The sequence below is a fragment of the Hyperoodon ampullatus genome (genome assembly GCF_949752795.1).
Source record: "Hyperoodon ampullatus genome assembly, chromosome: 1".
Classification (NCBI taxonomy): domain Eukaryota; kingdom Metazoa; phylum Chordata; class Mammalia; order Artiodactyla; family Ziphiidae; genus Hyperoodon; species Hyperoodon ampullatus.
Window position 1 is genome coordinate 113,758,508 of NC_136914.1, and position 142,177 is coordinate 113,900,684.

General features: G+C 53.7%; 1 protein-coding gene across 16 annotated transcripts; it reads right to left on the reverse strand.

Annotated features, from left to right (window-relative positions):
• Positions 1-3,913: 3,913 nt before the first annotated feature.
• Positions 3,914-63,279, reverse strand: RET (ret proto-oncogene; the record flags this gene model as incomplete). Of its 16 annotated transcripts, none has more annotated exons than XM_079699479.1 (20): positions 3,914-4,071; positions 5,401-5,548; positions 7,537-7,636; positions 8,694-8,831; positions 10,121-10,191; positions 12,435-12,557; positions 12,641-12,855; positions 13,904-14,011; positions 15,485-15,632; positions 18,217-18,338; positions 20,119-20,241; positions 20,816-20,926; positions 22,611-22,736; positions 23,485-23,743; positions 25,833-26,032; positions 27,367-27,562; positions 28,660-28,901; positions 31,109-31,396; positions 33,451-33,714; positions 63,213-63,279. In XM_079699479.1, 20 exons carry the CDS (start codon positions 63,277-63,279, stop codon positions 3,914-3,916), a joined length of 3,207 nt encoding a protein of 1,068 aa, XP_079555605.1. The 16 variants fall into 16 exon arrangements, with proteins under 16 accessions (XP_079555605.1, XP_079555604.1, XP_079555596.1 ...); XM_079699478.1 differs by having other exon boundaries at positions 5,461-5,548; positions 18,217-18,473; XM_079699470.1 differs by having other exon boundaries at positions 18,217-18,473; positions 20,119-20,231; positions 20,797-20,926.
• Between the last annotated feature and the right edge of the window lie 78,898 nt (positions 63,280-142,177).

The following is a 142,177-nucleotide window of genomic DNA, read 5'->3' on the forward strand; positions in this document are numbered from 1 at the left end:
AGCTGCCACAGCAAGACGGCCTCCCTGTCACAGCTCCCCTGAGAGATCTCCGTTGGCCAGGCCCTGTGATTTAGCACATACCAGAAACATCTGCAAAAATATCTTGCCATTTGACACAGCAATAAAAGTCTGAGTTGCACAGATTAATCAGGATTTCTTTCAAGTGTTCACACACGTGCCTCTAACTCTAGGTGTGAAGCTTATTCTCCCAGCTGTCACCCAGCTACCCATCCAGCCTCAGCTGCAGGAACAGCAATGCGCCCCACATTGAAAAACTTTCTACATACAGGTTCTGGTTTCTCATGATCTCAGCCAAGAATCGTTCATGTGAATCCCAACTCCCTAAAGAGGTGGGAGACTCTACAAAGTTCTTTTTTCTTTTTTTGGCTGCGCGGCACGGCGCGGCGTGTTGGATCTTAATTCCCCAACCAGGGATCAAATCCGTGCCCCTTGCAGTGGAAGCGCAACGTTCTAACCACTGGACAGCCAGGGAAGTCCCTACAATGTTCGGAATGAGGCTACCAAGGTTGCTGCCGTGGAGAAGGGGCGGGGTGGGGCAGGCAGCATCAGTGGACGGCGTTTTCTGGATGTACAGGCCCACCCAGAGGGTAAGCACCACGTGCAAGTTCACGCTAAAGGGAAGGTGTGCCCTAACCGCTGCATGTGCCCTTCGGGCCCACTCTTACTACATCTTTTCCAGGGCCACAGAGATAAGGATTTCTTAGGCACTTTCTAGAACCACCCTAAATACCACCTTCCAAATATCCTACATGTTAACATGCTCGAAGGAGGAGAGGAAACCATTTGCTCCTCTGCCTGGGAAAATGCTCTATTTATAGTGGGGGAAATTATGCTTTCCTTTTGAATTTTCTCTTATATGTTAAGTATTTGTCCAAGACCTGTTCTCAGACATTATATTCAAACTACATTTCCACCCAAATAAGCCGGCCTCATGCCATCCTTTGTGGAGGTTGGTGGAGAGTGTGCTTTTTCAGAAAAATAAACCACACACACACTCTCACTCTCTCTCTCTCTCTCTCTCTCTCTCTCTCTCTCTCTCTCTCTCTCCCCGCTAATGGAAGTTCTCTGCTCTTGAAAAAGGGGTTTTTAGTATTTTAATATAAGCTTTTCTCAGCATGGGTTTCTAAACATTCAGAGGCAAAGGCTGTAGCAAATAACTGACCCCAGAAATTACGTTTATTTCCTGTCCCTGTGGTCCAGATTGAAGGAGGAAGCTGAGAACAGATGCAGGTGTTGAGGGCAGGAGCTGTGGCACCGTGGGCCTGGGGCAGCCCCTGGGTGATGTGGGCACGTGACTGTGTGTGCACACGTGCACCCAGGACAGGACACAGGCCCTCAGCATCCAATGCACAAGGCAACCACAAATCAGATTTATGTTGGTAACAACTCCCATTTCCCTATTGACCCACCTGCTCCTTGCCAGGTTTTTGAGGAGCTCATACCATTCCTACACAGCCCAACAGGAAGACATAAACAGAAGCATTTAGTATTTTAAGTTTCATAGGGGTTCGGGTCAAAATTTTTCCTCTAATGGACCTTCAGTCATGTCTATGCATTTTACATTCTCTCCCACAACTGTCCAACTCCAGCTTCAAGAAATAAGCAGTCAGCAAATTGCTGGAGAATACCTGAACTCAACACTGGCTGCTGCTCTATTTTAGGGAAGGAAACCTAAAGGAAGGAATTCCTTGAATGGCAGGATGAGCTGAGTTTTAACAATGACTATAAACGTGGCTGTTCGTGTACATATTATGCAAGACAAGTCAATAGTATCACCAAGAGCCTCCTAGTCCTTCAGTCAGTTTCAGTTCCCCGGTGGTCACCACAACAGATTCCCTTGTGCCATGTTACTCCTTACATTGAAACTTCAAAATCAGAAACCTGATGTTTCCAACCAGGAAGTTAAAAAGAGAAAAGAAGTTTACACATTTTAAGATACACGGTTTTATTTACATAACTGAGATTATTTTCTTAGTCACCTTGATTACAAAAGCTAATTAACATGGTATGGTTTAATAACCTTTCATAAATAGATTTAACAAATTTTAATAACGGACAGATTGCTACTTAATACTCAGTAATGCTTAATAGTTAGTCATTTCTGCATATATGCATATGAAAACTCTGTCTGATAGGGCTAATAAGTATGAGTACCTTTATAATTTAGGAATAGACAATTAGATGATGAGTCAAGGGTTAATTCCCCATCACTGGGTCAACCAGTTAGACCTGGAGTTCTCACCCTGCCGAGGACAAACCTGCTGCATCCACTCATACTGAGTAGGCATTCTCAATAACTTGAGGAAGTTTATCCCCACTTCTGCATTTAACAAGGTTATCATTAAGCACATCTGAAACCCAAAAGTTTACCACAACTAGATATCTGTAAAAGAACGTATCACACAGCGTGTCTGAACAATGGCCCAAACTAAAGCCGCAATGCATCTGCAGTAAGTGTTTCTCCAGCGCTCTTCCTGGGTGTGTGTGCACACACATGGGCATGCACGCACGTGCACACACACCACACACACACACGGCTCCTCCACATACTCATCCAAGCCTTCTTGGCCACAAAAATGCCATAATTTTACTGCTTTTGTGAAATGGTTATAAAATCCAGTATTTTAATGAGAAGACATTAAGTCCTTTCACAGTGGTTTAAGTATGAAGCCCAGGCAGTGTTTTGGTAACTGACCCTCTCCTGCAAAGTGACAGCGCTGGGACAGAAAGAAGAGCCGCCAGGACTTCCCGAAAGCCACCCCGGCAGGATGGGAGGAGTGCTGAGTGTCTGTGACCACAAACAAGCAGTGAAGAATGACAAGAAGCTTATGAGTCATGGTCAGAACCTAAAAAACAAAAATGTCTTGCCATAGCAGCATTACGTTACAAACACAGGCAGAGTGTACCTTTTCACACAAGCTCTATAAGAGCCAAAACACTGTCTTTTCCATCAGAATCGTAATCAGAGGTGTCACTGTCGATGCAACTTCTAACCTAACTAGCTGAACTGTCCCTTTGAAACTGAGCACAAGTCCCACCCCACTAATGTGCGAGATGAGCCTCCGCAACCTTTCAGCGCTGGACGGGGGGACGCTGAAGGCTGTGGGGTGCAGGGATTCACAGCAGCCAAGTCTCTGCGGTCAGCAGTCCTTGGACACGAGGGCACGCCACTCAACGGCCCCACTCCTCCACACACTTCTTGTCAGGGGGTTAGTGATTACTCAGTGATGGGAACAACCGTGTCCTGGGAGCCCTCTCCCCTCACACCACCTACCTACACAGCAAATGCGGCATCGTGTCTCTCCACTGTGCTAAATCTAAGAATCATTTTAATCATGATAAAAATCAACTGTCTCTCTAAGAAAAAGTTACATGATTTAAACAAAACAAAACAAAACAAAACATTCTCAGGATCTCGAAGGCTGAGCTGAGGCCTGTCCCGAGGTCCTCTCTCCCTCTCCAGCCCTGGCTGGGCTTTGACAACCCTAAGAGGCCGGGCCGGGCTCTCATTCCAAACAAGGACAGGTTGTCTGGGCCAGTTTTTTTTTTTTCCTGCTGCCTTTTTGGTGTGTGTGCTTCATGTTTAAATCGTGTGGCCTTGTTTGGCGGCAGCCGGAAAAATCAAACAGTTCGGATAGTGCGTGAGGGACCCACACGTGTGAGCACGGAGTATGTGGTGCTCACTGCTGAACCCAGACCAGCGCTGGGTGCTGCCGTGGACTGAAGAGGAAGGGACACCTACATGCTGGACTCAGAACACTCGTCCAGAGCGCTACGTCTGCTGGGAGGGAAAATCACCAGCCAGTGTGAAATGTGCAAGGAGGGGCCAGCAGACTTTCTGTTCTCGGTATGTTTCTTCCCCTGTGAGTCCATTACCTTTCACAAAGAACTGTTAACTATCAAACGTGTCCATTAATTGTGCCGCGGAGGGTGAAACCATCCAGTTAGCATATACACTATCATTTGCATATCTCGGACACCCAGTGTTGGTGCCATCGGCTCTCGTGAGTGGTACAGGACTCTCTTCAGGCCAGTTCGGGTCTGACATGCCTAAAAATGAAAACAGATCATTTGTTCTGCACTGAAGAACCCAAACTTCATGTGCAGACAGTAAGGCCTTGGCAAAACTCCCTTTGAGGTTCAAACCAAACTTCTGGTTTCTGGGCCAACTGCCTGCAGAGTTTCGTGCTCCAGGTTTCCAAAACATGGGTACCATTTGGGGGGAAACATCACGTGCTCTCTGGTAACTGCAGCTTACCAGAAACTACCAATTTGGACTTGTATAAGCTTCAGACTCTCAAATCTGATAAATACTTGTTGACCTGTTTAACTCTTTTTCGAAGGCAGCATAAAGCATCAGCACCTTGCTGTACTACATGGCTTACTGCAGCAGGAGACTTTCTATAAAAAGTTCTCTAACGTAAAGGAGGCTACTTGTCTTCCATCCCAGCCTACCACGGAGGAGAGGATCTTCCAAACCAAGGGTGCACGCAGGCGAGCCCCACAGCGTCGACGGGACAAATGGCAGGTAGCACTAGCCAGTAAGGAATCAGTGACCCAGGAGGCATGCAAAAGGAACAATCTCGGCAGAAAAATGCTTGAAACTCCAAGAGTTCAAAACAATCCATGATGAAGTTAGGAAACAGGAAAAAATTTCAAGTACTGAATCGAAGACAAAAGAAGGAGTTTTGGCAAGAACCATATTTACTGTCCATTGCAAGACCACAGCACCACAGACTACGTTCTTTCAAAAAGCATTTTGCTCCAGCTTTTTGTACTGACTTCATAAGTGACAAGTGTCATGACAGTTTGTAACGCAAAGGATGTGAAAACAGCAGTCTGCGTGTGTCCCCCCTTCTCCTCCCCCCGCCACGGTGGTCCCCAGCACCAGGTGGCCTCCAAGAGCTGCCTTCCACCCAGGCAGGGTCTGGGGGAGTGGCCACTGGCTGTGCTCTAGTGCAGGCAGAGTGGTGCTGGCTCCTCCTTTCTAAATTAAATGCCTCCCCAGATCAGGTAAATTTATCCCAGTAGTTAAATTAGAAGTACTATGACTTGATACCCACGCAGGAAATGACTTAGTCATCATTTTCTCAATATCCCCTGAGAGTTCTGCCCTGCTCTCTTTCTTCTCTATCGTCCTAAGTTGCTGGGCAGTGTGGTAATTACACATATTTTCACATCCTTTTTAAAAAAAACATAATAGTAAAAAATGCCTGAATGTAAACGGATGCAAAGTCAGACATTTACAAACAAAAAGGTTCAGAGCAGACTTTGGCTTCACTCAGACCAGAAACACTCTTAAAAAGCATTACAGAGAAAAAGGACAGTGCAGAGAGGAACAACGTGGCTAGAATCTAGTAAATGCATGTGAAATTCTACCATAGAGTTTGTTTTCAATCCACGTGGAGGGGAGGGTTCGAGGGAGGGGAGCGTTATTACAGTCCACCAGGGGCATCTCCTCCTCCGACAGGCCGTCGTCGTACAGCAGGGAATCAGATGGGGTGGACGCGGCCAGGTCCAAGTAGTCCTGGAAGGGAGAGAGGGCTGGTCACCCCTGGCGCAGGCCACTACTGGACACGCCCGCCACTCCCTGCCCAAGAGCAGAAGCCCCGGCAGAGTCGCACCCCATGCCTACTGGCCTCTTGTGAGACCTGAGCCCCTCCCTCGCCAGGGTGCCAGCACTGAGCTCCTCCAGCCTCTGCCTCGCCTGGCCCTGCTCCGTGGTCCTCATCGCTCCTCCTTAGAAAATCACCTCCTTGGGGGTACAAATGTGCTCCCTCACTGTCCTAGTTCTCTCTCTGCAGCACTGGGGGCACCAGGCCCAGCACTGGAGAATCGGCCTGTTTACAAAACCCAGGGCTCTGGGAGAGCTCGCTGCAGCCCCGTGACTCGTAGCAGGAATGCCAAGAAGCACTCTCTGCTTCCCTCCAAGCATCTCGAACATCATGTCAAGACTCAGAAATCGGAGGCACTGATGTGGGTTTTGCAGAGGACACTGCTATAGATAGGCTTCAGCTCCCAAGCATGACGATTCTTGAATACCTGCCATTTCCACTTCCCTGGTTCAATGTGTAAAGAATGGTTCCAGCGTTTTGCTGGCTGGTTCTCGGCACTGTTCTAGGAAGGCCATCTCTTGGCATCAGCTATCGCCTTTGTTTAGGACAACCCTGCACTCACAGGGTTCACCCAAACGGGACACTGATGCTCTGATGCTGAGTTTTATTACAAGTGGCCGAGTCCATGCATCTTGCTCTGAAGAAATAACTTTTAGTAAATGTGTCAATGGAAGGACGAAACCACGACGGCAAGGTCTGTGCCTGTTTTGTTGACTTGCATGCCCAGCATCTAACACAGAACATGGGAGTCAGCGATTGCTTAATCAATATTAGTGGAAACTTTGTTGACTTCCTCAGTCACCTGGAGTTGGAAATTTGGAGGCACACGGATACGACTCTTTGGCCCACACAGAGGTTTTGGAAATTTAAATGACTTGCTATTAAAAACTGGGAAACAGGGGCTTCCCTGGTGGCGCAGTGGTTGAGAGTCCGCCTGCCGATGCAGGGGACGCGGGTTCGTGCCCCGGTCTGGGAGGATCCCACATGCCGCGGAGCGGCTGGGCCCGTGAGCCGTGGCTGCTGAGCCTGTGCTCCGGAGCCTGTGCTCCGCAAGGGGAGAGGCCACAACAGTGAGAGGCCCGTGTACCGCAAAAAAAAAAAAAAAAAAAAAACAAAAAAAAAAAAAAAAAAAAAAAACTGGGAAACAACATAAATATCCCTTAAAATTCAGAAGACCCGGCATGCCGGCACTCATGTTCCTACAGGTGACAAGTGTCCACAGTGAGGGGCCTTTCAGGGGGCTCCCAGGACACATGCCGGCACTCAGGTTCCTACAGGTGACAAGTGTCCACAGTGAGGGGCCTTTCAGGGGCAGCTGGTGGGCTCCTGTCTGTCGCAGTCTCCGCTGGTCTCTAGTCACTTCCCACCCCCAGCCGGGCCCCTGACAGCATATGAATTTAGGACACAGTCATTTCAACTCTACTTCATCATGTTCTGTTATTGAAAATGATTCTGTTTGGCTTTGGAATATTTTCCTCCCACCCCTATCTGTGGAGGGCTCTTCCTAAGGGTCAAGGTAAAAATCTTGGTTTCTTTCTGATTTAAAACGCAAGAGGGAAGGGATATGGGAACAGATGTATATGTATAACTGATTCACTTTGTTATAAAGCAGAAACTAACACACCATTGTGAAGCAATTATACTCCAATAAAGTTGTAAAAAAAATTATACGTTTGTGACTTCATTAAGTAAAATACTTTTATATCTTTCAAAAAATAAATAAATAAAAGAAGCCCAAAAGGCCTGGATTAAGGACAAGGGTTCAGTCGCTGGCTCCCCCTGGGGGCAGCACGACCAACTCCCTCCAGGCAGCCTTGCTCTGCGTGCCACGCTGGGAACTCCGCGGACGGGCGGGAGGCCCGCGGGAAGCCGGCACCAGGAATCGGCTCCGGGTACTCACTCTGCTCTTAACCATCATCTTATCCAGGTCTTTGCTGATGTCGGCAAACACTGGCCTCTTGTCTGGCTCCTCCTTCCAGCACTGCAGCATCAGACTGTACCTGATGGGACACACAGGTGGGCGGTGACAATCCAGCAAGGACTGCCCGGTCATAGCCACCAAACTCAGTATAGTGCCCTGGGCCCCAGGGGCTCTGTTCCCGAACCTCAAAGCTGTTTTTGTGTCACTGACATCTTTCTCTGAGGTGGGTCAGAGTTTGAGGGGTCAGCAGGGGCTCACAGCGTCTGGCGCTATGATGGCTAAGGCAGAAATGCTGGTCATTAAAACTCTTATGAAGGACGAACTGGGTATGAACACAAACACCTGCCAATCACACTCTGACTTGTACCTTCCTCCCTCCCCTGGGGCCCTGGCATGGTTGCAGGGCTTCCGGACCTACCATGTGGGTGTGCGTTGGGCCCCTGCCTGCCATCCCAGGCCGTCCAGGGAGGTGGCACCTACTCAGCCTTGCACTCCCCCATCTAGCCTCAAGCCAAGCACGTGGCAGGCGCACGACAGACTTCATAGAATGAATGGACCGGTGTCTCTCTGCCTGCGGATGACCCCTTCTCATGTGTTCTCAACCTGTCCTCTGAGAATCGTCTGATGGAACCACCATCAGATGAGAAGATTCTGGTGCCCTAGGGCTAAAGTCCAGGCTCCCCCTGCCCACTCCTTGCCTGCCTTTGTGCCTCCACTTGTGTACTCCCCTATATGCGCCCTTGGGGCCATTCTGAATTACCCACCCTTCCCCAAGCATCCTGGGACAGGTCTCTGGCCTTTGGCTCAAGCTGCTCCCTCGGTCTGAAGCACCCTCTCATCCTTCCACCACCTTTCCCCACGTCCTGCTCCATCCCCTCACCCCTGAAGGCCTCCAGGAGGCCAACCCAGCCCCCAGTGGAGTCAAGGGTCCCCAGCATCTGCCGTCACACCCAAGGGTGGTTCTCTGACTTCTGCCCCGTCATGCCCTGCCTGTCACTACCCGCCACCAAGCTCGCCCTGGGCTGGCACCCAGGGCTGCCCAGGAGCGGGAAAGAATGAGTGCACGTGTCTCATCCCCGTCAAAGTCCAGTGTGTCTGTGTCTGAGGAAGCCTGGGCCAGAGCAAAGCCTGCTCACATCTCCTCGCTGCAGTTGTCTGGCCTCTCCATCCGGTAGCCTGTCTTCAGAAGGTTGAAGAGCCGCTCTGGAGGAATCCCAGGGTAGGGGTTGCCCCCCAGGGTCACAATCTCCCACAGCAGGACACCGAAGGACCACCTGCAGGGAACAAGAGGACCAGTGAGTGGTTGCACTGGGTCTGCAGTGCCCTCTGTGCACCAGACACTCATCCCCCTAGCAGCGTCTGACCCCGAGTCCCCAGTACAGAGAGTGGCCCAAGTGCTCACAGCTTCAGCCTGTGCTGACCTAACAGATGGGGTGGGGAATAGAGGTGGGGATGAACCATCTGCCTGCCCTGCCCCCACCCCTGCCAAGCCGCTGCCCAAGCTCAGCCCCCTCACCCAAAAGGGCACACGGCTGGCCCCTGAGGTGATGCTCTGAAGCATCAGAGATGGCACAGGGCAGCCAAGCAAGCACATCAAAACGTAGGCGGGACCTAGGCCACAGGGCAGAGGGCTCCCTGCACAGTTCCTTCACCTTTTCTGTGTGCTTGCAAATTTTCGTAAGATCTTAGAAGAAAAAAAAGCACTGCTATAGAAAACATACTTAATTGTGAGAGAAAATTTACTGTGAAGTGGGGACAAAATCATACCACAAAACAGTATTAACACACGAGTCCACTTACAGTAACAAAAAGCATATACCTGCACGCCACAGAAAACTCTAGGTCATGCCTGCAAGGGCCAGCAGTAGTTACTTAGGGGTGGTGGGATCCTAGCGGCTTTTAGTCTCTTCATTTTGCTTTCCCCTTCATTTCCAATTTTCTTACGGTCAACTTTGTAATCAGAACACAGTTGTTAAAACTGTCTAAGAACTGCCTTTTCACAGCCCACATTGTTCAAAATATGCAAGCCTGTTCAGAGCAGAACACTTGGAAACAAGTCTGTTGTATTTTTGAAAACTATCAAAAATGTAATTGGACCTGGAAGACTGAGTTTTGGTCCCCAACTTGGAGTAGTTTGGGGCACCTGCCTAGAAACTCACTCAAGACCACCCTTGCCTATGGGCGGGGACCAGTCCCCAGGGACCTGCTTGAGCCCAGCCTGTGCTCAGGCCCACAGGAGGGGAACTGTTTGGCTGAGCCTGTGTGTCAGAGACACCCAGAGAGGAGAGTGGAGGGAGAGGGAGGGAGGTGAGGGGCCTGCAGCCATGGCTCACACCCTTACACTCTGAAAGCAGTAGCTTTCAGAATTACTGCCTGGGCCCTCGCCAATTGCTGAGTGAATACACAAGGCCCCGACAGCTTGGAGGGTTCACTGTGGATGGTTGGCATGAGCTGACAGGCACTCAGGGCCAGCACTGTTCCCCAGTGGAGCTGCTGAGACAGGTGGCATGGCCCTATACACGTGTAACCTACCCCCCTCCCCGGGAAGGCAACACCCACTCACACGTCACTCTGGGTGGTGTAGATGTGATCGAAGAGGGACTCAATGGCCATCCACTTGACTGGGATCCGACCCTAAAGAGGGTGTGAAAGAAAGACATTAACGTAGCTCTGACATCCTGGGAACTGGCGGGGGGTGGGGGTGGGAAGGGGGGTGCTACGTTCCAGGCTCTTCCAGCTCTGAGGGGATGCTGAGTAATGACACCAGAGTGTTCCTGGGTACAGGACTGGTGCCTCGCAGGGGCCGGAGCCCCAGCCTGGCCCTCCCAGGCTTGGCTGAGACACCAGAGGGAGTCAGCTGGCCTGCTCACATCTACGCAACGTGTGCCTGTCACGCACCACAGCCCTGTTGAGAAGAAACCCAAGAAATTGATATCGAGCACAAGCCAGGTCCTCCTATGGCCGCTTCCCTGGCTGCTGCTGCCCAGTGGGTGGCCCAGGAACACCATGCAGCGAGGTCTCCCTTGATTTCTGAGGGTGAACGAGTTTGGGAAACTGACATCCAGCATTTTCCATCTTGGGGACTTCGGATGCAAACAAGCAAACTAAAGGCTCTTCTGAGAAGCTCTGAGGGAAGAAATCAGTGTGTGTGCCTTCGGGCTGGTTTTTACCTCTTATCTTATCCCAGAGCCCTTTCAGCATCCTCTGAAAGAGTGCCCCCTACCACAGAGGTGCTGGGGTCAGACCTAACAAATCCTTTCTAATGCAACTCGAGAAATAGCTTTTCAGTACAAATAGGTCAGCCTTAAGGCAAAAATCAATTTTTTTAAAAAAAGGCACGCATTAGACTTCAATGCAACGTTTACTATAATTCCTTTTTAAAAAAGTATTCTTGGGCTTCCCTGGTGGTGCAGTGGTTAGGAATCCGCCTGCCAATGCAGGGGACATTGAGCCTGGTCCGGGGAGATCCCACAGGCCGCAGTGCGATGAAGCCCGTGCGCCACAACTACTGAGCCTGCGCTCTAGAGCCCGCGAGCCACAACTACTGAGCCCACGCACCTAGAGCTCATGCTCTAGAAGCCACTGCAATGAGAAGCCCATGGGCCGTGACGAAGAGTAGTCCTCACTCACCGCAAATAGAGAAAGCCTGCACACAGCAATGAAAACCCAGCACAGCCAAAAATAAATAAATTAAATAAATTAAAAAAATTTTTTTTCTTTAGGATTTGTATCCTTAATGAAGTGTGACTGTTTCGGGGGGGTGTGTTCCTAACAACGCTGCCTACAGCCTGTGCTCTTGGGGGACATGCTTGGCCACACTGTGCTTCTTGCTTCATGACACGGGGTTTTCCTGAGGACCTATGTGTCAACAGGAAAGCTCTGTCCACCGCCCTCCACAGGGCAGGGAGCAGCCCCTCTCCACTTCCCCTTCAGCACTTCTGAGATGTGCTGTCACAACGGACACCCCAGAAGAAATGAAACATCACCCTCACAGCCCCTGGCAACACCAGGTCTTCTCCTGACCCTCAGAGCAAAGCTGAAGTATATATGCCGTCACTTTTTGTGTTTTTCTTTTTGAGCAGCATATGTTCTGAATGCCAGGTTAGCTGTGTGTCTTGAAGGTACCCATGAGCTGGCCCTGTCCAGTCTGTCACAGAGAGGCTGCAGCAGGAGGGGCTGAGAGGGCAACAGAACTAAGAGGGTCAAGACCAATGCCACAGAGAACTGGACCACACCAGGGAACCAGATTTCCCGAGAAGGGCCCCTGACCACCTGTTTCAGTGACTCGGAAAAAGCTTCTGAAATCCCTACATCGCGACTCCAGACCCTGTCTCCAGGGCCTCCTGGTGCATCTTCCAAACTCTCTTAGGCAGGGGTTCCCAGGCCCTCGTCCCAGGAGAATCCCCACCTGTAAAGCGATTCATTCCCTTCTACGAGGAATGAATAGCAAGCTCGGGTTTATTTCGTTTCTCTCCTCTAAGCAAAGGACTAAAGGAAACAGTGACCTTCGCTCTGTAGAATCAAGAGGAACAACTGCAGAGAAGAAGGTTGCTCTTTCTGCAGTGTTAGGTGACCTTCAAAAAAGATAGTGATCAAAAGCGAGAGAAGCTGCAGGGTCCCCACTACCCAGCGGGCAGCTCTGCAAGACCACGTGTGGCTCTGCGGAAGAGAAGGAACAGACTTGGGGCTGAGTCCTGAGCTGGGTCTCTGGGGGCCCAGGACTGGGGAAGGGTTTGGGGATGAGGGCTGGAAATTTACACTCTAAAAATCTGCTTTATCTTCTCCAGGTAAAAATCTTGCCCCTACCCTGTGGGTACCCTGATGGTTGCCCACACCCAGCCCGGGAGCCCCAGGCTGGCACGCCCCAGGCCGGGTACCTTGCTCCTCTTCACGTAGGAATCCTCTTCATAAACATCTCGGGACAGACCAAAATCTGAGATCTTCATCCTGCGCCCCTCGGCTACTAGGACGTTTCTGGCTGCCAAGTCCCGATGGACGAGCTGCAAGGAAGACAACGGCAGGGACCCCTGAAACCCGGGCCCATGGCAGGCGGAGGGGAGGGCAGGGCTGGGACGGCACACACCTTCATCTCAGCCAGGTACTGCATCCCCCGCGAGATCTGCCAGGCGAAGGAGATGAGGTCGCCCATGGTCAGGGCCCGCTCCTCCGGGTTGTCCAGGTAGCTGGAGTTGCGGCTGTCTCTGCTGCCCACGTAGCCGGGCCCCGCCTTGCGGCTCTCTCGGAGGAAGCCCCGCAGGGAGCCGTACTTGGCATACTCCACGATGAGGAGCAGCGGCCCTGGGGGCAGAGGGGGCTGTGGGCTGGCTGCCTGCGGGGCCCCGGGCAGGCGGAAGTCAGGCCAGCTCTGGGCAACTGCTTCCCAGAGCACGGGCCAGGCCGCAGGGCCCCTGGGCAGGCTCTGCACCTGGGCAGACAGACCCAGCCCTGCTCTGGGGGGCAAATGCCTGTGTTCTGGCAGCCTGAGGACTTAAGCCCCAGCTCACTCTCACATCACTGGCTCTCCGCCTTGCGGGGGCCACGCCAAAGTCAGCTGCGTGGGTGGTTGAGCATGACCTCTTGCCTGGGTGCCCCAGGCAGGCGGTCACTGCATTCAGGACCGTCCTGGGAGGCACCCCCTGCTGCTAGGATGTCAGGCCCTTCTAACGGCTGACAGAGGCAGGGTCTGGATCTGCCTGGGGCCACCTGCTCCCTGCTCTGGTCTGCTCTCAGCAGCTCTGGGCTGCAGTCCTGCCTGAGGCCCAGTCCTGAGTTCTGCTGGCGCTGACCAGTGTCCCTGCTGCCCTCTCCCTGCCAGCCCCGTCTCCCTCGCACACCAAACACACACACACACACACACACAGTGGGAGGTCCCTTGGGTGGCACAGCAGGTTTGGAATACCAGCAGAGCAGGATGCTTTTATGTGAGAGATGGTGACAATGCCTTTGCCACGCAGGGCTGGGGTTGGGGTCACCCGGAGATTATGGCATGTCTGGTTCCCCATGCCCAGGAGGCAGTGCTCGTTTCTGGAGCTCCCTGCCTTGGGGGCTCTGCCTGGAGCAGGGTGCTGACAACCAGGATGTACCCAGAGACCTCATGGCAGCCCTGGCAGGCCCAGGGAACACACTGCGGGGAAGGTCTCACACAAGCACTCCTGCTGCACCCCTTCCGGCCCTCTCACTGACACGCAAGCTCCAGGCAGGAGCCAGAGCCAGAGATCCTGCTTCCAGGAGGAGAGAGAACAGGCACCCAAGGAGGAAAGGATGGGGAAGGGGAAGGAGGAAGAATGGAGTGGCCCAGAGCCCCCTGGCCTGCGCCTGGCAGCTGCTCGTCCCTGGTTGGCCTTACCGTCCTGGCTGCAGGCCCCGTATAGCTTGATGACTTGCGGGTGGCTGACCTGCGTCAGGAGGTTGAACTCTGACAGCAGGTCCCGCAGCTCGCTCGCCGAGGCATTCTCTGAAATGCACGTAAACACAGCAGGTTGCAAAGCGGTCCCTTCTGTTAGCCCCTTCTGCAGCCCTGCTGGGTCACGGCACCCACACCGGGGTGGGGGAGGGTGGTCTGCACAGACCCATTATCCCCTTCAGAGACATCCTACCCAGGTTCAGACGAGGCCTGCAAGGATCCCACTGCTTGGGGCTACTCTCAGCCCGTGGGAGGGTCAACAGCAGCCTTGTGTGCCTCCGGGGAGTAAGAACCCGAGAAGCACACTTCCACGTGAGCGGATCTTTCCATGGAAAGCCTCCCAGGGCTGGGCTGTGCACACAAATGGCATTATTTCCCTGCAGTCACCATCTCTCAAAGACAGTGGTGCACAGAGACCCCCCTCGGTAACCCTTCTGGGAAGGTAAAGGGACTCCCTGTTGTCCCCAAACACCTGCTGACCAAGCACTCAACAGTGGCGGGTGAGGCCCTGCAGAAAGGCGAAGACCGCCAGACATCACAGAAGTGCTCCAGCCGCGCTGAGCACGCATGTCCCAAGGGTGGACGGAGCGTGCTCGGGCTCCCACCAGAAGCTTGGGTGTGGAGGTATTCTGAGACAAAAGCTGTGGCTACACAGTCCTCCTGGGTCAGTGGTCCCACAGCCCAGTGCCCAGCTGTGTCACCTCCTCTGGGTGCAGACTTACCTGGAGATGAGAAGACAGCTGGGAGATGGGGCACTGGGACTCGCTGGACCACATGTGGGTGACCCAGGGCCAGTCTCACTGTGCCCCTTAGGGCCTGGGGTCTAATGGGCAAGGGGCGACCCCAGTCTGAGGGCCTGGGCAAGTATCCAGAAGCACTCTGCACTGCATGGCCCCCTGACTGCTGAACCCACGTGTGCATCAGCCGACTGTGTCCACTGCACGGCCACTGGGCCCTCAGTTGATCCACTTGGGCCAGAGCCCGGCTGTGGCAGAGGGCCATCTACCCAGTCTCTGCTGAGAAACACCAGTGAGGATGCCTAGCTTGCAGCAAGACTGGGGCGGGGCAGACCCACTGAGGACCAGTGGGGATTGGGCAAGGCAGGGCCCTAGGGGGCAGGGACTGGTCCTTACAGGTAGTCTCTTCACCAGGACTCTGGTGGATGCTTGGCTGAGAGAAATGAATGGAGCAGACTGGGTTGGGGAGAGCTGTCAGTCCAAAACCAAAAGGGCTTTTAATTTAAACTCGGATCTTTACCCAACACTGGTACAGAAGTAGCACCACTCCAGAGCCTTCCAAGGGAGGAACGTCCTCACCCTGCTTCTCCAGGGACCACACCAGCCCACATCATCCATGGTGGGGATCCCCAGACTGCAGCCACTCAGGAAGAGCAACGGGAGGGCCTCTTCAGGAGGCAGCAGGCCAGCTGCCAGAACCCTGGCTGTCGCGTGACTTCATCCACCCCTTGGGGCTCCCGCAGGTGTGCGTGGCAGAACCATCATTGTGTACTGCCTGGACAGATACCTTTCAGCATCTTTACAGCCACAGTCGTGTACCCCGCTTTGCCTTTCAGCCGGAAGGCCGTTGCCTTGACCACTTTTCCAAATTCTCCTTCTCCCAGAGTTTTTCCAAGGACCAAGTTCTTCCGAGGGAATTCCCACTTTGGATCCTCCTAGGTTGGGTATGAAGGAAGGGAGACAAGAAGAGAGGGAAGAAAGATGGTGAGAAAAGGAAGAAGGCAAGACCTGGTGGACAAGCTCCAGTGTGCAGACAACTGACCGTCACCACGTACAAGGGCAGGACCCCACAGTCAGGCCCTGAGGTGCCGTGACATGATGTGTCTCCCCCACGGGAAGGCAGGTCTTGCCACAAACCAGCCTGGACTTCGTATGTCCGTACCCTCGCTGGCCCCTGTCTACTGAAGATACCCTGTGCCACCCCAGGCCCGTGTCCTTGTCTGTCCAATGAGGGATTCAGGGCTTACTCAGCACCCATAGGTGCTCACAGGGGAGCATGGCCTCTTCCCTGGGAGTCAGGCCCAAGCTGCTCAGCACCGTCTCCGCTTTGGACACCAGGCCACAAGGCACTGACTGGCCAGCAGCCCAGATCTTCAGGCACCCTTTCCAGAGACCCCCCCAGAACTCCTAAGAGAACCGAACTGGCAACAGTGGCCCAAGTTGCCTACCAGCCCAGGACCCCTGGCTACTGCTGGGAGTGTCAAGGACACCCTCCCTGTGTGGCAGCCCCTGGAAAGGTGCCACTATGCTCCTTGGGAACCTCCACCCCAACGCGTGGAAGAGCCTGCTCCTGCCCTAGGCCCAGTCATTACCCTGAACCTGCACCCCCCTGCCTTCCCACCTAAGTCCCATTCACATACCATGCCCACTCAAGACCACACCGGGGCAGCTTCCCAGACCCCCAGCCTGGCTCATGTACTTGAATTCTGGGGATGCTGAATCCAGTCTGGAACCTGCCTTCCTGCGCCAGCACTGGGCATCCTTTACCCCAAGCCTCGCTGCAATTGGGTGGCGAGTGGGTGTGGCTTCAGGTGCTGTTTACGCTGTGCCCTGCCAGGCTCGCCTAACACACGGAGATGACACTACTGGGGACGCAATGCCCCCCAGTGAACAGAGCCTTGTGTTCTGACATCTGGGAGCAAGGCAGCCTCCTCTCAGCACCATGGCCAGGGGCACCTTCCAGCCAGTTCCCGGGCGTCCTGGTATCTCAGGTTCCCCAAGAACCCATAGTCAGGGTCAATGTTGACAACACGGTCACCACCGCCCTGGTGTCCACACTGCACTGGATAACAGTTTACTGCTCACAGAGACTGTGCTAAGGTGGGTATCACTGATTTGATCCTCTTAAAAATGTTAAAAACCATTCCCCCCACTTTACATAAAACAAAACAAAGGCCAAAAGATTGCATAGCGCATCGAAGACCTCGGAGCTGGTCAGCGGGGCCCCCGGACCTTGGGCCCGGCTCTGAGTTGCTCTGGGCTCTGGGCTGGAGGCAACGTGGGCCGAGGGTGGTTTTTGCAGAGGAGTACCCCTTGCGCACGCACCTACCAGCACCACTCTCACCATGCGCCTCAGCCCCAAACCGCCAGGGCATTTAAAGGAATCAAACGGCTCGTCCCACGCGCCTGCTGTGGAGGCTGAGATGCTGCTGGGGCTGGAAAACCCCGGCTGTGGAGCGATGGGAACTAGGGAAGTCAGGAGGGAGGCCTCTGTGGCCACCATGTCGGGGAATAGCCCTCATGGCCCAGACCCTCACTGAGGGGCTAGCACCCCTTGGGTGGCACCTCCTATGAGCCCTGGCTACCTCCTACCTTGGGCTGCGGACTGTGGCCCCCAGGTGCCGAGCTTCCTGCACACGGTGCAACGCTCCCTGCTCAGCTTCGGCTCTGGCCACCTCCCTCAGCCCCTCCCAGCACCAGGCTGCCAGCAACTTGGGCACTCCCAGCAAGCACGCTGAAGGGCATAGCAGGCAGAGGAGTGGCCTGGCCAGGTCGGGGTGGTGTCTGATGCGCACACGCTGACCGCAGGCCCAGGCCCTGCCATGCAGGAGGGGCTCGGGAAGCCTGGTGGTTCTGGATGGCACTCTTCATCGGCCAGCCAGCCACAGGCCCGGGCCTGGCTCCTCCGCAGGTGCCCTAGAGGCCCCTCAGTGCCCCCTCCCTCGGGGCCAGAGACAGACTCCCCTCTCTGCTGCTGCCACCCTGACCAAGCCCCCGCCTGCCAGCCTCTCTCACCGGGATGGGGACAGTGCCTCATCACGGAGCTCCCACCCCACAGAATCCTAAGAGAGCGGCCTGCAGAAATGAAGGCAGAACATGGGCCCCACCCCCGGGGGGCCCACCCTCTGAGAATAAAATCCACGGTCCTCCTCAGCGCCTCCCCCAAGCCTTCCTCCTCCCAGCGCTTGGGGCATCTGCAGGATAGCTCCCGGTCAGCTTCAGCACGGCCCACCCTCCCCGTATCCTAATGGCCCAGATCTCAGTCCATGTAAATCAGCACCCATCATTCTCCACCCTGCTCCATGCTCTCCGCCCCTCCCTGGAAGGCCCCTCAGTGAAGGCAGGGGGCTGCTGGAATGCTCAGGGTGTCCTCCCGGTGGGTGAGAACGCATTAGCCCCAGGTGACCCGTCCCCTCCTCCCCTCCCAGCTGCCCGAGACCAGAGGCTGGCGCCACCTGCAGGCCCCCTCCCCCCGGGGGGGCTGCCTCCCCAGCCCCGAGGCCACACGGGGAACCTCACCGGGATCTTGAAGGCGTCCACAGAGACCTGGTTCTCCACGGAGTCCAGCGAGGGCCGGCGGGCACCGGATGAGGAGTAGCTGACCGGGAAGGCCTGGGCAGGCCGGCGGAAGGTCATCTCAGCTGAGGCGATGGGCGGCTTGTGGGCGTTCTTGTGGTAGCGGTGGATGCAGAAGGTGGACAGCAGCACAGACACGATGAAGGAGAAGAGCACGGCTGCCGCGATCACTGTGCGGCAAAGCTCATCACACAGCGGGTCTGCAGGCAGCGGGGGTGGGCCGTGAGAGATGACACCCCGGGAGGGGGACCCCGAATACCCTCAGGAGCTGGTACAGAGCAGCTCTCCAGCCCGCCACGGCCAGGACAGCCGGGAAGTGTCTGCTGTGACCAGCTTCGAGCACCCTGGAGAGCACTGCTGGTGTGAAGGTCTGAGAGTAATTGCCAACCCTCCAAGAGAAGCGGCCCACAGCAGGAACTGTTCTGTACATTTTTGCTATTGGAGACTGTTACCACCCTTTTCCAGAAGGAATGAGAGTTTATAAGCAGCCTGCCTAAGGTCACACAACGGACGTCATGCACACCTGCATCCACCCACCCTAGAATGCTGCACTGAAGCCAGAGGCCCAGGGGCGCTGGAGGGGAAGTGCAGCTCTTCCCCTGTGTTTCTGATGTCTTTTGTATTTTCTTTATAGTCAGTATAAAGGAGGGAGCAAAGAAAAGTGGCCCAGGACCTAGGGCTGTGCAATAACAACCCAAATACCAGAAAAGCATCCCTGGGCTCAGCACATCCATATGTACTCAGTGGGGCACCTGCTGTCCCAGAAGAAGCACCTAGAGGCTCTGGCTAGGAGGATGGGGACCCATTTGGCCAATGCCATGGGCCCAGCAAAGGCCCTGCACAGGGACAGTCCGAGCAGACACTGAGTTACCTGGTAAAAGAAATAATTTTCCAGCCCAATCCTTACCACAGAACTTCAGGCCAGGGAGTTCCCTGGTGATTCAGTGGTTAGGGATCTGTGCTTTCACTGCCAAGGGCACGGGTTCAATAATCCCTGGCTGGAAATGGAAGGAACCTAAGTGTCCATCGACAGATGAATGGATAAAGACGATGTGGCACATATATACAATGGAATATTACTCAGACATAAAAAGAAATGAAATTGAGTTATTTGTAGTGAGGTGGATGGACCTGGAGTCTGTCATACAGAGTGAAGTAAGTCAGAAGAGACAAACAAATACCGTATGCTAACACATATACATGGAATCTAAAAAAACAAAATAAAAAAGGTTCTGAAGAACCTAGGAGCAGGAGAGGAATAAAGACATAGACGTAGAGAATGGATTTGAGGATGTGGGGAGGGGGAAGGGTAAGCTGGGAAGAAGTGAGAGAGTGACATGGACATATATACACTACCAAATGTAAAACAGATAGCTAGTGGGAAGCAGCCGCATAGCACAGAGAGATCAGCTCGGTGCTTTGTGACCACCTAGAGGGGTGGGAAAGGGAGGGTAGGAGGGAGACGCAAGAGGGAGGGGATATGGGGATATGTGTATATGTATAGCTGATTCACTTTGTTATAAAGCAGAACTTAACACACCATTGTAAAGCAATTATACTCCAATAAAGATGTGGAAAAAAAAAAAAATCCCTGGCTGGGGAACTAAGATCCTGCAAGCTGCATGGCACGCCAAAAAAACCCCAAAAACAACACCAAACTTCAGGCCAGAAGGCAGTCTTAGAGGCCCTGACCCAGCTCCCTGTCTGCACAGATGGGGGAACCAAGACCCCGAGGGAAGGAAAAACGTCTCCTGGGTTTCCGCGCCTTCCCGCAATTTCCTCCCTGGCTCCTTGGGGCTCAGGGAGGTGTGTGGATTCCTGCCCGTGTGGCCCCAGCCAGCTCACCTTGGCTGTCTTCCGGCTCGCAGAAGCACTTCTTCTCCTCCGGGAAGCAGTTGCAGATACCGAAGCCGGCTTTAATCCCCCGGCGCTCCCCAGGCTCGTGCCCACCAATGATGCTGCCGCCCCCTGATGATGGACACAACTCACTCAGCAGCCCACTCAGCCTCGGGGGGACCTGACCAGCCAGACCACCCAGACAGGAGCGTGAGAGGCCCCTCCCCACCTGATGTCACCACTCTCAGGCCCAGGGAGTGCAGTGAGCTCAGAAGTCTGTGTCACCCAGGCAGGAGTCTCAGCACGACAGGCTCCCAAACCAGTCCCCTGGCCACAGCGGGCGAGAGGAGGAACCCACAGGCTGCCCAGGGCCCTTGCTGAGGTCCACACACGGTTACTTTTCAGAAGCAGAGCCCGGGCAGCAGGGGCAGCCTGGAGCCAGCGGAATGGGGGACAGGGCGCTGCACGCCCGTGAGCCGGCCAGGGTAACACTGGAGAGGGTGGGTCAGGCCAGCAGGCGCTAGTCTTGGGGGAGGAGAGCCCTTTGTTCAAATGAAATGTTAGAAAAAGGCTCAGCACACACAACCCAGGAAGTTGGCTGGCCTGGCTGAGTGCAGGTGGGAGTCCAAGCCCCTTCAGCTTCCTACCTACACCCCCTTCCCAGGCCCTGCCCTTGCTCAGGTACACGCGCAGGCTCGGTGCTTACGGAGGCAGTCCTGGGGGCAGATGTTGGCATCTCTGCTTTCCACGGCGTCACAGTGGCCGTCGGGGCAGGTCTTGATGCTGGGGGAGCAGGTGGAGAAGTTCCTGGTGATCCCTACGGCACACAGCAGGCAGTTACTACCATGAGGGAGCACCCGTCCTGGTCAGACTGCCAGAGCCGGGAGGGCCACACCCCAGGGCCTCCCAGGTCAAGCCTGCACCGCCCCCACAAGGAGAAGCAAAGCGAGGCCTGAGCCAAGAAAAACCACACGTGGAGCCCATCCCTGGGGAGAGCTTGGGGGTCCGGGGTGTACAGGGCAGCCCAGGCAGTGAGGACTGGAGGAGCTGGGCAGTCCCAGGGCTGTGCCCGGGCTCACATCAAGGAGGCCAGAAGAGACCAGACAAGGCTGGGACCCTCTCTAGGCTGTACCATGAGCGGGACCCTCACACCGGTGGGCGAGGCTTGGAGCCAGCAGTGGGCTAAGCCCAAGGCTGTGCAGGCCCCTCCTGCTTGGGGCCACGCTCCCTGGGCTGGGATCTCCCAGGTAGAGCTTCTCTGAAGATCGTTTTGGATATTTTGAATTTTTTTTAAGGTTTGTGTTTTTATGAACTAAAGCCAACTATGAATGATGTGCACAGTGTAACCTACCTTATACTCATCCACCTTTTGAATCTTTGAAAAGGGTCTGTGAACTATGTGTCTAAAAGCAGTGGGTGAGGGCTTCCCTGGTGGCGCAGTGGTTAAGAATCCACCTGCCAGTGCAGGGGACATGGGTTCGAGCCCTGGTCCGGGAAGATCCCACATACCGCAGAACAACTAAGCCCGTGCGCCATAACTACTGAGCCTGCGCTCTAGAGCCCACGAGCCACAACTACTGAGCCCACGTGCCACAACTACTGATGCCTGTGTGCCTAGAGCCCGTGCTCTGCAACAAGAGAAGCCACTGCAGTGAGAAGCCTGCATACCACAACGAAGAGTAGCCCCTGCTCGCCACAACTAGAGAAAAGCCTGTGAGCAGCAACGAAGACCCAATGCAGCCAAAAATAAATAAATAAAATAAAATAAATTTATAAGAAATAAAAAAAAATAAAAGCAGTGGGTGAATGGGGGAAGGTTAGGGGGAGGGATAGTTAGGGAGTTTGGGATTGACGTGTACAATCTGCTATATTTTAAATGGATAACCAACAAGGACCTACTGTAGAGCACAGGGAACTCTGCTCAATATTACATACAACCTAATCGGGAAAAGAATTTGGAAAAGAATAGATACGTGTATGTGTATAACTGACTCACTATGCTGTGCACCTGCAACTAACACAACATTGTTAATCGACTATGCTCCAATATAAAATAAAAAGTTAAAAAAAAATAAAAGCATTGGGTGAATATATTCACAAATGTACATGTAATTTATGTGTATATGGGTGGAGAAATGGAGACACAGATGCCAATTCACATCTAGTTTAGGGACAAATATATGTACAGAAATTTAGAATAAAATAAAAAGAAAACACGCACATCCCAACTTTGGCCCAGACCCTCTCAAGCCCAGAGCGAGTCCAGCCTCAGGCACCTGTGATCCCACGGTGATAAACAGCCCCAATGTCCTCATGCCACCCTGCACTCATGTCCACCCTCTCCTGGCATCAGGAGTCGCAGCAGGGGACAAGGCGCTGGGGGAGAGACTCAGAGTGGGCGGGGGTGGAGGGCATCGCAGAGGCTGGCAGGGCCCACACAGACGCCCTTTCCACTCAGCCGTCATCACCCTCCCGAACACCCGGCTCTGCACAGGGCCTACCTTTGCCGTCTCCCTGTCTCCACTCGCACCTGCCCGTCAGAGAGCCCAGACCACCGCATTCCTCACACTCGGGCCGCCTCTTGCTGACCGCGCAGGACAGGGGGCAGCCTGGCTCCTCTGCCACATCTGGGGGTGGCAGAAGGCAAGTCACAGGGGGCCAGCCTGGGCCCTGTGTCCAGCCGCAAGCACCCACGGGTGAGGGCAGCATTGGCTGAGCTGTCGCCACGGGTTGAGCCCAGAGGGGAGGTAGTAACTAAGCACCGGGGTGCAGGGCAGTGAGGGGGCTGCTGAGGAAGGGGTGGTACCACAGTCACACAGCGGGGACAGCTACTGGGCTGAGATAAGTATGGAGGGAGGGTGTGAGGTGGCCAGACTCAGCCAGTGACACACAGGACACCCAGTTAAACCTGACCTTCAGATAACGGTGAACACCTGCTTTGTGTAAATACGTCCCTAATATCACGGTGACACGCTTGGAAGTTTGTCTTCTAAGAGACACTGCAAAAGTTGCAGTAGACGTACTTACACCAAAAAAATTGCTTGTTGTTTACCTGAAATTCACATTTAACCAGGGTCCTCTATTGTATCTGGCAGCCCTAAAGCAAGTGCACAGGTAGGACGCGTTGACAGAGGTGACGGGCAGCAGTGACCGTCCACAATGCTGTCACTCTGGGCTAAACTGTTTCACACTTTCTCCCTGTCATCCTTCCAGCTTGGCTGTGCAGCGTGCACCTTTTTCTCATCTTACAGGGAAGAAGGCTCAGGGAAGTCACCAGGTAGTGAGGGGGAGCAGGACTGGGGCCCTTCTGTGGGAGAAGCCCGAGGCTCTACTACGCCCGTCCATCCCGACCCTCCCAGCAGCCCTGGCACTCACATGTCCCCTCCAGTGTGACGAGCAGTGGGGCCTGGGCTTGCCGGCGGCTTGGCCGTTCGACGGCCACTACCGTGTACTGGAGTTGGGCGCACTCAGGCCGCTGCAGGGCCTCCGTGTCGTTCACGAACAGGGTCCCCGTGGTATCCTCGGCCGAGGTGACCATTCCCAGGGCGCTGCAGTTGGTGCTGGAGAGCTGCAGCTTGTACTGCACGTGGATGCCACTGAACTCCTGGCAGTTTTCCACACAGACTTTCCCAATCTAGGCGTGGGACACAGGGAATCCTTAGCTGGGTGGCTGGACCACCTGTGATGGTGGCTAGAGGGGCTCCCTGGCAGCCTGAGTCCCAGGTCAGTTTCCTACTCAGCCCAGGACGGTAGCTCCCCATCTCCCCATCCTGCATGCCCCCGGAACCTGCAGACCATCCGCCTGCCCGGTCCTGCCCTGTCCAGACCACGGAACCACCATCCATACCTCCCCCTCAGAGGCAGAGGTGAAAGAACACGGGGCACTGGGGTTTGGTTTTGGGGCTGGCCCTCCAGGGAGGTGCTGCCGGCTTGCCCAGCTCGTCCCTCACTTGCTCACTCATTCAGGCACAAAGGCAGCCTGTATGCCTCCTACACACCTCCCTCTCTTCTGGCCAGGCCAATTTTGCTCTGGGGATCACCAGTTCCCACCTGGGGAGGTCCACGCCCAAGCCAGGTCACTCGCCTGGTTAGTCAGAGCACAACACCCGGGCCACGATTCATGCAGCATGGTTGTCTGTCCCACACGGGACCCAGGGGGCCTTCCTGAGACTTGGGATGGAACTCCTGGGAGAGAAGAGGTGCTTCTACCAGGGATGCTAGGCTGGCAGCTGTGGTCACTGGGGCCTGGAGCTGGTCAGTTGAGCTCTCCTTTTTACCCCCTCAGCCACTCGAGTTACCGTAAGGGTTGCGGTGGCTTGAGATCAGAAGCTCTGACTAGGCAAGGCTGAGGGCTGGGGGCCTGGTGGGGGGAGCGGGGATAGGGCCCTGCCTGCAGCCACGCACCATGCCCTTGCTCAGCCCGACTCAGGCCCAGGGCAGGGCCAGGCTCCTCCAAGCCCACGCTTGACGCCACAACAAAAATACCTGCTGGGCTCCGAGCACTTCCCTGTACAAACCGGGCTCACTTCCACTCTCTCCAGTGACCCTCAACATTGCCCAAGGTCATCATGCTCAATTTACAATCATAAAAACTGCGGAGCCGGTGAGAGACCACAGTGAGTCTGAGGCTGGACTGGGACCCGGGTCCCTGTGCCCTCCTGAGTCTGCTGGAGCACAGGTGACCCACCTCCAGCAATGCCTACTCCCGCTCAACCCCGCAGACACCCCTCAGGCCCCTCTGCTTTGTCACCTCCCACCACCCTTGACCCCTGCCTCTAGGAAAGGCCCGAGGTTGGGTGGTAGGTTGGGGAGCCTGGATGTGTCCAAGGGTGGGGTTCTTCGTTTGCTGGCCCCAGGTGGCTGCCAAGAGGTAAGGGAACCAACCACAGAAACTGGCAAAACCACAGGAAAATAGAAGATGGCCCTAAACGGGACGTTCTAAAGAGGATGTGGCCACAGCTGCCCCACTAGGAGAACGCAGTACGTTAAGTCATATGCTTGCTGTAACCACAAGTGAACTTTAAAAAGCGTTTAAGAGAAACATTCTCGGAAGAACTGCACCAAAATGTTACACACTGGCTAATGTGAGAAAAAGAGATCACTCCTGTCTATCCCTTATCTCCTTTGACGAATACTTATAACTTCAATTTTTTTCCACTTCTAATCGTTATTTTCCAATGACAAATGCAAAATAAGCTCTAGTAAACATACTCGCAGATTAGTGGAAAGTAGAAGCGCTCCCTATCTTTCCCTGCAGAGGGCGCCAACGTTCACTGCTGCCTGCATTTGCACACTTGCAAATTCCCAGCAATGAGGACTTCGTTTTGAACCTAGGGAGCCACCTGAGACCAACACTTACGCAAACCACTTTTTCACTTAATTCACCAGGAACGTCTTTCCAAGTCTGCATGCATAGATTTACCTGGCGCTGCTCTTTCATGAGTACAAAATGTTTTAAAGATGCCAAGGAAGGAGACGGCAAAGAAGAGGGGCCCACAAAGCCCACGAGCCCTGCTCATGACCGTCCCAGTCTTCCATGGCCCCAGCCTTCCTGGCCCCATGCCTGCAGCTCCCTGGGGCCACTCCGTGTACTACTTAGCTCAGGGAGGGGGTGTCACCCACCCCCCAGCCCTGCTTGAAATCTGCTCAACGGAGCACCCCACCCTGGGGGTCTCCTGCCCCTCCACACCCCTCCCCAGGCAGGCAGCAGGCTGGGGGCTCACCTGGGCGAAGCGGCGGGCCCGCCTGCTCGCAGCAAAGGAGTAGGTGCTGGGCAGGCGCAGGCTGACAGGCAGCACGGTCACGTTGAAGTGGAGGAGGACGACGCCCTCCCCCGGGCCCTGGAAGTCCGAGTCGTTGACCAGCACGGCCAGCTGCATGGCCCGGCTCTCGGAGATGGGGAGGCTCCGGTTGAGAACCAGCCCTGCGGGGGGTGGGGGAGGGGGTGTGTCTGTGTGGACGGCACACGGTGATGATGGGCGGGGGCCCTGCGGGTTGGGGCCACTGTCCCACGCCGCTGCACGCCTCCTCCCCGCACACATGTGGAAACAGGCACCTCCTCCCACACGGACACAGATAACAGACCTGGCGGGACGCATTAAGGTAGAACTACTATTTAAAAGTAGTGAGTCGCTGTGCTGAGCTGGGAGCCCAGAAGACCCTTCTCAGCTTGGAGGTAACCTTGGGGATGTGTGTGTGTGTGTGTGTGTGTGTGTGTGTGTGTGTGTGTGATGTGAGTGCGGGGTAGGCCACACAAGGTAAAGAACCACCACCACCTAGGCCCTGGGAAGACTGTGCTAGTCCCTGAGAACTCTCAACAGCAGCAGCCTCCTGTGGACCCTTGGATTCCACAGGCCTCCAGCACCCGGGAGCTTCCACGCTTCTGAGCACCTGCCGTGTGCCAAGGCTAAGGTTTTAGTTTAGTGGAGACAGAAAGCGGGGGGGCGCTCTGGTGCACATGGCACCAGAGTGAGTATGCAGGGGCAAGGATGACGTTTTCCCTCACACAGGACAGAAGGCTTCAGAGACCTGGTCGGGGAGGGGAGGATGAGAAACAAATAGGATCAGGCCACCCAGAAAGAGGTAAAGACACCAGTGATCCTGGGTTCCCCAGAAGCAGACCCCCAAACAAGGACCCAAGTGCAAGTCGGGTATTTGAAGGGTGATCCTAGAAAACACGGGCAGGAGGGCAGGGGAGGGAGGCAGGGAAGCTTGAGGATGAGTATGCCCCGTTCTGCAGGTGAGCACTGGGGGCCCCTGGAGCTCAGCCCTGAGGGTGGGCACATTCCAGGAGCCAGACAGGACAATCATCGGGGAACCCTCTGACTCTAAGACACTGAGCTGCTATTGTATGGATACATCAGCCCCTTGTGAGTAGAGACTTGCTGGTGGGGGGAGGGGGCAATAACCCCTGGGCACTTGGGCACCTGGGAGGTGGCAAAGCAGGTGCCAGGGGCCAGAGGGAGGCCTCGGTGATGACATACGTGTTGCAGTGAGTCCTGGCGTGGCCAGCACGGGGTGTCCTGCCAGGGTCGGCCTCAGGACAGTTCATGGAGAGGACAGCCTGCAAACACCCACCAAGGTGGACCAGGCAAGCCCAGCAGAGACAAAGGCTGGGAGGAGCAGTGGAAGGGGCGGCTGCCTGGTGCTCCGAGGGCCAGGACAGGCGTCTGTGTGTGCTGGGTGCTGCCCCGTACAAGGAGAGTGGGCCGCCAGTTCCCCAGGGGGCCCAGCCAGGCCACATGTGGCCTCTCTTACTGTAGGCGTGCACGGTTGCCCGCACAGAGCTGCCGCTGGCCTGGGCCAAGGTCTCGTTGGGCGAGTGTTCTACTCGGAAGGTCTGGAGGGCCCAGGCATCCCCGGAGAGCAGCGTGCTTGTGTACCGTCTCAGGAGCTCCCCGGATGCTGGCACCACATCTGCATCGAAGACACGTAGCGTGGCCACAACAGTGCCCTGCAGAGAACAGGGGGTGCCAGTTAGGGCCCTTAAAGCCAGAGACCATGGGAAGGCACGTGCCCCACGAGTGGACCAGGTGTGTGCAGTCAGAGCTGGCTCTAGGGACAGACTGACCTGGGTTCAAGTTCCCTGGGGCCCCTAGTCAGCCTGTCCTGGTCACCCTTCCTGGGCCACTGCAGCTCACCTGTGCAGCAGGTGTGACAGGCATCTACAGATGCCCCATAAGGATGGATGAGAGCACATGCCCTGGTGCTCTGCTGAAGACCTCATCGAGGTCCCCATAGAGCACAGCAAGCACTCCTACTCTTCTCTGAGGAAACCAGGCCCCACAAGGCGGAGGAGTTAGCTCAGTGTCATAGAGTGACAGATGGCAGACCTGGGAATCCAAGCCCAGGTATCCACCAGAATGCTCTCCTCCAAGTCTCTTCTGTACACCAGGCTGGAGAGAGTCACGAGGAAGGTTCTGAGCAAAGTCACAGGGCATCTCTGCGCTCACTGCTAACCAGCCTCCCCAGTGTCACCACCAGGGGGTCCTGCCAGGCTCATGAGACATTCCCCTGTGTCATGTGCTTTCCTCTCACCGGCTCATCCGCCAAACCTGCTCTTGGGGTGCCCAGAGAAGCAGGCAGTGACAACATACTACGCTCCCACCCTTCCATTGCTCCTGCAGCCTGCCAGCTGCAGGACAGTCCGAGGCCCAGCAGGTGGCAGTCACGCTCCACCTGCGTGGACCAGAAAAGGGTGGGGCTGGGATTGGGCGCAGGGAAATCCCTGCCGATGTGAGCCCTGGGGCCCCACCCGCGGCGTCAGACACAGACTGGGCACTCAGGTCCCCCGGCCTCCCAAGGCAGTGGTCAGCTGGGTGCCGGTGGGGCTGGCCTCCTCTCTCCTCCTCAGCTGTCCTGGACACCGACAGAAAACCCCGACACACAGACTGATGGACAAATGAAAGACGAATAGTTAGATGGATGGTCAGCCACATGTCTGGATGGCTAGACGAACCGCTGAACAGACCGAGGAATAAATGGCAGATGGAGGAATCCAGACACAGAACAGAGAGACACCAGACAAGCACCAGACAAACGGACAGGCACCTCCTTCCGCTTGAACTCCACCACGGCGCTGGCGGTGTCGACGCCCCCGAGGAAGCTGGGCGCAGAGTCGTCTTCGTCGTACACGGTCACGGGGAAGGGCACCATCACCTCCTCCTCTCGTGCGCCGATGCGCACCGTGCACAAAGCCACCAGCTCATACTTCTCCCGCTTCTCGCGGTCCAGGGCCCAGCGCGTGCTCACCTCCAGGCTGTCCACAGCGCAGCGGAAGGGCAGACTCTCACCTGCGCACCAAGCAGACCAGGAACCCCGGGCTGAACCCCGGGCTGGGGAAAGGGTGAGCTGCCTTCCGTGGCATGGGCGGGGGCCCTGTGGATGGAGCCGGGGTGCATGCTGGCCCCGGGCCCTGGCCCCTCCTCGGCTCCACAGTGGGGCACGGTGCTCCAAGCACAGTTTGCAGTGAAGACTGTGCCCTGAGCTTCACTGTGGCTGCAGCCTGCACTGGTGCTGATGGGGAACAGAGGGACCAGGAGGCCTACATCAGGTCTTCATTCTGATCACCTGGGAGGGCTAGGCATACCCCTTCACACACCTTGCCTCTGCTGTGGGGAGGGCTGGCACCAGCTCAGCCCAGAGATTCAGCTCCCAGCATTTGCTGGTTTCTGAAAAAAAAAGATTTAGGAATTTTTTTTTTTAATTATGGAAGTGGTATGTGCTTATTTTAGAGAATGTGAGAAATAAAGCTATTCCACCACTTGGAAACAAACATGGTGGACATTTGGTGTGATTTTATATTAACACACAAGTATTTCTGACTGCCTGGTTTGAATCGCTGTCCTATACACCTTCTGGCTGTGTGGCCCAAGGCTGGTGGTTCTGTCTCTCTGTGCCTCAGTTTCCTCACCAGAAGAGGAGATGATGAAGGCAAAAGTGTCTGTTCCCTGCCAGACACTGCTGTACGTTCAGTGACTCACGTGTCTTTCCACAACCCAGTGAGGGAGGACCGGTAACAACAATACACTCTTCAAGCCAAGCCTGTTCTGGAATTCATCCTCCAGAAATGACCCAAAAAAGGGGAAAGGCTGAAGGCTTGAAGGTCAACACTGACCACCCCACAGCCAAGCACGGGAGGGCTGTCAACTCCACTCAGTGGGAAATCACATCAGAGCCACACATTACATGTGAATTACACATGTGGGAAATGCTTATCATGCAAACATGTCCCTCTGCTGTTTACGGTTACAAAAAACCCTTTTTTTGGCTAAAAAGGCAGCACGCTAAATCATACACTTTGCCGGCAATTCTGCACAAAGACTTCTATCCCTGCTGCAGGATAAATGAAAAGATGCTGGGAGAGTGTGAGTGACTGCTTTCCTTACGCTACTGAGGTTTTCTTCAACATTATTACCGTGTGTATGCCATCAACCTGGTGTGAATCCAGGTTCTACTTACTAATAAGTCCAGCTTGTAAGTGTCCCTTTTGAGTCCCAGTTCCTTGCCTTTAAATGGTTTAATGGCACCTCAGCTGCCTTCTCTCATCTCCACTGGGATCCAATTCCCTTCCCCTCCCCACATCCGTGCTCTTGGCCTCCCCAGGGCCATCTTGTGGCAGGACCATCTTGTGGCAAGGTCCACTGTCCTTGCAGCTGCTCAGGCGGAATCCTGGAACCATGCTTGGTCCCTTCTTTCTTTCAACACCCCGCATCCAACTCACCAGGATATCCTGCAGGATCCTCCTTCCAAACATGCCCACAACTCGCCTGCTTCTTGTTGCCCAAAGGTTTCCACCCTCACCCCAGACCTCCTCCTCTCTCAAGGATTTCTCCTGCCTCCTAATTTGTTTCTCTGCTTCCCCCTAAACCACCCACCCCCAATCATTTCTAACACAGCAGCCAGACTAAGCTCTTAAAGGTAAGGTATGTCCTGTCAATGACCCCCCCTCCCAAACACCTTCCATGGCTCCCCAGTCCCTCGGCAGGAAGCCTGCCGCCTACTTGGAACTGCTCTGCCCTCAGCAGCCTCCACCCTGCCCTGCGGTTCACTGCACTCCAGCTACATGGGGCTCCCACCTTGGTGCTCTTGAAGGGGCTCACTCTGCTTGCCTGGCACCCCCCCTTTGCTCCAGTGTCCTCTTTTCCCAGCAATCTGATTTGAGACAGTGGTCTCCACCACTCCACACCCTCTCAGCTTTACGTCCCACCTAGTCCCTTCAGAGGCCACCCAATTTCCTTAGCACGTGTGTGGTCTCCACCTCCCACGGGATGGAAGCTCCAGGCAGGTGGGATTTTGGCCTGATGTGTTCACTCTCTCATCCTTCGTCCCCAGAACGGTGCCTGGCCCATGGCAGGCGTACATGAGATACTCGTGGACTTCTGAATGAACGGATGATGGGGTGGTGCAGAGTAAACTCGACGGCCTGTGTAGAGGGACCGCAGCGCCGTGCCTGGCACTCAGCGGGCACCGAGGAAGGCTCCACGCGGCGGGCACTCACCTCCCAGAAGCCTGTAGGCCGCGCTGACGTTGGGGCAGAGGAACTGCACAGGCAGCAGGCGGAATTGGTGGAAGGTGCCGGGAGGCCTGTTCTCCCTAATGCGGAAGGACAGGCCCGTCTCGGGGAAGCAGAGGTCCCGGGGTTTGAGGGCACCGCAAGCCGGGAAGGAGGCGTTGATGATGGAGAAGTACACTCGGGCACAGCCCGGCCACTGGCACTCGCCCTCACGAAGGGACGTGGGCGACAGGAAGACCTGGAGGTAGATGGTGAGCAGCGGGAAGCCACCGTCTGCAGAGAGAGAAGTCATCAGGCCCGCCGGGGTGTCAGCCACACCTGCCCAGCGGTGGGGAACGGAACAGGGAGGGGGCAGGAGCTCGGGGCTGGGGCAAAGCCCAGTCCTCACCAGGGTCCACACAGGGCTCCTCTGGGCTTTCTGGCCCAGCCGCCACCTCCTGGGGGTTGCCTCACCGGCCCACCTCTCTTGTTTTTTAGGTCTCAGCTCAAATACCCTTCCTCAGGGAGGTGCCCTGAGCCCCGGGTCTAACACCAAGTGGAGAGCTTCCCCAGGGAGCGCTCTTGCCCAGCCCCTTTCCCCAAGGCAGTTCTTTTTTTTTTTCTGATTTTTAAAAACACTTTCATTTATTCTATTCTAGTCTATTCTCTTCTATTTTTCTATCTCTGGCTACGCCGCCTCTGGGATCTTAGTTCCCCGACCAGGGATTGAACCTGGGCCCTCGGGAGTGAAAGCACAGAGCCCTAAGCACTGGACTGCCAGGGAATCCATGTCCCCACCCCAGCCTCCCCAGGCAGTTTCACTGTCTTCGGAGACACAGACTTCCCCAGCACCTAGACAGGGGATTTCTGGCAAGTTCCAGCATGGAGGCACCACAGCAGCTCCCCCTCCAACTGGTCTGGATCTCAGCTGGGGTCGGGGGCTCTTCCCGGGCCCTCTATCTCAGCCCTGGGGAAGTGGCTGCCCCTCACATCTGCTCCTCCCGCATTCATTCGTTCTCTGTGCTTCTTACTAGCCTGTCCTCCATTGCTCCAATCTCCTGCTGTGGTTAATAATTCTCTATACAAACTTTCCCCGTTCAAATTACTGATTTCTCTCCTGACTGGACCCGACAGGTACCCGAGGTCACTCTCCAATCACGAACAGGACAGGCCTCCTACAAAACTCAGACCCTCAGCAGATTCCACTCTGGCCTCCACCCCAGTGGTCCTGGTTCTTCAAGTTCCCCACTGGGGGCTCGAGATGCAGACGGCAGCAACTAAGTGTGTGCGGAGCCAAGACCTATGTCAGGTGCTACCTCCTCCAGGAGCCGCCTGGGGTGCCCTGACGGGGGGCAGCTTTACTTGGGGACCCTGGCTTCACTTGGCAGATGGGTGCGGCCACTCTGCCCCTGTTGGGCGGTGCCACCCACTCCGTGTTCCCAGGCATGCCGCCTGTCTCTCAGCGCACACGGGGGCTCAGGGCTGGCGTGAGGGTCCAGGGAGGCCATGTCTACGGTGGAGGGGCTCAGAGGGGGGCACTACTGGGTGTGTGATCACCATTTGGTGCCACGAGGCACAACTCTGCTCCATGACCCCTGCTCCCCGCAAGTCTCAGGGTCCCACGTGGCCTACACTCCAGCTGAGACCTCTGCTCTGAGGAGTTGGCCAGGCCTTCCTCCCTGCTCCACTTCCATCTCTGGCACCAGGCCCAAGTCCCTGCCAGGTGTCAAGGGCAGCTTGCTGCTGACTTCCCTGGTGGCGCAGTCACAGTGGTTAAGACTCTGTGCTCCCAAAGCAGGGGGCCCGGGTTTGCTCCCTGGTCAGGGAGCTAGATCCCACATGCATGCTGCAACTAAGAGTTCGCATCCCACAACTAAGGAGCCCGCCTGCTACAACTAAGGAGCCGGTGAGCCGCAAGTAAGGAGAACTGCGAGCCACACTTTCCGTGGGAACTGCTGTTTCTCCAGCAAGTTGCAGACCATTTGCTAAAGTGAGATCCTGGGATTTTTCTCCTCTTAACTCCTCTCTCACAACCCCAAATCCTTGTTAACCCAACTGGAAAAGGCATCTGGCTCCTGCATGGACAGAGCACCCAAATCCTTCACGTGGGTTCTCCAAAATCCAAACAGCCTCAGAAGGCCTAAGGGTCATCAGTGGTCCCCAAGCTCACCCTGGCTCCCTCACTGGCTGCGCACAGAGGCAGGCCAGCCTCATCTCACTCTCTCCACTCTCACACAGCAGGAGCCACAGGGGAAGCCACCCTCGGTGTGACGTGTGCTGTGTGAGGCTAAGGCGAGGGTGGGGGGTGGGGGCAATGAGGTGCGTAGGGGTCAGGGCTGCTCCCTTACTGCGGATGCTGAGCTTCTCCCAGGAGCTGTGGTCCAGGCTCCGGTTAAGGTAGAGAAGCCCCGTGTCCTCCTGGATACGGACCCAGTCGTTCTCGTGCAGCCGTGTGCGGTAGGCGCCGTAGAGGTGCTGGCCCAGGCGGAAGCTGGGCACCTCCTCGGGGAGGTCTTGCAGGGCGTGGACGTAGAGCAGGGGCATGCCGGCCGGCTGGTCCACGTACAGCCTCTCCCAGTAAGCATCCCTTGAGAAGTAGAGTCCCAGTGGGGCTGCAGGAAGCAGGGAAGCACATGAGGGAGGGAGGGAGGGAGGGGTGATGACGGTGATGACGGAACCCAGAGCAGGCCTCCTAGGCAGACCAGTGTTCCCCAGTGGCTTTATTTCACATTTTTAAAAATTGGAGTATAGTTGCTTTACAATGTTGCATTAGTTGCTCCTGTACAGCAAAGTGAATCAGCTATATGTATACATATATCCCCTCCTTTTTGTATTTCCTTCCCATTTAGGTCACCACAGAGCACTGAGTAGAGTTCCCTGAGCTATAGAATAGGTTCTCATTAGTTATCTATTTTATACATAGTATGCAAAGTGTATATATGTCAATCCCAATCTCCCAACTCATCCCATCATCCCCCATTTTACATTTTAATAATAGATTCTTTGTGGACCAGAAAAGAAAATTTCACTAATTTGAAATTCTGATCTTAGTAGGTCTTTCTCATCTGTAGTCCTAAGTACATCAACACACAATTATCTATATAGCTAAACACTAGCTGAGGGACCTCCCTGGTGGCGCAGTGGTTAATACTCTGTGCTCCCAAAGCAGGGGGCACGGGTTTGCTCCCCGGTCAGGGAACTAGATCCCACATGCATGCTGCAACTAAGAGTTCGCATCCCACAACTAAGGAGCCCGCCTGCTGCAACTAAGGAGCTGGTGAGCCGCAACTAAGGAGAACTGCGAGCCACAAATAAGGAGCCTGGAAGCTGCAACTAAGACCCAGTGCAACTAAATAAGTAACAAACAAACTAACTAACTAACTAAACATTAAATTAAAAACACTAGCTGAAAGTACACCACTTTAAAACAGAAAAAGGAGGAAGTGAGGCAGCTTTAAAACCGTTGCAAAATCGTTCTCGATTACCCAAGTTTAATAAGCAGGTGAACCACTCAGCTGGGAGTTCACCCAGGCTTCTGAGCAAATCACCTGGAGCCAGAGTTTTCAAGTGTACAAGACGTTGCCAGACAAGCAGGGCAGGCAGGAGTCACCGAAGATGAACAGAGCACTAATCAATCTTTAGCTAAAGTCAATCACACTCCTACCATATGACCCAGAAATTCCACTCCACTTATCCAAGAGAAATGAAAACATATGTCCATCAAATAACTTATTCACAAATGCTGGGGTTATTCACAGAGCCAAGAACTGGAAAGAGTCCAGATGTGCTCCAGCGGGTGAACAGATAAGCAAACGGTGGTCCATCAGGGCCACTGATACACATGACAGTCTGGACGGATCTCACAGACATCCTGCCAAGTAGAAGGAGCAGCATGAGAGAATCACATGGCACGGTTCCAGACTGATTTTAAGCGACAGATATCAGACTGGCTACCTGTTGGTGGCGGGGGAGGCAACAGACCAGGAAGGGCAGGAGGCATGTTCTGGGGAACATAAAGGCTTTGTATCCCGATACGGGCGTGGCTCACACAGGCACATCCACTGGTTAACAGTGTACAGCCAAGATTTATGCACTTCAACCTATGTAGGTTCTGCTGAAATTGATCGCCAACGGACTGTGGGTAGAGCTGTAAATGCCACGAGGAAGGCGGATGCTGACCATGGCTGCGCTGGGTGAGCCCACGGAAGCCCTCATCCTACTAACTCTGCTGACTTTGTATATGTTCAGCATTTTTCATCACAAGAAATTTTAAAAAATATTAAGAATTTTTAAAAGGTGGATAAATGGGCAAGCAATGCTTTAAAAACCTGTAAATGCTTAAAAACCTACTCTATGAAGCACAAAAAAGTATCAATGCACAAAGCAAACATGAGAAACACTGTACTTTTGTGTAACCGTTTTCTCCTTTCAATCAGTTTGTTTCCACCTACATCCCGTTTCCCTTGCAGCCATGGGGGTGAGTGGCCGGTCCACTCCACACGAGCAGAGGAACGCTGGGTCTGCCTGGGCCCTTGAGGACTCCCTTGGGTGTGGGAAACAATCAAGTGCCAGGTGAAGTCAGGTGAAGAGAACAGGCGAGACCTTTTGGATCCCAAAGTGGTAAAACAGCAAGAAAACTAGAAGGCTGCTTGCACTGTGGAAGGTTTTCCAAGGATGACCTCAAAGGCAGCCAGGCTGGGAATGCCAACTTGGAGGGAAGTGTGCATTCAGTCCTGCCAGCCCAGTGCCCAGTGTGGGTGCTGCCCTGCCAGACAGGCCTGGACCACAGAGCAAGGGTGAGAGGGAGAGAGCAGGAGAGAAACAGAAGGAGAGAGAGGGAAGGAGCAGAAAGAGAAAGGGGATCAGGTGAAAGGGGGAGAGGAAGGGGGGGAAAGAGAGCGATGCTCTGGCTAGAGCCAAAGGCCTGGCCCTGCATACCCCACACTAAAGACAGAGATGGAGGGAAGGGAGCTGCACGCCTGGCGCGGACCTACTAGACCTTCAGAAATCTGCTCCGTAGGAGTGCTGTCCCTGGAGTGGGACCCAGAGTTACTGGGCCTCTGCAGGTGCGGTACAGGGAAGGGCAGGCTAGGACCTCCAGGACCCAGCCCTGTGCCTTGAGAGAGGCTCTGTGCGGTGGCCTTCCTGCCCTGCAGCCTCTTGGGGGAGGATCCATCCCAGAGCATCACACTGCCTGCCATCCAAGGGGGAGGTCGCTCAAGGAGCCGCAGGAAGAAGTCACGCTGGGGAACTCTGGGGAGGGAGAGCTGAGACACTGCTTCCCCCACTCTGGGGTCTCGTTGGCAGAGACCACCAGCAGGAGCTGCCCACACGTGGCTGAATGCCACCCTCCTGTCCCCACACCCTCCCTACTGGCCCAAGAAGACACAGGCTGCCCCGCAGATGCACTCAGGGCTGACTTCTTTGGGATTTAGTAGCTGATGCTGACAGACAGGCAGGCAGCTCAGAGGGCTGTGTCAGCCCCAAACGGCCACAAGACTGGACTCTTCCCTGCTACTGTTAAAGGGCAGCCAATGGCACCGGCTTGGAGCAGGGCTTTTGCCAGCTGGGCCGAGTGATGGGCCACGGCTGACAGGTCCTCCCACACAGCTAGGATTCACTCCACAGGCTCGAGCTTCCTGGGAGCAGCTCATAGTTTGGGGCCCCAAAGAGGATCCTACAACACTGCTCACCACTGCTCTTTTTTTCCTTTTTTCTTCATTTGAAAATATCTTCTTCCAATTTATGACTTACATATTGATTTTTTTTTTAACATCTTCATCACTGCTCTTGAGACAAAGGCAGGAGTACTTCCTGTGGTGTCTCCTCACCCAACAGGAGAGGACAGCCACCCAACGGGAGGGGAGGGACAGCTGCAGAGTGGTCCCTGCTGGGGCTCGTCCCCCGCTAGGAGCGTGCCGGAGCCCCACCGCGCCGCCTGGCAGAGTAACCCCGGGTCTGTGCTCCTCACAGAAATCAGATGGGCTTCCAGCCTATGGCAGCACCCTGCCCGGGAAGGCCGAGTCTGGGAAGGAAGGCTCGGAAGGGGGATCAGAGCCAGGCACAGCTCTGCTGCCCCAAGACAAGGGCCTGAATCACGAGCAGCAACCAGGCTTCCTTTCCCTCCAACAAACAGTCCACGAAGGCTGCGAGTCAGAGGGTCTAGTGGGAGCTCTGGGGTGGGGGGTGGCCGGGCAGGGGGAAGGACGTTGCTGCTCACTGCCCCATGGACACGAGAAGGAAAGGTCTCCCGTCCCTCTACCGCCGCCTTCTCCAGAGGACCTGGCCCGCCGCCTCGCGGTGGTGTGGTGTGCAGTGAGCGCAGCCGGCTGGACCGACAAAGCCCAAGGCCAAGCCCCCCCCTCCCCACCGACCCTCTATTTTCTTCGCAATCCCAGACGGGGGTGCAAACGGGACCACTGCTTTGCAAACAGACACTGAGGCGGGAACAAAAGAAAGCTGTCTGCCCGCTCAAGGGCACACACACAGCCAGCCAGAGAACTGGGATTCGGACGGCAGTCTCTCCAGCAGCACACCCCTCTCCGGCCTGCTCAACCCCACTTCACAGCGGGCCGGGCCCTGCTGCCACCGTGCCCGCTGCCCCGCTGAGCCCTGCGTGGTGACCGCAAGTCAGCAACACCAGCCTGCAGTGGAAGGCGGTCCCCGAGGACTCACCTTCTCTTGGGAAGCTTGCATTCCTGGCCACAAAGAGGATGAGAGACTGTAATTCCCAGTGGTCGACAGGGTGGTGGCCTGGTGGCAGCCCAGGCTCATGACACCACGCTGGGTGGGAAGGGGGCTCAGCCAGGGCCAGGGCCGCCGGCGTCCTCCTCACCCTGGCAGAAAGGCACGCACCGAATGCTAGTGATCTGGGATGCTGCCAGCGGGTCCCGTCTCACAGAGCTGCAGGCAACTCTGCCGGTGGGGAGCCCAGGGTGGATGTTGGTCCACAGGACAGCATACCGCCAAGGGCAGCCTGTGTCTGCCAGCCTGCTAGGCCACCAGCTCTCCGTGGTCTGCCAGACCCCTCCGTGGAGAGGTGAGGTCTGCGTTCTGGCCCCCGGAGTACCAGCGAGAGTATGCTGTGTGACGACTGAGACTACAGGAGAGGAACACAGCTTCTGCCGGCTCATCCTTTGGGGACACACACACACACACACACACACACACACACACACCACGCCCCCCAACCCATCCCTGGTCAGCTGTGCAAGAACCAGCTGCCCTTGGAGCCACCAGCGGGGGGTCCTTACACATGGGTCTTCTGTGGCGGGGGGAGAGGCCTGCCCCACCTGCCAGGTAGGGAGGAACAGATCCAGAACGGGGCTCCTCCTCCTGGGCCCCCTGGAGTGCATGCACTTTCAGTGGTCCGGGGTCTGGGAGGTAGGAGGGGCCCGAGCTCCCAGGGGCCCCTACCTCTAAGCTGGTCCAGTCCCCACCATACAGACCACATGTGCAGGAGAGAATGGGCCTTGCCCGCTCTCATCTCACAGAGCCAGGCCCTACGGGATCTGTGTGGGGCTCAGTCTGTTGCTGCCTAAAGGGATTTGTGGGCTGGGCAATGCTTGCGAGCGGAAACAGACTTAAATGCACTTAAAATGCCTCCCAGGTGGTCCCTGCTCAGGGCATGGCTGCCTTAATGTTCCTCCTTGTCACAAACACTTTTAGATGGAAAAACACATGCTCCGAGGTGGGGAATGAGGACGTGGGTGCAGGGCTGGCCTCAAGGGGGTGTAGCCTGGGGAGACCACAGGGCCTCGTTTTTGGTTTAAGGCTCTGCTGTCACTGTCCTGAAATCCCTCAAAATTCTAGAACAAGGGGCCCACATCTTCATTCCACGCTGGGCCCCACAAATGATGCGGCCAATCCCGGTGGGTGAATGAGGAGAGCCTGGGACGGGCCGTCGCGGGTGTCCAGTTTCGTGGGGCTGTGCAGCCTCGGGGGAGTGGTGGCCTCCTCTGGACCTCGTTTTCTTCAACTGTGAACAAGAGAAGGGCAGGCTGGGGAGAGGAGGAGCAGCCGGAGCAGGTGCAGACAGGCCTCACCTTTGCCCAGGTACATATCGCACAAAGCTCTCACTTCGGATTCACAATCACCATGCGCAAATCCCTTCACTGCCCCATTTCACAGGTAAGAACACTGAGGCTGGGAGGTGAGAAGCTTTCCCGAGGTCAAACAGCTGGAGATTCTGCATCTCAGGGTTTGGTACAACGGCTAACAAAGTGGTGGTGGAAGTCAGGATCAGGGCAGACGCTGGTCCCGCTGGGAAGCCCAGGGCCCTGCCAGCTGACCACCCCTCTCTGCCGGCATTGTTTTGCCAGGAAGGGCTTCCCGGCCTGTGAGCTCAGACCTGCCTCTGGTGAGAGCCTCCCGTGGAACTTCGGGCAGGTCAACACAGCAGGGCTTGCAAGGCCTGTCCCACCCATGCCTTCCATCCCTGAATGTCACCGGGTGACAGAATTCTCCCCCCACATAGTTTCACGTTTCTGCCTGGACAGGCATGGTCAGCATCACCTCGAGGCTCTGGTTCCTCAGGCTGCCCCGGCACCACAGCAAGGGGTGAGGAGCTGGGTTTTGCTCACACAGGAGGGGCGGGTCCCGCACTGCTGAGAGACCCCAAGGACCTTCACGGCGTGTGTGTGTGTGTGTGTGTGTGTGTGTGTGTGTGTGCCCGAGCATGCAGGAGGTGGCAGAGATGCATGGGTCCAAGACCCCATCTACTCCCGCCCTGCCCCGCCCCTGCAGGGAGAAGATGTGGAACTAAGGTTCAGTGGGGGTGGGGTGCTGCTCTGCTCTGAGCAGGGCCTCCTTCAACATCTTTACAAGTAGAGCGACCCGGGCACTGAGGGTCTCATTTGGTGCGTGCAGTCACCAGCCTTCTTCTACCCCGGAAACGCAGCTTTCAATGTTCCATACCTGGTTGGGATGTGTCATTTACTTGTATTTGACACATCCCAACCAGGTACAAATACGATATTTGTTTTTCTCTTTCTGACTTACTTCATTCTGTATGACAGTCTCTAGATGCATCCACGTGTCTACAAATGACCCAATTTCGTGTCATTTACTTGTATTTGGATGCAGACAGAACCAGGCCCAAGTCCCCACCTCACTCTCGTTCATTTAACTCTCCACAAGCTCAGACGTGCGTGCACACTCACACAGGCACTCTTACCCACACTGGTCACAGGGGCATACGTTCTCAGACACGCATGGGATGCTCTGAGCACCCTCCTTTGCGGTGGAGGACACCACAGGTGGACAAGAGTTTCTGGTTGTCATCCCTTGCTTCTGCGGCACAGGGTGTGGGGACATCCTCTGGGCTCAGTCACATGCCAGATGTACGCTGTCCCTCGGTGCCAGAGCAGCCCATGCCCTTACCCCGCGATCACCTTCCCACAGCTTCCCAGACCAGACGCCTCTGTATGCCTGCTGAGAGCCTCAATTCCCCTGTGCCTGGAGGGTCGCCTCCTGCTAGCCTGCACAACCTAGCCAACTTCTCCACGTGCAGTGGGCTGTGACCCCAGCCTGGGGAGGGGGCCCCTTCCCTGGGTATCTGCCCTTAGCCTGAGGGTGGCCCACAGAGCTCTCCTACACTCACCACTGCTGACCAACTCTTATGTTAACCTCTCCTGGTTCCTTTGCTGTGTGGGTACTGTCTCCTGACTGGACGCTGACTGATACACACACATCTCCCTCTTACATATACACTTATCTCACACGCACGTGGTTACACACTCTCACTGTTGCACACTCAACCCCCCTTCCCCATTCTCTCGTTCATTTAGTGAGTCACACTGAGCCTGCCCAGCCCTGACCGTAGGCTCACCTCATCAGCTCTCCTGATCAGCTCTGGCCATCAGGGGCCACACACAGCTCCCCTGAGGTTCCCTCGACCTCCTCACCACCCTCAGTGGAGGATGTGCTGCCATCTGACCATGCCAGGCCAGAGCCAGGCAGTCACTTCCTAACCGGGTGCTCTTGGCTAATCAGAGTGAGTCACACTCACCGTGGTCATGGACACACCCAGGGCCCCAGACAACTAGAAATGTCCTAGGACTACACCTTGAAAGCCAGAATTTGGGGCTCTCAAGAAAGAAAAAACATTGTGAGATGGTATGATCTGAGAACCGTGTGGGGTTACAGCAGCGCCTGAATCTGTGTGCAAGGCAGGCCCTTCCTTCAGAATCCACTCACTGGGCAGCCCCGCTCCTGCCCTTGATGAGCGCCATATCATGCAGATGACAGCTTTATTATGGCCAGCAGAACCTCCTTAACAGACGGTTTCCTAACGCCATCATCTTCACTGGGAATAGGAACCAGATCTCGTGGACTCCTCCCCAGGGGTGGCCCCTCCCCCTGCGGGCCAGCTGTCCCCGTGGGGGGTCCCTCCAGCCCCAAGGCCCAGACAAGGGTGCTTGGCACCATCACCCTCTCCTCGCCCACCTCATGCCCCTCCTCCCATATCCCATTCACGTTTTCTCTTTATTCCAGTTCAATATTTGATACGTACAGAGTATATTTTGCAGAACATTTATGCCGAAAGTATATTCTGTGACAAACATCCATGAACCCATGGCTGACGTAACTGGACACTTGGCAACACTGCTGCCCCTCCTACGCCCTCACCTTCCACCTCATCCACTCACAGCAAACGTGAATCTGTGTCTGTGTTTTTCTTATCCCCCTCCATTTTTTTTTTTTTTTTTTGCAGTACGCGGGCCTCTCACTGTTGTGGCCTCTCCCGTTGCGGAGCACAGGCTCCGGACGCGCAGGCTCAGCGGCCATGGCTCACAGGCCCAGCTGCTCCGCGGCATGTGGGATCTTCCCGGACCAGGGCACGAACCCATATCCCCTGCATTGGCAGGCGGACTCTCAACCACTGCGCCACCAGGGAAGCCCGCCACCTCCATTTAAAAACACTTTTACCTCATTCTTTTTTTGTTGTTGAATTTTTGAATTTTATTTTATTTTTTTATATAGCAGGTTCTTATTAGTTATCCATTTTACATGTATTACATGTATTAGTCTATATACGTCAATCCCAATCACCCAATTCATCACACCCCAGCCCCGCCACTTTCCTGCCTTGGTGTCCACGTGTTTGTTCTCTACATCTGTGTCTCTATTTCTGCCCTGCAAACTGGTTCATCTGTACCATTTTTCTAGGTTCCACATATATGCGTTAATATACGATATTTGTTTTTCTCTTTCTGACTTACTTCACTCTGTATGACAGTCTCTAGATGCATCCACATCTCTACAAATGACCCAATTTCGTACCTTTTAATGGCTGAGTAATATTCCATTGCATATATGTGCCACATCTTCTTTATGCATTCATCTGTCGATGGGCATTTAGGTTGCTTCCATGACCTGGCTATTGTAAATAGTGCTGCAATGAACACTGGGGTACATGTGTCTTTTTTGCCTTGCTCTCTTTTTTTTTAACATCTTTATTGGAGTATAATTGCTTTACAATGGTGTGTTAGTTTCTGTTTTATAACAAAGTGAATCAGTTACACATATACATATTTTCCCATATCTCTTCCCTCTTGCGGTTTTCTCTGGGTATATGCCCAGTAGTGAGATTGCTGGGTCGTATGGTAATTCTATTTTTAGTTTTTTAAGGAACTGCATACTGTTCTCCATAGTGGCTGTATCAGTTTACATTCCCACCAACAGTGCAAGAGGGTTCCCTTTTCTCCACACTCTCTCTAGCATTTGTTGTTTGCAGATTTTCTGATGATGCCCATTCTAACTGGTGTGAGGTGACACCTCACTGTAGTTTTGATTTGCATTCTCTAATAATTAGTGATGTTGAGCAGCTTTTCATATGCTTCTTGGCCATCTGTATGTCTTCTTTGGAGGAATGTCTATTTAGGTCTTCTGCCCATTTCTGGATTTGGATTGCCTGTTTGTTTTTTTAATATTGAGCTGCATGAGCTGTTTATATATTTTGGAGATTAATCCTTTGTCCGTTGATTCATTTGCAAATACTTTCTCCCATTCTGAGGGTTGTCTTTTCGTCTTATTTGTAGTTTCCTTTGCTTTGCAAAAACTTTTAAGTTTCATTAGGTCCCATTTATTTTTGTTTTTATTTCCATTTCTCTAGGAGGTGGATCAAAAAGATCTTGCTGTGATTTACGTCCAAGAGTGTTCTTCCTATGTTTTCCTCTAAGAGTTTTATAGGGTCCGGTCTTACATTTAGGTCTCTAATCCATTTTGAGTTTATTTTTGTGTATGGTGTTAGGGAGTGTTCTGATTTCATTCTTTTACATGTAGCTGTCCAGTTTTCCCAGCACCACTTATTGAAGAGACTGTCTTTTCTCCATTGTATATCCTTGTCTCCTCTGTCATAGATTAGTTGACCACAGGTGCGTGGGTTTGTCTCTGGGCTTTCTATCCTGCTCCGTTAATCTATATTTCTGTTTTTCTGCCAGTACCATACTGTCTTGATTAGCTTTGTAGTATAGTCTGAAGTCAGGGAGTCTGATTCTTCCAGCTCTGTTTCTTTCCCTCAAGACTGCTTTGGCTATTCAGGGTCTTTTGTGTTTCCATAAAAATTTTAAGATTTTTTGTTCTAGTTCTGTAAAAAAAAATGCCATTCATAGTTTGATAGGGATTGCATTGATTCTGTAGATTGCTTTGGGTAGTACAGTCATTTTCACAATATTGATTCTTCCAATCCAAGAACATTGTGTATCTCTCTCCATCGTTTGTGTCATCTTTAATTTCTCTCATCAGTGTCTTATACTTTTCTGAATACAGGTCTTTTGTCTCCCTAGGTAGGTTTATTCCTAGGTATTTTATTCTTTTTGTTGCAATGGTAAATGGGAGTGTTTCCTTAATTTCTCTTTCAGATTTTTCATCATTAGTGTATAGGAATGCAAGAGATTTCTGTGCATTAATTTTGTATCCTGCAACTTTACCAAATTCATTGATCAGCTCTAGTAGTTTTCTGGTGGCATCTCTAGGATTCTCTATGTATAGTATCACGTCATCTGCAAACAGTGACAGTTTTACTTCTTCTTTTCCGATTTGGATTCCTTTCATTTCTTTTTCCTCTCTGACTGCCGTGGCTAGGACTTCCAAAACTATGTTGAATAACAGTGGCAAGAGTGGGTATCCTTGTCTTGTTCCTGATCTTAGAGGAAATGGTTTCAGTTCTTCATCATTGAGAATGATGTTTGCTGTGGGTTTGTCGTATATGGCCTTTATTATGTTGAGGTAGGTTTCCTCTATGCCCACCTTCTGGAGAGTTTTTGTCATAAATGGGTGTTGAATTTTGTCAAAAGCTTTCTCTGCATCTATTGAGATGATCATATGGTTTTTATTCTTCAATTTGTTAATATGGTGTATCACATTGATTGATTTGTGTATATTGAAGAATCCTTGCATCTCTGGGATAAATCCCACTTGATCGTGGCGTATGATCCTTTTAATGTGTTGTTGGATTCTGTCTGCTAGTATTTTGTTGAGGATTTTTGCATCTATATTCATCAGTGATATTGGTCTGTAATTTTCTTTTTTTGTAGTATCTTTTTCTGGTTTTGGTATCAGGGTGATGGTGGCCTCACAGAATGAGTTTGGGAGTGTTCCTTCCTCTGCAATTTTTTGGAAGAGTTTGAGAAAGATGGGTGTTAGCTCTTCTCTAAATGTTTGATAGAATTCACCTGTGAAGCCATCTGGTCCTGGATTTTTGTCTGTTGGAAGGTTTTTAATCACAGTTTCAATTTCATTGCTTTTGATTGGTCTGTTCATATTTTCTATTTCTTCCTGGTTCAGCCTTGGATGGCCTTTCTAAGAATTTGTCCATTTCTTCCAGGTTGTCCATTTTACTGGCATAGAGTTGCTTGCAGTAGTCTCTTAGGATGCTTTGTATTTCTGTGGTGTTTGTTTTAACTTACTTATTTCTAATTTTATTGATTTGAGTCCTCTCCCTCTTTTTCTTGATGAGTCTGGCTAATGGTTTATCAATGTTCTTTGTCTTCTCAAAGAACCAGCTTTTAGTTTTATTGATCTTTGCTATTGTTTTCTTTGTTTCTGTTTCATTTGTTTCTGCTCTGATCTTTACGATTTCTTTCCTTCAACTAACTTTGGGTTTTCTTTGTTCTTCTTTCTCTAGTTCCTTTAGGTATAAGGTTAGACTGAGATTTTTCGTGTTTCTTGAGGTAGGCTTGTATAGCTATAAACTTCCCTCTTAGAACTGCTTTTGCTGCATCCCATAGGCTTTGGACCCTCGTGTTTTCGTTGTCTCTAGGTATTTTTTGATTTCCTCTTTGATTTCTTCAGTTATCTCTTGGTTATTTAGTAATGTATTGTTTAGCCTCCATGTGTTTGTGTTTTTTACGTTTTTTTCCCTGTAACTGATTTCCAATCTCATAGCGTTGTGGTCAGAAAAGATGCTTGATATGATTTCAATTTTCTTAAATTTACTGAGGCTTGACTTGTAACCCAAGACGTGATCTATCCTGGAGAATGTTCTGTGCGCACTTGAGAAGAAAGTGCAATCTGCTGTTTTTGGATAGAATGTCCTATAAATATCAATTAAATCTATCTGGTCTATTGTGTCATTGAAAGCTTGTGTTTCCCTATTAATTTTCTGTTTGGATGATCAGTCCATTGGTGTAAGTGAGGTGTTAAAGTCCCCCACTATTATTGTGTTACTGTTGATTTCCTCTTTTAGAGCTGTTAGCAGTTGCCTTACATATTGAGGTGCTCCTATGTTGGGTGCGTATATATTTATAATTGTTATATCTTCTTCTTGGATTGATCCCTTGATCATTATGTAGTGTCCTTCCTTGTCTCTTGTAACAGTCTTTATTTTGAAGTCTATTTTATCTGATATGAGTATTGCTACTCCAGCTTTCTTTTGATTTCCATTTGCATGGAATATCTTTTTCCATCCCCTCACTTTCAGTCTGTATGTGTCCCTAGGTCTCAAGTGGGTCTCTTGTAGACAGCATATATATGGGTCTTGTTTTTGTATTCACTCAGCGAGCCTGTGTCTTTTGGTTGGAGCATTTAATCCATTCACGTTTAAGGTAATTTCCGATATGTATGTTACTACTACCATTTTCTTAATTGTTATGGGTTTGTTTATGTAGGTCCTTTTCTTCTCTTGTGTTTCCCACTTAGAGAAGTTCCTTTAGCATTTGTTGTAGAGCTGGTTTGGTGGTGTTGAATTCTCTTAGCTTTTGCTTGTCTGTAAAGCTTTTGATTTCTCCGTTGAATCTGAATGAGATCCTTGCCGGGTAGAGTAATCTTGGTTGTAGGTTCTTCCCTTTCATCACTTAAAATATATCTTGCCACTCCCTTCTGGCTTGTAGAGTTTCTGCTGAGAAATCAGCTGTTAACCTTATGTGAGTTCCCTTGTATATTATTTGTCATTTTTCCCTTGTTGCTTTCAGTAATTTTTCTTAGTCTTTAATTTTTGTCAATTTGATTACTATGTGTCTTGGTGTGTTTCTTCTTGGGTTTATCCTGCCTGGGACTCTCTGTGCTTCCTCAACTTGGGTGGCTTTCCTTTCCCATGTTAGGGACGTTTTCGACTATAATCTTTTCAAATATTTTCTCGGGTCCTTTCTCTCTCTCTTCTTCTGGGACCCCTATAATGTGAATGTTGTTGCATTTAATGTTGTCCCAGAGGTCTCTTAGGCTGTCTTCATTTCTTTTCATTCTTTTTTCTTTATTCTGTTCCGTGGTAGTGAATTCCACCAGTCTGTCTTCCAGGTCACTTATCCGTTCTTCTGCCTCAGTTATTCTGCTATTGATTCCTTCTAGTGTATTTTTCATTTCAGTTATTGTATTGTTCATCTCTGTTTGTTTGTTCTTTAATTCTTCTAGGTGTTTGTTAAACATTTCTTGCATCTTCTTGATCTTTGCCTCCATTCTTTTTCCAAGGTCCTGAATCATCTTCACTATCATTATTCTGAATTCTTTTTCTGGAATGTTGCCTATCTCCTTTTACCTCATTCTTGGAAGGCACTTTTGCTGGGTAGAGAATTCTGCAGGACTGTTATTCTGTCCTTCAAAGGCATGTTTCCGCTGCCCTGCTTCTGAAAGCTCTGTGCTTGTTCTAATTGTCCCTCCTTGGTGTTCTCTCTTCTCTCTGGTTGCTTCTAGGACCTCCTGTGTTTGGTGCTCTCCAGTTTCACTCCGATTAGCCAGCCTGCTCACCCCCACGTGGCTTTCCTCCTTCTCGGCTTATCATCTGGGTGCTCTCTCTCCAGATTTTCCTCTAGCAAACGGCAGCCAGTCCCATAGCTCGAATGACTGCCTCTGGGCTGAGGACTGCCACGTTCACCAGCCCTGACCTCCTCCCGAGTGCTAGACGCACCTCTACCAACTTGCTCCATCCTCTCCCTTGTCTCAGTCCAGCTTAGAGACCCACATAGCCTCCCCACCCCAGTCTAGGCACCATGCACCTCAGACTCGCTCTGAGACCTTGCCTCTTCCATCCCTTACACCAGCCCACAGACTGCCCTCTGCCACCCCCCGCCCAAGCTGCTGTGAACCTTCACCTCATTCACCTGGACAACACCATGGTGCCAACCAGTCTCCCTGAGCCCACTCTTGATCCCATAGGCCACTTGCCCCAGAGCAGTCAGGGTTAGTCAAATCACATCACCCTCTGCCTGAAAGAACTGTCTGATAGAACAAACTAATAAGTGAACCAATGAATGAATCAAGGAAGGAACAAACTGATACATAAATGGTTTCATGAACACATGTGGGTAACAGTCGGCACATTTGGGAAATGGCCAGAATTGGGGATAGGAAAGGGGGTGGGGCCAGGGAGGCAGTTCAGATCAGATCAGACTTGGCTATGACACTCTGGCTTGGTCTGGGAGCCACAGGTGGATGGTCAGCAGCAGGATGAGCTGGGTGGAGCCTCGTGGATGCCCCTCCTATGCTCACAAGGCTCTCGTGGGGCACACAGCACCCTTTAGCGCACTAGCCGCCTTAGTGAGGCCAGCAGTTGACGTTGAGCAAACAGCCATGAGAAGAGCTGAGCACAAAATCACTGACCCTGGCTCAGGAAAGGACACACTGGTAACTAAGGAACACTGTCACTGGGAGACGTTAGGCAGAACATGTGTGCTCATTCACACATGTGCACGTGCACACACACACACACACGTGTGCACTCTCAGGCAGGGTAACCCTGCAGTATGTTCACACACCCTGTAATCTTTTTGTTTGTTTGTTTTGTTTTTTTTGGTGGTACGCGGACCTCTCATTGTTGCGGCCTCTCCCGTTGCGGAGCATAGGCTCCAGACGCGCAGGCTCAGCAGCCATGGCTCACGGGCCCAGCCGCTCCGCGGCATGTGGGATCTTCCCGGATGGGAGCACGAACCCGTGTCCCCTGCATCGGCAGGCGGACTCTCAACCACTGCGCCACCAGGGAAGCCCCACCCTGTAATCTTGATGCTTTGTCCCAGCTGGAGGCTGGCTTTGCAAGGGATTGTAATGTACTTTTGCTCTTAGGAAAAAAGCACAGATCGGGGAAGGCTCTACTGAAAATAATGAATTTGGGGGTAAAGAGGATCCTAGTTTTTAAAATTAATTATGGTAAAATACACATAACATAACTTACCATCTTAACCATTAAGTGTACATTTCAGTGTCATTAAAATAAATTCACATTGTTTTTCAACCATCACCACCATCCATCTCCAGAACTCTTTCATCTTGCAAAACTGAAACTCTACACCCATTAAACACTAACTCCCATTCCCCACCTTCCTCCAGCCCCTGGCAACCAACATGTGACATTTTGTCTCTGAATCTGACTATTCCAGGTACCTCATATGAGTGGAATCATACAGCATTTGGCTTTTTGTCACTGGCTTAATTTCATTTACCATAATGTCCTCAAGGTTTTTCTATGTTGTAGCATGTATCAGAATTTCCTTCCTTTCTTAAGGTTGAATAGTATTCTGTTGTATGGATATACCACATTTGGTTTATCCACTCATCCACTGATTGACAGTTGGGTTGCTTCCACCTTTTAGCTATTGTGAATAATTCTGCTATGTACAGGGGCATACAAATATCACTTTGAGACCTTGATTTTCAGTGTATACTCAGAAGTGGAATTGCTGGATCATATGGTAATCTTATTTTTAATTTTTTGAAGAACTTTCACGCTGTTTTTCACAGTGGCTGCACCATTATACATTCCCACCAACAGTGAATAAGGGTTCTAATTTCTCCACATCCTTGCCAACACTTGTGATTTGCCATTTTTTTAACATCTTTTTTGGAGTATAATTGCTTTACAATGGTGTGTTAGTTTCTTCTTTATAACAAAGTGAATTAGCTATACATATACATATATCCCCATATCTCTTCCTTCTTGTGTCTCCCTCCCACCCTCCCTATCCCACCCCTCTAGGTGGTCACAAAGCACCGAGCTGATCTGCCTGTGCTATGTGGCTGCTTCCCACTAGCTATCTATTTTACTTCTGGTAGTATATATAAGTCCATGCCACTCTCTCACTTTGTCCCAGTTTATCCTTCCCCCTCCCCATGTCTTCAAGTCCATTCTCTACGTCTGTGTCTTTATTCCTGTCCTGCCCCTAGGTTCTTCATAACCTTTTTTTTTTCTTTAGATTCCATATGTATGTGTTAGCATATGGTATTTGTTTTTCTCTTTCTGACTTATTACTTCACTCTGTATGACAGACTTTAGGTCCATCCACCTCATTACAAATAACTCAATTTCATTGCCATTTTTTTGGACAGTAGCTAACCTAATGGGTGTGTGGTTATATCACACTGTGGGTTTGATTTGCATTTCCCTAATGATCAGTAATGTTGAGCATCTTTTCATGTGCTTATTGGCTACTTCTTCTCTGGAGAAATGTCTGTTCAAGTGTTTTGCCCAATTTTTTTTAAAGTCTTTATTGAATTTGTTACAATATTCCTTCTGTTTTGTGTTTTGGTTTTTTGGCAGCGAGGCATGTGGGATCTTAGCTCCCCAACCAGGGATGGAACCTGCACCCCCTGCATTGGAAGGTGAAGTCTTAACCAGTGGACTGCCAGGGAAGTCCTGTTTTGCCCATTTTTGAATTGGGCTTGGTTGTTGTTGTTGAGTTGTAGTTCTTTATGTGTTCTGGATAGTAACCTTTTATCAGACAGCTGATTTACAAATATTTTCTCCCAATTCACAGGCTGCCTTTTCACTTTGTTGACTGTGTCCTTTGATGTTTTAAATTTTGATGCAATACAATTTATCTATTTTTTTCTTTTGTTGCCTGTGCTTTGGTGTCATGTATGTTTTAAAGATGTGCCCACAACTCTTCCTTTAGAACCGAGTAAGAAGAGAACCAGTAAATTCTTGGCTCCATCTGGCATCCCACCCACGCTGCCCTGGCTGCCTGCCACCAGCCAGGTAAATGCCTGTGCCCTGCAAGTTTCTGCTGTGGTTCCTGCCTTGGCTCACAGCACCACAGTACCCAGGTACAGGAGAGACCTGAATGGCTGAGGGGCTCACCATCTACTGGGAGAGGGCACACACAAGCCTGGCCATGTGGGCCCACCCTTAGTGCCAGAGTCCCAGGGGTCCTCCATTTCCAATAGGCACTGACACTGCAGATGCTGGGGCATGCGCCCCCGACTCTAACTGCCTCAGCGCACACAGTGGGCACAGTGCCCAGGGGCCCACACAAATGTTACAGTTTATGTTAAAGTCAGAAGGAAGAAAAAATGTAATAATAAGGACTGTGTAATAATAAAGCAGCCTGGATTATATTTGTCTTTATATTAATAGTCATGAAATATAATCCTACTTTTTCATGGGGAAAGGGGCCCACAGAGGTCACGGGGCCTGAACCCACAGTCAGTAGTCATGACGTGGCCCTGGCCCTGGCTCTCCCCACAGAGAAGGTGGAGCCCAGTCCCAGGCCAGCTGAGTTTGGCTCAGAGCCCTTCCCTCTGCCTGTGTGGCCACACCTCCTCCCCACACGTGCCAAGGTGCCAACCCCAGAAGTCCTGTGTGACCACTCAGTGCACCCTGCCCAACAACTCAGTTTCCTCCTGCCCTCTCTGCACCCGGGGTTCAGAGGGCTCCCGGCCTCCCACCTGCCCCGGGCAGCCACCACACACGCCTGTTCCCAGGTGTCTTTCCGAGCCCTTTGCCGGGCTTCCTGTGCCCGGCCCGATGCCCACAGCCTTGGCCTGCAGGTCCCGCTGTGGTACCCTGGCTCCGGGCCTCGTGCTCACTCTTCCCAGCCTTGCCCACAACCCCCGGGTACGTGGTCCCCCACCCCGTCTTCTCTCCTGGGCAAGCCCTTGTCCAGCTCAGCCCTCTCCCCGCATTCCCCCAGCCATGCTGGCTTTTCTCCCCTTCACTCCCAGAGTACCGACCTGATGCTAAAAGAAGCAGAGACTGTAAAGACTCACAGGGCCAGCACTGGGCCTGTCTTGCTCACCGCTGCATCCCCACAACCTTGCCTGATGCCTGGCACAGAGGAGGTGTGAAGGGAAGGCCTGGGTGGGCTCTAGTAAGTTGACAGTCCACAGGAAGCTCACCTTTTTTTTTTTTTTTTAAATTAATTAATTTATTTATTTTTGGCTGCACTGGGTCTTTTGTTGCTGCTCACAGGCTTTCTCTAGTTGCGGCGAGCAGGGGCTACTCTTTGTTGTGGTGCGCGGTCTTCTCATTGCGGTGGCCTCTCTTGTTGCAGAGCACGGGCTCCAGGCATGCGGGCTTCAGTAGTTGTGGCTTGCGGACTCTAGAGCACAGGCTCAGTAGCTGTGGCCTGTGGGCTTAGTTGCTCCGCGGCATGTGGGATCTTCCCGGACCAGGGCTCGAACCCGTGTCCCCTGCATTGGCAGGCGGATGCTCAACCACTGTGCTACCAGGGAAGCCCAGGCAGCTCACTTTGAGAGCCAGCTGCCTCTGTCCATGGGTGCCTGGCTCAGCTCAGCTGTACTCAGTCACAAGCCAATGCCTCCTGAGGGGGGAATCTGACAGCTTGTCCCAGTCCTGATGCTACGAATTGAAGCCTTTGTCTACAAAATCATCGAGAAAACTCTGGCCTCTGCAGGCATACCCAACAGATGGCCAGCTTAGTGCATACACTGGGCGCTCAGTAAATGCCAGGGCTATCTTCTGCCCTGATGCCCAATGACGACACCAGTCACCACTAGTGCAGCCTTGATTCCAGTCGTAAATTTCTTCTCCCCCAAATGCTGCCAGCAGCCCTCAGTGGGCAGCATGTGCCAGGGTGGCCACAAGTCTGAGTGGCCTTCCTGGTCTGGCCTGGGCACCCAGCAAGGGCCAGCTGCTTGGGCCCATACACAAGGAGGAACAAGCAGCCATCCTGGCACACACTGGGTGCCCAGGGCTCTCCACGTTCCTGAGAGCTCTGCCTGGTACAGAGCCCGCGCTCCTGCCTGCCTGTCTGGTTTGCGGCTTCACACACAGCACAGCTCTCCGGGCCCTTCCCACCATCATCCCTCCAGCCTGAGCCCTCTCTGTGTGGTCCGTGGTGGGGAGGGCAGGGGACCCCATGCGGGGGTGCAGTGTCTCCCCGGACGCTCGTCTTCCTGGGCCCTGGCTGGATAGGGTGGCTGGTGGCCTGTAAGAGCAGCTGGACGGAGGAGGAGAGACCTGAGGGCCAGCCCGTGTCTCAGAGGCACCACCAGCCCTGCACGCACAGGCATCCTCCTCCACACGTGCGAAAAGCTCTGCCTTGCACACCTTGCCTGAGCTCTCGCTGTAGACCTCACGTTCCCCATCCAACGCTGGGAAACACAATTCACCTCTTGCCCTCAGAGTGGAACCGCAACCAGGCCCCGGTCCCCTGACACCCCACCACGCCATGCACGCAGCCCTCTGCTGAGAGTGGGGAAGGCGTCAGGGCGAGGCTGGAGTTTGGGGGAGTGAGGCGTGTAGCCGAGGTCTGCAGCCCGGCAGCCAGCAGCCCAGACTCATCCCCAGCACACAAGCCCCAGCCTTCTGCTCCCACAGGCCTGGAGCCCAGGCTGCACCCAGCATGTACCCGGGGCCACCACCCATGCTTCCCCACCCGCCCAGGCCAGATGCAGAGGCCTCGCTCAGATGATGGACGCTCCGCCCAAATGTGATTTCCCAGCTGATGCCGAGTTAATCACCAGCCTCACTGGCAGTTCTTTCCGGCTTCTGTGCAAAGGAAACTGCCAATTAGGTTACAATTAATTTCTTACCCAGGGCAAGGCCTGGCTGGAAAAAGACTGGCCACCCAAGTGGCCTGCTGATGTCTGTGTGCGGGTCACCAGGCTCTCTCGGCTCCAGGGGTCTTGTGCCCTGCAGCCCCAGCCAAGGGCGGGTGTGCCAGCCCCGGCTTGGGGCTGACGGGTCAGGACATCCCCAGCTTGGGCCCTGGTGCCACTGCTTGGGCAACCATCCCCCCTCACACCCAGCAGGGCACTGCAATTCAGACTTAAATCTGTCACCCCACCTATCTAGAGCTTCTCAAACTGAGGTGGTCCTGCCCACCTCTGCCCCTCCCCCAGCACCCTTCTCGCCCTTATTCAACATTAACCAGCGAGACTTCTACATTCTTCCCGAGAGGCCCTGTTCTAAGTGCTTCACGCACGTTGTCCCACTTAATCAACACGACATCTGCCAGAGGTAACGACTACAGTCTAAGTGCTTCACGCACGTTGTCCCACTTAATCAACACGACATCAGCCAGAGGTAACGACAACTTTGTTTCCTGTCTTACAGAAGGGGAAACCAAGGCAGAGAAAGGCTACCTTGCCCGAGGCCACACAGAGAGTGCGCCAGGACTTAAGCCGAGGGGTCCCACCCAGCCCACAGTGTACGTGGCCACCAGGCTCCTCTGCTCAGTGACGGCCGTGCACACGTGTGCGGAAAAGCCAGGGCACCGTGACCTGGGACTCCGGGCCACCCACCCACCTGCTTGCTAACCAGGCGGAAAATGCAACCATAAATAACCATCCACAGCCTCCTCGAAAAGGCAGGAGTCCCTAAAAGCCCCTCATGTAAATTTGCTCTTTCACGTCTCAGTGAAAGAGGACGAAGGCCCCGGAAGGCATGACCAGGTGGCGTTCAGCCAGCGCCCGCGTGACAGGGACAGACACAGACATGGCTGCTGTGTGCGCGGGCGCCCATGGATGCTGGGGGCCTGACGTGCCCTTGCCCGCTGGACACAGAAGAGAGCCTTGAGGGTCCTTCACTCTGCCCCTGTCAGGTCCTAGTACCACCTTGAGAAGTGAGTCTAGATACAAAGGAGAGATCTCAGTAGGACTTGCGGAAGCAGAGAGACAAGGGCAGAGGCAGGCCAGAGCCGGGCTCCTTCACTGCCTTGCTGTATGGCCAGCTCGTCATTCAGCCTCTCTGGGTCTGTTCCCAGCTGTGAACTGGGACAGGAACCCCTCCCTGGAAGCACTGCTGGGACAGAGCACCTGCTGGTAGAAGCCAGAGCCAGTTCTCCTTTCTCCCTCCCTGACTGTTGAATCAGACCTGCCTGGGCCCACAAAGGCTTCCTGCTAACCCTGGTCGAGGCCTTCGCACCCTGTGCTGGGCCCCAGCACTCATGCAGCTTCTGAGTGCAAGCTTCTGGGTGGCGGGCGGACGGCACTGCCTTGGTACGTTCTGCTGTCCTGGGAAAACGGCCTCAAGGGACTGGCAGCATGACATCACACAGTTGCAATTACGGTAATCAACTTACACCAGATCCGCCTGGTTATTTTTAGAGTCTGGACTGAGAGTTTAGCAAGATAGGGCAGCCCTGGGTTCCCCTGCTGCTGAGTCCCACCTTGTCAGGTGGGCAGGATGGGTCACTGGTTCCCAGAACCCCTCCCTTCCTCCCCACCCCCTGGGTCCTTCACAGGATGGTCTTCGGGCATTGGCACCTCACATACAAGATGTGACACCATTGCTTCTGGGACATTTGAGCTCAGTGTGGCTTTAGGGTCCGGGTCTTCTGAGAATGTCCTCAGGGTCCCAGTGGGGTCATGGTGACTCAGCCCCCAGAGAAGGACACTGGAGGAGGAACCCATGTCCTCTTCAAAAGGGACCTCCGGCTCAGACACTGAAATGTCTCTGGACAAAAACTGCTCTGCAACACTTGGTGGAAATTTGATAGAGCAAACTCAACAACAAAAAGACACACCCACCCAATTAAAACATGGGCAAAGGACCTGAATAGATACTTCTCCAAAGAAGATACAAATGGCCAAGAAGCACACAAAAGATGCTCAACATCACCAATAACTAAGGAAATGCAAATCAAAACCACATGAACACCACTTTGTACCCAGTAGGATGGATACAATTTAAAAATATAAATAGAAAATAACAAGGATTGGTGAGGATGTGGTGAAATTGGAACCCTCACATACTGCTGGTGGGATTGTAAAATGTTTCAGTTGTTGTGGAAAACAGTTTGCCAGTTCCTCAAAAAATGAGACTTGGCATTACTCAGCAATTCTACTCCAAAGTATACACCTAAGAGAACTGAAAACAGGGACTCAAACAGATATTTGCACATAAATGCTCACAGCAGCACTATTCACAAGAGCCCAAAGGTGTAAACAACCCAAACGCCCACCAAGAGATGAATGAATAAATAAATGTGATACATGCAAGCAATGGGATATTGCTCAGCCTTAAAAGGAATGAAGTGCTGATACATACTACAATGTGGATGCACCTTGAAAACGTCAAACTAAGTAAAAGGAGTCTAACACAAAGGTCAATTTATAGTAAATATCCAAAATGGACAAGTCCATAGAGACAGACGCAGAGTGGCAGTTGCCAGGGGCTGGGGTGGGGGGACTAGGCAACACTGCCTAATGGGTATGGGGTTTCCTTTTGGGGGTGATGAAAATGTTCTGGAACTACACAGGGGTGATGCCTATGCAACACTGTGAATGTACTAAATGTCACCGAATTATTCACTTGAGGACAGTTAATTTTATGTTATGTTCTGGGCGTCAGCCTCCCTTGCAGAGAGAAGGACCCTGTGACAGACCAGCCCGTGGACATGGGCAAAGTGCCCCAGGCCCCTCCAGGCCTGGCTCCTCAGGGCTCTGTGTCCCTCCCCGTGCACATGGCCAGGTGTGGAGTGGCTGACAGGGGCAGGGGGGTGGGACACCACGAACAGGAGACAAACGGACTATGTTGAGACGCTGAGACTGGGGGTTTCTGTCACCCCCAAGTACACAGTCTCTCCTGCTCACAGATACAGGTGGGTGGGAGGCTGCAGAAGCAAAGATTCGAGAGGGTCCACGGTGGAGACTTTATAAGGCCCTATGGAGTCACATGTGTGGTCCTGCTGGATGAGTCTCCTACAGAGACCACCCGCAGGTGCCCGTCTGACAAGGCTCAGCCCCTCCCAGTGGCAAAGCTAGTGCCCACAGAGCTAAGTGCGTGTTAACCCTGCTTCCACAGCCGAGGAGACAGAGGGTGCTGCACCCACTTCATGGCTAAGTGGCGGCTGGAACAGAGCCCTGCTTGTCAACTCCATCCTTTCTCCTTCCCAGAAAGAAGAGAACAGACAGCAGTGGACGGCCCACAGGCAATGCTGGAAGGGCAGGATGGGGGAGCAGGCAAGGAGAAAGCCCACCCAGGAGCTGCCCCCAGCTTCTGCGTCTTCCACCACTTCACTTTGTGTCTTTGGCTGTTTCAGAGGCAGGAAAGTTTGAGTAAGAAACTGAGTAAATTCCTTCCCTCCACTCGGACTCCCACCATCACTCTGTGTGCCTCCAGGTCACCCCCCATTCACCCCGCTCTCAGGTCCTGGCACACAGAGTGCACATCTTCCCAAGCATTTTCCAGGCTGTTAGTTAAAGTTTAGGAACTTACATTGTTCCTTTCCCCCTTTTTGTTAAGAGTGAGAACCCTCGGAATTTTCTGGCAATCCCATAGCCACATGGGAGGGGGGGACTTCCACCAGTTTTGACGTCCACTGTCTTGCCAGGGGCTTTCTGATTGTTTTAGCAGCAGAACCCTTTCTCCAATCAGAGCGCAGGTCAGGGCCAGTGCTCAGGGCAGAGCTCGGAGCTTTGCCTCCCTCTCCCGGCCACCCTGCCCCTCAGGCACTTCTCTGGAGCCCAGGGCCCTGCGGAACCCAGACAGTAGCAGCCCATGTCAGAAGAGCGAAGGCTTAAGACTGCGATAAGGTGCGACCGCCGGTACCCGAATCTGGGAGGGGGGCTGGGGCCCCCACGGGCATCTCCCCTGAGCAGGTCTCAGAACAGGTCCCTGCCTGCCAGAGCCCACCAGGCATCGCTGATGTCATGGAGAGCCTGAACCAGCTGGACCACCAGGTGGGCACACACCTGTGCAGGTGTACAGGTGACCTTCCTGCAGAGGTGCCCTGGCTGCTACACTCTGTGGAGCCACTCACAAGGCGAAAGCAAACAGAGGTGTTTGCTCGGGGCCGGCCACCTGCTCTCCTTGAGGGCCCAGGTGGCGCCTGAACTGCCTCCCCCAAGGTCCCATTGGCGTCAATGCACCCACAACCATGCTTTCTTGGGGGTGTCCGCTCCAGTGGGGGAGGAGCTAAGGGAAGAGTGGCACCTCGCTGCTGCTCTCACCGCCCCCCACCTTGCCCAGTGGACAGCTCAGAGGGCCACTGGTTTTACATCCTCCAGCCTCAGGGACAGAAGCGGGTCCCAGGGGCTCCCACAATTACATAGCTGTGAGGCCAGAGCTTGATGGAAGCCCAGGCGTCACCTGGCCCCAGAGCTCAGGGAAGGTGGACTGTCGGAGGACCAGGCGGGGGGAGAAGGGCAGGATGAGGGTCCCGTCCATAGGGGCCCCCAGGTGTCCTGGAGCTGCAGCCCGAAGAGGGCCCCATCCTCTAAGGTCCTCTGAGGTGCGATGGAGCCCTGTCTCAGGAGTTACAGCCTCCCCTGAACCCCTAAACACGCCGCCACTCTCTGCTGCTCTGAGGCAGGGAGAGGAGAGCCGTGTGGGTTCTGGAGGCCTGAGCCTTCCCACCCCTTCAAGCCCCCCAGGAGCACCTTCCCCAGGCCACCCAGATCACGGCCCTCAGAGGGACATCCTGGGCCTAGTCTCTCTGAGCCATACCAATGCCCCAGCCTCCCAGGGGCTAAGGACCCCCACCCAGAAAGCATGGAAGATGGGCCCTTGAAAACCCAGGGGAGGCAAATGGGGGGGGAGGGCGAAAGATGACCCCTGCTGCCATCACACCCCTGTGGCCCAGGGCCAGGAGGGCCACTTCCCTGCCTGGCTGCCCACCATCCCCTCCTACCCTACCCCTCAGCCGGCCTCCTGCTGTGTACCTCAGTCTGAAATCACACCCATACATTTGAGATAAGTGGCTGCTTAGGGCTTCCTTTACTGCCCATCTCTCCCTACAGGGAGACAGCTCTGAGGTCAAAGGGACCTTCCGTTGTCTCCCGGAGTGCATCCCTAGCCCCGGAGAAGCTCCCCAGGCAGCAGGTGGTCCCTCGGGGCGTGTTTGTGGGCCCATCACTATTACTGTTATTGTTACTGTTGAGTCACTCAGAAAAACAACTGCAGAAACAAGAAGGAAGAAGAAGAAACGAGGAGGAGGAGAGGACGCCGGGGCTGGAGCCTGAACACTGCGCCCACACAAGGAAGCGTCCTCTCCTACACCCACGGGAAGGGGGAGGCGTTCCACAGCCAAAATGTAGCCACTTCTGTAGGACAGAAGGCATCACTATTGTTTGGGGGGGCACTTCTCCAGCTCTGCCTTTTTCCCAGTTGGGCACTTTCTTCTCCCAGTCTGTCCTGGAGCCCCGGGCAGGAGGGCCCTTTCTTGGACAAGGAGACACAGTTGTACCCATGTGCCCTGAAGTCCAGCCCCTCCTCAGCACAGTAGCGTCTGTCAGGTTCTGGGTCCCCAGGCAGAGGGTGGGTGCAGGGGCCACACACCCAGCCTACACCACCAGCACAGAGGCCTCTCTTCCTGCCAAGCCACAGGACACACGCCCCTCCCCTGGGGCTGGCTATGACCAGACCCCAGCTGGTGGCAGTTCCCGGACCTGCAGGACTCCCAGACATCAGCTAAAGCAGCGGTCCCGCCTGAGCATCAGCCAGATCCCGAGGGGCTCCTGATTCAGGTGCTGAAGCACAGTGGCACACTTCCCTCCCAGAACCGGGCCAGGCTGTCCCTAGGGCCCCTGGAGCCCCGAGCAGGAGGGTCACCAGTGGGTGAGTGGGCTCAGGGCCACCTTCCTCTCCCAGGACCCCTCCTCAGCCCCACTCCTGGTCCCTACTACCACTGGCCCAGAGAAGGGGCTTGCTGAAAGCCAGAGGACCGGAACGGGGAGACACAAAGTCCTCTCCATGGATTCAAGTTCACAGGCTGTGGGAGCCTCAGTTTCCTTACCTGTGAAATGGCAAAACAAGGCTACATCCCTCAGGGTTTCGGGAGGATACAGTGAGCTAGCAGACAGGCAGCGCTCAGCACAGGACCGGCAGGCCATGAGCCCCCTGGAGGTGGCTACTGCTGGCATCAGCCTTATCCAGTGAAGACCAGGGGAGGGAAGAATCCTCTCTCAGGTCACAGAGGCGGGAAGGCCTCAGGGGAAGCAGCAGCTTCCTGGCCTTCCCTTCCCCTTGGCACCCCATGCTCCAGTTTAAGAGATACCATCACTTTAAATTAGTTTTCTCCTCCCCTGGCTGAAAGGCCATTAGCTCCCCATTAGGTGAATGCATCCCATTTTCTTCACACCACCAAGGAAACAGTGATTTACTTAGCCGTCCCTAAAGCAATTCTGCAGAATAAAGGCAATTTTGCAATGGTCTCAATAAACTTCCCCATTTGCTTTCTGCTCACAGACCCCACCAGCTGACCCAGCCCCTTGGTCCCTGAGTAGGTTGGACTCTGCTAGGGCCCAGGACAGCCAGTGTGGGACACAGGCAGCTCCCAGAGGCCAGAGGGGCTTAGTGGGCTGGGGCAGAGGAGAAAGAAGGCTGGGCCCAGGCAAGCCTGGTGAAGCAGGACACCACTCATCTCTGGCCAAAGAGGGAAGGGGCTGAAAGAGAGAGAAAGAAGTCAGCAGAGCAGCCTTCCTGGCTGAGGGGCTGCTCTGGCACCTGCTGGTCCAGGCAAAAGTGGCAAACCCAGGTCCAACAGCAGAGGGGTGGGCCCAGCAGCCTGGAGAGGGGGCTGCTAAGTCATGGCCAGCTTTCCTTTCTTCAGTACCTGGGAGTGAGAGGCCCAGAGGGCGTGCACACAGAGAGGGCAGGTCTTTCCTTGCGGCTAGAGGTGCTGAGCAAAAAGGGACCCAAGAAGCCAGGCCAGAAAGATGAGAGATGTGAGGCCTGGTGAGCAGCAGGAGGTCAGGGAGATGGTGATGGGTGAGGGGCCAGCCTGAGACATGCAGGGGGATCCCCAGAAGCAGGGGCTCAGTTTCTTCATCCATGCCACAGGGATGCCTGTACCTGTGTGGGAGCAGCAAAAGGCCAGAAACTCTTCTAAGAACAACTATTAGATGGAAGTTCTTTAGCTCTGGTTCCAGGATACCCAGGGTGGATGGGCTGTGCTCCTGAGTATGAGGGGGGAGGAGCAGGTGTCCCTGCGGGGGGACATATGTGGGGGTCCCAGCGTGTGTGAGTGGCAGAGAGAGGGGCTGGGTTCCCTGGGGGAGGGTGGAGTGTGAAGGGCCAAGCCACGCTGCGTGAGTGTGTGTGTCCACAGGCCTCATGATCACATATCCTTGAGAAAGGGCAGGAGCGTGTCTTAGTGATGACCAAGAGTGAGTGTGAATGTGTGAGCGTGGATTCAAGGGTGTGTGTGTGTGTGTGTGTGCCCGTGCGTGCACTCACACGGATACCAGCGTGTGGGTGAGGAGTCCTGCCTTGCTCTGGGAGTCTGTGTCTGGGTTGGCACCTTTTTCTGAAGGTGTGTGCATTCACACACAATGAGAGTGTGTACACGTGGAGGGGGGCACACCGTGAGGGTCTGTTTATGCCCCAGGACCTTGCTCTGAGCATCCCTAGGCCCTCGAGCCCACCCCTGCCAGCCCTGGGGCAGTGCTGTTCCTTCCCCGGCCACTGCTTCTTCATCTGGTTGCCTCCCTACACCCCTATCGTCAGTCCCCCCGGCACAGAAGAGAGCTCCCCGTCTCGGGGAGGTGTCTCAGGGAGGTGTCTGGGCCAGTACGGGAAGGCTTTCCTCCTCTGGAGACCCGGCCCATCCCCCGGGCAACAGGCCTGGCCACAGGAGGGCTGCGTCCACGAGAGGGCGCCCCGGAGCCGAGCTGCTCCCAGCCTGGTCGAGTCTAGGTGGGAGCGGCGGCCCAGCTCACTGCGAGTCAGGCTCAACCCAGCACTGCTACTCCGGGTACAGGGTGCCCGCAGGCCTCTCCACGGGCCCCGCTGCCTCCTCTTGGGTGTCGCGGGGCCACCTCTCAACTCCCAGTGCCACCAATCGTGCTTTCTTGCTCATCCCATGGGAGGGTGGGTGAGGCAGGGGACTTGCTTTCCCTGGATTGGAGAGCCTTTCTCTGACCACCCAGCTCCGTGCCTCCAGGCTGTGGAGAAGCCACCTGCATTCCCGCCAAGTGTCACAGGCCGCCCTCTCACCCCTACCCCCCAACTCCAGCCCCCCACGGCCTCAGCTGGGCCCCCTGGCTAAGCGTGGGACAGGCACGGGAAATCCTCCACAAGCTTCTGAGGCTGCCCAGCGCGCCCTGGCTTCCGGCTCACACCTGATCACCCGCCCACAGCTACAAAGTTGCAACCCCGAGTTACAAGAGGTCTTCTGAACACCTTGTTTGTGTTTACTTCTGCCCTGCCTGTAGCCTCCTCCTGCCTGTTTTCCCCTCACAGTACCGGGACCCCCAGACTCCCGATGCTTTCCCCCATTCTTCCCCAGGTCAAAGAAAGGGTTTCTCCCCTGCCTTCCCTATGATGGGCTGGGGGCCCGTTCTTCAGTATCTGCCTCTTGGGCTCAAGATCCAGTCACACAAATGAAGCCTTGGGCAGGCCTGTGAACCCAGAGTCTGTGCAGGACCCAGGGCCAAACGCAGGGGACCACCATCTCTTCTGTTCCCAAAGGTCACAGGGAGAGAAAGCCCTTTGTAAGCAGTGGGGGAGGGTGGCCGGAGCTCCTCTCTCAGAGGGAAACTTGGTGCATACTGAGTACTGAAGAAGAGGAAGTCAAGGACAGTTCGAGGGAAACTAAAATTCGTGGTGTGTGGGCAGGGGGGCGGGCAAAGATTCGACAGCCTTGGGGTTCACTCATCCCGTCAGGGTTTTGGGGGTGGAGGCAGTGACCAGCCTTTGCAAGGCCACATCTGATCCTCCCAGCACCGATGTTGGCGGCACACAGCCCTACTCCACTCCAGGATGGTCAAAAGCGCTTGGTACAGGTCAGCCCAGGGCCGTCAAATGGTCCCAAAGGCCGCACCTTCAGGTGTCCCCCGCCTGGCATCAGCGCGGGACTCGGAAGCCGCGCGTGGGACTGGAGCCACGGCGGGCCCTCAGACGGCTGCGCTGGGCCAGTTCGAGCGGGCCCTCGAGGGCAGCCTCCCTAGAAACCACAGCCTTTTGGGTTTTTTAAGGACTAGAGCGGCAAAAACGCACAAGGGAAAAGCAACCATTTTTCAAAACAGCAGATCCCCTCCGCATCCCGCGGCTAGCCAGGGTATCAGAGCTGGAGGAAGAATGCACCGACGTGTAGAGAGACAAGGAAATGAGGACGGAGCAATCTTTTACAGAAACACAACTCCTCCCCGCCCAAGTCGCTGACTTTCTAGGGCTACCTCACCCGCCCACCCCCACCTGCACCGAAACGGCTACAATCTCCGTTCGGTTCGCTGCAAGACGCTGCTGTGGCGCGAGGCGCCACCAGGCTGGGGAGCGCGGCTGCGACAAGGGCCCTGGGCACCGACCCCGGCCGCCCGGCACGCGTGCCGCTCCGACCCGAGTCCGGCTCCAGCCCGAGACCCGCCCAGCGCGCGGGGCCCGAGGCGCCCTGCCCACCACACCACCCAGCTCGCAGCCAAGCCGGGGCGGCCGGCAACTGCGCAGCCCGCTGCCCGCCGCAAACAGAAAGGCGTTTCCGAACGCGTCCACTCAGCCGCTCGGCGCGCGGTGCCAACTTCGCCTCGGCCGCTGCGGGCACCAGCCCCCGGCAGGACTCACCTTCGCCGAGCAGCGGCAGCAGCAGCAGCAACCGCAGCCCCACGGTGCCGGCCGTCGCCTTCGCCATCGCCGGTGCACGCTGGGGCCGCGGCGAGAGGGACGGTGGCTTGGGCTGGGGGTCTCGGCGGCGGGGTGCGGCGCTCAGCCGGGCTGCCCCATGCCCGGCCAGGACGCGACGGACGCGACGAACACTGCGAGCGCAAAGCGTCGGGGCGCGGGCTCCAGGGTACTCGCCGCAGCTGCGCGCAGGGCTTCGGTCGCGGGACTGAGGCGAGGCGGGGCGGGGCGGGGCGGGGCGGTGAGGGGGCGGGGCCCGGGTGCGGGCGGGGCCCCGGTGCGGGCGGGGTGCGGGAGTAAGGGCGGGGCACTGGGTACCCGCCCAAGCGATGCCTGGTGCGGTTCCCGCGGGGCGCGGTTTAGGAGACCAGTGCAGGACGCGGGGTGCGGGCCGGGCGGGGCGCGAGTAGGGGCGAGGTGCGGGACCCGGGGTACCGGCCCGCCAGCCGCAGCCCCAATCCGCGCACCTCCGCACGCACAGCCACTCTTCCTCACTCTATGCGCCCGTTCTCGGTCTGTGCGCTTCGACCTTCCCCGCCGCCCAGAGAGGGCAGGGAAACCACGGGGATGCGGGGGTGCGCCCGAATGGACGTGGAGACGAGGCAGGCGCCCCGCCTCCAGGCTCCGGACGCGGTGCGCATCCTCAGCCATTTCTCAGAGCGGGGAGGCGCGGTGGGAGCGCGGCCTCTCTTGGGGCCGGAGGAGGGAGGAGGGGAAGAGCCCGGGTGGGGGAAGGGGAACCTGGGCGCTTTCTGCGTGCGCCGGGGGTGAGCCTGGCCTGTGGCTTCCAATGTCCGCGGTCGCTCTAGGGGTGTCCTAGGGTTAGTTTGTGAACCCGCCTCTTTAGGACTGGTCCAACCAATGAAACCAGGAAACTGACTCTGGAGCTGGCTTTAATGGGGTGCTTGGAGGGTAGGTACTCCCTCTCCCCAACCAAACAGAAGAATTCTTAGGATGGGGGGCTGACTGGGTAGCAGAGCAAGTAGCGAAGAGGAACTGGAGCCCCAAAGAATTTAATTTTTGCCCCAAGAAATGATGCTCATCCAGTCTCAAAAGGGAAGACTCTGGGTCCCCAACATGGGGGGTCCTGGAGGTTGGAGGTGAGCTCTAGGCCTCTGTGGGAAAAGTCCACTGTTCTACTCCCACCTGCTAGCTGCCTTCTGTGGTCTGGCCCTCACCTAGGCACAGAGGAATGCAAGCCCAAGGGGCCTTGGGGTGGGAGGGTCCAGGGTACCTAGGCCTGGGGTGCCCCTATTTCAGTGTCTCTTCTTCTGGCTGTGCACAGAGCCCCACCCTCTTGCCTGGCTGAGCTCAGGGCTGGATAAGAGCTCTGCACATCACTCTGCAGATATGAAGTCAAAGTGAAGTCACCCTCGCAGGCATGAGGAGGAGCTGCCAAGACAGGCTGGCTGGGGACTCTGCCAGCCGAGATGTCCAAGCCGGCCTGCTGGCTGGAGGCCAGGGCACAGTGCTGCCAGCTCGGGAGAGCCACCCTGCGGCCACCAGACCTTGTGTTGCCTGCCTCATGCTCCCCGAGCCTGAAGCCCTTGGATTTATGGGGCCGGAGTTGGCTATGGCGGACACCCCTGGGTGTAGACAGGCCCTACCTCTGGTGCTAGTAACAACTACCAAGGCTGCACATTCAGGCCTGTGCACAGGGAAGGGACCTGAGTGGGAAGGGAGGGCCCGAGGAGAACTTTTTTGTTACCAACAGGCTCCTGTGGCAGAAGAATGAGGGGTGGCCTGGCCCATTCTTCCAACCAGCCCCACCCCTGTGCCCCCCCAGGGACCACCCTGGCCAAGCCTTGGCTGACACTGGTCAGGCTGGATGTCTGGTTGTGCTCCGTGTGACCACCTCAAGGGCCCATTTGAGGCTGTGTTCCTTCCACAGGCCCTTCCACTCTCCTCCACCACCCTTGGGGGGTCTTGAGAGGACATCTGACACTATGGTGGGGACATTGCCCTCTTCTTAGAAAAAGGTCTGGGGAGCCTCATATGTGTACCCCTGTACCCACATGTGCACACACCTGTGTTCATGTACAGGGATATGGGTGCATACCCTCACCCGCGTGCATGCCCACATATCTGACCAGAGGAGGATCCAGGAGAGCGCAGAGGTGAAGCGCTTGGCTTGCTGACCTTGGGTCCCGCATATCCATAAGAGACCCCGCTGTGAGACTCATACGAGGCCTGACCTCAACTCTTTGCCCTACTCACCCCTCCATGGGCCCCCCAATGGGGTTGTTTTTCTCCTCTGAATTTCCTGCCCCACTTTCCTTTCCTCCCTTCCTTCTTCTGCTCTCCCCTTCTCCTCATTCCCCTCCTTCCCTCCCATTCTCTGCAAGAATCTCTTCTCCATTCCTTTGCCCCAGCACAAGAACCAGGCTAGCTGCCTCACTGGGGCCTCAGCGTCTTCATCTGTAACATGGAAATAACGATATAGTAACTGCCTTGCAGTGTTGTGAGGCTGAACCCAAATGAAGCATTGACAGAATCAGCACAGTTTCTGGCTCCCCAGAAAAAGAGCTTTTTTTTTTTTTTTCTCTTCTTCCAGGGTCCTCTGAAGTCCAAGGAGCTGTCTGGGTGGTAGGCTTGGGGCAGTGGCATTGTGTGAAGGTTGAAGGTGTGCTCTGAGTTGTATCCTAGCTGGGTCTCTGGTCTGTGTGACCTCGGCATGTTTGCAACGTCTCTGGGCCTCAGGAAGGCAGAGCTCCATCCCCCCAGGTGCCTGAAGACAGGTGAGTCCCCAGCAATCAGCATGAGCTGTCACTGTCACCATTGATTCCCATCAGCTGTGATGCTGAGGCCGAGGCCAAAGCGGTCAGTGGACATTGCTAAGGTAACACGGAAAGCAGGTGGTCCCTAAATCAAGCTGTCTGCTGCCCTCTGCTCTGGCTCCCCACTTGTATAGGTAACGAATCACACCTGTATGGGGATGGCAGCCAGTGAGGCCAGCCTGCAGGAGCCAACACCTGTCTCTGGCCCTCCCCATAGGACCTGCAGCTTTCTCAGTGAAAGGAGGGAGAACCCTGGAGCCCCAGAGTCCTCTCTGCCACAGCAGCACTTATCTGGGTGTATGTATACTTACACATTCGGGAGCAGTGGGTTGATTCATGCTGACGCCTCACTGAGGCTTTGGGGGCTTGCTCACACCGAGTCCCCAGCCCGAGGGTACCACTGGAACCTGATGGGGCCTCAGGCCTGGCAGTGCCCGCCTCTTGCCTCAAGGACACCAAGGAGAAGGCCCATCCTGGCTCACAAGTGAGCGTGGTAATAACAGGGAGCTTGAATGGGCGAGTCTGGCAGATATGGCCTGAATGCTTTTTAGAAAAAACATCTCCCAAGGCAGTTTCATAATCTGCCTTGTAATGCAGATTTAGACAAGTTTTTACGAATGCACTTTTTAAAATAGGTCTTAATGGATCCTTTGCAGTAGTTACAGTCCATTGTGTAAATGCAAACAGAAGGCTTTTTGAAAACATGTATTATTGATCAGAAAGGCAGCAGCAATTAGAAGCCAGTGTGTCATATCATTCAATACACACTTCCTATACAGCCCTGCTTGTGCTCTCTCATAACTTTCTGACAAATTATCCCGTCCCTGGGAAGCCCTTTCTTTTCCCTTTTGCTTCTGGGAGCAAAGGAGGACCTCCCCATCAGTTACTAGCTAGAGGTGAATGAAAAATTAAGCTTCCCTTTACCATCGCAAAACCTATTTACGACTTCTCCAGTTTCGAGGCTGAAATGGCAAAACCTTCAGGTAAGATGGATGATGCTTCTCGATTTGGTCTATGGGCCACAGTGAAAAAAAACAAAACAAGACTGGTGACAGATAGCATTTGCTGTGGGAGGGCAGAATCACAAAGCTGGGGAGGTCTGAGCCAGAAGCCCTGCAGGGGAGCCTGCTTTGTGGGAGGGGCATCCAACCAGGGTCCACAGGGAGGAGCTCTGGATGCCCCTCCCCAGTCATGGAACCTTAAATGATCAACTAGCATAAAGCTGAGACTTGCTTTTGCTTAAAAATCCATATTTGGGTCTGTATTTCACCCAGTCTGCACATTTCCCATTTGCCCTTCTTCTTGAAAAGTTCATTTATTTAACAAACATTTGCTGGGCACTCACTGTATTCCAGGCACCCTTTCCAAAGTACAGTGAACTAAACAAAGACCCTCCCTTCTGGGTGCTTCTTAAGGACAATCACCAACACGTAACGCGTACATGCAGCACAGTCGGAAGTGACCCCAGATGGGGTGAGACACGGGGCGGGGTGTTTATCAGGGCTGGATGTCCTGGAGAGCTGACTTTGGGCAAAGACAGAGCTGTGGGGACAGCGCTGCCCGCAGGGAGCAGGGAGTTGACAGGACGTGCCCTGGAGTTCCCTGTGTTGCCCCAGCAGGGACAAGAGGCCGTCCTTTGTCTCCCCACGATAGCATCTTCTCAGCAGCCCCGTCCTTTGTCTCCCCACGATAGCGTCTTCTCAGCAGCCTCACCTCACCCCTCTGGAAGATGCAGCTCTGGTCTCTGAGAGGTTACAGCCTGCAGGATCTGCAGAGTGAAGGCTCTGGCCTGGGCAGTCTTTTGGAGCTGAAAAATCCTGCTGTGCTCTTGGTGTGCTGACAATAGGAAGTCCGATGACTTAACGCCCTACGATGTCTTCCAAAGCCTCCTTGCCCAGGATGGTGTGGGCTGCAGCTCCAGGCACAGTGTGCAACTTCCACATCCATCTCAGGCCTGCGGGTGACGAGGCGGTGCACTGTGAGCTGGAGGGGAGGGGTAGACGGGGACCAGCCACCTGCCCTTGGGGGGGCACAGGGTGCGAGGGCACAGCCTGGGTGGCTCCTCCAGCCCCCTGTGCTTGCAGACAGGCCCAGGAGAAGCAGGGCACTTACTTGCCCCCTTCTCCCCACCCCCACCCGGGAAGTGCCCCGGAGACCTCGCTCAGCTGTTGCATCAGCCCCAGGTGGGAGGGGGCGCTGTTCTCAGGTAGATCTAGGGTGCCCTCCTTGCTTCCTCTCCAGCACCTCCCTAGGGTTGCTACCTGAGCTTAGGCGCACTGGAGGCTCCCAGCCCTGCTGAAGACCCCCTACCCAGTCCGAATTGGGCCCCTCCCTGCTTGCTGAGAAGCTGGCCAGCCAGGCCTTCATCCCCTAGCGCTGTCCAGTGGAACGTTCTGCAGTGGTGGTAACTTCCTGCTCTGTGCTCTCCAACGCGATGGCCACTGGCCAAGTGTGGCTGTGGAGCACTTGAAATGTGGCTGGAGTGACTGACGTGACTGAGGAACTGAATTTATAATAATGTAAAATTAAATAGTCCTATGTGGCTAGTGTACTTGCTGGGCGTTGATGCTCTAAGAAACACCTTCCCAGCCTCTGTCGGAGGCTTCTGGGGGCTGGGCAGGCTCCTAGCCCAAACCTCCCCCACAGGAGGGAGAGCGCAGAAATCAGAGCCTGCCGATTCGCCAGCCCCAGTGGGCTCTCTGATCCAGCAGCTGCCGCTCTGTTTCCTGGTGGTTTGAAGATGCCGTAGTCACCCCCCCTGCCCAGAACGACAGTGGCATTGCTGGGGTTCACCCTGGGCACGCTCTCTCACTTGCCCTGGGGAATCTTTTGTTCCCCTCCAGGCTCGCCCCCAAGCCTGACCATGCCTCCTGAAATCCCTGCTTCCTGTAGGCAGAGTGAGCACTGCAGGGCCCTGCTCTCAGGGGCCTCTTTGGAAAGGGGCTGATGAGCTCGTGCATATTAAGATGCGGTGATGAAGGGCTGTCAGGGGACTCTGTGCAGCAGCCTGAGACCCAAGGGCCTGCTCACTAGTGCTGGGAGCTCAGCATCCGGCCCCTCTCCAGGGCCCTTGTCCCTCTGCTCCCAAGCGCCCCTCCGTGGTCCCAGACTCCCCACGTGTTCTCTGGCCACTGACCTCCACCGACTGTTCCTTCTGCCTGGGAAGCTCTTCCTGCCTCCTCCTGGCCCCTTCTGTTGTTCAACTCCTATTCAACACTCAGAAGTCTCGGCTCCAAAGTACTCCTCTCCCCAGTCCGTGCTCAAATGCTCCGTCTAGACAATCTGAAGGGGGCCCAGTGTGCATCCTGGTTTTGGTTTTTGTTGTTTTGGCCGCAAGGCATGTGGGATCTTAGTTCCTCAACCAGGGATGGAACCCATGCCCCCTGCATTGGAAGCGCAGAGTCTTAACCACTGGACCGCCAGGGAAGTCCCGCTTCCTGGTTTAACTGTGCTGTATTTATCCTTAGCCCTCTGCGTGGGCACCTGCTGAGGACTCAGAGTGCCGGTCGGGTGACCTGCCGTGAGAAATGACCCTCGTGGCCAAGAGGACAACCTGGGCAAAGGCACAAGGTATGCTCAGGAGGCAGGAGGGAAGGGCGTGGCCGTCTGCGGTGACAGCATCAGTGCTTGCCACCCGTGTGCACACTCACACCCCTTTGTGCCCCTTCTTCCTCTGGGCTGCCCTCTCAGTGTGAGTGGGAGTCCGTCTAGTCTATAAACACCAGCAGAAGGGGCGACAGGAGCAGGGGCTGGAGCCGGAAGACGACTCACAAGGAGGGAACACGGCACCCCAAATAAATCATTTGGGGCCTGACATTTGGAGCGTTTGAGTTTGAGACCAAACAGAGATGCCCTTTAGATAAATACATTTTTGAGACGTGTTCTGCAGGAGAAGTTTATGACTTTAATAGGTTTTTAGTGTCAGACGAGCATCAGGAAGCGTTTTGTTGAGAGACTTTCTCTTAAAAGCTCAGAATCCTTCTTTTCCCTCCGGCCCTTTAAACATAAGGATACAGAGATCCTCAGCAAGGGAAGCTTCTCTTTCTCCCAGTTCCCTGGGGGTTGGCTCTGGGCTGGGATAGCTCAACTGAGGAATGTTCTGGGAGGTTCTGAAGACCTCAGTGCTCCAGGCCATGGGGGGTGGAGGATGGGGGGTCTCTCGGGAAGCTGATTTAGAAGCTTAGAAGCATCCTCCTCCCTCAGAGCAACTCCTCATCTCCTCCCCAATCCCCCCACCCAGAGGAGGCTGATGGCTGGTCCTCAGGGATGAGAAGGGCTCTGTATGGAGGATGGGGGTCCCCCTGAGGCCTCCGGAGGTTGGCAATTTTCTGTGGATTGGAAACTTTACAAAGATCCCTCACGCTGAAGCCCAGGAGTATGAAGGAGCTGAGCTCACCACAGGCCCTATGCCAGAGAGGAGACACAAGGAGAAGGTCAGATGCAATCATGTCTGGAAGCTTCTCCCTTCCGTCTTAGAGACAGGCCCCCACCTGCCCATCCTGGGCTCTGTCCCAGGACCTCCAGGGAGCCCCGGGTCCTGCAGCCGCCCTCAGCCCAGCTCTTGCCTGAGCACCAAGTGGCCACATGTGGGGCTGCTTCTAGTACCCAGTGCATGCTGCTCAGCCCTCTCCCTGCCCCCCAAGACAGGGGCTGCGTTGTGAGGGGATGGATGCCATCTCTCCCATCCTTGAATGAGGCCAGCGTGGAAGAACTCACCCCAGGTCGTCTGTGCTGTGGCTCTGGGCCACGTGGGGAGGACCCCTGGCCGAGCTGGACTGACCTTGGGCTTGTCCTCCCAGCACAGTGGGTGTGGGTGGGTCGGGGGCACACGGCACCCAGGAGGGAAGAGGAGGGGCCCACTGAGACCCAGAACCTGGCTTGCAGAGAACACACAGATGGAACTGAGAGGAAGCCCAAGTGAACTTAGTGGTGGCGCGGGCTTCAAGGGCACAGGCAGGCCACTTCCTAGCACAGCTGTGAGATGAGCATTGGGGTAGTGGGGGATGGGAGAGAAGGGACAGTCGTGTCTGTGCTGTTCTCCAGACAGGACATCTCCCGGGGGCAGGAGAAATATTCTCATCAACCAGTACACCGAGACTCCACATTGATAGCAAGGAGGTCCCCTTGTTCCCCTTAGGTGACACCTAAGGGAGACCTTCTGAGGACACCTGGAACCACATTTTCAACGGCTCCAGCTGCTGTAACTGAGAAACCGGACCTCAGTTTTTCCATTTCTGTGAATAATTCCACCCTCCCACCCTTTTCCTCCATCTCCTGCCCCTTAGCCCTGGCCCTCAGGGGCCTGTCTCAGACCCTCTCCTCACCCCAGACCTCTCTCCTGGTCCTGGTCATTTTATCCCAGGCTGTGTCAGGAATGAACAAACAAGGAGATGGATGCAGAGAGGCTGGGATTGAGCAGGGACCTGGGTGCCGGCCCTCCCTATCCCCTGCCCAGCCCTCCACCCCAGGCCACTAAGTCACCTCCTCAGCCCTTGGGACTTGCCAAGACCCTCATCAGGAGTCCGCCTAAGGGATGGATGAGAAGAGTTCGGATGAAACACCTATGGTCTTCTAAAGCTTCGCTCCTGCCTCATAATTATCTCCTTACAGGATCCAGACGCTTGGATACGGCCGATTTCTTAACCCCAATCACAACAACCTTTTTTTGTTTTTTTCACGGTTGTCTTGGAAGCAGCTGCCCACAAACTGAAAGCAGCCCATAAACTACATATCATTGTTGGGGTCTCTCATGACCTTGCCTGTGTGTGGGGGCAGGAGGGAATGACCTCTGTTTTATTTCCCGGGTGGTTACCCTGGCTGGGGCAGGCGGTGGGGAGGTTGATTGGTTACCCATCTGCATCTGTAATTTATCAGCATTCTCAAAATCCTAAAGGTTTGGGGCTTAACGATTCATGTCTGACCCCTAGAAGAAAGGCTGAGTGAGGTCGCCCTGGATGGCAAAACTGTGGGGTCTGAATCAACTCTCCTAGAAAGGGAGGGAGGTCCTGGGTGGGCGCAAGTGAGAACAGCTCATGGCTATGGACATCCCACCTGGGGGCAGCCCTGGACTGGAGCTTCTAACTCATTCAGGGTCACAGCACCTGCCCGGGTGGTAGCAGCATCCCATTTTACAGGTGAGGTGCAAGCCCAGGGGTTCTTTGTCTGGGCTCCTTTCCCTCACTCCACACTGCTCCCGGTTCTCAAACACTAGGGCAGGGCTGGTCAAACACAATGTGAGCCTGCCCCACAGGTTCTAAGGCTGCCCTCAGGACCAGTTCCCAGGGGTTCCTGATGCTGCTGGTCCTGGGTCCACACTGTGGGATCCACTGCCCCAGAGCATGATGGGATGGGAGAGACGCGGGTAAGGGTCTCAAGGTGGATGGTACCCGCTTCACCCTCCCGTCAGCAGCCCTGTCCCCAGGGAGCCTCTCCTCCTCTGCGTCTCCTCCCTACTCACTGCCTCCTTCTGCCCCTGGCTTACACCCGTGGTCCTGGCGTTGCTAGGAGCCCACCCAGAACACCTCTTCTTCACTCCCCTGCAGGGACTCACCTGTGTTTGCATACAGCTGTCTCCTCCTAACACCCATTTCTTTAGCTGGGTCCCTCATGTGAGACTCAGGCCTGTTGGAGTCCACTGGGGGACCCAGCACCCTCACTGTGCAGGTAAAGGGTGGGTCATTTCTGTGACTGGGCTGGATCCTACTGTGACCTGTGACCCAACCCTTGCACGGTACTGAGCTTCAGGGAGGCTACAGCAAACACATTTCCCCGTCTGCAAAGCAAGAGGGCTATCGCCATCGCCATCACCCAGAACACGCCTGCTTTGCTCCCCTGCAGGGGACCTATTTCTTCAACTGGGTCCCTCAGAGCAAGACGGCTATTGCCATCTTCCTGATGACCATATGTACAGCTGTAGGGGACTTGGTCTCTGCCAAGGCATGGTCACTTGGTAGAGCCTGACTCAGGACCTGTGTATGGCCAAGGGGGGGACTGGGGAAGCTGAGGGAAGAGGGGAGGCCAGGGGACCCTGCACCCTTAGTCAGGGTCTCATAGACCCCTCCAGACAACACACATAGGTGGCGGTGGTGGCGGTGGCAGTGTCTCTGGCTGGCCTGTGCATTGTTATTTCCAAAGACTGAGTCTTTGGAGCAAAGGAATTTTCATTCCTTTTTCATTAATGAAAAATGACTGATACTCCACGAGATATGCACTGCTCAGAAATGTCTCCTAGTCAATGAAGAAGAGATAACAGTCAGTGGAATAAAAATTAATCTGGCCACTATAGGAATTAATATAAAAACATCAGATGCGGAACTTATAAGGGATGCCACCTCCAACTAACCCTCCCTGGGTTAAATACCCCAGGGACGATGATTTACATTCTCTGCTACAGGCCTCTGCCGGCATAATCGATAGGGATGAGAAATGGGGCCACCCAGCCATGCCTACCCATGGGGCTGGGGAAGGGAGCCGGGGTGGGGGTGGGGGGCTAGGGCTGCCCTGGAGGCTGCTGGGAGCAGGGGCCCATCTGAGCCATCCGCTCTTTCTCCCCCTTCCTCTACCTCCCTGGTGAGCCCCAGGCCTGCAGCTGATGGGTTTCTGGAAGTCTGGGTCATGGCACCATCTCATGAGGCCTCACCCCAGCACCCGACTCCTCCGGGGGTACAGGAGGCGGCCGGGGGAGAAGAGGGCAGGGCAGACTGGGCCAGGTGCTGCCGGAGACCAGAGCAGTGGGACCCCCACTGGGAGCTGGGCTTAGGTGAACCTCCTGACGGTTAATCAATCACTCACCCATCTTTGCTCTGCAAGAATTACCGCTCCAAACTCTTGGTTGAGGGTGGAACTTGCCTAAGCAACTGTTTATTCTCACCATCCCAAACTTAGGATCTGCTGTTTCAGTCGAGGAGCTTTAAGTCTAAGCCCTTGCTGGTGAGTCCCCGGGCTGCTTCTCTGAAGGGAGCTTCAAGCTGGGGCTCATGCCCAGAAGCAGATGGGCTTCTCCGCAGCTGCAGGGCTGGCCTTCCTGCTGTGCCAGGTGAGCGGTGAGTTATCCTCGCTCCTCCATGGTGAGGGCCGCGCTTGCTCAGATTTGCACCACTATGCACCAGCCACACCAGGGTTGGGGGTGGGCAAGCCAGTGTCAGGGCCAGCCAGGCTGCCCCCAGCTGGCTCCCTGCTCTCCGTCTTCCTTGGACCTGCTCCTGGGGGGCGGGGAAGAGGAATACCCTGTCATGACCCTCGACGTGGAGACCCCAGAGGAGGCTGATGCAAGGAGACAAAGTGTTGATCCCACAGCTCCTCCCTGCCAAGCCCCGACTGTCCCTCAGCCACACTCTCTGCTCTGGAGTCCCGGCAGCTGTCCAGGGGGGCATCAGCTCCCCCACTGTGCCAGCCTCTCCTCACGTCCTGCCCTGCCCTCTGCTCTTACGTTAAACCCTAGTCCTTGCTCTTCAGCTGTGTCGTCGTCTGCTGCTGGACTCTGACCATACAGCCCCCAAGGAAAACTCCTGTAGAGCTAGTAGTGAGGAAACTTTGGGGGGAAGAGAAATTTTGGTCCCTTGTTCTTGATGACACAAGAGCCTGGCCCTTCCCAGGGAGGCCTACTGGTGTCTCCTTTGCGTGCCACACCCTGAGCGGCCTGGCAGGGTGCCCTGGGTGATCCTCACACTTCTGTTCACCCTCACAGGGGGTGGCCCCGGGGCAGGCCTCCATGCCTTATGTGGTGTAAAGCCAGGGACTAGTGACCTTGAGCAACCTCGGGGATAGAAAGGCCCAAAGGGACCACTCAATCTAAGCCTCATCATATAGATGGAGAAACTGAGGCCCCAGAGAGATGGGCCAAGGCCACAGAGTAAAGCAGGCCTCCTGGCCCCAGGGCAGTGCCCTCTGCCCACCGAACTGCCCATGATGCTGGTCTGGGCTACCGTGCAGTCATCCTGAATCCTACTGAGACAAACATAAACCCTAATATTATTCTTTTCATTGTATTAGGAGTTGAATTGCATCCCCCCAAATCCATACGTTGGAGTCCTTAACTCCCTGTACCTCAGAATGTCACCTGATTTGGACATGGGATCTTTACAGATGTAATCAAGTTACAATGAGGTCACTGCGGTGGGCCTCAATCAAATATAACTGGTGTCCTTATAAACAGGGGAAATTTGGACAGAAACATGCACAGAGGGAAGTTGAGGTGAAGAGGCACAAGCTGAGGAGAGAGGCCTCGGACAGATCCTTCTATCACGGTCCTCAGAGGAACCAACCCTCATTTCAGACTTCTGGCCTCCAGAACTGTGAGATAATAAACTTCTATTGTTCAAGCCACGCAGTCATGGGAAACTGATAGACCGTAAGGAAGGTTCTGGTAATGAACTTACAGCACTAGTAGTTTTATTTGTTTTTTAATTTTTTGGCGGGGGGCTGTTGGTATTTCCGATTTTTTGTGTGCTTTTAATTTTTTAGTTTGTTTTGTTTTTATGGATCCACAAATTAGAATGTATTTATTACCAATCAGAGGTTCAGGAGGAGATGCTGAAGGACAAGCCTGCCTGGTGCATTCTAGGGGCCGAGGCCCTTTTGGGATGTTGGCTCTGATGTTGCTGGGATAGAGGTCAGAGAATTGCTGGATATGTGGGCTTTTGGAGGCGTGGAGTGGACAAGAGAGCCATAGCCCACATCTCCTGCTGTCTTGGTGATGTTTTACGTACCCACTGATGGCAGAGACCTTGGATCCAAAACCCCATGGTGACCCATCTACGGCACCTCCATCCAGCCAAAGAGATGGAAGGAATGGGCTACTGAGTGATTGCTTGTCCTTTCGTGTAGTAACAGGTCAGTGTTGTTCTAATGAAAAGGACTTCACGGGCATTACTGGTGTAGGCGTAATCACACAATATGTATTTTAAACAAAATCACAGACCCCCACTTGGTGAAACTTATTCCAGAGAATTTCAGCATGTTGTTTGATGCCCCGCTGGCCCACCCTGCTCAGTGTGCTTTTGCTCTCACAGCAGGCCTGCCACTGGTGATTTTCAGTGGAGGCTTAAAAAAAAGCAATTTCTCCATAGGCCAGAGCTCAGCTTGCTGTAAGATCACAGGAAGGATTCAGGGACCTCACAACCTTTGAGAAAATGACCACATATCTCATTCTGAAGGCTAATACTTAACATTTTGCTACCATGAAAACATCTCCCGTTGAATAGAAACCCCCAGGCAAAGCTTCCAGGCATGATTCACTTCCCCTCCCATGCATGGCAGACCCCCTTGAGTGGCTCTCACAGACCCAAACCAGTTAGAGCTTCCCAGGACGAGGAGCCCTGGGTCCACACATGTCCTCAGTAGGTCATCCACAGAGCGAGTGCCGCATCCCTGGGACAGAGAAATTCAGGGAAGGCGAGGGATCACCTAGGGCACTGTTCTCACATCTATTACTCAGTCTATTGCTGAATAACAAACCATCCCCAAACTGTCTTAAAACAACACCGTTATTTCTTTTGCTTATGAGTCTGTAACGTGGGTAGCGCTCAGCTGGGGTAGCTTGTCTCTGCTCCACTCCGCTTAGCTTAGGGTGGCTTGCAGGCAGGGCTGGAATCACCCAAGTTTCTCCCTCATGCGACTGTGGTTGGTTCTGGCTGCCAGCCCAGACCCTCTGCCTTCACTGGAACCGTCCACCAGGACACAGACATACAGCCCTGTAGGAGCTGGGCTTCCTTACAACATGGTGGTCAAAGCCATATCACCTTCTGCGTCCTAGACTCAGAAGTCACCCTGCATCCCTCTGCCATGTTCTCTTCATCGCGGCAGCCGTGAAGGCCTGTGCAGTTTCAGGGAGAGGGGAAATAGAATCTGAATGGGGGCGGTGGGGCAGATGGCAAGATTCCGGAAGAGCATATAGGGCAGAAATATTGCTGTGGTCATTTGGGGAAAATGTAGGCTGCCACATCATGGCCCAGAGGTCACACCAGGGAGTCTGGGTCAAGGGGGCAGGTGCCCAATATGATTCACCGTCAGCCGTTAGGGACACAGTGCAAAAAATGCCTCCCTACTGCCACTGAGGTGAGTCTGGGTCCATACTCCACAGGCCACACCTGTGTTCCCCTTTGGCCCCATGGGCCCATCAGCACAAAGACCAGCCGTAATCCTCTCTCAAGGCTCCTCAGCTTTGGCCATCTGTCATGCCAGGACTCTCCAATCTACGGAATGAGTCATCGGTGGAATCTCCTTCAGCAAATGACCAACTCAAAGGGAGGATGTGTCATGCCTGGGGCGTTTTATGAATCTTGTTGCTTCGTCTGGCAAGCTGTGATTCCATCAGTAACGACACAGCCAGCACGAGGTGATGCTGCCAGGGCAGATGCTCTGATCAAGGGCACACGGGAGGGACGTGTGACCCACGCCCGGGCTGCCTCTTCCCACCTGCCTCAGGGCACCCTGGGTGGTCAGCTCCTCCCAGCCAGGGTATTTGGGTGGGGTAGCGCTGCAGCCTCACCAAGCTTGCACTCTATACCTGTGACACTTTTGTGAGTGACAGAATGCCCTGAGCCAGGCTCCCGTGGACCCCAACACGAGGGGGGAGCTGGCCGGGTGCAGGGACAGCTGTTTGCACACAAGGACCCAGGCCCACTCCCTGCTCTTCCACTGCCTGGTGTGGGCCGGTGTTCACCGGCTCACCTGAGGCCTCCTTCCTCACCTGGCGCACAGGTGACACCCACCTCGCAATAATATATGTCAAAGGGCTCAGCCGGAACCACTAACTCCAGTCTTGTCTAAGCCTGAAGGCTGAAGGCCTCCACCCCACTGGGCCTGCGGTGACTCCTCCGCTGTCCACATGCACTCAGCGCCCGGCAGCCCTGGATGTGCCCATCTGCCTGCTGGCTGCCCCACACCCACCCCGGACCTATCCTTGCTCGGCTTCCCAGACACAGCCCCTCCTCTTCCTCATCTGTGTGCCTTCCTCGGCTCCATTTCTAACATGGATGTGTTCGCAAAGGATGCCCACCCTGGGCCGTCACCTCACCCCACACTCACTCCTGGATGAGCGACCTCATCCAGGCCTGGCTTTGAACCCAACCCACCCCGCCCCCAACGCTCCCCTCCAACCCGCCTCTGCTACCTCAGCCTCTCCTCCCCCTTGAAGTCCACTTACTGAGCTGCCCGCCCTCCATGGCCTCCAGTGGGCAACTCAGGTTTAATGCATCAAAAACAAACTTTTTTTTTTGGCCACACCGTGCAGCTGGCGGAATCTTAGTTCCCCAACCAGGGACTGAACCTGGGTCCTCGTCAGTGAAAACGCGGAGTCCTAATCACTGGACCGCCAGGGAACTCCCCAAAACAAACTCTTAATTTCCACTTTTCCCACCCGCAAATCTTGCTTCTCTTTCAGTTTTTCCCATCTTAGTAAAAGGTGCCATATTCACTCAGTTTCTCAGGACAGAGACCAAAGAGTTAACGAGCGATTCCCTTCTGGCTTTTATACCTTGAATCTGACCCAGTAACATGTTCTGCTGGTTCTCCGGAGCATATTCAGAATCTCATCCACCTGTGTTGGTCATGACCACCTTGGTCCAAGCTGCTGTCCTCCCCAGGCCGTTGCAGTGGCCTCCTGTGGGGCTCCCACCTTTGTCCTCAAGCTCTTCTGCCCTCCTCACAGCCCCAGAGTGATGCTGGGAAAAAAAACAAGGCCCATCACACGGAGGAGGCAGCTGAGGCCCCAACCCAGCTGGGCCGATACCTCAGCAGCTGCACCAGTTTGCCTGCCCCTGAGTCTGCAGCCTCCAAGATGAGTGGTCCAGAGCCTGCTCAGATGGGTGGGTGCTTCCCCCCCTCAGCTCACTCCATCTCCCTGGCCTCAGCATTCTCCCCCTCCCGCTCTCCCTCCTCCTCACTCCACTTGGCCTCCTCCAGCCTGCTATGCTTGTCCTTAGATACAGCATGCCTGTTGGTACTCGGGCCTCTGCACTGGCTGTCTGCTCTACCTGTGAGGTGCTAGTCCCACATGCCCTTGACCTCTCCCTACTTTGCCCAGATGTCTGCTCAGATGTTCCTCAGTGGCTACGCGCTACGAAGCAGTACTCCCATGCTCTCCCCGCTCCACTTTGCTTTCCTTAGAACCCTGTTATATTTGCATTGTTGTATTTCTTTGTATGCTCATTTGCACATGTGTGTGTGTGTGTGTGTGGTTTTACACTATAATGTAAGCTTCCAAGAACAGGGAGTTTGCTCTTCTGTGTCCCTGGTGCCTAGAACAATGCTTGGAACATAGTAGAGGCTAAAGAAATAGCTGTTGATTAAATAAATGAGATGATGATGCACCCACATCAGGACATGTGGCCTCCCTGGGTCTTCCCAATAGCTGTGTGCTATTCCATTATGTGGATGCGCCCAAGTTTAATTAACTGGCTCCCTACTTGAGGACATTGAGTGTTTTTATTCTTTTGCTCTAATAAACAAAGTTGCATTGCACATCTTTGTATACCTATCTTTACATTCATGTGTGAATATAGTGAAAAATCCATAATTCCAGGCTCTGGACTTGCTGGGTCAAGGAGTATGTGTGTTTAAAGCTTTGGGAGATAGTGCTAACCTGTCCCCCAAGAGTATTTTTAACAAATTATGATTTTAAAAATATGTGAAAACACATATTTAAAAGAATGAAATTAGCACCACTCCCCTATAGAGCCCTTGAGACTCTGCGATCAGGCTCAGGGACCGAGTGTCATTTCACAAGGGTGAGGCTGAGTCTCAGAGAAGGCGTGAGGTCTATGATTTCTTGACTGTGGGCATGGTAACCAGGATGGCTCCAGCACTGGGGTCTCACATCCCAGCCTCTTTCACTCTTACAGAAATCAACCTGCAGTGCCTGTCACTGGATCACTTTGTAACACAGGAAAATAAAAGGACAGTCACTGAGGGTGGCTGTTTTCCTGCATCATAAAGAACTTCTTGAAGTTCACCGGCACCAACCCAACAAGCATCTATTCAGTGCCGGCTATATGTTGTGACGCTGTAGGTGATGAGGATACAGCCTGCAACAACATAGAAAAGCCCTGCCCTCAAAGAGCTTCCATTTTCACTTGAGGAAACAGACAATGAACAGAATGGTAAGTTGGATGGGAAGAAATACTATGAGAAAACCAGCAGGAACAGTGTGGTCGCCAGTTTCAGAAGTGGCTTCAGGCGTTCACACCTCCAGGTGCTCACACTCTTGTGCAATCCCCTCCCTCTGAGTGTGGGCTGGACATGGAACTTGCTTTTAATGAATAGGAAAGGCAGAGTGATGGGCTGGCACTTCCAAGTCTAGGTTACAAATGACCGTGAGTCTGTCTTATTGGCATGCCATCCCATTCCTCCTTGCTCACTTTGATGTTTCGAGTGGCACCAGGTGGGCCCATGTGCAAGGGACTGAGGGCAGCCCAAGAGGAGCTTATTTCTGCCCACAGCCTCATGAGACAGCCTGATGCAGATCCAGCCCCGAGAGGACCACAGCCTAGCCAACACTTTGACCAAAGTTATGAGAGACCCAGAGGAACAGCTAAGCCACACCCAGATTCCTGACCCATAGAACCTGCGAGATAAATGTACAAATGTTGTCTTAAGCCTCTGCATTTTGGGCTAATTTGTCACTCAGCAGTAGCTAACTCATACAAAGAGGAGTAGAGAACGCCAGGGTAGGGGGTGCAGTTTAAAATAGAGTGGGAGGGGAGGAGTTATTTGAGAAGACTTGAAGAAGGGAGAGACTGAGCCCCAGGATCCCAGGGGTAGAGTTAGATTCGGAACAGGAGTTGGTGGGAGCTCAGGAGACAAAGGTGGCTGGAATAGAGCGAGAGGGGCAAGAGGCAGGGGCAGGGCAGGGAGGGTGGAGGGATGTCATGCTAGCATTTGACCTTCAACTCTGAACTTGGGGAAAGGGAGCCTTTAAGACTTTGAGCAGATGCACATTTTAACAGGGTCCAGGCAGGTGATAAGTGTTAGGGAAGGTGGGGGGCAGCAGCAGGGAGATGGCCAGAGGTGTCAGATCCTGGGTTTACTTGAAAGGTGACCGCAGGATTAGACGTGGGGTGTGAGGGAGGCGTTCCTGCATCTAAAGGCAGGTGGTGGCGGGCAGGTTTGGGGAGACCTGGAGGTCGGGGTTCACAGGCCCCAGACGCTTGTCCGACCTTGAGGTGGAGCGTTGAGGAGGCGGTTAGGCCAGGCAGCGTGTAGAGTGTTTGTAGCCATGGGGCAGGCGTGAGTGTGGGGAGAGGTGAGGAGAGGACCGAGGGGTGGGGAGGCCAGGGCAGGGAGCCTGCAACGCAGCCGAGGACAGGGTGGGGCAGCGGGACCGGAGCGCTGAGTGACCACAAGGTGAGGCTGAGTGCTGACTTAGCAACCTGACGGTCTGAGTCCAACAGAGGGATGTCTGAAAGATGGGCAAATAACAGTACATTCGGACCTGATGGGAATGATCGAGCTGGAGAGGGAAACACCCAGGACGCAGCAGGGAGGGAGGCGGCTGGAACCAGGCCTGAGAGAGGGAGAGAGAAACGTCCCTGGGAGCCAGTCGGGAAATCAGAGCGTCTGGTCCTCAGGAAGTTCCGGAGGACGCAGGTGCCCCTGCAGCATGCGCCCGGCCCCTGACTTCCCGCGGCGGACAAGTGACCCTGGGGGTGACGGAGCGAGCTGGAGCCGAGCTGGGCGACTGCCCTCGGAATTTCCTGACCTGGATGAGGTTCAGCCTTTAATCTCATATTGGATCTACAGCCTTGTCTCATGTGGCGTGTGAGAAACTGGGGGGATAAAAAGGGCTCCTAAGCTTTGCAGCCAACCCAAGACACATTTGACTGAGCTCTAAAGGTGCTGGGGACAGGACAGACACTCTGGGGGCCTGAGCTGAGGGTGCAGTCAGGGGTCCGAGCGTGCTGGGCTGCAAGACCAGGCCCAGGTCCAGGTGCCCGCTGTGGGGCTGGCCTTCTTAAGCCTCGGTTTCTTCATCTGGCAAATGGAGTGACTGAGAACACCACCTCACAGGCTGTGTGAGCAGGAGCCCTTGGGGGGCAGTGACTCTGTGTAGTTCTGGGAGAGTGACCAAGGTGGCACCAGGAGGTGGGGAGAGTGCTCTGGAGAGTCAAAGTATTGCTCTGCCTGGGGGCCAAAATCACTCTGAAAGTATAAACTTGCCACTGAATTGAGGAAAAAACCCCTTGTTTGATACAGCATCTGTTTCCCTTCCTCTTCATCTGGGCCTAGGAGGATTTGGTGCCTCTCCATGGCCAAAAAAGCAGGTAGTAAGATCAGGACCCGAGGGCTGGATGTCTTGACAAATGGAATTTTCCTTCTTTTCTGGCCTCTTGGGAGAGATATTATTTCCTCCATTGATGCAAATGTGTTCAAAGTGCACTTCCCACAAACTCAGAAATATCGAACTGCCTTTCCGCTGAGGCCTGGGACTGTGGCCACGGTCCTCCTGCTGAAGGTGGCCCGTGCCTGGCCACAGAGTCAGCACCTGGCACTGGGGCAGAGCCCAGGTGCCATGATGTGTGAGCCAGGGGAACCTTCAGAAGGTGTGCAGAGGAGAGCAACCCCAGGAAGCATCTGATGCACCCCCTTTGCTTTGCAGAACTGGGCCCCAGAGAAGGCATTGAGTTGCCCGGGGCATGCAGGGAGTCCTGGGTGCCCAGCCTGCTTCTCCTCCCCCTGCCATCGCAGACCAGGCTTTTTCTGGGAAGCAGCAAGGAGGTCTCAGCCAGGAGTTGGTCTTCAGCCAGGAGTTTGGGTTTCAGCCAGGAGTTGATATTTGTTAAAAGAGATGGAAAAGGTGAAGCTGTTATCAAGAAACAGTATCTGGGGTCTGAGTTCACTGCAGGGTCTCAGGAACTAGATACCATCAGCCTGGCCTGCCCAGCGGACATGAAGGGAAGCTGTGGCGGTCACACATGGGAGCCGCCTCCTCCCTGGCTGGCCTGCCCAGCGCTCCCAATAGCCCAGAAGATGAAAAGCAGGTTAACAGTCCAGGAGGAAAGGAGTAGAGATGCCCTTGCTGCCAAGGGCTGGGTCTAGAAAGCCTGACTGCTTCTGGCTCCCTCACTGTCCTGGAGCTAGCAGCAATGGCCATTTCTGGCAGAGAGGTGCCTGGGTTTGGAAGTTGGAACTGGGGGCTTTGGAAGCCCTGGCTCCTGCTCTGCAAGGCTCTCAGCCCCCAAGAAGATTCTAAGTCCCCAAGAAAATGTGAGCTCTCAGCTGGTCCCCATAGCTGGACATTTGCCTCTTGTTTCACAGCGGGTGGGCCTCTATTTAGGTGGACCCCAAGAGCAGGAGAAAATGTTTGGTGAACCTCACTACCCACTTCCGATTCACTAAACATGGTCACACAGATTTTTCTTTCATGGGATAAAGAAAATAGTGGCAGGCTCTGCAAGGTCATTCCCAACCTCCTCTCCCTTGTGATCTGTGCTGTTGAGGCTGAAAAGCTAACTATATTCCCAGCTAAGTGTGAATTGAACTAAGTGTGGTCAAATATCACAGTTCTGGTAAATGAGATATGATTGGCAGTCAGCTGGGGGATTCTGGGAAGGCTTGTTTTCTTGATAAAAGAGCCATATGTGGCTAGTATTTCCAGTTTTCTCTCCATTTCCTTATTTCCTGCTTTGCAGGTGATGTGATGTCAGGAGTTGAGGCAGCCATAATGTAACACTGAGGCAGAATGCATGAAAAAGAGGCAAAGCACTTGCAGAGACAGGCCCTGATATGGCTGAGCTGCTGAACCCAGGCCAGCAGCTGTCAACTTGCAGGACTCTTGTACACTGAGGTAAAATGAAACCTTATTAGTTTAAGCTGTTGTGTTTGGAATTTCTGCAGCTGCAAGCATTGCTGGCTAATGCACACCACTGTAACTATCAGCCAGCATCACATGTGACAGTGAAACCCTAGCTGCATTCCCATGGCATTTTGAGACAAGGGTGTGTCCACTGTAACCACTAGGAATGATAATACAAATAACATTTTTGAGTGTTCATTACATGCCAGCAACTATCCAAAGCACTTGGCGTATTGGCTCATCTGATCTTCCAATAATCCCAGGGGGAACATTTTACAGGTGTCAAAACTAAGGCACAGAGAGGTTGAGGGAACTTGCCCAAGTTGGTAAGCAGTGAGCCAAGATGTGAATGCAGGAAATCTGGCTCTAGGATCCATCCTCACAGTCACAGATGGTACTCACCATGTATCTCTATGATCAGGAGGCAGGGAAGAACAGCACAGCCCTGATGAGGCTTCTTGTCCTGAGCTTCACGGCCACCTCATTCCCTCCTTCCACGCACTGCTCTGGGGAAGCCAGCTACCTGCCAAAGGAGGGTGGAGAGCCAGGATCAGAGCTGGGGAGATGCCATCTAAAATGTTTGAGAGAGACTTCCCTGGTGGCACAGTGGTTAAGAATCCACCTGCCAATGCAGGGGACACGGGTTTGAGCCCTGGTCCGGGAAGATCCCACGTGCTGCGGCGCAGCTAAGCCCGTGCGCCACAACTACTGAGCCTGCGCTCTAGAGCCCACGAGCCACAACTACTGAGCCTGCGTGCCACAACTATTGAAGCCCGCGTGCCTAGAGCCTGTGCTCCGCAACAAGAGAAGCCACTGCAATGAGAAGCCCGTGCACCGCAATGAAGAGTGATCCCCTCTCACTGCAACTTGAGAAAGCCCGTGCGCAGCAACCGAGACCCAACGCAGCCCAAAAATAAATAAATAAATAAATTTATTTATTTAAAAAAAAGTTTTTAAAAATTTAAAAAATAAAATGTTTGAGAGCCTCAGCCTGTGGGAGCCTGTGGGGCTACTTCACAGAGAACCGAGACCTTGGGCTAAGGCCCCTCCTCTGCTCCAGGGCATGTATGAGCGAACACTGCCAAGATTTCTCTTCCTTCTTCTTCCGTTTCCAAAGGTGATTGACCTCACTTCTGATGAACATCATTTTCTTTATTTAAAAAAATTTTTTAAATAAATTTATTTATCTATTTTTGGCTGTGTTGGGTCTTCGTTGCTGCGCGTGGGCTTTCTCTAGCTGCCGCGAGCGGGGGCTACTCTTCGTTGCGGTGTGCAGGCTTCTCATTGCGGTGGCTTCTCTTGTTGCGGAGCACGGGCTCTAGGCGCTGGGGCTTCAGTAGTTGTGGCACATGGGCTCCGTAATTGTGGCTCATGGGCTCTAGAGCGCAGGCTCAGTAGTTGTGGCGCACGAGCTTAGTTGCTCCGCAGCATATGGGATCTTCCCGGACCAGGGCTCGAACCCGCGTCCCCTGCACTGGCAGGCGGATTCTTAACCACTGCGCCACCAGGGAAGCCCCTTCTTTATTTTTAAAGCTACTTGAGTATTCAGTAATGCTGTAGAGTCTTATAGCTGGGGAGCTGGCTGTCTCTTCTTCACCTATTATCACTTAAAGCTTTTTTCTTTTTATTGTGAAAGTAATACGTGGCTGCTATAAAACCTTCAGATAGTTCACAAGTGTGTGAAATGAAAAGTATAATTTTCTGCTCCCATGTTTTCAACTTCCACAACCTTCCCTCACAACTCAGAGGGATAACATCACCTAGGAGATTAAAGGGTGTCCTTTCAGTTTTCCCTACACAAACAGACTCATCTATGTAAGATGCACACATCTGATCTTAACTTTTTTAAAAAATCAGTCTATACATGGCATTCTGTAAGTTGCTTCTTCTCTGAAAATAATTCATCATCTTAAATTTTGTTCATTGATTTCAGCGTATGCTGGGTGTTCTTTAGGAAGGAGTACTGCAATTTCCTTAGTTAACTTTGTGTCCATGGACACTGGTTGTTTCTGATGTGTTGCCTTTGTGTACTTGTGTTCTAGTTTGGGTTGAAGAGACTCCTACAAGTGGCACGGCTGTGTCCATGTGCACGCCTATCACCACCTGACAGGTATGACAGGTAGGGCCAAATGCCTTTCCTCACTGCTTCTCTAGTCACTCTCTCACTGACTGAGGACAAGTGTGTTCCTCAGCCATGCCTCACTAATCCTGGATACTTTCAGTCTTTAAAAATGTTGCAAACACCCCAGTCACAACATCCAGGACCCAAACCTTCTAAATACAGTCTCCACTAAAAGGAGCCAGGGACCAAACCTCCTCGGAGAAATGACTGATTCCAGGGCTGGGACAGGGAACTTAAAAATGGGCTTAGGATAGCTTGCTGTGACAGAAAGTAAGGAAGTAATCAAACTATGTTGGGGACGTGTCAAAGGGACACAGGAGACAACTTGAAGGGGCTCCCATTGACCCAATCAGGACATTTTGAGCATTAAAATAAGTATCAATAATTACAGTAATGAATTATAACCACTAGAATTAAAACTCCATGCATCTATAACAGGATTAAATAAGTAAATAGAAAAGCAAAAGCTAGTCTTTGTAGTAGAATGTCAGCTAATAAATGTAGATGGAATTTAGAAAAATTATCATTTGGCAACAATTGTAATAATAATTGATTCAGATAAGGGTCATCAGCAGATGCTAAATTTGTGGGTGAACGTTTGAGCAGCAAGAGTGGAATCACTGTTCTTGTTTATTACAAAAGGAAAAGTAGTAACTTGGGGCCTTCCCAAGGCAGACCGGAGTCTGGGGAGATAAAGTCATGGCAGCCCTTATGCAGTGGGGTGTGGGTGTGGGAGTGGGGGGTGGTCAGTGTTCCAGCTGCACATCCTCCCCGTGGATGATCCTGAAAGCTTCTCAGGGGGAGCCCAGCAGCCCCCACTGATGGCCACCCCTCTCCTCTCTCTCACTCCTGCCTCCTGCCCTCGCCTTCCAAACCAACTACTCACCCATGTCCCTGTCTCAGGCCGGGCTTTGGGGGACTGAGGCAACATGCTTGGTGGGCTCCAGGGCCCCCAGGGAGGCCATGCATCTTGGGAGACCAGTCAGGAGCGACTGCTGTGGTCTAGTTGAGGGCCAGTATGGGTGGGACCCCTGGGTGGGGTGGGAGGGTTTGCTGATGGAGGGTGGGGGACAACAGCAGAGTCACGGTGGCTTCGCCCCCAGGCTTTTGAATGGAGCACTGGGAAGGGCGAGGTTGCCACCCGCTGCCCTGGAGGAGAGGCCTGGGCCCAGCGGTGTGAGTGCCAGGGATGGAGGAGGAGTTGCTACAAGTCACCCTGGAGGTGCCTTTCAGAGGATCAGAGCGATCTTCGTGGGTGGCATCAGTGCACAGATGCACGGAAGCCACGGCCTGGATGAGCTCACCGAGGAGGGAGTAGGGAGAGCGACCAACAACGGAGGCTCCCGGGACATTCCGAAGTCCACACATCAGGATGAGAGGGCGGAGCCGGCCAGGGGACCAGCGGGGGTGGGTGGCAGGTGAGGTGAGACAACAGGGTCATCTGTGTGGGCTGGGATTCTGCTTTGGCCACCCGCTGCTGCTCCGTGGGTCCCGGCCAGGGAGGAAAGCGCTTCCAGGAGAGAGTGACTCACTGCATCAAGGGCCGCCAGCAACGTGGAGGTCGCAACGGGCCTGGATGTGAGCACATCCCTCAGACGTCCTGAGATCCAGAGATGGGTGGCCAGCTCCCTCATGGGCCGTTGCATCTCTGAAATGTCATTAGCACTCAGGGCAGGAGGACAACTGACCTGTTTTCTTTATGTTTTTTAAATTTCTCAATTCTCCACTTTGAATAGTCGTTATTTTTTTGTAAGGAAAAAAATGAATTTTACTTTATTTAAATGTAAGTTAGGTTCCAGAGATGTTCTGGATCCCATAGGCATGGTGGTGGGCTGGTGAGAGCCTCACGGCTCCCACATGGGTCTGGGGACTTCACACCCAGGTGAGGGCAAGTCACCTGGGCTTTGGTTCAGTGGGGCTGGACTTCTGGGTGATCCTGAGAAGCGTCCCCTGCAGAGAACCAGACCCCCATTTCAGACCAACTGTGGGGCCTTGGGGAGTCCCTTGGCTCCTCTCTGGCTCTTCCTGCCTCTGTCCATGAGGGCAGAAGAGTGGCCTCTGCACACTGGGCTGGCACGAGGCAGAGGCGTGTTGTCGCCTGTCATTCTGTTCACCTGCCATGACCTTCCTAAGAGGGCAGGCGTGGAGGTTATCATCTCCCAGCTTCAAGGCCGGCTCAGAAGGACCGTTTGGCAGCCATCACGAGTGTTCATGGTTAACGTGGATTTATTCAGCATTCACCTGTCACACAGTCACTGAGCACCCACCGTGTGCCGTCCACTGTTCTGGTTGCTGGGTGTGTAGGAGTTAACAGGAGATGCGGGCAGAGTGAGATCAGGGACAGTGGGATGGCCGTGACCGTGGACATGACAGGCAGAGGCAGGCCTGGGGCCCAGAGCTGAGCTGGTGCGGCAGTCCGATCTGTTGATAACTGGGAGTGGCCAGGCCCAAGAGCCCCCTCGCAGAAGCATCGCCACACCGGGTGAGGAGTCTGAGGACTGGAGAGGGAAGGGCTGCCCAGGCCCATGGGTGGTGCCCTTCTCCCAGGGCCTAGGCCCACTCTCTGTTCCCTGCCCCTCCTTCACCAAACTCTCCACTCTCCCTCACCCTAACTGCCTGTTCCATGCCCCTGGCCCCATCAACGCCTGGCACCGCCCAGGAAACGTGACCTTGGTGTGTACCACAGGGACAGGTCACAGGCAATAGCTCCTCCACAGGACAGGCCACACCGAGTCATTTACAAACACAGTTTTAAAGGTCAGTGCAAGTCATAGGGCATCACCAAACCCGTCAAAAACCAATGTGGTAAAGCAGAAGACCAAAACCAAAACCAAAAGCCTGCTGACGTAGTAACCATTGAGTAGCTTTCTCTGAATGCTGGGACCTGGGTGATTTCTATGGTGATGCTTCTTTGGGGCCTTGGACCCCTGGAAAAGTGGGAGTCAGCCCTGCAGTTCTTCTCACAGCATCTCCATCAATTGCCCTTTCAGGCCAAGTCTCCAGGCTGAGAACCCTCTCGTTGCTTTGTCGTTTTGTTGGTTTTCCCTGTCTTTTCCAAACTGTGCACACAGAGTGAGTTACTTTTAGAACTGAAAAGCCAATACTTTCATTAAAATGTAAAAGAAAGTTTACAGTTTACTTTTAAAAACAATAGAAGCAGCTCTGGCTAAGCCTGGGTTGGGTAAAGTGTGTGCCCGAGGGTCCTTCTGGCCAGTGCCTGACCCGCTGCTGGTGCCTCTGGGTATTTGGCAGGACAAATAGGTGAGTGGCTGCCAATTAACTGATCACAGGGTCTCTTGGTTTGGGCTTGTAATCTTCTTGGCCTCTGGGTCTCCTCCTGTTCCTGGCCCCTCCCATTTTTCTTCTTCCAAAATGACCAAAAGAAATACAACCTCCCACTTCAGTGGGGAAAAAAATTCATCTAAGTAACCTTTTAATAAAAACAGAGGCTCTCGCTTGATCACAAAATCAATTGGTTGGTGGAGAATTTTATTAGTCAATCATGTAAGTAATTAAAAATATTGATTGATGGGAGCGCCTGTGGCTGAGAGCTGCTGCTTCACCCCAGCAATATGGGGCAGCGGCTGGCACAGGGGCACTGGGAAGTGATCTAGAGTGGGGGCTTTTACATCATTTTCTAGTGCGCTTCTTCCAAGGTCAACTCGGGACACATTAGACAAGGGACTCAGCTGATCTTGGAGCCTCCAATTTCTCACATGAAAAATAACAGGGCTGACCGCATGGGATTCTCTTGTGGATTAAATGAGACAGAGTTTGAATGGCGAGTGGCCCAGCCTCTGGCTCATGACAGGTGGGGTTGTATTCCTGAGGATCAAGGAATTCTGGGCTCCAAGTCTAGCCTGGTCCTGGGGCCGTGGGCTAAGAGGGACAGAATGGTCACTGGCGCCCTGTCTCCTGAGTCAGGCTGCACCAGGCAAGGGCTCTCCCAGGTTCATCTGACCAGAGGTGGACCAGGTGATGTGGGCACTCAGCCTTCCATGCTCAGCACCCACCTCGAGCTCAGGGGGAGAGGAAACAGGCTCCCTCTTGGTGGAAAGTGGCAACGTTCTGAGAGAGTGTGTGGAACTAGAACTACTTTTGTGGACATTTTTGGAAAATTTCACCTGCTGCACAGGACCGCCTCTTCCAGAGGCCCAAGGATGGCGTCCTCCATCATGAGAAGCGCCTGCCTTGGCACCCACTTCAGAGGCATCATGAGAGGGGAACGAACCTCCACTGACTGAGTGCCCTGCCCTGTGCCTGGCACCAAGCAAATTATCCTACTGTCTCCTCTTCATAGCACGTGTGGTGGAAATTACTTCCCCGCTCCACAGATGAGGAATGGGGATCTGGGAGCCTCCGTGACTTACTGGTCCAAGGTCCCCCTGCCGGCACGCAGGAGTAGAGCTGGGATTCTAGCCCGGCCCACAGGGCTCTAGAGTCTGCACCCCTCTCCCCGTGCCTCTGGCCCAGAGGCCTTGCCTTGGCCGGGGGGCTGACCATTGGCTTTGGTCCTGGCTCCCTGCCCACCTGCTCAGTCTTGGCAGCCTTGCCTGTGGTGGGCTCAACCTCCCTGAGCAGTGCCAGGAGGTGTGAGTCTCTGCAATGAGGCCACAGGGCCAGGTGGCCCACCTTCACTGCCCTGAAAATGACCTCCTGGTCCTCTGAGCAGCTCCAGCCTGCCCACCAGAGGCCGGCCTCACACTCCGGAGCCATTGCCGACTTGCTGGCTCTCCGTGCACGTGGCTCTTGCCTGGACACAATGCACAGGGGTCATGTGAACCCACATGGGCCCAGCACCCCGACAACCTTCCTTGACTGTGGTGACAGCCTGGGCCCAGTCCGTCCCCGCCCTGTGAGTGGCTGCAGCTGGACCTGCCCCTCAAGGAGTGTGGGCACCTAGGGCCTGCTATGTGCAGCAGGGTCTCCGGGATCCCCCAGCCCCTAATGGATCCAGCTCCCTGGATGCTGTGTGCACTGAGGCACTAGCTGCTCCCCCAGCACCCCAACAAGGAGAAGGCCCCAGTATGTTCAGGCTCTGGTGTTAAGTGTCCTCCCCCATTCTGGGCCTTCCTGTCCCCCTGTCCAGTGGATGCAGTGAGGCCCAGCTCACCTTGGGAGGTCCCTGAGGATCAGACCCCCGGGTGCCTTCCCTAACACAGAGATGGACGGAGGGAAGATGGGGCTCCAGGAAGTGGACCCCTGTAGGCGGAGGGGAGGAAGGGAGAGACCCTGAGCCTGAGTCGTCTGCTGTCAGCCCCTCCCCCATCCCTTTGCCCGCAGGGCACAGGCCAGCCCTGCCTGAGGGTCCTCAGGAGGGAGCCCCATCTGATGGGAGCCCAGTTCCTCAGGGCCACCTGAGACAGTCACCCCACACCAGGCCTAGGGTCCACCCACCCCTTCCTCCCCAGGAACCCTGTAAGCCTTACCTCTCTGGGCCCTAAATGCTTGCCCCACCAGGAAGGATTCCGAGCTTCCTTCCTGGCACACAATTTTTCAAAGCCACCTCAAAAAGCGGGCCCTGGAGGTGCTTGTACACAGGCTGCTCATCCTCTGTAAAACCTGGCTATTTGTTTAGACTAGCTGACATTTCCACGGTCTTTTATTACAGAAAATATCCTGGGGAGAAGGCAGGATGTTTGCACAGAGCTTACACCCTCTGCCTCTGGTCCCCAGCGCCCCGGAGTGGCTGGGCCTGCACACTTTGAGTGGGCAGGTGAGGCAGCAGGGGTGCCGGCCTCTCCCCCACCCTTCTTTCCTGAGAAGGAGGGGTGGTAGGCAGCCCCCCCGGCCCCCAGGCACAGGGACCCTCCAGGTCTCTGCCTGGCCCTGTGCTGTGCTCTGAGGGGCAGGACAGACAGGCCACGTAAGACCACGGCTTCCTCCTCTGTGGAGCAGTGGTTCAGTGACTGTCAACCAGCTCCATCGGCTGTGCCCTGCCATAGCCTGTCCTGGGCTTCAGTGTGCTGTACCCTTTCCTCTCCTTTGTGTCTTTGTTGTCAGCATCTGCCAGGGGCCCTGGTAGCCAAAGGGGTGGGTTGGCTGCTGGTGAACTCCATTTTGAGCTAACAGTCCTAATTATTCTCCAGGATCCATCTCAAGGACTATCTCCTTCCCGAGGCCTCCCCAGCCTGGCGCACCTGTGGCCTGAGCAATAGTCTTCTCCCTCAGCCTTCACCCAGCCACTTCGGACATGACTGCACTCGGGTCCTGCATCCTCCCCAGCACTAGGCCATGGTGTCAGTCACACTGACCAGGGTGTGGGTCCCAGCCCTGCCCCTGACTGGCTGTGCCCTCTTGCGCAGTTGCCGTGTGGAAAGCCCTAGGGTGCTTACCGTACATACATGCTTGACCCTCCCCAGGGCAGCATCCTAGGGGGTCCCCGCCTTCCCCGCTATGCCTGGAATGCAGCCTAGGTACGAGGTCCTGGAACCCGAGCTGGTAAGCAGTGGGAACATGGGCACTTCCCGAGGCTGTGTTCCTACCTTCGTGTCCTGGAGGAGGAAAGAAGGGCCGGCTCAGCACCGTCATCCCGCAACGCCCGGCAGGGAGGGCCAAAGCCCAGTGCTGTTTGGCCTTAATTAAATCACCCATGGACCCAACTCATCAAGATAAATTGCTTTCACTCCTGTGGACCCATTTCGGTCAGTATCCTTCCACGTCTGTGTAAACATCCCCACGCTCTCCACTCCAGCTCCCACCTGCAAATCATGGGAGGCGTTTCTATTTTAATTGAGATCAGCTGCTGACAATTAGGGTTCCTCTGTCTCAGTCACCAGGAAAGGGCTACACATTTGCGATTAGGAGACTGAGCTGGGCCTGGCACAGCCCAGGGAGCCATGCAGGCTGAGTAGGTGGGATGGGGTGGGGATGCCTCCCTGCTGCAGCCCAGAGCCCACCTGCCCGAGGTGGGGATGAGCCCAACTGCCAGGAAGCTCCCCTGTGGACAAAGTTTTAGTCTTGTCAGCATATGGGGGCGGGGGGCAGAGTCCCAGGTGCTGAGAGCCTGCCTGAGGGGTCAGGCCTTGGCAACTCTGGCATCCTCACAGGAGGGGGGCGGCCGAAGAAAGGGAGGGGACAGCACCACCACCTCTGTCTGAAAGCAGAGCAGAAGCCTCTGCCTGGCCTCCCTGCTCCCCTCTGGGCGCCCCCAGCACCTCCCCCACTCACACACACATTAGCCAGAGCGAGCTTTCCAAGACGACAGTCTGACCCTGACGCACCTTCATGCACGTCTCTTAGTAGCTTCCTGTCGCCGGTAGAATAAATTCCGCATTCCTTCCAATGGCCCCCAGGGCCCTTCGCGGCCTCCTGGCCCCTCTCCTTCTTCAGCCACTTCCTTCCCTGGGACTACACTGCCGCCCGTCCTTCTGGCCTCTGGCCCCTGGACTTTCCTTTCTGTCGGGTCCCCTTTCTCCTCACCTGTCTGGCTTTATCGCTCTCTTCAGCTTGAGCTCAGCTGTCGCTTCTCCAGAGAGGCCCTCCCCGAGCACTTCCGGCCATTCTGTGTGAATCACGCCTCCCAGCAATCTCTGTCCCCTTAGCCTGTCTGCCCCCTTCTCTGCGCCTGCCCCTCGGCGTCGGCCGGTATCTTCCTTATTGACTTGTTCGCCTTCTCTCTGCTAAGAGAGGTGGGGGCTCACCTGTCTGGCCCGGGCACTGAGTGGTCGCCGCTTCAGGCACGTCAGTTTCGCTCCCCTCCGCAGGTTGTCAGCTCACTGAGGGCAGAGGCCGAGTTTCCCATTACCACAGACATCGTTTCTTGCGCCTCCAAGCCGGGCACCGTGAGGCCCTTACCTGCGTGGGCTCCATTCACTGAAGGTCATGGTGCTGATCTTCTCCCCATCGTACAGATGAGGAAACACTGCCTTGAAGCCCCCGTGCCCTGGAGGGGCACTCCTGAGTGGAGAAGCAACAGGGCCCATGCTGGCTGGAAGGCCTGTGCAGCTGTGGCTCTGCGGACCCTCGGCCGAGGCCCTGCGCCCGATGAGACGCACAGGGCCCGGCACCTAGCGGCCCTCCAGCTGTGGCAGACATCTGCAGCAGCTGGGCCTGGCCCGCCGCTCTGCCACATGTGTTCTGTCTCAAACCCTCCACTGGGGACGTCCCTCACACTGCGATTTCCTGTGATGTAATTTGCTCCCCGGAGCCTGGGGAATGGCCGCCTGCGGGTGGGCGGAGGGTGGGCTCCCCTGCAGGTGTGCATGTGCACGTGCGTGTGCATGTGCGTGTGAGGAGCTGCTCCTCGGGGACCGAGGGGTCTGGGGTGGAGAGGCAGCACAGTTTGGACTTCTTGTTAAAGAGAATGTGTCACAGGCTGTCTAAGCATTTTGGAAACTCAGAGGCCCCGCTCCCTGGTGCCCGACCCTGACAAGTGACTCAGCCTCTCAAGGTTCTCAGAATATTCCTCCATAAAACAGGGTAACAACTCTACCTCGTTCTCAGGCTCGCTGTGAGGATGAAAATGCATGACAAGTGCATTTTCTCCGGCCACACCCGCCCGGAGAAGGTGCTGGGAAATGTCACTGAGCGGACTGGGGTGGGGGAGGAGGGAGACCTCGGGGCTCAGCCCACTTAGTGGATGGACCTCAGGGAAGCGGTGACCTCAGAGGTGACCTCCTCCCCAACTACTCAGGAAGCAGCTGTGAAGGTCCGTGAGGAGGCGGGCCCAAGAAGCCCAGCCTGGTGCCAGGAGTTAGAGAGACAGTCACTCTCGTGGCTGAAATCTGAGCTCTGTTCAGGCCTCAGCTGCTGGGTGTGGGCATATCTGGGGGAACTGCCTTTTTCCCTGGAACCTCCTGAGATTTTCCAGCCTGGGAAGATGGAGAGCACCAGCCCTCAGGGATGCTGAGGGGATCCCTGGGAGCTGGAGAGGAGCAGGAAGCTTCAGAACCTGCCCTCCACTGCAGCGGGAGTGTGCACCAGCCCCTCCATCCAGGCCAAGGGGTTTGCTGGGGCTGCCGAGGCAGGGGCAGGGGGGTAGCGGAGATCACACCCCGACCCCTTGGTCTCCGCAGGGCAGGCCTCGGGAGGCTGTATGCAGGTCTACAGGGCACGTCCGCTGGAGGCTCAGGGTCCATGTCGCTCTCCAAGGTGCTCTTCTCCTGCTTCAGCAGCCGGACTTGGCATGTGGGAAGGATGGAAAACAAGAGCCGTCAATCCCAATCTGCTATATATAAAATAGATAATAGGGACCTGCCGTATAGCACAGGGAATTCTACTCAAGGCTCTGTAATGGCCTATACGGGAAAAGAATCCAAAAAAGGAGTGGATATATGTGTATGTATAACTGATTCACTTTGCTGTACACCTGAAACTAACAAAACATTGTAAATCAACTGTACTCCAATAAAAAAAAAAAAAAAAGAAGAAGAAGCAGTAGCGGGAAAGGCTCTCTAGCCACCCAGGGTGGAGGGAGGTCCCTGCACCTCCCAGACCTCAGCTGTTTCATGGGAGTATGGCCTGCCCTGCCTGCTCCCAGGGCCACCGAAGGTCCAAGTGACAGTGTTGTGTGAAAGGATGGAGGTAATAAAAACGATGAAAACAAGCCAGCACAGGTTATGATTTTGCCCTCCATGTCCTTGTTCCACTGACTCCACTGGCTCTGGGCTGAGCTGAATGCCTCCTGTGTAATGAAATGATGGACAGTTTATTCCTTTGTGTGCAGCCGACCAGAAACGCAGCTTAGGGTGCCACAGTCTGTGCCTGGAGGACAGTCCCCAAGCCTCTGTGTGTGGGTCTGCGGATGAGCCTCGCCCTCTCTAGCTCGGTTTCTCCTCCTGTGATTTGGGGCACTGGCATGGGGTTGCCTCAGAGCTTTCTTCCTTTCTGAATTGGGCTGTGTTTTTCCTGTGTTCCCTGGGGTCTTTCCAAGCTGGCTTTCCCTGAGGCATGGCATGGATTGTTCTAGCTCTCCAGGTATACATGCCATCTCAGGGTATGGGAGCTGGAGAACACTAAAACCCTGAACCCCATGTTTCCCATGGCCTGGGCACATCCCGCAGAGCATAAGACAGCCCAGCTGCCAAACTGAGGCTACCTGGCTATGCCCTCTGCTTGGTGGGACTCCTTGAAGGCAGGCCTGGACCATAGACCAGGCACCAGCCTCTGAGCCCTTCCTCCCCCAGCACCGCAGGGCACTGGGCAGAGGCCTTGTGCTTCCCACCATAGCTCTGAGGCCCAGAGGTTCTGCACAGAGGGCCTGTCATCACACAGGCAGGGTGCAGACACTGGAGAGGTCACCCCAGCTCCCTCTGAGGTGGGGATCAGCACCCCATCATGCCACACACAGCCTCCACCCGGTGGCCAGCCATGGCCCTGGTCCCTCCCACTGCAATCCCAGGGCACCCCATTCTCTCAGCCTCGCGTGTGTCCTGACTTTAGGCATTGTCTGCACTGTCCCTTCTGTATCCCCACATGTGCCTCTTCTGTGAGGCCTCCTGTGACTGCAGGGCTGGGGAGAGGGCCAGCTCCCTGCCTCTCTGTGTCTCCAGGCTGTTCTGCTCCAGGGAAGGGCAGCAGGTCACCTGTCCCACCTCCAGGCCCATGCTGGCAGGTTAAATGAATGAGTGCCCAGTGACCAGGCCTCCATCTTCCCCAAAGCCCTGCTGGGCTGGGCCAGTGGGTCACAGACCTGGTGATGAAGTCAGAATCACAGACTCCATCCAACAGGCCAAGCTCCTGGTCCCTACCTGGGGATGGGTCGGTTCACGAGCCCATGGGCTGGAGGCATGTGTCACTCTCTTCTCTCAGACAGTCCCAGGTCCCTGAGCTCCCAGCCTGACCTGCCCCGGGCTGCAGGCTTCTGCTGATGGGATGAATCCTTCACTCTGTGCCCAGTGTTAGACAGGCATTTCTTTGCTACTTTTTGCTATCCCTAATACAGCTTCCAGGATTAATTACAAAGTCATATTTGAAAAATAGTTATTACAGAGCCAGCCCATCATGAACACCATAACTCGATAAACAGCAAAAAATGGAGATCACCAGACCACTGACCACTCTCCTCTATGAAGACAGATGCAAAAACCTTAAATAAATTATTAGCAAATGGAATAATATGCCACAACCAGGAGGCCATCCCTCTGTTGAGTAAGGCTGTACACTGTAAGGAAGGCTATTAACAGAGTCCACTCGTTAATGGGTCAGACGGCAGACAGCGATTGGAAGGGTGCGGAGGGGCTTCAGGACCTGACAGTGCTCTGTCCTGGGTGGGTGACACAGACATATACAGTTTGGAGAATTTGTGGAGCTACATATTTGGAGTTATGCAGTCTCTGTGTGGTGCTACACTTCAAAAACAATTCAATGAGAAAAGCAACCAACAGGGAGAAGATGTTTGCTGTACATACAGCAAACTGAAGATTAGCAACTTAAAAATCAATAAGAAAAAATACAAATAACCTATAGGAAAAGAGGGCAAAGGATAAAAGAAGAGCAATTTGCCAAAGAGGAAACATGAATGGCCAATAAAAAATATGAAATCAGATGTTCAACATCACTAACTATTGAGAAAATACAAATTAACAAAAATGGAATACCATTTCGTATGCAACAGTTTGGGTAAAAATGGTGTCTGATAATCCCAGGAGGGGATGAAATGATGAACAGTAAGAAATTTCACACCCACAGACAGGGGTGCAAATTAATCCAACCACGTGGAGGATTGGACAGAAATGTGTGAATTCGAAAAAGTGCATGTCTCAAGATGTGGAAATTCCACTCTGGGTACACGTCCTTGGGTACCACTGGGAGGCTGAATAAGAATGTTCATTATGGTATAGTTTGTTATAGAAAAAAAATGGAAATAACTTAAATCATTAAGGAAGTAGACAAACAAATTGTGAGATACTTATGAGACAGAATCCTCATGGAGAAGTTAAAATGAGTGAATTAGATCTGTATATATCAATGTTGATGAACTCGAATTTAGATTGTAGTTTTTTTTTGAAATTAGAACCATTTTTAATTAAATGGCATGGAAAATATAATGTGTCAAGCTTTATAGGATGCCGTTAAACATGTTTAGAAGAAAATTCATAGCTTGACACTCTTTTTGAATCACTTATGGCTTCACCATCCACATGTGCTTATCGGCCCTGTGTGCATGTGTGTGTCTGTATGTCTCAAAATTATGGAAAGCACCTTGAGTCAGGAGGGAAGGTATTCTGCAATATTTTGTTGCTTTTACATGAATTTAAAACTTCTGCAGTAAACATGACCAGGTCTCAACATTTATAAATTCCAACACTGGTGTCTGCTATAGTCTGTACTTTTCTATAGTTTTAAAACTTTCTAAACAGAAAAACAAAACAAAACAAAACCCAGGGACTTCCCTGGTGGCACAGTTGTTAAGAATTTGCCTGCCAATGCAGGGGACACAGGTTTCACCCCTGGTCCGGGAAGATCCCACATGCCGCGGAGCAACTAAGCCCGTGTGCCACAGATACTGAGCCTGCACTCTAGAGCCTGTGAGCCACAACTACTGAGCCCATGTGCCACAACTACTGAGCCCGCACACCTAGAGCCCGTGCTCCACAACAAAAAGAAGCGACCGCAATAAGAAGCCCACGCACCGCAACGAAGAGTAGCCCCCGCTTACAACAACTAGAGAAAGCCCGCGCGCAGCAGCGAAGACCCAATGCAGCCATAAATAAATAAATAAACAGATAAATAAATAACCAGAAAGGAAAACCAAGGGAGTTAACTAGGAAAAAAAAAAACCCAACTATTAAAAAAAGTGGGTGGATTTGGAGAAAGTGGCAGCTGCTGCTACTCCAGAACAGTGCAGGCCCCTGGCCAGGCTGGATCTCAGGGCTTCACACTCATGAACTCGCCCAGCCCATGACTGGGTCTGCGTTTGCAGAGGCTCCTGGCCGACCTAAGAGGACGGCGCCCACGGGTGCCCTGGATTATAGAACTAGTCACTGCTCACTCAGGCCACGCAGGCCCTCAGTTTGGGTCCAGCTCTGGCCTCTGGGCAGCTCCTGTGGTCTCTAGCTCACCCTCCTCCAGGAAGCTGCTTGGGGATCTGGTGGCTGTGGCCCCAACCTGAGGTCAGCCCTGTCCACTCCCAGCCACCCCCGGACTCCAGAGCTCAGACCAGCTCAGAGCTCTAGGCAGCCCTCCACACGCCCCTCCTCGTCTGGGCCGGAGGAGAAGCCGGGTTTAAAACAGAGCTATAAAGATAACAGCCCACATTTATCTTGTGCTTAGAATCCACTGTTATCACTGGTCTACCCCTCACAACCACCAGGAGACCAGGACCCCTCACAAGGGAAATCCATGTTCCTTTCAGCCCAATCAAGACCCAGGAACAAGGAAAGGACCCAGAATAGACAGGGAGAGGGGAAAAGGCTGGGAGAACTATTATTTTGACATTTTTTGTTTTTGTTCCTGACACACGGAAGTCAGGGCGAGCTCATATCTGAGTGGTGATAAGAATGAGTGGTCCCCCAGTGCTGGCTGCCCTTCCAGGCTTGGGAGCTCCCTCCTGCCTTGGGAGGAAGGGTTGGGGGAGAGAAAGAGTTGCCCTACGGTCAGGAGAGGTAGGGTCCAGGCCAGCACTGATGAGTGAGGTAGGCACTGCACTGTGTCCTGGGGTGTCACCTGTTGGGCCCCTAGCCCTCCAGCTCTGGTCCCTCCTCACAGCCCCATGGCGTGGGCACCCAGAGGCTTCACCTGACCCTTGTCCCTGGATGGCCTACTCAGGTCTCAGGGGCAGGGGCCAGGGGTGCGCCACCCCTAGAGTGGGTATGAGCTGGTCTCTTGACTTCTAACCAGCACTTGGCATGAATGGAAATACGTTCCAGGGACCCGGCATCATGCCGTGCTCTCCACAGCCCACGACACTCTTTAGATTCAAAGACTTCTGTGGTCACGTCTGGTTTTTCCTGCTGGAGCCCATCCATGTTTGCACAGCAGAGTGCAGTGGTGATGGAGCTGGGCTTGCCTTTCTGGGCACTGCACCCCCTATCTCCCCCCTGAGAAGCTGGCCATGGTGTCTGCTCACAGTGGCCCCCAGGGAGGGAGGCTCAGAGCTGGGAGAGTCTGAAAGGATAGTAATGCAATCACCACCCTGAGACCCTGTGCAGAGAGCTTTCGTCGCAGTATCATGTTCGTGCCTCGTGACCCCAGCACACGTTTGGACGGGGAGCCCTGGTGGTGGCCAAGGCCCTTCTGGGGCTGGCACCCTCCCTCTGTCCAGCATTAGCTCCTGCCGTGCCCCCTACAAACATTTCTTGGACCACCTGTGCTCATTCCCACCTTCACACTGTGCTCGTGCAAGTCCCCCTTCCCAGGATGGCTGTCTTCTGAGCCAGAGGCCCTGCTCAGAGGCCACATCCCCCCAGACATCCGCTTGTCTGACTACCCCTGCAAGAAGCCAACTCTCCTATCTCAGATGGCATCTCATTTACATGCCCAGTGTCTCAGAGGAAAGTTGTGAGAAGTAAATCTGACAAATTCACGTTAGTATGCTCAAGTTCATTAGAAATAGTCATCGTCATCTTTGGGAAAACAAGGTTGAGCTAAAAAGAAAAATTATACAAACAGGAAAAACAGGGCAGCTGAACACCAGCAGGTGTTCTATCAGGAAACGCAAATCGTTTTGCAAAATCCGGGTGAAGACCCATGTTTGGTCTCGCACGGGCTTGGAAGCTCTGCAGTGGAAAGTGGAAGGTGGAGCAGGTCGGCGTTAAGTCAGGGAGGTCTCCTTCCGGACACCAACCCAGTAGCCCAGGGCAGCGGGGGAGGCCTGGGTGAGGTGGGTGCTGGGCCAGGGGCCCGTCCAGCCCTCCTCATTCTCAGACTCCTGTGGGTCTGCATCCTGAGGTCCAGGGGCCGAAAGGGCAGCCGTCACATGGCCTGGCTCTGCTCCTGGCAACCAGGCTTGCATTATACATCAGCAAGATGGGTCAACCCTGCGGACCCCACTCACCTCACAGAGCCGCAAGTTAGAAGCCATCCAGGAGGGAATAAGGGTGGGAGGTCCTGGGGGCAGAAGCTGTTGTGTTGTCTCTATCTCTGGGCCCTGGAGGTGCCCATCCCATCCTAGGTGCTCGACAAACACTCAGTGAGTGGTTGATGCGTTTATTCAGCAAATAGTTATTTAGCACAGGTGCCAGGTGTGGGACTGGGGCCAGTGGCCGATAGGACAGACACAGCCCTGCTCCTGGAAGCTCATGTTCTAGTGGGCGAGCCAGACCCATAAACGGAGCAGCCTGGGCAGCAGGAGGGATCCCTGAGAGGAGAGGCCCCGGGGCACGGGAGGACCCCTGCCCTGTGAAGTCCCAATTACGTGCACACGGAATCAGCCAAGGCAGAGAGCAGGGGACAGGAGGCATGGCCAATCTCGGCTATGGCCATCTTGAAATTCTTAAAATTTTACCTTTGTGTCCTCTGAGTGAGGTTCTGGAACAATGGAGCACGCGTGATCTGGGGAGACGTGTGGATACGTGTGCAGCTCCATCCTCGTTATCTTCACGAAGCCTCATGAGCACAGGGTGCTGGTGGATGGTGTGTGACTCAGCGAGGACAAGGAAAGCTTGTCACGTCGATGACTGAGTAAGGGTGGCAGTGAGACCAAAGGGGCCGTGCGTTCTGGTAGAATCCAGATGCTCTCGGCACTGGCAGGGTTTCTTAAAACCCAAACAAGGGGCCCATCATGTCCTTTCTCTCTGGCATCACTTCCTATATCAGCCAACCACGTGGATGAAAATGACGACAGAAGGAGAGGGACTTCCTTCCTCTCCAGTAAGCTGAGGTTGAGGGTGTTGGTAGAATGTGCCCTGGTGTCAAGAAGTGAAATTAAAACAGTTGAGTTAGCTGTGTGAAGCGTTTGCACTGTTCTGATGAGAAAAAAAATACACATGCACGTACGAGCTATAGAAATTTTGGTGATTCCACGCATCAGTTAAACGCTCTTATATTTGCATTTAAAACTGGCATTGAACAATAGAAAGGTGAATGGTAAAATTCATGCTACTAATTAAAATTAAAATTTTTTCTTTACTTAGAATGACATTAAATAGCAAATTAAAACACTGCAAAAGAAAGGAAGATGGAGAAAGAAAGGAAGAAGCTTCACATTTCAGTACCTTGGACCACACGTGTTCCTTGCCTTTTGAATGCGGGGCCCACACCTCACTCTGCACTAAGCCTGGGTGAGCGTCGTATCGGAGCCACAGTGCCAGCAAAGGGCAGGTGGGAGGATGTGGGTGAGAAGGGGGTGTTCAGAGAGGAGGCTGTGAGAAGGGGCCCGGTGTGGCCTCGGGGGATGGTGGCTGCCCACCGGGTGTGGTCAGTGCAGGGAGGCAGAGCAAGGTAGAAGGGGACCCCTCAAGTGTGCCACTTAGTGCCCTCTTAGGGACAGCCTGGGGGTCGGGGTGCAGGGCAGAAAAGGAGCAGCCCCCCGCCTGGTGTCAACTAGAGCAGCTTTTACGCCTTGGGCCTCCACGTAACATTTCACATGAACATGGTCTGTGGCTAAGAGGTGTGTAGAGACCGGTGGAGAAGGCAACCCCTGGGCCTCATTCAGGACTGGGCTTGACCCTTGCCAGCCTGGCGCCCAGAGCTATCTGGGGGCACAGGACACCCCTTCCCCACCGGGGTCCCTGGGAGCTGTGGTTATGGGAAGCAATTTGATTTCAACACGTCGCCCCACCCCCAGCCTGGAGGCAATCTTGGCCCCGAGTGGGCTCTGCCTGCCAGGAAGGTCCAGCATCTCTCCTTTCATTCATCAGTCCTGTTCTGCACCCCGAGTTGCAAGATGATGGCCTGTCTGGTGTCTGGGGAGTACTGCCTTCCACTAGAAAGTGTGGATGATTAAAGCCGAGGTCAGTGGTGATGGAAGCGGCTCCATGAGCTCTGGGGGAAAGTGGCACATGGTTTTTCCCTTGTGCTCTTGCTCTAGGCCCTCCTCAGAGGTCTCTCACTCACACACACACACACACCGCCCCAGGACCTTGTGTGATACTAACAGCCACTCTGTGAGGTCAGCAAGGTGGGCCTGGGCAGGCTGGTTAAGGACGTAGAAGTAGAGAACTCAGGCTTCCTGCACAGCCATGCTGGACCGGGCTCTCTAAATGCATTACCTCATTTATTTAATCCTCACGTGGGTTCTCATATCTATTATCAGAGCAACTGCTGTTTCCAGAGCACCGACTCTGTGTCAGGGATTTTCAATGTTTCATCTCAGATCTTCATGTGAGTTTAACTGACCAAGGGGCAGTAGGGATGCCTTTCCATTTATTTAGATCCTCTTTCAGGTCATTCAGGAATGTTTTGTAGTTTTCAGTGAACAAATCTTGCACATCTTTTATCAAAATGCTTTCTTAGTATTTAATTATTTTTGATTCTATTAAATGCAATTTTTCTTCATCTCATTTGCAAATTGTTGTTTGCAAGTATATAGAAGTACATGGATTTTTGTCTGTTGATTGCTGAACTCATGTATTAGTTTTAATAGTTTTCTTAAGGATTCCTTAGAATTTTTTATGCATAAGATTACAAATAGTGATGGTTTTACTTCTGCCTTTCCAAGCTATATGCCTTTTCTTTCTTCCTCCCACTCTTCCTCCCTCCCTCCCTCCTTTCCTTCCTTCCTTTTTTTTTCTTGTCTAATTGCCCTGGTTCGAACCTCCAGTACAGTGTTGAATAGAAGTGGCGAAAGCAGGCATCTTTGTCTTCTTTCTTATCTTCGTGGGAAAGTACTCAGTCTTTTACCATTAAGTATGATTTTGTGGGCTTTTCATGGATGCCCTTCTGAAGATTAAGGATGTTCCCTTCTATTCCTAGTTTGTGGATTGTTTTTCACACGAAAATATGTTGTATTTTGTCTAACGCTTATTCTACATCTACTGATATAATCATATGAATCTTTTCCCTTCATTCTCTTTAATATGGTATTTTACATTGATTCTTTTCTGTATGTTATATCAACTTTGCATTCCTGGATAAATCTCACTTGATTACAGTATGTAATCCTTTTTAAAAAACATGTTGCTGGATTTGATTTGCTAGTATTTTTGTGTCTATATTTATAAGGGATATTGGTCTGTAGTATTCTTTTATTATGGTGTCTTTGTCGAGTTTTGGATTCAAGGTATTATTGGCCTCACGGAATGAGTTGGGAAGTGATCCCTTCTATTTTTTAGAAGAGTGTGTGAAGAGTTGGTAGCAACTCATCTTTAAATGTTTGGTGTAATTCACCAGTGAAGCTATCAGGGCCTTGGTTTTTCTTTGTGAGTAATAATTTGATTATTAATTCAACTTCTGTACTTATTATAAGTCTATTCAGAAGTTCTATTTATTCTTGAGTCCATTTCAGTAGTCTGTGAAATGGATACTCTATCTAGGTACCTAATTTGTTGGCACACAATTATTCATAGTATTCCTTTATAATCCTTTTTGTTTCTGTAAGGTTGGTAGTAATGTTCCTTATTTATTCCATTTCTGATTTTAGTAATTTGAGTCTTCTCTTTCTCTAGTCAGTCTACCTAAGGTTTGTTCCTCTATTTCTCCATTACTTCCTTCTTTTGTGTTATATTTTCTAGCATACTGTTTTAGTGTCCTTGTTGTTTCTTTTACTGTATTTTTAAAGTTATTTTCTTTTTTTTTTGCGGTACGTGGGCCTCTCACTGTTGTGGCCTCTCCCGTTGTGGAGCACAGGCTCCGGATGCTCAGGCTCAGCGGCCATGGCTCACGGGCCCAGCCGCTCCGCGGCATGTGGGATCTTCCCGGACCAGGGCACAAACCCATGTCCCCTGCATTGGCAGGCGGACTCTCAACCACTGCACTACCAGGGAAGCCCTAAAGTTATTTTCTTAATGGGTTCCTGCAATAACAATGAACATATTAATGATCAGCTAATGATTGGGGAGAGATTTCCTTAAATGCTTTTAACAAATAAATCCTCTAGCCTTTGCTGAGGGACTATGTGTGTGTGTGTGTGTGTGTGTGTGTGTGTGTATGTGTGTGTGTGTGTGTCAGAGCTCACCTTCAATGCTCAGGCATGCAGTTTACAAGTCTGTCTTAACTTTCACTTTCTGCTTGCAGAGAGCCTCAAGTTACACCAGAAGTGAGAGATTAGGTCCTTAACAGGTTTTTCCTAAGCATGTGCATAACCCTGCACTTGCATATGATCTTTTAGATTCCCAGGAATATGTCAGAGCTTTTTAAAGCCCCCTATAGACATCACATTCCCTAGGTTTTCTTTTGCAGTTTTTTTTGTTCTGCCTCTTCTTGGCCCCAACTACTATTGCTACTTCAAACAGCTACAGTGTAGAACACCTGCTGCTCATTTCTGTCAACAAACACCTTAGGCGTAGAGCTATTCATATGCAGTGAGCCCTGATTTTTTAAAGAATCATTTACGGAGGATCCTAGAATGGAATGCAGAACGTGACCAAAGAATCTAGCGGCACTAAAAATGTCAGACGTTATTTCACTGAAGAGGATGGGGGGAAAAGGTGCTGACCTAAGTAACTTCAGAAATGAGTGGAGTTTGTAAGACTAAAGACAAAAGGAACTGTATATAAGCACTGTATTCTAGCTGATATAGTTGTTCCTCACAGAAGTATGGGTTAACACTTCTGAAGCCATTCTACATGTATACTGAAACTGAACAATTAAATATAAGGATGGTTGATGGTGGGAGCCAGGTTTCTCACTGTCGGAGTGGGAGATTACAGATGAACAAGGGGGGAAAGGTAGAATGATCCATAGCCAAGTCAAGTTGACACAGAAAATTAACCATCACATGTAGTATGGGCACTAATTTCTTTGCTTTGTCAGCTAAGAGACCCTAGAAGCAACAACACCACAGTGGCAATGAGCACACTCAGCCCCCAGATCTTGATTTCTAGAACCATTCTCCAGTAAAAGGAACCAGAGCACCTTGAGGAACAGCTGAATCTAGGCTGGGGTTGGAAATATACAAGATGAGCCTGAAGCATCTTGTAGTACCAGAAAGTAAGAAAGTGGTAAAAAAAAAAAAACAAACCGAACGATGGGGCTAAAAGGGACACAGGAGTCAACTGAAAGAGCTCTCAATGGCCAAAGTTGGAACAATTTGAGTGACAAAATAAACTAGTATTGGATTATAACCCAAAGTATAAAATAAATATTGATGTAAATAAAATTACTAAATAAATAAACAAATGGGCAGAATAGACAAATACACTGTGCAGAAGAATTCCAAATAATTGTTGTAGATACTCCACACTTAGAGGTAGTGTATAACTCCCACTCCTTAAATGTGGGCTGTTCTCAGTTATTTTCTTTTATAGAATATATTCTACTTCGTAAAAAAAAAAAAAAAAAAAAGGAAAGAAAGAAAGAAAAAAAAGAGTAACTTTATATAGTAGAGAAACCTCACAAATACTATCTCAGCCAAGTGACCAAGGTCAATATTGACAATCCTAAGCCATATTAACAGCAAAGACACTTAATGTCATATGATGAGAAGGGCATTTTTTCTCTGTGGTCTTCCTCTCCAAAACATATTACCCCAGTCTAATCATGATGTACCATCAGGCATATCCCAACTGATGGATACCCTACAAAATACCTGACCAGTACTCCTTGAAACTATCAAGGCCATCAAAAACAAGGAAATTCTGAGAAACAGTCACGGCCAAGTGGAGCTGAAGGAGACATGATGATTACATGTAATGTGGTATCCTGGATGGGGTCCTGGAACAGAAAAAGGACATCAGGTAAAACCATGAAAATCCAAATAAGATGTACTGTTTAATTAATGATAATGTGTTAATATCGGTACCTTAGTTGTGACAAGTGTACCATATTGACGTAAGATGCTAATAATAGGGGAGACTGGGTGTGGGGTATATGAGAACTCTCTGTCCTATCTTCACAATCATTCTGTAAATCTAAAGCTCTTCTAAAATAAAATTTTTATTTTAAAAGATGGATTGGAAGTTTTGTATAGAGAGATGTGATCGATGTGCCAGCATTTTAAGTAAAGGATCTTTCCCTAAATGCCTTTTCTCTGGGATGATTTCATTTCCCTGGAGAAAAGTCCTCTAATTTCTGGCCTGGGGGCTACAGGACTGGCTGCTGGTGCTTGGGCTGCTGCTTCATGGCAGAAGGGGGTGGGGAGCCTATGTCATTGCTCAGGAGGCAGATGTTCACTCACCTGTCCCTCACTTCCAACATGATGCCTCCCCTTCTCAGTAGGTTCTTGATGTTCCCAATACAGGACCTCTCTGGCTCACCTGGGAACACACCTCCTACCTCCTGCAGGCATGTGGTGGGGGTCTTGAAGCCTGACACTGGGGCTCCGTCACTGCTTCTCATCCATTTCCCTCCATGGGACTTAGGGCTGTTTCCACCAAATCACCTGCTTTCCATGTTCCCACAGTGTGTTGGTAGCAATTGTTCGGTTGTCTCTTCCCCTGTGTTTTGATTGACTTGTTGTTTATTTGTCTTTGTAGGTTTCAAACTTCTCTTTTTATTTATGGTCACTTTGGTAGGATTTGGGGAGAGAGCGAAAATAAATGAGATGCTCAATCAGCCAAGTTTAACTGAAAGTTTTATGGTTACTTCCCCATGATCAAATATTCTGTAGGAAAATTGGGGCATGACATTTCCTACCCTAAGATCCTGGGACTGAGTGCTGGCCCTGAGGCTCCTGTCAGACAAAAACCAATCAGAAAATGGTCAGATAAAATATCTGAGCTGAAAGATCAAAGTCAGAATCCCCATCTCCCTAAAACCCCAGATTCCCTTGGAAACCCACAATCCCATTACCTCGAAGGAAATATGGCCATACAGGTGAGCTTCTCCGAGCATCAGCTTGTCTGGGTAGGTGGCAGCTTCTGCCTTGTGGCTTGGGAATTCCGTGGCAGCTCTGATCTCACTGGGGCCCACAGGAGCCTCTCAACAGAGCCTGAGTCACCATCATGAAGTCAGCCAGCACCCTGTTCCATCCCCAAGTAGGCCAGCAGAGCTCGGGCATGCTCCCACTGCCCTGACGGACAACTCAGAGAAGGGGTCACCCAGCAAGTCCCCTGAACCCCTGTTATCCTGACATACCCACATTTAAGGCGTAGGCTGCAGCCCCAGTGGAAATATAAAAAGGAAGTCAATTCCATGGGGTTTTCCTCACAAAAAGAAAGCTAAATACCGTCACTCAGGCCAAAGTAGCCTGAACATGAGGTGTGAAGCTTCAGGAAAGAACTTAAGAGGCTGCCTCTAGAAGTTTGCTACTCAGGGCTCAGTCTTTCCCTGGAGCCAGGAGGGTGCTGTGTGGGATTCTGCTCCCAGTTGCCCACCAGCCTTGGTGTCACCTCGTTTTACTCAGGGTGACAAACAGGCCAGGAGATGCTGGCCTGAGACTTGCCCCTGCCATACAGGGAGCCTGTCTGAGGCGGTGTCCCTTCCCTGCTGGGCTGAATGTCCCTCTGAAAGGCCTTCCCCTCCCAGCAATCTCACAGCATGGAAAATGCCACAACCCCGTGGCGCTCTCACCTCCTGGCAGCTGGACTTCATCATTTCTCCTCCAGCCCGCACGGAAGTGGGCATGATCCGCACTGCTCTCCACTGGCTCTGCGGCCCTGGGAGCCCTGCTGGGAGGCTGAGGCAGGCCTTGGCGTACCCAGGACATTCCCTCCTGCACAGTCTAACTCAGTCCCTAGAGTCCAGCGAAGCCTCCTCCAGCCAACCTGGTTGGGCCCATTTACCTGGGGATGGGTGGGGGTCCCAGCCCCCTCCTAGGGGTGAGTAGCTGTGTCTCCACCAAGGCTTGGCTCCTGTGGTGGTGGGGAGCTCCCCCGAGCATACACCCCTCACCCTGCCCTCCTGGGACCAACCTCAGCATCCCCTCTGCTGCGTGCCCTCTCCTGCCGGGACCCTGGCACCACTCCCTAAACGCAGCCCTCCTCACTGCATTCCAGCCCTGACATCATCTCTAGACCCATTACCCCTGCCAGGTGCTGCCCGCACAGGGAAGAAGATCCCTGAGGGCAGAGCTCAGAGCAGCAGACCTGGGGGGCCTCACAGGGAGGCAGGTGAGGCCACCCGAGGAGGTCACCACCAAATGTCAGGGGCCCCAGTCCTCTCACCACCTCTCCCCAGGCAGGGGCCAGATCCAGGCAGGCAGGCAGCAGTCAGGTGCATCTCAGGGCAAGTCTGACAGCCCCACTCCCTCCAGAAAACAGGCTCTGCTCCATCTTCATGTATTTATAATAGCCCTTTCTTGTTTTTTGTCAAGCTGTGTTTTCTGTGTATCAATAAAATCAATGATACGAATCCCACACCAGGGCCTGATTTGAGATCTCTGCTGGGAAACGCTCCTTCTAAAGCCCTCCCTCTTCAAAGAGCTCTTTCTAAAAGGAAGTAATGGTCTCTGCCCATGCGGGAGCCTTGGGGGGCACAGAGGGCCATGGCTCTGCAACCTGGCCTTCCAAGGGGCTCTCTCATCTGCACCCCCATAAGTGGATCAATCAGGGATGCCCAGCTGAGGGGAGCACAGTATGGGTGTCCTCCCCCAAAGGGACCCTGGGGTGCAGAGCACCAGCAGGATGAGGGCTCAGGGGCCTGGGAGGTATGGGCTGCTCTGGGTCTCAGGCCCTGCCACCCTCAACCCCACACCCCCACCTCAGCCTGCAGCTGCAAGCAGGAGCCCCCGAGGAACGTCCGTACTGGGCCAGGAAGCCTGGAGTCCAGTCTAGGGAGGGGTGAGCGCTGAGCACCGCCGCTTGGGGGAGCCCTGAGGAGCTCCTGGGTGAGGCCCCAAAGCTGCAGAGCACAGAAAGGAGCTCTCAGCAGAGGGCCTAAGGCCAGAGGTCTGGGGATGGACTGCATGGGGCTCCTGGACCTGCTCTGGAGCATCGGAGTTGGGATGCAGATTCCCAAGCCCTCTTTCTTTCAGGGCCTTGCCTTCTCCAGGACATGGCAAGTCCCACATGTATCATGGAAACACCAGCTCCTGTCGGGGTCACCAGGTGGGCTCACAGGCATGGGGTCAGCACAGAGGTGGTGGGATCAGTAGGGAGAGGAGAACTGGGGACTAACAGCCCTCGGTGCCTGATGACCTCCATCCCTCTAAAAGGAGGCTGGCTCAGGGTTTCTGGATTCCAGGGAGGGCAGGCAGGACCCCTGGGGGTGCCCTGCACCTGTCCTGGCTCTGTCTGAGGGCCTTGGATCTCCTGGGGGTCACCAGCACACAGTTTGGCAGGGGACATGCTGTGAGAGCAGTTATGAATTAAACTGTGTCCTCCTCAAATGCATAAGTTGAAGCCCTAGCTCCTATTGTGACTGTACTGGGAGATCGGGCCTAAAGGGAGGTAATTAAGGTTAAATGGGGTCATGAGGGTGGGGCCCTAATCTGATAGGACTGGTGTCCTTATTTTTTTTTTTAAGATTTTTTTTGATGTGGACCATTTTTAAAGTCTTTATTGAGTTTGTTACAATATTGCTTCAGGTTTTTTTTGTTTTTTTGGTTTTTTTTGCGGTATGCGGGCCTCTCACTGTTGTGGCCTCTCCCACTGCGGAGCACAGGCTCTGGACGCACAGGCCCAGCGGCCACGGCTCACGGGCCCAGCCACTCCAGGGCATGTGGGATCTTCCCGGACCGGGGCACGAACCCGTGTCCTCTGCATCGGCAGGCGGACTCTCAACCACTGCGCCAGCAGGGAAGCCCTGCTTCAGTTTTATGTTTTGGTTTTTTGGCCACAAGGCATGTGGGATCTTACCTCCCCGACGTGGGATCAAACCCATACCCCCTGCATTGGAAGGCGAAGTCTTAACCACTGGACAGCCAGGGAAGTCCCAGGACTGGTGTCCTTATAAGAAGAGGAAGAGACCTCAGAGAGCTCTCCACCTCTCTCTCGCTCTTTCCACATGCATGGAGGACAGGCCATGTGAGGACACGGGAGAAGGTGGCTGCCTACAATCTGGGAAGAGAGGCTTCACCAGAAACCAACCCTGCCTTCAGAACTGTGAGAAATAAATTTCTGTTGTATAGCAGCCTTAGCTGACTGATACAATGGCCCCAGTAGGAATGTTGTACATAGAAAGATGCTCTGGGCTGTGAGTCTGGGACAGCAGGGGTATGATCAGCAAGAGGCACAGATAGTACAGGTGCCTGGAAGTGGGGCATATATGGACTGGGGCTTGCAGGACCCCTCCCCTGGAGAACCGCTCTGAAGCCAGGGACATACTGGGCCCATTGTGGAGCTGGATCGTGGTGCTGAGCAGTCCTCAAAGGTGTCTGAGACCACTGATGACAAGCTGATGACAAGATTGGCATTGAGGGTTGAAAGTGCAAGGTGACCAACACATCCCTGGAAGTTAGCTCTTGGGCCAGCTGTCATGGGACAGGCATACTGAGGGTGTTACTCTTGGCTGGGGACCTGAGGTTTCCATGAGGTCCAACCTCCAGGGTATGACCCACGGCACAGATGCAGGCCCTGGATGCCTCCCAGTGGGGAGTATGGGCTTACCCTACTGGGCACTCCAGAGGTGCTGGGCACACAAACCGCAGAGGAACAAGGGGTTCAAGGTCGGGGTCCCAGAGGCTGCACCTTCTGTCTCCCCTGGGGCTCCCACTCCCAGTAGACACATCTGATGGACAGTTGCAGGTGTCCTGGGCCAGGTGCCTCTTGGCATGCAGTCCTGGGCTCTTCAGCAATGGGGCTCAACCCTCTGTCTATGGCTAGATATGGGACAAGTCTGGCCCTTTTATGGGGGTCAGCTGTTTGCGTTCCAGGTTTTCTGCCACCAGCTAATACTTATCCAGTGTCAGCTGTGTGACAAGCACTACACTGGGTATTTATAACCCTGTGAGGCAAGAGCTCTCACATCCCTGTTTCACAGAGAGGTAACTGCGGGCAGGTAGCTTGCCCCAGGCCACAGCTGGTTGAGGGTCTGAGTCAGGTTCACAACTCGACCCGCTGAACTCCACAGCCCAGGCTGCCTCTCTTCACAGCAGCACTGACCTTGGGGGTGGTTCCCTCAGCCCATGGCTGCTGACCTCACAGACCCCAGAAGTGCTGGCTGAGGCATTGTGGTCCTGCCCTACCTGAGGGACCCTTCCTGGAAGCACAGAAGAGTGGATCCTTTCTGGGTACAGTGGGCCCAGGGTCATCCCCCACTCTTGGGCTCTGTATTAGGGTTCTCCAGAGAAACAGAACCAGTAAGATACCCTTTCTATCTATCTATCTATCTATCTACCTATCTATTTATCTATCTATCATCTATCTATCTATCTATTATCTATCTATCTATCTACCTATCTATTTATCTATCTATCATCTATCTATCTATGCATCTATCTAGGGAGATTTATTATAAAGAATTGGCTCACCTGATTGTGGAGGCTGAGAAGTCCCAAGATTTGCAGTTGGCAGCTGGAGACCCAGGAATGCTGATGGGATAAGTTCTAGTCTGACAGGCTTGAGACCCAGTATTTCAGTTCAAGTCTGAAGGTCAGAAAAGATCGATGTCCCAGTTCAACAGTCAGGCAGGAGGAGCTCCCTTTTGTTCTGGGGAGGCTCAGCCTTTTGTACTATTCAGGTTTTCAACTGACTGGATGAGGCCCACCCGCATCAGGGAGGGAAATCTGCTTTATATCGTCTTCTGATTCAATGCTAATGTCACTAACACAACACTGTAACTCAAGTATACTTCAATTTAAAAAATGCTAATGTCATCCAGAAACACCCTCACAGAAACACTCAGAATACTGCTTGAGCAAATGTCCCGGCACCCCACTGACCTAGTCATGCTGACACATAGAATTCACTATCACAGGTTCTGAGACTCCAGGCCCAGGAGCCCCGAGTGCACACCAGCTCCCACCCATACACCTTGCTCTGGGACAGGCTTTGGCTTTATGGCCTGGATGTGGATGAGATCACTTAACAGCATGTCCCCTGGGCATGCCCTTCACACTCTGAGCCTCCTTTCTCCTCCGTACGTGGGTGTACTGTCCATGACCAGTGACCCATGCAGTGTAGACCAGGGCACTGGGTTTCGGAGAGGTCCCACAGTCAGTCAGAGGTGCTGCTCAGATCTGAACCCACGTGATCTGGCTCCCAGCTCCCAGCCCTGCCTGCCTCCCACTAGGGGATGGTGTGCTTTCCCCACTCTCACTGGGCTCACGGCTGTTTCTGAAGTTGGGCGGCCTGCCAGCCTAGGGTCCCTGGAACAGTTTGGGATGTGAAGAGGAAGCTAATGCAGAGTGGGGGACCCTGAGGGTGAAGAGGCCGACTCTCTCCTGCCGAGAGAGGACCATGTCTCTCCCTTGAACCCACCAGGGGCTGGCCTCGCAGGCGATTGTCCAGAAGAGGCAGTCAGAGGGAGGCAGGATGTCCTCGAAGGGGGCAAGTCTCCCAATGCCGTGGTGAGATGACCTCCACGTGGCAACCCCTAGACTTGCCATAAGATTCCAGACAGAATGATCTTCACATGCAGTTTAAGAACGGCTCCTTCTAAAAATCAGTACCGGCCATTACATACTGAAGTAATTCTGGTACATGCTGAGATTTGTATAACTGGGTCCAAAGTCCTGGTGCGTGTGTGTGTGTGTGTGTGTGTGTGTGTGTGAGACGGGGGTGAGTGTGGCCCTAAGCAGGCTTCCAACCACAGAGGATGGCCTTCGAGGTCCTGGAGGGTGGATCCAGGGTTCTGCTTAAGGCTGGCACATTTTTTTTTTTTTTTTTTTTTTTGAGGTACGCGGGCCTCTCACCGCTGTGGCCTCTCCCATTGCGGAGCACAGGCTCCGGACGCGCAGGCTCAGCGGCCATGGCTCACGGGACCAACCACTCCGCGGCACGCGGGATCCTCCTGGACCGGGGCACGAACCCGCGTCCCCCACATCAGCAGGCGGACTCCCAACCACTGCGCCACCAGGGAAGCCCAAGGCTGGCACACTTTTGACAGGGTCCTTGAGGGCTCAGGACCCAGAGATGGAGGCTGTTGAGAAAAACAACAAGCATCCCTGGCAGGGAAAGCTCTGGCCTACGGCTGCTCACAGCGAGACCCAGGTCCACACAGTTCACGCCCTCCAGGCCTCAGAGACCTGCACACCCCTCCTCTGTCTTCCAGATGAGGCCCTGAGGGAAAGAAGCAGGTTCCTGCCAGGCCCCGCATGCCAAGACCAGCCAGGTGCTTGGTCACTGACCCACACTGGACCCCAGGGGTCAGCCCCTCCTTCTCCCTTTGTGCCTTGTCCACATATCACTTCCTGTAAATCAACTCGCTTTTTAACCTAGTCTCATCCTAAGCAATGTCAGCCTTCGAACAGTCTTTCAACGTACTTGGGTTTCTTTTCCCTCCACACACTGTCTCGATGAAGATGACTCATAGAGATGAAGATGGTTCAGGCAGTTTCTGACTTAAGGAGTCAAGCTTTGCTCTGCAGCCTCTCATGGGGCGGCCCCGTCCCCAGAAGGACGGGGTTGGTCGGGCTGTTCTCTGGGAGCCAGGCTGTCCTGAGCTGATCTTGACCATGACACCACAACCTTCAAGGAAATGCCTTTTTCTTTGCAAAGCCAGGCCACATGCCATGACTGACTTGACCTCGTAGGTGTGAGGGTTCAGTAGAGGAAAGCGAGCTTCACTTTCTCCCTTGTCTTCTCCGAGTGGCCATATTTATCCCCATGACACTTGGTATCGGAAAGTCCATATTGTTTGGGGATGAACACACTCACATTTAGTGTTCATGTGACAGGATTCCCCTAACCTCTTGCCTTCTACCTTTTTATGCTTCCGTGTGACACTTGTCAGCAACAGAAGGCTAGATTTTGCTTTTGTGTCCAATCTGACAGTCTCTGTGGAGTACATTTGTGGTTATTGTTTTTATTGACCTATGAGAACTTCATTCCAGCTCTTAATTTTTGTCCTGGATTTTTCTAGACTTCTAGCTTCCCTCTCCTTCCTAACTCCTATCAGAGTGACTAAATTTTCTGTCTTCCCTTTTCCTCTTCCTCATGGTTTGGAAGTTGTGGATGGCTGATAATAGTTCCCAAAGACACAACCGTGCACTAATTCCCAGAACCTGAGAATATTACCTTATATGCAAAAGATGTCCTTAAATTAATGATCTCGAGAGCAGGAGTTTATCCTGGGTTCTCTGGGTGGGCCCTAAATGCAATCACATATATCCTTATAAGAGAGAAGCAGCGGGAGATTTTACACAGACCTACACAGACGAGAAGGCTTTGTAAGGACTGGCAGAAACTGCAGTGATGTGGCCACAAGCCCAGGAAAGCTAGGGCAGCCACCAGAAGCTGGAAGAGGCAAGGCAAGATTCTCCCATAAATCCTCAGGAGGGAGCACTACGCTGCCTTCTTGACACTTGGTTTCTGTCTTCTGGCCACCAGAACTGTAGAAGTTTCTGTTGCTGTCAACCACCAAGTGTGTGGTAACTTGTTATAGCAGTCACAGGAAACTAACACAGAGGTCATATTTTCTACTTCTACTACCTTAATAAGTTGCCCTGAAATTCCTTCCCTGTCTACTAGAACATGCAGACTCTTCTTAGACACAGTCAGCATCTCTGCCTTGCTCCGCGCAAGTGTGCTGGACTTTGCTGCTCAGCATATCCATTCCCACCTTCTCTCACGGGCCCAAGCTCTTGACTCCTCTCCTGTGAGGACCTTTAAAACTGGAAGCAGGCCAAGACGCTACATTCACCAAAGGGCTAATTCATGGAAAGTCAATTTGCTGAAAGTCGATTTTTCAAAAAATCAATTTGCTGAAGACAGGCTTTGCCAGCTGACCAATATGGCAAACTTACCAATTTAAGAAACATTTGTTTCCTTGATGAAAATGAAGTGTGCAGCTACTGGGTGACAGAGTTGTTAACGGTTTCTAAAGCTTTCTGTGAAGGTTTAGCTGGCAGTTGTTTAGCCTGCTGGCAGCCCTCTAAAGCAGGTCCAGCTAGCTGGATGCTGAGATCGTGGGGTGCAGTCGGTCTTTTGTGTGTATCTTCAAGCCCCAGTCCTGGGCTAGGCAGCCGTCCCCCTGCCCTGCTCTCATTGGCACAGCATCAGATCAGTGCCTGGGTTCACATGCTGTGCTTTCTCGCTTTTCATCTCCGTCCTTGGAAATGTCCCTCGCTGGCTTGAAAGCTCAGTCGTGAATTTAAATGTTGTTTGTTATATGTTGCCCAGTTTTTCTCAGCCCTGTGTGGAGGGGGTGGGGTAAGGGGAGAGGATGTCCAAGGTCTCCAGGATTGCTGGAACGGAGCTTGCTGTGCCCGTTTTGGGGACAGGGAAGCTGAGGCCCGCAGCAGGAGACCTGCCCTACAACAGTCGCACAGAGACAGGGGTGGAGTTGAGATCTGATCCTGACTCTGCCTCCTGCTGCCTCTTCAACGGATGGTGAAGGATCTTCCATTGAATATTCAAGTCCTCAGTCAAGGTTCACAAAGTGCCTTTGAGGAGGAGGGGCTGTGAGCCCCCCTAAGGCCCCCAGGGTTCCCAGTTGAGAAAGATCCTGAGGACTCATCTGGGCTCAGAAGGGAGGGGGGTGTAAGTGACCCCCAGTGCTGGTGCTGGTGCCAGCTTTGCTGCCCACCTCGACTGCAGGCCTGGCAGCGATGGAAGGGCAGCGAGAAGGAGAGGCCCGCAGGCTCCGCCGTGGGGCGCAGACCTCTCATCCCCAGCCTGGCGCACTGGGGAACCACCTAGGCCTGCTCTTGTGCCTCTTCGGGCTCCGTCCTGGGAGTGCGCGTTAATGAGCTGCTACATATTGCGTGAGGCAGCCTGCTGATGAAGCACGCGGGATTCTTGCTTACAGGCAACCCGCCCCTGAGCTCAACGCCCAGAGGGTCCCAGTAGCTTGGTTGTCGGGTCGATCGCACCTTGGAAAGGCCGGGCCGGGCCTGAGGTCCTCCCTGACCACTTTGCTTTGGGAGGAGCAGGTTCTCCTCCCACCCTCGGCCACAGCTGTGCCCGGTTGGCAGGCCAGAACCCAGTGAATGTGGGGGGCTGGCTCTGAGTCCCCGCACCCCCGACTGGCGGCCACAGGCTGCCATGACCTTCTCTGACCTGCCTCACCTCACCCTCCCCTGCCTGGGACTGCACCCCCCATCTGTGCCACCCCCCAGACTCAGCCTTGGCTGTTGCAATCGGCTGATCTTTTAGCCACTGAAGCTCACCTTCACCCTGAGCGAGCTCAGGTGACACGTGTCACAGACTGTCCTCATGGGTGGTTGACACGCCAGGCAGATCCCACCTGTGTAAGGGAAGCTCTCATGAGAGTGCTGGCCTGCAGGCTTCGTCCCATCCAGAGCTGTCCACCGTTGGTCTCTGTGGCCTGCAGGACCATGCAGGCTCTCTCCTGCCTCCTGACCAGCCACATTTCCCATGACGGAAACTGCCTTTACCTGGACCTGTTTGGATGAAGAGACAAGGTGGGGCTTGCTTCCTGGTGGTGACACGGGCAGTTCTGGGGGTCCCTGGACACCTGCTGCCCGCCCCTCAGGCCTGCCCTCCAGTCATCTCTGTGGAGCAGCCCCCAGCATAGGTGCAGCCCACCCGGGTGGCCCTGGGTGCATGTCCCACGCAGGCCGGAGAGCAATCTGCAGGGCTGCAGGGTGGGCCCCGAGGGGAACACCTCACCACGAGCTGGTCTGGGCTGGCTGACCACTGGGTGTGACGGGCCTGCTAACGAGCAGGAGTTCCTTCCTCCCTGTGGATCTGCATCTGCCCCCCACGGTGCGCCCCTCTGGGCCTGTCCCTGCCTAGAGGTGACAAGGGGTCCTCACGACATTCTCGGTTCCACCCCAGAGTGTTCACGTCCTCCTGAGCTGAAAGTTTGGGGGTTAAGCTCTCAAGCTGGTGTCTCTGAGCTGGTGTTTCAGAGGAAGTGACGTTGGCCTCTGAATCACGCGGGGTTCGCCCTGCGGCCCAGAGCAGGTAGTGGTGCAAGCTGGGGATGCGGGAAGGAGGTCCACAGCTAAGGTACCCGCTCGTGTGGCTGAGATGTGGGCTCCTCCTCCAAGGGGCTGACCGGCCCCCCCGGGCACCCCTCCCCCCTACAGCGAAGCCCTGACAGCGGCTGCCTCATGACCTTGCACAAGCCCTCTGGCTCCTTGCCCTGGTCTGGCCCTGGGTGCCAGGGTGCAGCCTACCCATGGCCCCTTGGCCTGAGCCTCCAGCCTGGCCAGTGCAGGGACCCAGACTTTCTGTAATCAGGAGTCCCAGAGGCCAGCCACTGCCCCTGTGCCACCCCCACTCCCAGGGAATGAAAGGAGGTCACACGCAATAACCACATGGGCTTCTATCAACCCCCTGTCTTTGGAGTTACCACATCCCGTCTGTGAAAACGGGATGCCAGCCCCTGGCCAGGCAACATGGAGGAAGGTGCAGCTGGTCAGCACCCTCCCCCGTCTCTCTCCCGATAGGCGTGTTGTCAGTAAAAGTGTCTCCATATATCACTGCACTGAATTACAGAGGGGTCCTGGCTAGAGGCAGCTAAATGCTAGGAGCTGACAGACACAAACCTCCCGGCCTGGCGAGGCTCCAAGGCCCAGACAGCGGACCCAGCCTGCAAGGGATGAGGGACAAAGGGCCCCTGGCCCCAGTGAGCCCACAGTGTGTCCAAAGGATGGGGTTGTGCCGTGACCTTCAGGCCCTGACTGCTAGGGAGGGGCCTGCCCAAGGCCGCAAAGCCAGCTGGGCCTGGCCAGGCTGCGAATCCCTGAGTCGTGAGCCAGCTGTCCGTCTGCTGCCCGGCCTGGGCTCCACTCCCTGGTCAGGCTCAACGTCCAGGTGCTTGTGTGTCTCACGGGCCTTCTAGTGCCCTTGAGCCAGCCTGGCAGCCCTCTAGCTTCACAGCCTGGAGCCAGCGGTGTGCTGGTTGTGGTGGTGCCATGAGGGCGGGCTTATCGCCCAAGCCCTGCACTGGCCACAAGGCAACAAGTTCTCCTCTGGATGCTGTTGCAGGTGCTTCTGTGAGAATAATGACAGCATCCTGCTGGAGGCCCAGTTAGGAGAGTCAAGCAAGGGCTGAGGGGCAGTGCTGCGTGGCCGTCCCTCACCTCCAAGACCACTGAGGACACTTCGTCTCAGAGTGGGCGTGCAGGGTCCTTCCGGGCCTGGCCAGAGACCCTCCTTACCAGCCTTCGTCCCTCCTGTCCTTTATCTTACGCACCACTGGCCCTGAGGCCTTTGGAGCTCAGCAGAAATGTCAGGGGTCCTCACTTCTCCCCGTGGCCACTGGCCAGGTCTTCACAGCCCTCCTGCGAGCTGTCCCTGAGTGCCCTGCCTAGGACACGGCCCAGATCGAACTCTGCCAGGGATGTGGGTGTGGGCCCCCAACAAGCTTTTCCGGGCAGGGCCTCGACCGCTGTCTGTGACATGCTGTCCCTGCCTGAGCACGGGGCTCACAGAAGGACAAGGGCAAAGACAGCCATGAGACCCATCCTTGCAACACCCATGGGGAGGTGGGTTAAGGAAGGTGGGACCTCAGGCCTTGGGCCGCAGAGAGGACTCAGGCCCGGGCCCAGGCTGTTGCCCCACCCATGCTCTTTGCACACTCATGAGGGTCGTTGTGGGGAATGGCCACCCTTTTGAGATTTTGAAAAGCAGAGGCAGGATATACCTGTCCCCTGCCCCGTCACCCCACGTCCCCTCCACGTAGGTGGCTCTGAGACACCAGGGGCCCAGGGCAGTCCTGCCTGCAGACTGTGTTCTGGAAAGGCCCAGGGCGTGAGCACTCCTAAATCCTGTGCTGGACCTGGGCAGGCGGAGGGGGTTGAGCCTTCCCCTTTGCTCCTTCCCAGGCCAGGGCCCAGCTCTGAGGCTCGCACTTCCCTCCTGGCTGCCTCTCGTCCCGGCCCGTGTGCTAATAGGGAGAGCTTCCATTAAGGCCGATGACAGGAACTGCCACCCAGGAGACACCCTTTGATCTCAGGCGGCAGGATGCAGAGTAGTCAAGAAGGGGGGCTGCCCTTCCTGACACACTCCACTGTTGACCAGCTCTCTGAGTTTCCTGGACCTGGGGGTGGCAGGTGAGGGGACGGGAGGCCAGGGCTCTGGGGGGCAGGCCCCTGACCTGGATGGAACTGTCCACAGAAGAAGGGCCCAGCCTAGGGAGGTCCGGGGAGGGTGCTCCAGAGCGAGCTCAGCGGGCCCCAGTATGCCTTGACCAACCACGAGGGCTGGCAGCTCCGAGAGGGTGGGGCCGACCCTTTTCCAGAGCCCCTCTTGGAACTCTCCCTGCCCTTGCAGCAGTTACAACCTCCAGGAGACAGGCTGAAGTGAACAAGCTGCACTGCGGCTCTTCAAAATGCTTTCTGCACGGCCCCTCTGGGCCACCTGTCCCCGCCAGCAGGGACCCCTCAGCTGCCCACACCTCAGCTTCTTTCTTGAGAAATCTGAGGACCTGATGCTACCCCGATCCCCTGTGCCGAGGTCTGAACACCCTCCTAATGCAGCCTGAATTTAAGGAAGACCCTAAAGGCGGCCTGACGAAGCTTGGGGTCCCAGCCTCTGAGCTGGCAGGGTGCTCTGAGGCATGGCGCCCCTTCTCCTGCAACTGCGGACATGTATGGAGCCTGGCACCCAGGCCGCCACTGCCTGGCTCACCCCAGTTTTCCCACAGGGGTGCAGGCCACTAAGGCCTGAGCACCCAGCCCATGGCCCCGCAGGGCCCCCTTCCCAGTGGGGTGCAGTACCCACATGTCAAGGGCCTCTAAATGTTCTCTCACCAGAGCTTATGCCTTTGGGAACCGGCGTTCTACAGAAGCTGTCTGAGCCTGAGGACAGCCTCTCACCCAGCCTGGCCCACGGTTGGCAGTGACCCTCAGCCCCTGATGGTCTAGACAGGGGCAGAGTCCTGGTCACCCCTCAAATCTGACCTTGGCTCTCCCTGCCAGCAGCAGCCAGGAGTGGAGGTGGGTGAGGAAGGGATGCTGTGAAACATGGTATCCACTGAATGCTGGGAGATTCTCCAGAATCCAGACCCATGCCTCCAGGCTGTTCAGGCCTGTAAGGTGCAGCAAACGTGGGTGGGAACAGTGAGGCCTGCAGGGGCAGGGAGGGCACCATGTGAGCTCACCTCAGGAGAGCATACCCAGCGCGATTCCCTCTGAGGCCGCGGCAGGGCAGGAGCCTTCCGTCAGGAGGAGGCTTCTCCGAGCCACTGGGGCAGAGGCCCCTGTGCAGGGCAGCCCATCACCCGTTCCAGACTCAGGCATCCCAGCACCGAGGGCCTTCCCGTGACCTGGCCATGAACATCACCAATCCTGGTCCAGGGAAAACTGGACATGGGCCATCGTGGGGATGGGTTGGACAGACAGAGAGGATGTCAGAAGGAGAAGCAGAGAAAAATAAGAAAGAGACTAAGAGAAAGGAAAAAGAATGACAGACAGGGAGGCAAAGACAGAAGAAAGAGAGACAGAGAGGACGGTGTGAAGGAGACCAGAGAAGGAAGAGAGGCACTGAGGCTGAAGCCAGGACAAGGGCAGGAGGGAGCTGGTGTCTCATGGAGAGGAGGGGGTGGACGATCCTGCGGCCAGTTCCCAGGGCAGCACACTTAGGCGCTGAGCATTTCTGAGGGACTGGGCCAGTGACTTGGGATCTTAGTGTGGGGCTCTCTGGGGCCCTGCTCTGCTGCCGTGCGGAGTGCCAAGGCTGGAGGGGTCTTAGAGACCACAGCCTGAGCCCCTTTCACTGAGGCAGCCACTGTGGCCAGAGAAGCATGGGTTTTGGACCCCCCGGAAGTCAGCCCTGAGCTGGGCCAGACCCAGAGACCCTGACTCTTCACCCAGGCTCCCGCTGGCACCTGCTCCCCCAAATCAAAGCCTAAGCTAAGAGGGTGGACATGAAAAGGCCAAGAGGCACAGGTGGCCTGGCTCCCAGGGCTGGGCAGACGAGGGGCTCAGAGCACTGCCATGGAGGGTAGGACTGACCCTCCCCACAGGTGGCCCCTGCCACTCCCCAGTTAGACAGGACGGGGCCCCCTGGCCATGAATATGCAGTGATAGGCACATGGGTGGGCTGATAGGCTGGGTCCAGGGTGGAAAGGAAAGTGTCCAGGGTGGACAGGAAAGTGTCAAGGGTCAAAGTCATCCTGCTGGAATCCCACCCCTGGGCATACACCTGGACAAAACTATAATTCAAAAAGATACATGCACCCCTATGTTCACAGCAGTGCTCTTCACAATACACAAGACATGGAAGCAACCTAAATGGCCATCGACAGAGGAATGGATAAAGAAAATGTGGTACATATATACAGTGGAATACTACTCAGCCATAAAAAAGAACAAAATAATGCCATCTGCAGCAACATGGATGCAACTAGAGATGATCATATTTAGTGAAGTACATCAGAAAGAGAAAGACAAATACCATATGATGTCACTTATATGTGGAATCTAACATATGATACAAATGAACCTATCTGTGAAACAGAAACAGACTCATGGACATACAAAACAGACTGGTGGTTGCCAAGGGGGAGGGGGTTGGAGGAGGGATGGAGTGGGGGGTTGGTGTTAGCAGATGTAAGCTTTTACATATAGAATGGATAAACAACAAGGTCCTACCATATAGCACAGAGAACTATATTCAATATCCTATGATAAACCATGATGGAAAAGAATACAGTTTAAAAAAAAAGAAGGTATATATATGTATAACTGAATCACTTTGCTGTACAGCAGTTATTAATATAACATTGTAAAACAACTATACTTCAATAAAAAAAAGAAAATATTGAAAAAAAATTAAGCAATCTGTGAGAGAACAATTTAAGATGATAAAAACATCCTGATCCTTATCAAAATTTCTTCTAGATTTAGCATCAATTAAAAATTGTTCCCTGAACCAAAAAGAAAAAAAAAAAGTCATCTTGTTGGAGGCAGGTTCAGCAGGTGCCCAGGCTGAGCCCTGCTGGACTCCTCGGCCTCCTTGGGGAGGGACACGTCTGCCCTACAGCCCGTGGTATCATGGACAGTTGGCCCAATTTGCTCTACTGTGGGCAGTGCTAACCCTGGATTCCCGTTTCCGAGAAGGAAGTTGCTCAGGCTACTGGCTTGAATTCCTGCGCCCGGCCCTCACCATCTGTTTAATCCTGGGAGGGTGGGGACACCTCGAGCCTTGGTTTTCTGCTCTGCAAGGTGGAGACCGGAATGCCTGGGGTTGATGGGATGCTGAGTGAGAAGAGGGGCTCAGGTGCCCCAGCTGTGGGGTGGGAGGGGTGGGGGTGAGCCTCTGGGTGCGGAGCCAGCACGAGCCTGCAGTACTCCCGGCCTGAGAGCACCTGCCCGGCACTCCTGAGTCGATAGCCCGGACTCCAGGAAAAAGGAGGGTCAGCAAAACAGGGCAGCGCAGCCCTCGCTGAGAGGCAGCAGAAACGTCCCGGGAGGTAAGCGCCAGGCCATAAACATAAAAAGGAGTCCAGCAGGACAAACTAATGGCCCTTCAGTGGGAGAGGCAGATAGCTGGGATTCACAGGCGGGCTTCCAGATCAATACTTGTGCGCTGATTTGCTGAAGAGGCTCTTATGAAGTTTAAGCAGAGTTCATTGTTAAATACTCTTCTGTACAAAGGATGTGGGCGGCCGTATTAATTCCTTTTCTCTTACGGATCAATAATTACATTGCTGATTTGCTTAAAAGGCTCAGGTCGAGGCAGGGGTGAGGGAAGCGGGCCTCACGGCTCCAGAGAGCATGGCTGCAGGTCCAGGAAGACCATGCTGTGGTTGATGGAAACCACCAGGGTCCAGAAGGGGCTGGTGACAAAGGGACATGTAGCAAGCTGGCAGCCAGTTCAGGGTCGCCTCCATTCCCCAAATTCCCTCTAACTCCGTCCTCCCCTCTTCTTCTTGAAGCCCTTCTCTCGGAGCCGGGCTGACAGTGAGGTCCTGGCTTCCTTTGGAGGCAACTTTTCACACCACTCGCAGGCCCCTGGCCTGGCCTCCTCTGCTCTTCCCAACAGCCCGTCCCTCGGGCCCAGCTGAGAAGAGCTGGGAGAGGAGGCCGTGCCCTGTGAGCCAGGACAGAAGGGAGGGAGCGGGCAGGCCCAAGTGGGCCAAGGCCAGCAGAGGGGCCAGTGCTGACACGGTTCTCAAACAACCAGGGAGCTGGTGGGGAATCTGTGCCCCAACCCGCTGTCACACTCAGGCTGAGAGCAACCCCTCCTTGCAGGGAAGAAGGCAGGACAGGTGGCCATAGGCTTTCCTCAGCTTTGACTGTCGGCCTTGATGTTCACTCTTCAATATCATAAAACCAACGGAGCACAGCTTGCTTGCTGGTGACTGCCAATAATCCCCGCCTTGTCTAGCAAGGATCTGGGGTGGTCTACCCAACAGCCCTGTAGGATGGGAGGTAGGCAGGCTTGGGGCTGCTCTTTCCTGACCCTGGAATACAGTCCTGGGCTGGGCCCACTTTAACAGCCTGGAGGAGGTTCAGCTGGAGGAACCCAGTCACCTAATGTTATCTATGCTCAGAAGTCATAATGAAGGAAGGAAGGAAGGAAGGAAGGAAGGAAGGAAGGAAGGAAGGGGGAAGGGAGGGAGGGAGGGAGGGAAGGGAAGGAAGGAAGGAAGGAAGGAAGGAAGGAGGAAGGGAGGGAGGGAGGGAAGGAAGGGAGGAGGGAGGGAGGGAGGGAAGGAAGGGAAGGAAGGGAAGGAAGGAAGGAAGGAAGGAAGGAAGGAGGAAGGGAGGGAGGGAGGAAGGGAGGGAGGGAGGGAAGGAAGGAAGGAAGGAAGGAAGGAGGAAGGGAGGGAGGGAGGGAGGGAAGGAAGGGAAGGAAGGAAGGAAGGGAGGGAGGAGGGAGGGAGGAAGAAAGGAAGGAAGGAAGGGAGGGAGGAGGAGGGAGGAAGGAAGGGTGGTATGAACCATTAATTAACTTCTCTTGTCTAGATGGTCAAGAGGTTTCCTTGTCCACGCTCACTAATATCATCTGTTGATGGCTGTGTAGGGGAGCCATGTCTGAACTCTGGGGTGAAGAGTGCCTATAATTGATTAATAATGTCTGCCGTGGGCATGGAATAGGCAGTGGTGGAACATAAAAATATATGTCATATATTTTTAGTTTCAATGAACCACAGAATCTGTTTGGTACCAAGAATACCACATGGCTTGAGACCTGGTTTGAAGCATCTCTTGAAAAAGGCTGTATCCTGGCTGAGGGGCCTCCTAGGGTCCTGCCTGACCCTGCACATGTACACAGGTGCATAGATGCTGTCAGGAGGCTATTATGAATTCTAATTCATCTAATAGCCTGGTCAGGAAATAGAAAGGTATATTACAGATCATTAAGTGGGTAAAGGAATTTGACAACCTTTGATGTGAGTCGGGAAAATAGATGGTATGAATTAATTTGCCCGCTTGTGAAGAGAAGAAAAGTCATCCCTCAACAGTGACAGGCAAGGAGTTCAACCTCCAGGGACCTGGTCCCAGGGAAGGCATGCAGAAGCAATCCTGGGAGTGGAGGGCTTGGATGCACAGGGGCCAGCAGGTGTCTGAGGGCCATGACTTCCAGGCTACCCTCCCCCTGCTCCAGTCCAAGACCTGTCCCTCACCTCACCACCATCAGGGCACTGGCTCTCAGAGAATGTCCACTAAGGCAGGGACAGCCCTCAGGGACAATACAGGCACTAGGCATCCCTGCGTGTCAGGCCCATGTGTGGTACCCAGGTCCCATCACATCTGCCAGGGTCCCTAGGGGATTTGCTGCATTGGTGCTGTGCTGACCCTGTGGGAGGCCAGGGACAAGGCCCCAGAGCGGGGATGTCACGGCGGGCTCACAGATCCAATGTCCAGTCACACATACTTCCACTGGGGTGTCCAGTAGGTTTTCAAAAGGCACCTGCCTGGTCTCCCTCCCCAGCAAGCCTCCCCCTCCTCCCATCCCAGCTTATGGCAGCTCCGACCTTCCAGTTTCTTAAGTAACAAGTCCTGGTGTCTCCCAGCGCCTTTTCCTCCCATCCCCTATGGTGCATCTTCCAGCAGATCCTGTGGCCTGTACCTTCCAAATACACCAGAATCTGACTTCTGCCCACCTCCCTGCCCACCCCACCGAAGCCTTAACGTCTCTTACTCAGTTCCTGCACTAGCCAATGCCTGTTCTCCTGTGCCTCCCTGCCCTACAGTCTGTCCTCTCCCAGAAGCCACAGTAGCCCTTCTGAGGCTTAAGTCAGAACCCAGCAGTGGCCGCCCTCCTCCCCACAGCAACTTCTTTGACCTTGCCCTGCTCATCCTCCAGGTCCTGTGCTCCGCTGGCCCCGTGCTCATCTCTAACCCTCCAGGCCACGCCTGGCCAGGGCCCTAGCTCCGGTGCTTCTCCTGCTTGGTGCCTCAATGCGGGCTGTGCTCGGTGAACACTGAAGCCCTTTGGGCAGGTTTCTTGTTTGTTTTGTCACTGTGGTGTCCGAGTGCCCAGAGCCGGGCCTGACACACAGTGGGCCCTCAATCGATGACGGTTGAATGAAAGTGTCCAGGCCTGAATAGGACGCTGCCTGGGGTGCAGTGTGGCCAGGAGAGGGCTGGAGAATGTGAGCTCAAGACAGGCAGGGACTAGTCGCAGGGGTGCAAGCACAGCTTCGTGGAGCTCCAACACCTCTTGAATTGTGGGGAAGAATTTTAACAGGGGGAGTGAGTGGGCATATATCCCGACAAAACTATAATTCAAAAAGACACATGCCTACGTATGTTCATAGCAGCGCTATTCACAATAGACAAGACATGGAAGCAACCTAAATGGCCATCGACGGAGGAATGGATTAAGAAGATGTGGTACATATGTACAATGGAATACTACTCAGCCACAAAAAAGAACGAAATAATGCCATTTGCAGCATCATGGATGAAACTAGAGATGATCATACTAAGTGAAGTAAGTCAGACAGACAAAGACAAATACCATATGATATCACTTATATGTGGAATCTAAACTATGACACAAATGAACCTATCTCTGAAACAGAAACAGAATCACGGACATAGAAAACAGACCTGTGGTTGCCAAGGGGGAGGGGGTTGGGGGAGGGATGGAGGGGGAGGTTGGGGTTAGCGGATGTAAGCTTTCATAAATATTGTAGAATGGATAAACAACAAGGTCCTAGTGTATAGCACAGAGAGCTATATTCAATATCCTATGATAAACCATAATGGAAAAGAATATATATTAAGAAAAAAGAATGTGTATGTATGGTTAACTGAATCACTTTGCCGTACAGCAGTACTTAACACCGTAAATCAACTATACGTCAATAAAAATAAATAAATTTTTAAAAGACACCAAAAAAGAAGGGAGTGAGAACATTTTGCGTTTAGAGGTTTAAGCTGGTGGTGGGCAGGACAGATTGGAGGGGAGAGAAAATGCAGGGAGAACAGTGAGGGGGCAGTACCATGAGCCAGGCAGGAAGGGGGAAACTGAGTCGGCCAAAGGAGAGTGGGAGTGGGGCGGGGCTGGTGGTGGCATGTGAGCAATTTTCTAGAGGGTTCGCAGCTTCCTTGTTCACCAGCTGCGTGGACTTGGGTATGTTCCTTTATTTTCCCGTCCTCAATGTCCTCACCTGTAAAATGGGCTAACAGTGGGAATCTCTCAAGGGCAGACTGAAGTTAGATGAGGTAGCTGTGCAGAGCACCTGCCCACAGCCCAGGCCCCTGCAGGCTGAGCTGCTGCCCCTGGCTGCCCGGGACCCTGGAAGGGGCTGAGTGCACACAGCCCCTCTGAGCCCCCGCCTCCCATTGACGCTCCTGTTCTCAGCCTGCCTGCTGATAGCTCAGAGGGCAGAGCCTTGATGGATAATGAGACCTTTCTCTCGAAGAACACCCTGTGCTCAGTGGAAACATGTCCTTAGTATGCAAGGACGCTGGATCCATTAGCTTTGAGTACACCATCATATTGCTGGAGTGATTGTTCCTCAAATAGAATTACTTCCTACAATTATCCTCTAAAAAGACAGGCCCCGGGCTACGGGCGAGAGGTGCTGGGAGGCCAGAGCCAAATCAAATCAGGGACCTGGTTCTTTGGAGATGAGTCTGGCACTGGGGTCTGCGTGGCACATATGTACGTGGGGACCGTCGGGGCCCTCAATTGTGCCACCCGTGTTATTCCCTCAGCCCCAAACCCAAGAGATAGGAGCCCCAGCCGGTAGAGGTGGGGTGGGGCAGGCTGACCAAGGACACTGCTGAGCGAGGGAGGAAATGGCAGGCAGACACAAGAAACACGAAAAAGAGGGACTCTGTTTAAGGTGTATTCTGCTCTGAGTGAAGCCAAGTCTACGGTGGCCTCATGGCCCTGTGCTGTCCACTCTCCCTGTGCTCCCTGACTGCACTGCCCCAAACAGATTAAGCGGCTCAACGTTAATGGCATTAATAGTAATCAGACCAAACACTGGCCTAAAGCCCTAGATGCATCCTTCATTTAATCCCCACGACTATAATTGCCCCCGTTTTACAGATGAGGAAACAGAGGCACAGGAGGCCATTCAGTCAGCATATCTGGGGCACTGAGCACCTTCAAGGCCCTGCTCTGGGCATCACGGCGAATGAGATGAAGAGTCAAACAGCTGACACGTCAGGGTGAAAGGGGAGACTCCCCTTCGGTGTGTAAACAAATACACAAGCCAGCTCGGCTCAGGGGGTGGTAAGAGTGTGTAGAGGGGGCCCCAGGGAGGGGTTCTGGCTGGGCTGGAGAGAAAGCCCCCGAGGGGACACCTGAGTGGAGGGAAGGAGCTGGCCTGCAGAGATACGAGATAAAGCGTTCCAAACAGAAGGTACAGCCAAGCAAATCCCAGAGGCTGGACGGTGGTGGTGAGGTTGACAAGGGCAGCAGTGGCTGGAGCATCTGATGCAGGTGCAGAGGTGGGAGAGGAGATGGAATTGGAAGGTGAGCGAGAGCTGGTAGAGGGCTGTGTAGGAGCGAGGTGGGTGGGTTTGTCTTGGCTGCATCGGCAGCTACTGATGGGGTTAAGCCCAGAAGCAACGGGACCAACATGCACTTGGGAAGATCCTGGTGTTGCAGGTGTTGGGGGTGGGAGGAGGGTATGCAGAGTCTGGCTGGACTAGGGTAGCCGCCGAGGTGACAGGGTAGACGAGTCCACGTGAGAGAGGGGTTCAAGTGAGGTGCGTCCAGGTGAGGGTGGCTGTGATCAGGCATTCTGGAGGTTGGCAACAGAGCTTCCTTGGATTGGATATAGGGGTGAGGGAGCAGTGGTGAGGGGACTCAAAGGGGTTTTGACCTGAGTAGCAGGGATGGGTCAATTCAGGCAGGGAGATCTGGGGTGGACCTTAGTCTGGTTCTGGGCCCTGGGTACCAGATGCTGTAGGGGATGCAAAGCGTGCAGCTGGCAGGCGAGTCTCCAGCTGAAGAGAGGCGGGGCCCAGGGAGAGGAGGACCCAGGGCACGAGTCCGAGTAGCCAGCACAAGGTGGCAATGGAGTGGAGGTGCTGAATGAGACCATAGCAGGGAAAGGGGACAGGGATGGAATCGAAGTGCCCGACTTATGTGATGTGAGCGATGGAGAGAAAGGCGAAGTCTGCAGCCAGCTCTGGCTCACCCGCCTGACTCCACCTGGGACCTGCCAGTTCACACAGCTGCACACAGCTCTCCCCCGCCCTGCACACACGCTGCGCTTCCTACCCCTGCCTTGAGTCTGGACCCCAGGGGGGCCCCAGAGCATATGTCACCCTGCCTCCTCTGACTCCCACCAGGATGGGGCCCTGTGCCTGCCTGTCAGGACAGAAAAAGCTGGACTTTATCTCATTTGTCTCTGTACCCCCATAGCACTTAGCAAAGAGTAGACCCTCTGAATGCTATTCCATTAAATTGAATAAACCAGGGCATTTTCTTATCTCGTTCCTGCTCAGAAGTGGGCTTGCCTCCGCTTGCATCTGGGCCCGTCATTCAGCGCGCTCTATTCTGTGGGGCACACGCCTGCCAGATTAGGATCGTGGTCAATATCTGTTTTATTGTCCTTCCACACCAGCGCGGCGGAGCGTGATCGATCGCCCTCCTGGCTGCTGATAAGGAAGGCTCTCCGCTCGGTCAGACGAGGCTTCAGGCGCCGGAGTTGAGGACCCCGGCCTCTTCGCCTCCCCACCTCCCCAGCTCCAGAAAGCCCAGCCCTCTGCCAGCCTGCCCTCGTCTGGGGTGACTCAGAAGGGAGTGGAGGTGAATGTCCAGGAGCACCTATGGTGGGCAACACAGGGTGGGGACACAGCAGTCCCTGGCACCTGATTTGGGGCTGCGAATGAAGTGGCCCTGGTCAGGATGGAGGATGCTGGGGTGCCTGACAACCGTAGGCCACCTGAGTGAGAGCCACGTGCTCTCACGTGGCGCCCACCACCGTTGGGGCCCACATCTAAGCTCACCATGCAGAAACGGCCCAGCCTCTGCCCACGGGACACCCCCCCAGTGCGCAAGATCGCGACCTCACCATGCTCATGGCCGCCCCTTGGCCAGTGTTGCCTGGCCTGGACCCGTCAGAATACAGTCCCCCCCGCACCCCGCCCTGGCAGGGTAGGGGGAGGTGTGGCACAGCGCGAACTCAGGGTGCCTGGAACAGAGCAGTGCCTGCTCCCCTCTCAGCTGTGGCTCAAGGCATCGAGGCCCAGCCCTTTCCGTTTTCTATCTCACCTGTGTACCCTTCACTTCCCCCACCCTCTTTGCTCCTCATGGACAGGTTGTGAGCCCCTCTCCTGGTGCTCAAGCCAAGACTTCCAACGGTTTGCATCTGCTGTCTCAGAGCCCCCCACTTTTCCCTGTGGCCCTCGATGCAGACCGGAGCTGAGTGGAGGACAGGGACCTTAGAGTGTGACTGGCAGGGCCCCTGGTCCCTCCCCCCACCCCCATGCATGCACCAGCAGAGCTGTAGAACGCAACGTGGGGTCTTGGTCAATCCTTAGGGTGACGCTGAGAGATACATTTATTCCCATTTCACAGATGAGGAATTAAGACCCAGACCCTCCTGGTCCCTTTCCATGAGGCCTCTCCTCCTTTGCTCCCACAAGGGGCTTTGTCCCCATAGTTAGACGCTGAGCGTCTCCTGTCCAGTCCTCCAAGCATCTGAGGGAGACCTGCAGTATGTTGGCTTCCCGTGTCTGCGCCCGGGCTGTCCCGGCTGCCGTTCAGCAACTGAGGCCAGGTACCAGTACCAGTGTCCCTTTATGTTGCCGTGACTTTCCTCTGTGTGGGAGAGGGGTGTGGGAGGGGTCAGCACACAGTGCCTTCACCCGAAACTGCCATTGCCCCTCTGTGTATTTGCCCAGCTTGGAGGCAGGGAGGCTTCCCCAGCTTGTTCCAAGGTGAGCTGCTTCAGGTCTCACCCTCCACTCTGGGCTAGACTGTCCAGCCCGGATGGCACTGGTCAGTGACAGCATTAGCCAAGGTACCTAGAGACTCTGGTGAGTCGCCCAGCCAGGGGCATGGACTCTCCAAGCCAACTGGGATGGCAGCAAAGATAGCAGAAGGCATTTCTGAGTAAAAAGACTCCCTTGGAGCTCACGGAGAGGCCGGGCCTTCTCACCTTGCGGCTCTGTCCCCCTCAGAAGGCCCTCTTCCCACTCCCTGTCCCCACCGCACCCTGCTGCTTCTCACACTGGAACGATCACGTCCATTAGTTGTCATAGCAACCCAGACAGGACGAAGTCATTTTCTAGAGGGCCCTGTGCAAATTATGGCATTACACCAACTTATTGCCAATCTTTTTAATTAAAACATTTTGCTTTCAACTCTACTAATGGCAGAGATCAGTAAACAGGGAAGATTGAATTACTGATATTGAAGCTCCCACATCTCTTTTTTTTTTTTTTTTTTTTTTTTTTTTTTTTTGTGGTATGCGGGCCTCTCACTGTTGTGGCCTCTCCCGTTGCGGAGCACAGGCTCCGGATGCGCAGGCTCAGCAGCCATGGCTCACGGGCCCAGCCGCTCCGCGGCATATGGGATCCTCCCAGACCGGGGCACGAACCCGTATCCCCTGCATCGGCAGGCGGACTCTCAACCACTGCGCCACCAGGGAGGCCCCCACATCTCTTAAAAGGCTTAATTACTGGTGGGACCACAGTGAGGCCAGAGAGAGGCTGCTAACAAGCAGGTGGGCCTCACCCATGAAGGCCAGCCCCTGTGAAGGGAACCAAACAAAGACCAGAGCACTGAAAAGATACACATTAAAAAACATTTTTTTTAGAACACTTAAAGGACATAAAAAGTTGCTAGAGTTATGGCTACAATTTCAGTGTCCAGGAACCATGATGTCACATTGCTGGCTGCTCAATTTCTGTTTAATTAAATTGCCTGGTCTGACACCTGGAGGCAGAACCCTGTGTCCATGCGTGCACAGTGTGTGTGTGACTGACTGATAAGGGGGCCACAGACGTCACTGGCCACTTGCTCCAAAGTCCCTCCCACCCCTCCTCCCGCAGTTAACATCCTTCTAACCAAAGCCCCCAGGGAGCACTTCCCCTCCCAGCAGGCCCCAGCAGGGTGGCTAGAAGCAGCTCAGCAGGAAATGCCCTCCGATGGGCCTCATTTAGTGAAGGGAAAACAAAGGCCCCAGAGAGAAGGGTCACACCAAAGCTCCTTCTGTGTATAATGAATTGTGCTAATTACAGTTATCTCCTTCATCTCCTCCAGGGTCTATAATGCCCAGGTAGGAAGGAGTAGCTATTTTTAAATGGAAATTTTCTGTTAATTAAAACTGCTTCGAGTGTGTGTGTGTGTGTGTTGTATAAGAGTGTAGATGTGTGCGAGGCGTGTATGTGCAGGAGTGTGCGTGTAGCACAAACTGAAGCACAGACACTTCTAGGCTCTTTATTCCTGAGGGTTCAGGACCAGTTAAGGTCCCTACATCAGAGCAGAACTTGGTTCCCATGAATGCACCTAAAATCAGATCATAGAAAAAAGTAAAGGGATAAAATATATACCCTGAAAGTCCTAGAGCAAAATGTCAAAAAAAGTTCACATGGCAATAGTAATTTCAGACACAACAGAATGCAAGGCAGAAAGCATTAATGAGGATAAAGAAAGACACTACAATTATGTCCACCAATATGACTCACTGACCATGAACTTGTGTGCACTTAGTAATACAATCTTGCAAATTTGCAAGATTTGCATAAAACTAACAAATTCACCCCTCAGTGGAAGCTTTAAAATATTTCAAAATCAGAAATGGATAGCTCAAAGAGACAAAATATTAGTAAGTAAAAGGAAAGAAAGTCTCGTGAGCGTTCAAAGAATGATATCATACAGCCACACTCTGACCACAGTGCAGTAAGTTGGAAATCAAAAACTAAGAAGTACTTACATAAAAGTGTTCTTGGAAATTTAGAAATGTACTCCTAAATGACTGAATTCAAGATGAAATTTCAAACGATTTAGCATAGTAGGGCAGGATATAATATATAAACTACTATATATTAAAACTTGTGGAATGCGGCTGAATTGGTATTTAGAGGACAATGAATAGCCTTGAATACATTAATTGAACAGCAAGAAAGATTTTAAAGTTTTTAAATTAAAAAAACAGAAAAGGCAAGTAAAGCAGTGCTAAAAGGCAGAGATTCATTTAAAAAATTAAGAGGAAACTAGCACAAATAAGGCTGAATGCTATTTCTGTTTTTTAAAATACGAATGAAATTGATGAGGAAGGAAGAAACCCTGTTTCAAGAACCCAGGCACCTGGGTGCCCCCCACCATCCCTGTCCCTCCAGGTCTGATCTCTGGCCCTGATGGAGTTATCTCCTCTAGTTCTCAGGGCACCTAGGTACTCTCTACGGCCTTGTGGTTTGGACAGCCTGTGTTCTGTAAAACAGTGGCAAGTAATTTTGCCTGTCTCTGCCCTGTCTTCTTCCCAGCGTAAGCAAGCAAGGGGGAGTTGAGGATGACCAAGCTCTTGGTCGACCATAAAACTCTATGTAACGTATGAGAATCAACATGAAGTGGCATGTAAGAAGTTTAATGCAAGTGAGCACTTGCCCAGCTCTTTATTCACTCAACTTGTTCTAAAGTTTTAAAATTAAAAACAGAGGGAAGTGGAACCTGGAGCTTGCACTCCCACCTACCCAAATGTGAAAAAGAGCCCCAGTGGAGAGTGTGCTTCCCCGCAAGATAGAGGGCTCAGAGGACAGGATGATGTCCTGCTGTGGCCTTCAGCCCTGTCTAATGTCCATCTAGGTGCTCTGATTCCAGGGGTCTGCAGGAAGCAGAAGTTCCCACCAAAGGATCTGAATCAGGGAGGCGCTACCCCCAAGCTCCACTGCCTGCCCTCGTGGGGTCTTCTCAGGAACAGAGCCAAATGCCCTGGTCTTTCCTCAGGCCTCCTAATAACAAGCGCTTCCACAAAACATCACCCTGCGGCTAGCAGGGCGTGCTAGCGCCCATCCCCATGAGATACTATCAGCATCACCACCCTCACTTCATGGATGAGAGAACTGAGGCTCAGAGAGGAAAAATGACCTGTCCAGGAGCCCAGTGCAGGAAGATGGAGTGCGGATCTGAATGGGGCACCCTGCCTCCCAGCCTCCACGCTCACACGCCGGCCCCAGCCTGCCCCTGGCCCTCCCTCCAGACAGTGAGGCAGCCCCTGCCGGGCGCCCAGCCTCTGTCCCCTTCAGAGCTACCCCCACAAGCTCTGCTTCTCAGGGGCACAGCCTCACTCTATCAGTCTTATCTGCCAGCCGGAGGGAGAGCTGGCAGCTGAATACAGAAAAGCGTCTTCTCCCAGTGGAGCTGGAGATAAGGAGGGCTGCATTAACCCCAGATCCTGCCTGAAATGCTCCCTGTGCTCAGGAAGCGGCTGCAGTCATAGTCACAGACCCCATCAATCGCCCTCAGCAGGGGCTGATACACTGTCGGCTGTTGATACACAGGCCTTGGGTAGGCGGGTGGTTGGTGGGGGAATCCATCTCCCTCCCCTTGATATACGGGGGCACAGGGACCCTGACCATCAAGCCGTCGGGAATTTCTCATCTGCCCGTGATGTGTCCCCAAAGTGAGTGTTTATCAGTAGGTCCAATCTGTGACCCCATCCATAACACACAGCCTGGTAAAACGGTCTTCTTATACTCATTGGAGGTGTCGTGTTCCTTGTCCTGGAAGACGGGATATTTGGGCCGTGGACTGTACCTCTGCCCAGGAACCCTGCGTCCCGCACGCCTGAGCTCCCTCTTGGGCAGTTACCAGCTCACATCTGGTCAGCGCCTCTGCTCTGCTCACGCTGGGACTGAGGGCGCTGATGTGGTCAATGGTGGCCCTGTGCATGTCCCCAGGGATGGATCAGCCCATGCTCACTGGCACGGGGGCGGGGGTGGGGGGCGTCCTGGCTTTAAATCCTGCTCCTGACTCTGTGATCTCTTCTCTGAACTTCAGAGGGTCGAGGGCTGCCAGTCTGTCTCTCGCTGGCCCTGATGCTTCCAGTTCCCTCCCGGGGTTACTGGCGTAGGGAAGTAGATCGTGTGGGTGGCTCACTGGGCCCAGGGTGGGTGGGAAACACCTTTGACTCCCACTGCAGGTCAGGGCACTTCCCTACCTTTGCCTCCCTCTACCCTCTGCTCCCAGGACCATCCCTCTCCCTGTTTGCCCCATGCCTGTCCCCTCCAGAGTGGCTCTGAGCTGGTGTTGGAGGTTCTGGGAGGTGCAGAGCCTCAGGGAGGAGACGTGGGGGTGTCTGGGGCTCTGCAGGGTCGGGCCGCCTGCAGGGGAGGTTCCAGGCTCCTGAGAATGACGGCCTGTTTGATTACTCTGGGCTGTGCTCAGCTCCAGGGCACATGCTGGCGGGAAATCTCAGGGGTCCTTTCAAATCGCTCAGGGTCAGCTCAGGGCAGCTTGGAGGAAGGCCGGCATCGCTGCTGGAGAAGCAGCCTCCCCCCATCCCACACAACCTCTCAGGCCTGACCTCACCATGGGGGGAGGTCCAGCAGCCATTGCAGGCTGCCCACCGTCGCAGATGCGCCAGGGCCAAGCCCCCTCCTCCCGGGGTGTCCACCTCACCCCCAGGCACTCAGAGCCCAGAGAGGATGGGGGACCCGGCCCTCAGTGTTCAGCTTTTTCTTTCGCTTGTTCAGGAGTGCGGGCTGAGCCCCAGCGCCCTGGCCTTGGGCAAGGTTCCTGGAAAGGCCTGAGGGAGGCCGAGGGGAAGGCCATGGGTTTTGGAATTCGGAGTTGGCACAGCATGGAGGCAGAGCCACGAGGAGGCTCCTTCCCTGAACCTCGGGCTCTTCTGTAAAGTGGGACTAGAGCTGTCCTGGAGGGGCAATTCTAAAGAGCAAAGACCCTCAGAATGGGCTTCTTGAGGAACTGACCCCTTCGATGACGTGCTCTGAGCCTGTCCACAGGGCTCCGCAGTCATGTCTGGGGCCCCAGCAGGCCCAGCCTGAAGCTGCAGGGCCTCATTTTCTCCCAGTCCACCAGCTGCTGCCTCTAGCCCCCTCTCTCTAGGGGCCCCAGGGAGACACTCTCTCCCTCTCGCCACCTGCTCTGCGACCCCAACCCCTTCCAAGAAACACCCGCCTTCCCAGTGATGAAAGTCCCCGTGAACGTGGATGTAGTGTTTGTGTGTGTCAAGGACAGAGACAGAGATACAGAGAGTCATGGTCTTGGTGGCCAACTCCCGCTCTTACACGGGTTGGGGAGAGTGTAGAAACAAGAAAGAGAAGACCCTGCGCAAACTGCCTCCTCCACCCACCTCTCCTTTTCTCCGGGTGTCCCAGCCTAGGGCCTGTTTCCTCGATTTCCCCTGTGGCTCTCACCCAGCCCACCCTTTGTTTACCCGGCCCAGCTCTGCGTGCATCCGTGCAGGAGCCTCCAGGAAATTAGGGGGTGATTTGGAGCAGTAATAAGTGCTGACTCCCTGCTGCCCGCCCCTCCGCTCCACCCCAGAGGAAGGCATCTACCTTTTGAGCACGGACTCAGGGTGGTAGTGGGTCCACTGGATGGTGCAAGAGACCTGGCAAGTGGGGGTGGGGACTCGGGACACCACTCTCCTGACCCCAGGGTGTCAGAGCCCACTGTGGGTATGGCCCACAGTTGACAGGACATTCCCTCCTGACTCGGCCCTACCTAGATCAAGCCAGTCTTCAGCCAGGCACCCACTTGGAGAGCGGCACCTGGCTGGATTTCAGCCTCTACTTGTCCCTTGGTGGGGTATCTTGGGCAGTTGTAAATGGAGGCCCTGACTCTCTGGTCCAGGCAGGAATGCTGGTGTCCCAAGTTGGAAGCTCCTATGGGGCCCCAGCTCTGTCGATCCAAGAGTTGTGACAGAAAATGTCCCTTCAAGGAAACTGAGCCCTTACAATGAGGAGCACCTCACCATGCAATGGGACCGGTGGTGGGTGACCTCACTGGGAACCCCTCGTCCACACCAAGGAAGCCCTGCCTGCAGGACAGTCTCCCTCAAATGGGCTAAGAAGTATCTAATCAAGCTACCAGGTCTAACTTCTAGTTTACAGGCAATATAGGGGACAGAGGAACAAGTTCAACGACACCACGAGGAAACAGGCAGACCCTGGACGTGGGTCTTCCATGAGACAATGGGCCCTGGATTCTTTGGAAAGACAACATCATAAAAAGGGCTCTTCATAAAAAGAAAGACCACAGGGGCAAAACCAAATGGCAGCATGGTCCCAGATTGATTTGGACTTTTTTTTTTTTTTTGCGTTATGTGGGCCTCTCACTGTTGTGGCCTCTCCCGTTGCGGAGCACAGGCTCCGGACGCACAGGCCCAGCGGCCATGGCTCACGGGCCCAGCCGCTCCGCGGCATGTGGGATCTTCCCAGACCGGGGCACGAACCCGTGTCCCCTGCATCGGCAGGCAGACTCTCAACCACTGCGCCACCAGGGAAGCCCTGGACTTTTTAAAAAGGACATAAAACAGATTCTTAGATCAGTTTGGGAAATCTGAGCATAGAGTGGAGGTTGTATGATATTTTGGAGTCATTCTTAATTTTCTAAGGTATCATAATGGAATATAAGGAAATGTCCTCACTTTTGTGTGATCCAGGCTGAAATATCAATATCTAGGCGTGAAGTGTCGTGATATTTGCAACTTAATTTCAAATCATTTAGTAAAATTATCTGTGCATCTGTTTGTACAGGTGTGTATGTGTATGTGTGTGTGTGCAAGGAGAGAGAGGGAGGGAGAGAGGAGAGAAAAAGCCAACATGGTAAATGTTAACAGTATTCACAGCTGCTCAGTCCAGGTGGGCTTGTGCTACTCTTCAACTCTTCCAACATCTGTTTGATACTTTTCATAATAAAACGTGGGGTACAAAAGTGCCATGTGGGCCAGACACAAAGCTCTCTCTCCAAGGACATGTGCCTCTGGCCACCGTTCCTGGGTGGCATTCTTCTTCCAGCCGAAGCCAGGTGGCCCTGCTGGTCTGCTCTCTTCTCACTTCCCCACCCGCCATGCCGGGCCCGTCAGTCCTGTGCTAGGCAGAAGGGGCCTTTGGCCTTGGAGTCCCATCCCTGCTCTTCCCTGCCTGGAGCCCTCCTCCCTCACCCCGACTCCACCTGTCATGCTTGTAAGCATCCCTTCACCAGGGAGCCTTTCCCGGCTGCTAGGCACTGTGGGCACGGCCCCGTGACATGGTCCTGTCCTTTCTCATTTGATGTCACCTTTATCAAGCCAGAATGACTGGGTTGCTCTCTGCCAGGCCAGAATCTGATGACTGGGGACCACTGATGGTGGCGATGAGGTCCGAGGGAGACTGGGGACGCTGTGGGGGGGGCAGCCAACACCAGCCACGGGGCCATTCCCTCTCGCTAGCTTCGGTCCTTTCCCCAAACCGATGTGACTGCACTGACCTGGGTCAGGCTTGGTCTGGGCAGCCCCAGCACACCGTGGGCATCACTCATTTCCCACCCTGGGTCATATGCTTCCCATGTTGCTCTAAAGACCAAGCCCCAGCCTGCTTGGGTCACACCTCAATGAAGCTTCCCTTGGTGTGTCCTGGAGCCAGCAAAGCCCAGTTCCTCTAGGCTCTGGACACGCCCACCTAGGCTGTCCCCTCCTCCCTTGCCAGGGTGGGGCTCCTTGTGGCCAAGGAGGTGAAAGGTGGGCGCCCTGGGGCTGTGGCTCCTTTCCCTGCAAAGCACCTGGGAGGGCCCAAGAGCAGCTCCACATGACACAGCACCCTATTCAAGGATATTTTTCATTTGGCACAAATTAAATACGTTCTGAAAAGAAGTCAATAGAACTAAATTTGATAATGTCCAGTCCTTCCTAATAGGGAACGTGGCAATTTTCTGATAAAGGAATGAGAGTTCCAGATCCTGGCGCTGAACTGCCCGACCAGCTCCTCAGTCTGTGTGTGGTCTGCTGCAGGGCCCATGCAACCTGGCCCAGCCCTCCCCAGTCGCATCCAGCCTGAGACCCGAGGATGCCGAGCCCTGGGCCCTCACACCTCTCCAGGGTCAGCATTCACCCTGATTCACAGGCACATTTGCAGCTCATCGGCCTCCCTGGGCTTCCCCTTGGCCAAGAGGAAAGTCTGGCTTCCAGGCAGCACAGAAAGTCAGAGGTGCTGCGTTTCCTGGCAGGGACACAGACCACCAAGCACAGGCTTCCTGGTTTCCTGGTGAGCCAGAAAGATGCCCTTGACCACTCCCCTCCTCGAGGTCAGGGTGAGGAAACCCCAGTTTACGATCACCCTAAGAGAACTCCCTGAGCCTCTGTCTCCTGTTTATTGCTTCTGTGGGTTTTCAGGAGGGTTGGCTGAAGAGGGCTGCACCCAGCACCTGGCACAGCACACCCCAGGTGAGAAAGTGACCCACCAGGGCTCACGTGGGACACAGGAGCCCCCGAAAGACCCACCCAGAACCGTGGGCCCTGCCAGAGAGAAGGGTGTGAGCTGCTGGGGGCACTGGGGGACCCACCTCGCCATCCAGATCTCAGCAGAGCAGACCCTGGTGTGGCAGCCTGTGGTCTGGGTCCCCTGACTGCCCACCCAGCTGTCCCTGGAGGGGACCCCAGGCCTGAGCCACACAGGGCTACCTCCTCCCGTTGGGCATGCGTGGAGCTGAGCCCCAACCTTGGACCTGCAGAAACACGGCAAAATTGCCGTATGATGGGCTCTGACCCCCGAGTCTGGAACTCTCCCCACACAGGTTGCCATTAGGCCCAGCAGTGACAGTGGGGTCAAGGCCACTTAAATCCAGACCTCTGACAAAAGGGAAGAGGCTCACACCATGTTGGGCCTTGCCTTGGGGCCAGTCCCCCTCTCTGGAGAAGCACTTCCCTCCTGTGTTGAAGGCTGAGTGGCACAGGCTCATCCAGGATGAGGGCCTCTCATTCCCCGGTACATCCTGGAAGGGGGGTGGGTATGCATGGTAGGAAGTGTCACCATGCACACTTCCACTCTACTCACCCTCATGACGGCTTTGGGGCAAAGACAGACACTCTCCAGTTCACAGGTGAAGGAAATGAGGTTGGGAGAGGTAAAAGACTCAGGTCTGACACATGGATCAATGGAACAGAATAGAGAGCCCAGAAATAAACCCACACACCTATGGTCAATTAATCTTTGACAAAGGAGGCAAGAATATACAATGGGGAAAAGAGAGTCCCTTCAGCAAGTGGTGTTGGGAAAGTTGGAGAGCTGCATATAAATCAATGAAGTTAGAACACTCCCTCACACCATATACAAAAATAAACTCAAAGTGGCTTAAAGACTTAAATATAAGACATGACACCATAAAACTCCTAGAGGAGAACATAGGCAAAACATTCTCTGACACAAATCATAGCAATGTTTTCGTAGGTCAGTTTTATTTCTTAGAAATAAAAGCAAAAATAACAAATGGGATCAATCAAACTTATAAGCTTTTGCACAGCAAAGGAAACCATAAACAAAATGAAAAGGCAACCTACGGACTGGGAGAAAATATTTGCAAATGATGCAACCAACAAGGGCTTAATTTCCAAAATATACAAACAGCTTATAAAACTCAATAATAAAAAACAAACAACTGAATCAAAAAATGGGCAGGATACCTATATAGACATTTCTCCAAAGAAGATATATGGATGGCCAATAGGCACATGAAAAGATGCTCATCATCACTAATTATTAGAGAAATGCAAATCAAAACTACAGTGAGGTACCACCTCACACTGGTCAGAATGGTCATTAAAAAGTCTACAAATAGACTGGAGAGAGTGTGGAGAACAGGGAACCCTCCTACACTGTTGGTGGGAATGTAAATTGGTGCAGCCACTATGGAGAACAGCGTGGATGTTCCTTAATAAACTAAAAATACAGTTACCATACAGTAGAGCAATCCCACTCCTGGGCATGTATCCAGACAAAACTATAATTCGAAAAGATAAACACACCCCTATGTTCATAGCAGTACTATTTACAATAACCAGGACATGGATGCAACCTAAATGTCCATCAACAGATGAATGAATAAAGAAGATGTGCTATATATAGAAAATGGAATATTACTCAGCCATAAAAAAGAATGAAATAATGCCATTTGCAGCAACATGGATGGACCTAGAGATTATCATACTAAGCAAAGTAAGTTAGAAAGAGAAAGACAAATATCTATGATATCACTTATATGTGGAATCTAAAATATGACACGAGTGAACCTATCTCTGAAACAGAAACAGAATCATGGATATAGAGAACAGACTGGTGGTTGCCAAGGGGGAGGGAAGGACTGGGAGTTTGGGGTTAGCAGATGTAAACTAGTATATATGGGATGGATAAACAACAAGGTCCTACTATATAGCACAGGGAAATATATTCAATATCCTGTAATAAACCATAATGGAAAAGAGTACAAAAAAGAATATATATATATATATATATATATATATATATATATGTAAATAACTGAGTCACTTTGCTGTACAGCAAAAATTAACACAACAATTGTAAATCAACTATACTTCAATACAATTTAAAAAAAAAGACTCAGGTCTGAGATGTGAGGCATCACCGCAGGCACTCTGACCCCAGGACTCCTGTTGCTCGGCCTGGCCTATTCTCATGAGGGAGCATGGTGCTGGGATGTCCTGACTTCCCTCTCAGGGTGTGCATGTGTGTGTGGTATGTGGTAGGTATATGTATGGGGTGTGTGTGTGTATGTGTATTTTTTGGTGTGTGTGTGTGGTGTGTATGTGTGTGTGGTATGTGTATGTATGTGCTATGTACATAGATGTGTGTATGTGATGTGTGTTCTGTGTGCATGTAGTGTGTGTATATGTATGTATGTATGTATGTATGGGGTGTCTGTATACATAAGTGTATGGTGTGTGTAATTTCTGTGTATAT